The 144179-nt window shown below is 44.5% G+C and overlaps 3 protein-coding genes across 6 annotated transcripts; 1 reads left to right on the forward strand and 2 right to left on the reverse strand.

Annotated features, from left to right (window-relative positions):
* Positions 1–34351: 34351 nt before the first annotated feature.
* On the reverse strand, positions 34352–58874 carry zfand2a (zinc finger AN1-type containing 2A). 3 transcript variants are annotated; one of them, XM_033040848.1, is made up of 11 exons: positions 57854–57869; positions 57685–57766; positions 53218–53331; positions 51590–51684; positions 50467–50598; positions 48507–48658; positions 47026–47148; positions 44106–44154; positions 40161–40231; positions 37209–37287; positions 34352–34901 (listed from the first exon to the last, which is right to left on the reverse strand). In XM_033040848.1, the coding sequence occupies exons 3-11, from the start codon at positions 53270–53272 to the stop codon at positions 34857–34859; spliced, it is 801 nt and encodes a 266-aa protein (XP_032896739.1). In that variant the 5' UTR covers positions 53273–53331; positions 57685–57766; positions 57854–57869; the 3' UTR covers positions 34352–34856. The 3 variants fall into 3 exon arrangements, with proteins under 3 accessions (XP_032896739.1, XP_032896737.1, XP_032896738.1); XM_033040846.1 differs by lacking the exons at positions 57685–57766; positions 57854–57869 and adding an exon at positions 58641–58874; XM_033040847.1 differs by lacking the exon at positions 57854–57869 and having other exon boundaries at positions 57685–57805.
* Positions 58875–64646: 5772 nt separating this feature from the next.
* shmt1 (serine hydroxymethyltransferase 1) lies at positions 64647–88142 on the forward strand. The gene is made up of 12 exons (XM_033040849.1): positions 64647–64712; positions 68344–68470; positions 70011–70156; positions 75633–75748; positions 76368–76528; positions 77357–77438; positions 78617–78829; positions 80276–80392; positions 82458–82580; positions 84574–84690; positions 85753–85863; positions 86864–88142. The coding sequence occupies exons 2-12, from the start codon at positions 68381–68383 to the stop codon at positions 87034–87036; spliced, it is 1449 nt and encodes a 482-aa protein (XP_032896740.1). The 5' UTR covers positions 64647–64712; positions 68344–68380; the 3' UTR covers positions 87037–88142.
* A 3397-nt stretch (positions 88143–91539) lies between these two features.
* Positions 91540–117622, reverse strand: natd1 (N-acetyltransferase domain containing 1). Of its 2 annotated transcripts, XM_033040851.1 has the most exons (4): positions 117391–117622; positions 104612–104730; positions 95224–95403; positions 91540–92259 (listed from the first exon to the last, which is right to left on the reverse strand). In XM_033040851.1, the coding sequence occupies exons 1-3, from the start codon at positions 117488–117490 to the stop codon at positions 95260–95262; spliced, it is 363 nt and encodes a 120-aa protein (XP_032896742.1). In that variant the 5' UTR covers positions 117491–117622; the 3' UTR covers positions 91540–92259; positions 95224–95259. The 2 variants fall into 2 exon arrangements, with proteins under 2 accessions (XP_032896742.1, XP_032896741.1); XM_033040850.1 differs by lacking the exon at positions 91540–92259 and having other exon boundaries at positions 94617–95403.
* Between the last annotated feature and the right edge of the window lie 26557 nt (positions 117623–144179).

The following is a 144179-nucleotide window of genomic DNA, read 5'->3' on the forward strand; positions in this document are numbered from 1 at the left end:
TAGAGTGCGGATAGGTAGACACAAAGTGCTAGAGTAACTCAGAGGGTCAGGCAGCATCTCTGGAGAAAAGGATAGGTGACGTTTCGGGTCAGAAATCTTCTTGAGATACTTGGTAATGGAATGCAGTGGGGTTGTTGTCAGAGTACAATGGGTTAGTGTATCAGAGTGCAAAGCATTTGGATATGGGAGCAGGTGATGTTTGGTAACAGAGTGGAGAGGGTTTATATCAGACTGCAGTGAGTTTGATATTGAGCATCAGCAGGTTTGTACGACTGAACATACCTTTCCATGTTATCCAGAAATGCTGCCTGTCCTGCTGAGTTACTCCAGCACTTTGTGCCCTTTTGTGTATCAACCAGCATCTGCAGTTCATTGTTACTACTGTTTGCACACAATTCTGATTTCGACATATAGAGCATGGCCTGACATGCAAAATATTTAATATTAGCGTGGAAAATATTGATGCCCGAGTACAGGGAATTTGCTGTCAAAAACAGTATTAATATTATAGTGTAACGGGTATAGCTTGGACCCAATAGCAGCACAGAATCAGGCAGGTATAGTTGGTAACGAACTTTATTACGATACTGTAACACAGAGTAGTTACACAGGGATGGGTACACCGTACTCACACAGAGGCTCAAGATTGAGCGAGGGTTCCGAAGAGGGGCAGGCAGGAGACGTAGTCGGGGTAGCGGAAGGTCCGGTAACCAGGAGATCCAACACACGATGCAAACAAACCAGCGAGGGACAGACGAAAGGAGAGTCGAAGCCAGGCAGGAAGTCGGGAAATCGCTGGAGAGTCTTGCATGAATGCTGAGAACAATCTGGCACTGTGTGAACGGTGAGGAGAGTCTATATACCGGGTTAATTGGTGATCAGAGGCAACTGAGTGCAACAGGTGAGGAGAGTTGGGCTGATGAGAGGGGAGTGGCAGGCAGGCAGGTGAGGAGAAGGAGGGACCGGTGGAAAAGTACTGGGAGGTGAAGTGGATGAGAATGAGGAGAGGGCAGACTGTGACAGAACCCCCCCCCCTCAAGGGACGGCTCCTGACGTCCCAAAACAAACAAAAAAAACAACAAAGAAAATAAACCCAATCCCACGCAGAGTTGGGTGGGAGGAGGGGGACCGGAGGAGGGCTAATATTCGTCCGAGACATCCATGTCCACATCCTCCTCCATAGCATCAGAGGAAAGCTCCGTCTCGTCGTCACTGGGCGCCTCAGACGGAAGAGGGGACGGAGTCTCAGGGGCGGCAACCCCTCTAGGAGTGGCGGACTTGGACGGCTGGTCGGGATGACGCCGGTGAAACTCCCTGATGAGGGAGGCGTCCAGGATGTGTCGAGCAGGAACCCAGGACCTCTCCTCTGGACCGTAACCCTCCCAATCGACCAGGTATTGGAGACCCCTCCCACGACGGCGGGAGCGCAGGAGGCGGTGCACCGTAAAGGCGGGGCCTCCGTCGATGAGACGAGGAGGTGGAGGAGGAGGGACTGCGGGGACCAGGGAGCTCTCCCGGACCGGCTTTACTCTGGACACGTGGAACGTAGGATGGACCCGCATGGAACGAGGCAACTTGAGCCTCACAGCCGCTGGGTTGATGACCTTCTGGATCTCAAAGGGACCGATGAACTTGGGTGCCAACTTCTTGGACTCCACCCTCAAGGGAAGGTCCCGGGTCGACAGCCACACCTTCTGGACCGCGAGGTAGGTGGGGGCCTGGGTGTGGTGACGGTTGGCAGCCGTGGCGTAACGGTCCACGGAGCGGAGAAGAGCCGCCCTGGCTTGGGTCCACATCCTGCGGCAGCGACGAATGAAGGCCTGGACGGACGGGCAGGAAACCTCTCTCTCCAGCGCCGGGAACAGTGGAGGCTGGAACCCGTAGGCACACTGGAAAGGGGAGAGCCCAGTGGCCGAGCTTGTCAGGGGCGTACTCCACCCACAACAACTGCTGGGACCAGGAGGAGGGATGCTTGGACACCATACACCGCAGCGCCGTCTCCATCTCCTGATTCTTCCTTTCAGTTTGGCCGTTGGACTGGGGATGAAATCCGGACGTCAGACTCACGGTGGCCCCCACAAGCGTGCAGAACTCCCTCCTGAACACAGAGGCAAACTGGGGTCCCCGGTCAGAGACCACATCGATGGGGAGACCATGGAGCCTGAAGACGTGGATTAACATGAGCTCGGCAGTTTCCTTGGCTGACGGAAGCGTGGACAGGGGCACGAAGTGAGCCATCTTGCTAAATCTATCGACCATGGTCAGGATGGTGGTGTGACCACGGGATGGGGGCAGGCCGGTAACGAAGTCCAGGGAGATGTGGGACCATGGTCGATGGGGTACAGGCAGTGGAAGCAGATGACCCGCAGGAGCTTGGTGTGAGACCTTGTGCTGGTTGCAAACGGGACAGGCGTTGACAAACTCCCGAGTGTCCCCTTCCAGCGATGCCCACCAGAACCTCCGTAGCACCATCTCCTTGGTCCGCTGAATGCCGGGATGACAGGTGAGTCGAGAGCTGTGGGCCCACTGAAGGACGTCGGACAGCAGGGCAGAAACCACAAACAGGCGATCAGGAGGGCATGCGCTGGGTCCCGGCTGGTTCTCCAAGGCCGCCTTGACCCTCTCCTCCACTTCCCAGGTGAGGGAGGCAACCCTGTGCGGGGACGGGAGGATGGTGTTGGGGCCAGAGGCAGGCTCCTCCTTCGCCAAGAACTGTCGATGGAGGGCATCGGGCTTCACGTTGCGGGACCCAGGTCGGTAGGAAAGGGAGAAGTTGAAGCGGGTGAGGAAGAGAGACCAGCGGGCCTGACGAGAGTTGAGCCTCTTGGCTGACTGGAGGTATTCAAGGTTCTTGTGGTCAGTCCAAACCAAGAAAGGCTGCTCGGTTCCCTCCAGCCAGTGACGCCATTCCTCCAACGCCAACTTAACCGGCAACAGTTCTCGGTTGCCAATGTCATAATTCCTCTCAGCAGGGGTCAGGCGTCGGGAGAAGAAGGCGCATGGATGGAGCTTCTGGTCCCCGGCAGCCTGCTGGGACAGAACAGCTCCCACCCCCACGTCGGAGGCGTCCACCTCCACCACGAACTGTCTCTCTGAGTCCGAACTTGGAGGATGGGGGCCGATGTAAACCGTGTCTTGAGTGTCTGAAAAGCTTCGTCGGCCGCAGCAGACCACCGGAACGGAACCTTGGAGGAGGCGAGTGCCGTGAGGGGTGCGGCCACAGTACTGTAGCCACGGATGAACCGTCGGTAAAAATTGGCGAACCCCAGGAACCTTTGGAGCTGCTTGCGGGAGTCAGGAACAGGCCAGGTGGTGACAGCAGAGACCTTGGCGGGGTCCATCTTGATGTTCCCTTGGCCAACGATGTATCCTAGGAAGGAGACTGACGGGGAGTGAAACTCGCACTTCTCAGCTTTAACGAAGAGAGAGTTCTCCAGGAGCCGATGTAGAACTGCCTGGACGTGGTGTACATGTTCCTCCTTGGTCTGTGAAAAGATGAGGGTGTCATCAATATAGACGAACACGTACTTGTTCAACATGTCTCTGAGAAGGTCATTGACCAAAGCCTGGAAGACGGCCGGGGCGTTGGTGAGGCCAAAGGGCATCACCAGGTATTCATAATGTCCCGTGCGAGTGTTGAAGGCGGTCTTCCACTCATCTCCCTCTTTGATGCGGACCAAGTGGTAGGGTTTGCGTAGATCAAACTTCGAAAAGATGGTGGCCCCCTCCAGGAGCTCGAAAGCAGAGGAGATGAGTGGGAGAGGGTAGCGATTCTTCACCGTGATGCCGTTGAGCCCCCGGTAATCTATGCAGGGACGCAGAGATTTGTCCTTCTTCTCCACGAAGAAGAACCCAGCCCCAGCAGGAGACGAGGAGGGGCGGATGAGACCAGCAGCCAAGGAGTCGTTTATGTATTTCTCCATGGCGCCTCTCTCAGGGGCGGACAGGGAGTAAAGGCGACCCCTAGGAGGAGCGGAACCAGGCAGGAGGTCTATGGCGCAGTCATAGGGCCGATGAGGAGGAAGGGAGGTGGCCCTAGACTTGCTAAAAACCTCCCCAAAGTCATGGTACTCGGCTGGGACCCCCGTCAGATCTGGAGCAGAACTGGAGCAGGTGGCCGGTTGAGGAGCTGAGGCTTGCTTCAGGCACACTTGGTGGCAGGAAGGGCTCCAACCCAAGATGACCCCCGTCCTCCAGTCGATGTTGGGGTTGTGTCGCCGAAGCCAGGGGTAACCCAGGATGAGGGGAAGACGGGGAGACTGCAGGATGTGGAACTGGATGGTCTCATGGTGATTACCAGACAGGAGCATGCGCACTGGGACCGTCTGGTGAGAAACAGTCCCCAGGAGATGGCCGTCGAGGGCTTTGGCGGGAACAGGTTCAGGCAGGGGAACACAACTGATGCCAAGCTGGCGGGCTAGTTCCTTGTCCATAAGATTAATGTCACAACCAGGGTCTATGAAGGTGGCGAGGGTGTAAGAACCATCAGACAACAGCAGACGGGCATGACAAAGAGGGCGTCGGGCAGAGGAAAGTTCAGAGGTTCGACTCACCAGTAATTCCTCCGCTACTGGTGAGTCTGGCCTTTTACTGGACACTTGGAGATGTAATGACCCGCCAGGCCACAGTAGAGACAGAGGTTCCCCCGACGCCGACGTTCCCGTTCCTCGGGGGTGAGACTGGTGTGACCCACCTGCATGGGTTCGGGTTGCCTCGACGAGGGTAGTCCAGTCTCCGGAGGAAAACGAGCTTGGGTGGATAGCTGGCGGTCCGCCTGTCCCTGTCGCCTCTCCTGACGTCTCGCCAGGATGCGTCGGTCCAGACGGGTCGTTAGCTCGATAAGCCCATCCAGAGAAGAAGGAAGGTCGTGGGACACCAACTCATCCTTGATATAGTCATTCAAGCCCAGCAAGAAAGCGTCACACTGGGCCGGGGCGTTCCAATCACTCTGACGGGCCCTGGTGCGAAAGTCGATGGCGAAGTCAGCGACGCTCTGGTTCCCCTGGCTCAACCCCAGCAGACCTCCCGCAGCGTCCGGACCCATCGAAACCTCACCGAACACCTTGCGAAGCTCCGCGGCGAAGGCCTGGAAAGAGGAGCAAGCCGGCGTGCGTCGCTCCCATTCAGCCGTTCCCCACAGCCGAGCTCTGCCAGTCAGGTGATTAATGGTAAAAGCCACTCTCGCCGCTTCCTGGGCGAAGGTGTAGGGCTGTAGGGCGAAGAGAATGGAACAGTTCGTGATGAATGGGTTGCAGCCCTCCGGGTCTCCAGCGTAGCGCTCCGGGGTTCCCACCCAGGGCTCAGGTGATGGTCCTGGCGGACCGGGAGCTGGTGCTGTCGGAGCCGGAGGCGAAGCATGGGGTGTAGCCTGGGCGAGGGTGGTCGTCAGCTGTTGGACCTGGGTGGCTAGTGCAACCAATGCTTGCTCCTGGTTTGACAAAGCCTGTCGAGCCTCGGAGTTGGAGGCAGTGAGCATAGCTTCGTGCTGCAGGAGCGTGTGCTCAATCCTCTCGAAGCGGTTTGACGGAGACGTTGTGTGCGCTGAGTCCATTGTTGGCCAGATTGTACTGTAACGGGTATAGCTTGGACCCAATAGCAGCACAGAATCAGGCAGGTATAGTTGGTAACAAACTTTATTACGATACTGTAACACAGAGTAGTAACACAGGAATGGGTACACCGTACTCACACAGAGGCTCAGGATTGAGCGAGGGTTTCCGAAGAGGGGCAGGCAGGAGACGTAGTCGGGTTAGCGGAAGGTCCGGTCACCAGGAGATCCAACACACGATGCAAACAAACCAGCGAGGGACAGACGAATGGAGAGTCGAAGCCAGGCAGGAAGTCGGGAAATCGCTGGAGTGTCTTGCATGAATGCTGAGAACAATCTGGCACTGTGTGAACGGTGAGGAGAGTCTATATACCGGGTTAATTGGTGATCAGAGGCAACTGAGTGCAACAGGTGAGGGGAGTTGGGCTGATGAGAGGGGAGTGGCAGGCAGGCAGGTGAGGAGAAGGAGGGACCGGTGGAAAAGTACTGGGAGGTGAAGTGGATGAGAATGAGGCGAGGGCAGACTGTGACATATAGTGCAGATCATTGAATACTTAATATTCCTTTTAGAATGGAAATATTGCTGTAGGACCAAAAAGTGTCCTTGATTGGCAATATTTCCATTCTAGAAGGAATATTAAGTATTCAATGATCTGCACTATAATATTAATACTGTTTTTGACAGCAAATTCCCTGTACTTGGACATCAATATTTTCCACGCTAATATGAAATATTTTGCATGTCAGTGGCCATGCTCTATATAGGTTTGGTGCCCTGCAGAATGATAACATCTAACCCTGACCTTACAGAAGGACTATTTGTAATAGAGTGCAGAATTGTTGATATTGGGATGTCGTTAGTTTGATATTGGGAAGTTCAAATGGTTTGATATCCAATTGAGGAGAAATTGATCTTGGAATGCAGATAGGTTGATATCAGAGCACAGAGTTGGATATTGGAGTGCAGAGGGTTTGATATTGGTGCAGAGATCATCTAGGTATCAAAGCGGTTTCAAAGCAGTTTCAAAGCGATACATATTTGGAAGTGCAGCACTGAAGGTCTGCTATCGGAATGCAGGGTCTTGATATCAGAGAGCAAAATATTTGACCTTAGAACATTGATTGAGATAGAGTGATTTATATCAGAGCATAAGATGGATTGTTATAGGAGTGCAGATTGTTTGACATTTTACCACCAAGACGTTGATATTGGAATGCAAAGAGTTGGGTTTGGGAAATCAGAGCATTATTATTGATTTCAGAGGATTTGATATTGGAACAAAGAGGGTTTTATATCACAGCACATAAAGTTTGTTATCAGAGTGCAGTTGGTTTCATATTGGAGCTCAAAGAAATTCATGTCAGAACAAGGAGAGTTGATCTCAGAATGCAAAGGAATTATTACCGGTGTGCAAAGTGTTTTGGAGTACAGAGGAGTACAGAGGATTTGACTGGAGCTGACAGCATTTGGCTATCAGGGCACAGAGGTTTAGCTTTTACAGAGGGTTTGATACTGGAGCATAGTGTGATTGAAATCAGGCAGACAGCATGTGGTTGCTGGAGTCGAGAGAGTTTGTTTTTGGAACACAGTGGTATTGTATCAGAGCAAAGAGGGTTTGACATCAAATTGCAAAGGGCTGGATATTGGAATACAGTACTAAATGTTTGTTATCAGAAAACAGAGTTTAAGTGTAGTTTAGTTTAGAGATACAGCGCGGAAACAGGTCCTTCGGCCCATCGAGTCCGCACTGACCAGCGATCCCCACACATAACACTATCCTACACACACTAGAGACAATTTACAATCTTTATTACTGAAGTCAATAAACCCACAAATCTGTACGATTTTAGAATGTGGGAGGAAACCGAGGATCTCAGAGAAAACCTACGCAGGTCATGGGGAAAACTTACAAACACCATACAGACAGCACCCGTTGTCAGAATCGAACCCGAGTCTCTGGCTCTGTAAGGCAGCAACTCTGCTGCAGCGTTGCCATGCAGTCCTAAGTGTTTAATATAAAAGTATACAGTGTTTGATATCAGAGTGGAAAATATTTAAAATTAGAGCACAGAATGTTTGACATCAGAGTGCAGTAATGTTGACATCCTTGTTTTGCAAAATAAGGTTTATTCAACTATAACAATGTATTTACAAATCGCCAATTTTAATATGTCAAACTGTAACAAAACATCCACCACCACCAAAGCGGCAGACAATTAAATATTTATAACAATTAAACTCAAATTAACTAATTTTTAATGATAATGTTCTATAATCTCACTGGATAGGTATATAGATAGGAAAGCTTTCAAGGAACAGCGACTAAATGCTGACAAATGGGACCAGCTCAGGCTAGGAACTTTGTCAGCATCGATGAGTTGGGCAGAAGGGCCTGTTTCCATTGTGGATAACCTTCTGATAACGTTCTGAGTTCTGGTATCACACCCACTTCACAAAGCACTCGTAGAGCATTAGAAATGTTTGGAGAGCCAGGGGTTTGAGGTGAAGTCACAGAGTTCTAATGGAGAGGACAGAGAATAAAGACAGCAAGAGGGCGGAGCGTGTACAATGAGAGTTGAGGTGAGAATTCAGAGTGCAGACGTTAAGGACAGGGTTTTGAGGGACAAGGTACAGAGTGTCATGTCTGAGCATGGATATCATGGTGGGGTGGTTTATCTGTTTCCATGTAATGTTACATCAGTGTTCACAATAATAAATATCACTGGGTGTGTTGATCCATCAGTAAGTATAAACGTGTTCATCACTGTATGATCCTTCTGCTCTGCACCAAGACAGAAATGAAGCATTCTTATCTTGCCCTTATGCTATGTTAGCACATTTACTTTTTCAGAGCACTCTATGGATTTACTTTTGGAGATTATATATAGCTCTGAAATCCAAGTGTCTCAGGTGTGTAAGCAAACATTGTGCTATATTCTGGTCAGCAGTGAGTCTATATCATTCATCACAGGTGCAAGAACTAAACAAGCACAGCTTACTTATATCAGTGTACACAAGTATGGATTAATGTATGTGTGCATTCCTTATTCATTTTTTTGGGATATGTTGGCAACATCTATTTGCCCATCCCAACTGCCCTCGAGAAGGTGGTGGCAAGTAATCTCCTGGAGCGACTGCACTCCCTCTGATGAAGGTGTTTGTTTGGGCCTGTTCGACAAGGAGTCCTCATCAAGAGAATGTGCAACTTGAAAGGGAACCATCATGTGTGGTCTTCCCACTCAACTGCTGCCCTAGACCTTTCTGAGGTAGCCTTATGCCCCTGTCCCACTTAGGAAACCTGAACGGAAACCTCTGGAGACTTTGCGCCCCACCCAAGGTTTCCGTGCGGTTCCCGGAGGTTGCAGGTGGTTGCCGGAGGTTGCAGGTAGTGGAAGCATGTAGAGAGACTGACAAAAACGTCCGGGAACTGCACGGAAACCTTGGGTGGGGCGCAAAGTCTCCAGAGGTTTCCATTCAGGTTTCCTAAGTGGGACAGGGGCATAAGTGAGTAATTGCAGAGCTGATGGTACACACTGCTAGCACTGCACAGTGGTGTGGGAAGGAATGAATGTTTAAGATGATGTAGAAGGCACCAGTCAAGTGGATTACTATGTCATGAATGGAGTTTTAAGGCAGAGATAGATAGGTTCTTGATTAGTACAGGTGTCAGAAGTTATGGGGAGAAAGTAGGAGAATGGGGTTAGGAGGGAGAGATAAATCAGCCTGATTGAATGGCGGAGTAGATTTGATGGGCCGAAAGGCCTAATGGTACTCCTACCCCTTATGACCTTCTTGAGAGTTGTGAGAGTTGACATCATCCAGGCAAATGGAAAGCGTTCCATTATATTCCTGACCTGAGTCTTGTAGATGATAGAAGGGCTCTAATATGTTAGTGACTGAGGAACTTGGCACAATTTACTCGACCACTAGCCTCCTATCGCTTTTATGTAGCTGGTCCGTTGAAATACTGGTGAATAGATATAGATGTCATTGAAAATATTAAATTGGTTGAACTCTTTCTTATTGCAGATGACTGTTACATGTCACTTACTTCACATGAATGTTATAGGTCACTTATTTGCCCATGCCTGAGATTTATCTGGATCTTGCCCCAAATAGACGCGAGCTGCTTCATTTGCTGAGGATTTGTGTAATCATCAGTGAAGATCTCTACTTCTGATGTTATGATGGAAAGAGTAATGAAGCACTGACGATGGCTGGGCTGAATGCACTGCCACAAACAACTCCTGTAGTATGTCCTCGGGGTAGGGTGATTGGCCTCCAAATAACACAGCCATCTTGATTTGTGTAAGATTTGATTTCAGTTCTTGTTTCCATTGACCAGCTCCTTGTTGCCACATTTTGTCTGCCTTGACATCACAAGCTATTATGTTCACCTCTGCTTTGAAATTCAACTCCTCGATCTATCATTGAACCGAGGCTATGGTAAGATCTGGAGCTGAGAGCATCTGATTGATTCCAAATTGCATATCAATGACCAGGTTTCTCAAAGAGTAACCAATGGTGACAATTCCCATCATTTTGCAGTTGGTTACTTAGTTGGATTGAAATGATGGCAGGAAATACCTGGGCAATTTTCCACACTGGTGGGTGGGTGTCAATGTTGTACTGTACTGGAACAGCTTGAACTTTGACACAGCTAGCTCTGGAATATAGGTCTTCAATACCACAGGTACAGTTGAACAAGACATTGGTGAGGCCATATTTGTAGTATTGTGTTCAGTTTTGGTTACCCTGCTATTGGAAAGATGTTGTTAAGCTGGAAAGAGTGTAGATAAGATTTACAAGGATGTTTCCTGGATTAGAGGGCCTAAGCTTTAGTGGGAGGTTGAACAGGCTAGGACTTTACTCCTCAGTGTTCAGGATGAGGTATGGTCTTATAGAGGTGTTGAAGATCATAAGGGGAATAGATAGGGTAGATGCACAGTCTTTTACCCAGAGTAAGGGTTTCAGGAACTGGAGGACACGGATTTAAGGTGATAGGAGAAAAATGCAATAGGAACTTCAGGAGCAACTTTTTTTAACAGAAGGTGATGGGTTTATGCAACAAGCTGCCAGAGGAGATAGTTGAGGCACGTACTATAACAATATTTAGACAGGTACATGGATAGGAAAGGTTTAGAGAGATATGGGCCCAACACAGGCAGATCGGTCTAGTTTAGATGGGGCATCGTGGTCATCCAGTGATCCCAACTGTCTCTTGATACTACCCCAGGAGCAAATTGGCTGAAGATAATGGGGAGCTCAGGAGGAAACTGAGGTGAATCATACAACCTGTAGTTCTCCCTGAATGTGGTTGCTACCGAACATAAGAAATAGAATCAAAAGTAGGCCATGTAATCTTTCAATTTGTACTATTCCGCTGCCATCAGGTAGAAGGTGCAGGAGCCTGAAATCTGTTACATCCAGATTCATGAACAGCTTCTTCCCCACAACCATCAGGCTATTAAACTCGCCATCAAGCAAAATCTGAACTATAACAGCCTATTGCACTTTATCTGTTTATTTATGTATATATATATATATATATATATATATATGGTCTATGCTATATAGACACACTGAACTGTTCTGTATTTATGCTTACTGTATTATGTGTTGAAGCAAGCAAGAATGTCATTGTCCTATCTGGGACACATGACAATAAACCCACTTGACTTGACTTCAACAGGATTGTGCCATATCTTTTGCATTTTCCTGCACTATCCAATATCCCTCGATCTCATTAATAAATGTATTGCTTTGAAGGATTCCAAAGATTGAGTCTCCTCCGGGCAAGATAAATCCAGAGACTCGGTGAAGAAATGTCTCCTCATTTTAGGTCTAAATGATCTGAAACTGACCTATGGTTCTAGACTGTGACATGTCTACCAATGGTTCTAGACTCATCAGCCAGGGAAATACCCTGTATCGAGCATGTCAAGCTGTGGAAAACAAGAAAGAAACAAACTACTGGAAGAACCCAGTGAGTCAAGCAGCATCTGCGGAGGCAAAAGGATGGTCGATATTTTGAGTCAAGATCCTGCATCAGTCATGAAATGGTGACTATCTCTTTGCCTCCATAGATACTGCCTCTAATGCAAAATGCATTGCCTTGCACTTGTTGAGATTAAATTACATCTCCAAATGCTTCTTACCAATTTTCCAAGCGATCTATATCCTGCTGTCACCTTTGACAATCTTCCTCACTATCCACAATACCACCAATTTTCATGTCATCCCCAGATTTACTAATCTTATCTCCTACATTAACATCCAAATTGCTAATATATATCACAAACATCAAGGGTCCCAGCACTGATCTCTATGGTATACCACTGACCACTGATACTTCCTCCACCACCACCCTCTGCCTCCTATCACCAATTTGTTAACTCATCTTGGATCCCATGTGCCTTGGTCTTCTGGACCAGCTTACATGACCTTGTCAAATACTTTACTCAAGTTCAGGCAGATGTTTACCACCCTGCCTTCATTAGTCATCATATCTGCCTCTACAAAAAGCTCAGTCAAATGAGTGAGGCAGCATTTCTCTCGCACAAAACCAGACTGATTAACTCTGATAAGCGCCTGCCATTCCAAATGAACATAATTCCTCTCTCTTCGGATTTTCTCCAATAATTTCCTTACCACTGACATAAGGATCACCTCTTTGTGGTTACCTGTCTTATCCCTGCTGCCCTTTCTAAATTAAGGAACAATATTATCACTTTTCCAGTATTCTGGCTTCTTCGCGTGTGGCTAACAAAGATAGCAAAACCTCTGTCAGGGCCCTGTTACCTCCTCCCTTGTTTTCCAGAGTATCCTGGGATAGATTTCATCCATCTATGGGGTATTTATTAACCTTGATGCTTCCCATCACCTCCAACACCTCCTCCTCCTACCTTCCTCCTTCTGAAGAAGGGTCTCAACCTGAAACGTCACCCATTCCTTCCCTTCAGAGATGCTGCCTGTCCCGCTGAGTTACTCCAGCTTTTTATGTCCATCCTCCTCCTTCTTAATACTTTCCAGCTCCAGATGATCCACTTAACCATCCTTGTACTAACTATCTCTCATATCCGTCTCCCTGGCGAATACAGATGGGAAGGATTCGTTTAGGACCTTGGTTATGTCACCTGGTTCCAAACATGGACTGCCCCTTTGATCTCTCAGGGGGTACATTGTTTCACTGACTACACTCTTGCTCGTGATATATTTATAATAATAATAATAATAAATTTTATTTATGGGCGCCTTTCAAGAGTCTCAAGGACACCTTACAAAAATTTAGCAGGTAGAGGAAAAACATGTAAGGGGAATGAAATAAATAGTAGAGACATGACTAGTACACAAAGTAAAGACAGAATACAATTCAAAACACAATATGAGGCAATTAATGCACAGATGAAAAGGGAGGGGGACGTGGGGCTAAGGATAGGCAGAGGTGAAGAGATGGGTCTTGAGGCGGGACTGGAAGATGGTGAGGGACACGGAATTGCAGATCAGTTGGGGGAGGGAGTTCCAGAGCCTGGGAGCTGCCCCGGAGAAGGCTCTGTCCCCTAAACTGCGGAGGTTGGACTTGTGGATGGAGAGGAGACCGGCTGATGTGGATCTGAGGGACCGTGAGGGTTGGTAGGGGGAGAGGAGGTCAGTGAGATATGGGGGGGCCAGATGGTGGAGGGCTTTGTAGGTGAGGATCAGGATTTTGTAGGTGATCCGGTGGGAGATGGGAAGCCAGTAAAGTTGTTTGAGGACTGGAGTGATGTGATGCCAGGATTTGGTGTGGGTGATGAGTCGGGCGGCTGCGTTCTGGACCAGTTGGAGTCGGTTGATGTAGGTGGAGCTGATGCCAAGGAGAAGTGAGTTGCAATAGTCCAGTCGGGTGGATGGGTTAATGGCAGCAACTGGAGAGCGATAAACAGAGTGTGAGATATCCGACTGCTTTGTATTTCACAACATTTATACTTCCCTAACATTTTACTCTCCCTTCGCCCCTGAGGAACCTTCAAGGATATCCTTTCTCAATAATGAATAATGCAATTTTTGACCAACGGTGCAATATCTCTTCCCTTTTTACTTCTCCATCTGTAGGATATCAAGTTGCCAGTCTCGCCTATCCTTCAGAGAGACACCAAAAGCTGGAGTAACTCAGCGGGACAGGCAGCATCTCTGGAGACGAATGGGTGACGTCTCGGGTCGAGACCCTTCTTCAGCCTATCCTTCAACCTTGTTTCAAGTGATGGTAATGTTATTGGAGATTTCTGTGTAAATTAAAGCTTTGACATCATATAGTTTACTACTATACTATCTTCCCAGAGACCATTAGGACTGTAAACTCCTATCTCACCAGGGACTAACTTTTACTGTACCACTCTACTGCTTTTTTTTTTTAATTGCTGTTTTTTTCCCTTTTTCCTTCCGCCCACAATATTTAATATGTAAAAAAATATGTGATTGTTCCATTCTGTTTGTAGTTTGTTTGGTTGTTTGTTTGTCTTTTTGCACAAAGTCCGCGAGCATAGCCACTTTTCATTTCACTGCACATCTCGTATGTGTATGTGACGAATAAACTTGACTTGACTTGACTTGACTATCACTCCTTGCATTTAAAGCAGATGCAATTTAACTTTAAATTCCCTTACTGATCACTTACTTGCTCGTTCTGCCGAAAGGACGTCCTAACGTTTTTTTCCTTTTGGTGATTTTACCTCTCCATCGGGACAGTTGGTCTCAGCCTCCCTCCCCTGCAACTCAGTTTAAACCAATCCAACAGCACTAGCAAACCTCCCAGCAAGAAATGTTGGGCCCACTCTGGGCCCACTCAGTTGCAGGTACCACCTTCCCCAGATATGCTCCAAATGAACCAAGATCCTAAAGCCCATCCTCCAGCAGCCAAACATTCATCTGACAGGCCTTCTATACTTGTGAGCTGATGGCACTGGAAGCAATCGAGAGGTTATACCTCAATCTAGAGGCACAGGATCCTGAAAACTGAAAAAGGTCCAAGTTCAGGAATAGCTACTTCCCTACAGCCATTGGGCTATTAAATAGATTTTAGTTTAATTTTGAGATGCAGCGCGGAAACTGACCCTTTGTCCCACTGGGTCCGCGCCGACCAGCAATCCCAGCATATTAACGCTGTCTTACACACACTAGGGACAATTTTTACGTTTTACCAAGCCAATTTAACTACCTACCTACCTGTATGTCTTTGGAGTGTGTGGGGAAACCAAAGATCTCGGAGAAAACCCGCGCAGGTCACAGGGAGTCAAGAGTCAAGTCAAGAGTGTTTTATTGTCATATGTCCCAGATGGGACAATGAAATTCTTACTTGCAACAGAATATGTGAATATGTAAACATTATATATAATGGGGAGAAAAAAAGAAAAAGTTCAATAAATAACAAATATAGAGCAAATAACAAATAATAATATAGTCTTTTGCAGTTCAGAGCTCATAGCTTATTGGTTGTGTTTAATAGCCTGATGGCTGTGGCGAAGTCAGGTCTCTGGCACTGTAAGGCAGAAACTCGACCGCAGTGCTACCATGCCGCCCAAGTTAAGTAAATGACTGAAATGATACTTAGAGTTAAAACAAGTCGCAACGCCTCCCTGTAAGTGTGGAAATAATAGAAATTTCAAAGAAAGACACACATTTTCAAAGTGCTGGAGGTCATGCAGCATCTCTGGAGAAAATGGACAGGTGACGTTTTGGGTTGGAACCCTTCTTCAGACTGAAAGTAGAGATGGGGGGGGGGGGGAGCTGGTGGTTGGAAAAGCTGTGACATGAAAAAGTCTAAAGAGGGTAGAAGACCATTTTTTCATTTATTTTTTAATGTTCTGCATCTTGTGGACTTTTATTACAAAGTATCACCTCTCCTTGGCCTTCAGCTCTCCCTTTTAAAAATCTATGTGTCTTCTAATAGTGCATCTCCTAATTGTGATTTTGTCTCACTCATATATTTTGGGGTTGATTAGCTTATTTTGCTATTGGCTTCTCTATGGAGTTTTGGTCGGTGCCTAGATGATTGATCAGTTGCTTTCATTGTACTCTCTCTCCCCCTTCCTCTCCTCAGCTGCACCGACCAAATCACAATGTGATATGACATCACTGTGCTTGTCTGAGGCCCAGTCCTCATTATAATTCACCATGCTCTTCCGATTATCCTTTGCTTCACTCACAGCCTGTCCCAGCAGTATCCCAGTCATTCCGTGGCATTTCGTGCAGACTATCCTATGACTTTCAGTTGATCTTAAGAACAGTGATCTTGGCTTGACTCTGTTTGGGTAGAAGGGATGAGAAGACACTGCTTCTTATACTTTGCACTTTTTAAATGATGGCACCACATTAGTACCTTGAGACCAAGAGGACTGAACAACGACGACCATCAGAGCCTCCATGAATTCCATTCTTGCTTCTCCAGACAGTCATTTTATTCAGGCCCTATATAAGGAACCCAGTACTATATACAGTACTCCATGTATGGTCTCATTGATGCCTTATACAACTGAATCATAAATCATCCTACTTTTACTTTCAATTTGAGTCAGAGATTTATGTAATAGGGAAACAGACCTATTAGCCCTTTTCCTACCTCCAGTTCCCTCCCCTCTACTTTCAGCCTGAAGAAGGGCCCCTACCCGAAATCTCACCCATCCTTTTTCTCCAGAGATGCTGCCAGACCCTCTGAGTCACTCCATCACTTTGTGTCTTTCTATCAGCCAATCTCATCCATGCTAGCCAACAGAAAAGTTACATTGCACAAGCACGCACACTGATATTCCTTCAGCCTTGTACAAACTGATTTTAAATACATAAATATGTACAGTATACTGACCATGCTGGCATAAGTTCACAAGTAATAGGAGTAGAATTAGGCCATTCGGCCCATCGAGTCTACTCCACCATTCAATTATGGCTGATCTCTGCCACCTATTCCCATTTCCCTGCCTTCTCCCCATAACCCTTGACAGCCGTTCTAATCAAGAACTTATCTTTCTCTGCCTTAAAAATATCCATTGACTTTGCCTCTGTAGCAATGTTCCACAGATTAACTACACTCTGACTAAAGAAGTTCCTCCTCACCTTTTTAGAAGAGCGCCCTTTAATTCTGAGGCTATGACCTCTGGTCCTACACTCTCCCACCAGTGGAAACATCCTTTCCACATCCACTCTCTCTATGTCCCAAGTGATCAGTCTCCAAAGGTAGTGTTCTTAAAACTAAGGACTTCTCCAAGAGAAAGTAATTAATTAACCCGTTCTTAACCACACATTTCCTGACTTAAAATTTAAAACCAGACTGATATCTGTTGGTGAATTATGTTCAGGTAATTTGATCCAATTCAGAAGCAATTTCCATTTGACAGTGTAATTTCTCTCTGATTGAGGATCCACAATTGAAATTACCACTTTATCTTACTCATGTGCTCTCAGAAGATGTTACTGCCTAATGTAGTATTTCCATAACTCCTCTAAAATATAAATTAGTGTATGAGCACAGTGATTATTTAAATCCCAGATATGTCCAGAAATATCCATATACATGATCCCTTTGCCAAATATTCTGGTTTCTAAAAAAAAACTGCAGTTGGGCAGACATGTTTTGTCAAAGTTCTCTATTATATAATCTAAGTAAAACTTGATCCCATCCTCTTTAGTTGTAACATTCTCTTAAATTTCTGCTTCTGCACTTTGATCCAGAAAATAGCAAACAACCCAGAATGTATTAAGTTAAAAGAGTTTTAACAGGCAAAGTCCTTCATACAAATTGTTCCATTGCAGCTTCTGATCTTTGCAGAGAACTTCTCAAAAACTGTTGGATTTCATGCTGCACTTCTTATGGGTTGAAAGCCATCACCGGTTTGAAAAGAAGAAAAAAACAATAGAGTCTATTGTGGCTCCTTTTGAGAGCACAAGAGATTTAATATGTGACTATAAAAAAAAAAAAACCCATTTAAAATTAAATAACTTGTCAGTGGAAAGGGTTAACTGCTCTGCATGATTACCCACACTGGCAGCAATCCAACTGACAAAGTGTAAGTGGGATTACAACAAGATTGTTCCTTAACACTGCTTTTCAACTCTTAAAACCTGCACAAAGTTGACCTCAAGATCCAAAATCATCGTTACATGGGAAATAACAGAAAAATAATTCTAACTGTTAATCTAAGGGGAGAACATATCTTCATTAGGGAAGGCAAATTTTGAGATTACATATTTTCAAATTTACTGCAATTACATGGGGTCATTTTGATATTGCAACACAAGTATTGAGTCCATTTTTGGTCCCTTTAACAAAAAAAAAGATTTACAAACATTGATAAATGCCAAATGAAAATGCTAAAACACATGTCAGGCAGCATCTTTGAAAAGAGAAACACTGTTAACTTCTCGGATGGAAGATCATTTGCCAGACTGGGGAAGCAGGGAAACAGAGGAGACGGGAGGGGAGTGGATAGGACAACGGGACTTGGGTGAAGCCAGTTTGTGGGGATCGGTCGTAGAGGTCATTAATGGGTATGCAAGTAGAGGGGAAATTGCTGTATAAATGAGCATTCTTGAAATAGTCAGCGTGGGCTGAACGTACTTTCAATGTATTCCATTGACTCACAAAGATATGTTCAGCCTACACTGCTTACCTGAGAAACGCACTTACACAGCAGCTCTCAGGGATTTGTAAGTTGATAGTTGCTTAAATGATGTGCAGATAGGACAAGTGTTTTGAAATGAGGTACAGACTTTAATAGGATCTGTAGAATATAAAGCAGATGATCTCCATATAACTATTTAGTCACAGCTCCGTCCTCTGCCTTACAGTAAATAGCAGTGGAGCTCTGTTTGTGTAGAAGGGATGGGAAGATTCTGCTTCTTATACTTTTCAATGTTTAAATGATGGCACCACATTAGCACCTTGAGACCAAGAGGACTGAAAAATGACTGACAGAGGCTCCACGAATTCCATTCTTGCTTCTCCAGGCAGTCATTTTATTCAGGCCTCCCTATATAAGGAAACCAGTACTACACACCGTACTCCAGGTATGGTCTCACTAATGCCTTATACAACTGAATCATAAATCATCCTACATTTAAATCCAATTTGAGTCAGAGAGAAACAGACCTATTAGCCTGTTTCCTATCTCCAGTTCCCTCCCCTCTACTTTCAGCCTGAAGAAGGGTCCCGACCCGAAACGTCACCCATTCTTTTTCTCCAGAGATGCTGCCTGACCCCGAGTCACTCCACCACTTTGTGTCTATCTATCAGCCAATTTCATCCATGCCAGCCAACAAAAAAGTTACATTGCACAAACACGCACACTTATATTCCTTCAGCCTTGTACAAACTGATTAAAAATGCATACATATGTACAGTATACACCATGCTGATATAAGTTCACAAGTTATAGGAGTAGAATTAGGCCATTCGGCCCATCGAGTCTACTCCGTCATTCAATTATGGCTGATCCCTGCCACCGAATCCCATTTTCCTGCCTTCTCCCCATAACCCTTGACACCCATTCTAATCAAGAACTTATCTTTCTCTGCCTTAAAAGTATACACTGACTTGGCCTCTGTGGCAATGACTTCCACAGATTAACTACCCTCTGACTGAAGAAGTTCCTCCTCACCTTTTTAGAAGAGCGCCCTTTAATTCTGAGGCTATGACCTCTGGTCCTACACTCTCCCACCAGTGGAAACATCCTTTCCACATCCACTATCTCTATGCCTTTCATTATTCTGTAAGTTTCAATTAGGTCCCCCCTCAACCTTCTAAACTCCAGCGAGTAGAGGCCCAGTGCTGTCAAACGCTCATCAAATGCTAACCCACTCATTCCTGGAATCATTCTTGTAAACCTCCTCTGGACCCTCTCTAGAGCCAGCACATCCTTCCTCAGATATGGGGCCCAATTTTGCTCACAGTATTCCAAATGAGGCCTGACCAACGCGTTATAGAGTCTAAGCATTACATCTCTGTTTATGTATTCCTGTCCTCTTGATATAAATGCTTGCATTGAATTTGCCTTCCTTACTACCGATCTAGTCCCATGTGTTTGTGTGCACTGATGTGATACTGCTATGTACTGATATCTACACTCGTGGGCACTGCTATATTACTGCCAAAACACATTGATATGAGTTCTCAAACATGCTGATATAAGATCACAGACAATATCAACTGGCATGTTACGTTGGCTATGTCCAGTGTAACAGCCTCTCATTCAATGAATGTATTGATCTGTTGACCCAATTAATGTAATTAAAGACATGTACTGTATGTTTTGTATTTCCTGTATTTATACTTATGAATTAAATTTATTTTAGAAACAATCCTGTGGCAAGTGATGCACCATCTGACACCTTTTCCACTCTCCACAAGTCACGAGTCACGAGTCACGTGTGTGGTAGAATTCTCCCCATATACCTGGGTAGATGCAATTCTCTACACAACATTGAGCAGTTCAAGAAGGAGGTTCATTCTCACCTTTCAAGGGCAATTGGGGAAGGCTATATTACCATCATGGTCAACATCACTTGGATGAGAAGGTGAAAGATGGTGACCATTGGGCTCAGGTGTTGAAGAGCCATCCCGCTAGGTAGGAAATTCCACCTGTCTGACCCAACAAGGATGGATGAATGGAAAAGTATTTCCACAACAAAGTGAGGAGAACTTGGAAGTGGTGACATTCTGCCACTTTTCCTCAGGATTGTAGAGGTGTGAGTTTGGCCACTGCTTTTTGGATAAACCTTGGTTCTGGTGATGGATGGGATGCTATTAAGTGAGCTATTTTGTGTCAGGCTTCTTGGGGGCAAGTGGAGACTATTCCTTTGCATCCTTGAACTGTATCTTATGAATGGTGACAAGGCTTTGGAGAGGCAGGGAATGGAATGCCCAATGCCAGCTGGTATTCGCAACATCTGCAGGGCTGGTCAAATTCTGATCAATATTGACCCTTGGGATATTTACAGTGAGCAATTTGATAAAAGTACATGGGAGCAGGAATAGTCCGTTTCAATCTGCTCTGCCACTCCACATTTCTATCCACATTAGTGCTGAAGATTTTGAGGGCTGGTTGGATTCTCTATTGCTGGAGAAGATCGTTGCCTAACACGTGCGTGACCAAAGAGTTATTTGACACCTACAGCTCAAGCCTGATATTATCAAAGTCTAAGATACACTAAAAGCTGGAGTAACTCAGCGGGACAAGCAGCATCTCTGGAGAGAAGGAATCGGTGATGTTGAGACCCTACTTCCAAGTCTTTCCGCAGGTGTGGTCTGCTTCATTATCAAAACATAGAAAATAGGTGCAGGAGTAGGCCATTCGGCCCTTCGAGCCTGCACCGCCATTCAATATGATCATGGCTGATCATCCAACTCAAAAGCATTGTGAATGGAAATTAAAAGTTACAGAAGAAATTAGGAAGCATGCCCACTTCTGACCTTACGATGGAAAGAAAGTCATTGATGAAACAGCTAAAGATGGTTGAGATGAAATCACTCCCCTGAGAAGCTCCTGCAGTGATGTCCTGGGGTTACGATCCGATAATCACTTTTTTAAATGTTTATATCAGTGTGTTAAAGTGTTCACATCAGTTTCTTACGATATTTATAGCATTCCGTTAAATATTTATATCAGTGTTAAGATATTTATATCTCTCTGTTAAAATATTTGCATCAATGTGTGAGGCTGTTTAATCCAGTATTAAGGTGGTTAGATTTGTCTGCAAAGGTACTTAAATTATTGTGTTCAAGAATATTCGTTTCTGTGAAACCAAAGTTGATATTGGTTTATTATTGTCACGTGTACAGAGACACAGTGGAAAACGTAGTTTTGTGTGCTGTTCAGGCAAGTCATGTCATACAAACCATACCATACACAGTGCTAGATGCCGAGGTTCAATACTGACCTTGGGTGCTGTCTCTATGTAGTTTGTGGCCCTTCCCTTTGACCACATGTGCATCCTTTGGGTGCTCCAGTTTCCTCCCACATCCAAAGACATAGGTTAATTGGTCACTCTAATGTGCAGGGAGTGGATGAGAAAGTGGGATAACATAGAACTAGTGTGAACAGGTGATCGATGGTCAACAAGAACTCTGTGGTCTGAAGGGCCTGTTTGCATACTAAACATGAGTACGTCAGATTGTGCAGAAGCGAAAACAAACAGTATAGAATATAGAGTTACAGCCACAGAGAATTTTCAGTATGTTTTTTAATATTTTAATATGTACATGCTGTGTTAATGAGTAACTGAGAGGTAGTTGCTTTCAGTTTTTACATGCAGCTATGTGCTATGTGAATATTTGTGAATTAGGATATTTATGTCAATGTTCGGCAACATTGGCAATGAGTTACCAAAATGTGAAGTTCACATCTTTTAACAATAAAACCTACTGGTTTCAACCTCCCCAGGAAAGTAATGTGCATTCAAACAAGAGGAGAAAGATCACATGCAAAATTAAAGAACCTCCATTTTGTGTGCAGGGCAAGGTTCACACTATCCTACACATCACATCCAAATGCTTCTAATGCTACCCAAAAGAATTCCTGAAAACCTTCTTGTTTGACCATCGGCATCTGCATTTCTGACACTCCCAGAACCTCCAATGTGATGCCATCACCAGACACACCTTCCCATTTGCCTTGTTTTGGCATTCCATACAGACTGTTCCCTCGATGAACCTTGGCTTCACTCTTCCAAGGCCACCACTACAAATTCATGAATTATTGGATTAGAATTAGATCATTTGGCCCAAGTCTACTCTGCCATTCAATTATGACTGATCTATCTTTCCCTCTCAACCCCATTCTTCTGCCTTCTTCCCTCAACCCCTGACACTCGTACTAATCAAGAATCTTACAATCTCCACCTAAAAAATATCGATTGACTTGGCCTCCACAGCAGTCTGCGGCAGTGAACTCTACAGATTCACCCTCTGTCAAAATAAACTCCTCCTCATCTCCTTTCTAAAATTACGCCCTTTTATTCTGAGGCTACACAATGTATACAAATAGCGACCACCTATGGTGTGATGAAGCTACAAAGCACGCCGGCTCCTCCTTTTGTTCTCTCCCCCCCACCCCCAAACAGCGGTTCCCCGAACGCCAGGTCCCCATTGTCCTTTGCCCCCCCCCCCCCTTGTTCTCCTCCCATCTCCCCCACGCCGGGTCCTCCATTGTTCTCCCCACCCCCACCCCCCCAAAATGCAGTCTGTATGGAAACATACACTTCCCAGCCCTCACCATAATCCCATGAAACGCCTGCCATTTTACCCCTTTCTTTCCTAGTGTCTAAAGCCAACCATTCTTTCTATGTAAGGTAGATATTTACCTGCACTCCCCTTCCCCTTCCACTTGTCTGAGCATCTCGTAACTTGTTCCATCTGTAACTATTCCCAGATATGCTAAGAGGTTAATCTGAGTTCCTCGCTCCACAGATGTTGCTTGACCTGGGTATTTATAGCATATTCTGTTTGATCCCCATCATTTCTGACCAAGTAATGGAAGACATTTGCTTTTATTTCTGAATTCATTTCTTTATTGAAAATGTTTGTGTTGCTCTTTGCCATATAACAGGCAGTGCGTATATTTTATGTCAATGCTTCTAATTGTTTTCCATTCGATGCATGAAGGTGTTTATCAAACACATGCCTTGATAGCCTTTGAAAAGAGATTGATATTAGTGTGCAAGTACAGTATTTAAATTAATGTAGGTGAAATGATTGTGACAGTGTTAATCTGAGATGTTTATAGTAGTGGGTGATGATGTTTAATCCATGCATGGTTTAGGTCTTTATTCCTCTGTTGCACAAGTTTATAATCTCCTTTTCATTTTAATTTTAAAAATCTCTCATCTTGTATTTGCCCCAAATTGCTTCCCAATTTTTCCCAAATTTTTCATTCTCCAATTCATGTCCTTTCTCCCTGCCCCCTTCCCTCCCTCCCCTCTCTACACTTGGATGCTTGCACTTTGGAACTCCATACCTGAACTTTTCCTTCACTGTATCTCCATTAGTAATGTCCCCCACAGACCATCACTATCTTACTTTCTGATTTACTATTATCTTATTCCACACATCGATCCAATTTGAGTTCATTTGATACAACTTTTACAGGTTTTCTCCCTATGTTTGTAGGCATACGAGGAGGAGTGTTGTGGTGTAGGCGTGTGGGTATAGGTGAGTGTGTGTGTGTGTGGAGGAGATATAACAGGTGACTTAATTGAACAGATGCCAATGAGATGCCAAAATATTTTTGCCCAGATTTGAGCGAAGGATAATATTATGTCAAATCCGTTTTGCTTCCTGGGCAATTAATAAACAGTAGCAAGGGTGTTGTCTGGATTCTGGAGGTAGGTGGATGGAATAAGATTCTTCTGAGAAAACAACCTGTCACTTATGTAAGTGCAGAGATGTTTGCACAATTGCCCAAGTACATTCAAACCCAAGCCTGCAGTCTTGTTTTTTTCACAAATGCACATTCATGCTTATTCACAATTAAACCTCCACACACCTATTATAGACCCACAGGCACTCTGTAAAATATGTTCACACACAAAAATGCAATATCACACACATATGCATTTACACTCTCACATGTAACACCATACTGAACACTAATATGTACTCACACACATTCTAAATCCTGTGTGTGTGTGTATATATATATATATACACACACACATGTTCACGCTCAGTTCTCTCATGTGTAATCATGCACTCACAGAGTGTATGAGTGTGGGAGTAGTGGTGAATTCATAATTACATGCACTCTTTTTCTCTAGCATGAGCAGGGCCATCTTGAACTGGCACGCTCTCCTACCTCAGCCTGGTCTTGCGCTCCCTCTCCCTGCAGTCTCGATGGTGTTAATTCCTTATGTTGTGAAGTTAATCCGCTGGTGGATTGACTGTGCACGTCCTATGAATGCGTTAACCATTATCTGCGACTACCCCTGACCATCTGCTGTTGTAGGAAATTCAAAACCCTTGAGATCTACTTATATCCACATCGTAAACGAGAAAAGATGTTTTAATTAAGGGAAATCAGGTTAACTTAGCTCTAATTTACAAGCCGTCTGCTTAATGAATTGTCTGCTGCTCCTCTCTTTGTAGATAGTAAATCTTAGCATCTCATCTGCCACAATACAGCCAATAATTAGCTAAGCAGGACTTTCAATACCAACCCCAATTTCCTCTAATAGTTTTTGCTACAGCTATACTGGTCACTTGCTTATACAAATTGCCAATTAAATTTGATTGATTTAATGAAAAGGAAATTTATTTTCACTTAACGTTCCAATTTCTTCATCTGCCTCTCACCTCCACCTGAGTTGCTTAATCTCCATTCCAGCCCTCCCCCACACGGCCTGTGTAACCTGTGCCAGCTGACCCCCCTTTGTTTGTGTGTGTTGGCTGGGCTTATTAAAATTAAAATTGAAATCTGTTCCCCTATATCAGAGCAGACCACTCGATTGGGTCAACCTGCACCTGATTATGCTAGTGCTTTCAAATGCAAAAAAACTGTTTGCCAAAATGCTCGACAAGCCATCTTCTCCCAAATCATTTCATATTGTTCATTATCCGACTGGTTATAACATCCAGATGATTTCATTTTGTGAAATAGAAATGCATTCTTCTGGCCTTTCAAAAAGAAAAGTTACTCGGAGGTTATGGACGTTTGGAGAAATCATTCACTATTAAACAGACAGATGCTGTTAAATGTCCCAAACTGAGGAAACCCGAACACAAGAAAATAGGACGGTTTTTTAACCCCATGAGTTGGTTTGATGCTAAATGAGACCGACTGATCTGTGACCAAAGTCTACAAACCAATTATTTCCCCTTATCCATCAATATTATTAGTTAACAAAATACTATCAAAGTCTACTTAAAATTAACTGTCGACCTACCAATAATTACTGTTTGCAGAAGAGAATTGGCAATTTCTCCCTCGTTTTTGCTTATTTCCTAACTTCACTCCGAAAGGCTTGTCTTTAATTTGTAGAGTACACCCCTAGACATGGATTGTTCAATCAGCAGAACCAGCGGTTTTCATCGAACTGATTACTTCTCATTCATAATCTTGAAATCTTGGTTGGTGTGATCATGCCTTAACGCTGGGAGAGCTGGTTAATCTGAGCTGTAGTCCCTCCCAGACTACTGCTTCCCTCATAGAGGACTGGTGTACAGAAAAGGGTAGGGTCTGATACAGGTTATGGCCAAATACAGGAGGAGAGACAAGAGACTACAGATGTTTAAATCCGGAGTAAAAAATAAACTGCTGGAGGAAGTCTAGTGGATCAGGCCGCATATGTGGAGGAAAATGGATAGACAATATTTTGGGTCAGGACTCTTCTTCAGACAGAACAGGATTACTGTAGGATTACTTGTAGATTTAAAAAGGATGGTTGCTGTGGACTTGATGGGCCGAAGGACCTGTTTCTATCCAGCAGTGAGGCTTTGTATTGCGTTCAAGAAGGAACTGCAGATGCTGGAAAATCGAAGGTACACAAGATGCTGGAGAAACTCAGCGGGTGCAGCAGCATCTATGGAGCGAAGGAAATAGGCAACGTTTCGGGCCGAAACCCTTCTTCAGACTGGTAGGGGGTGGCGGGGAGAAGGAAGGAAAAAAGGAGGAGGAGGAGCTCGAGGGCTGAGGAAGGGGAGGAGACAGCAAGGGCTAACAAAATTGGGAGAATTCAATGTTCATGCCCGCAGGATGCAGACTCCCCAAGCGGAATATGAGGTGCTGTTCCCATTGCTTTGTATTGTACCATTTTCACTAAACTCAAGCAGTCCTCAGAGGTTCCCAAAAGAAATGAAGAGACAGGGAGCATTCTTGGGCCAGTGCTGCTCCGTGTGACCAGCCACAAGTGGAAAGGACTATACCATGGCGACGCCATGTGGCCTCTGCAAGAACTTCAAGCAACCCCAGGAAATGTTACTCCTCATTTTTCTGTTGCCACCTGCTGTAGATCAATGGGGAAATGCACATGGTCTACAGGAGGAGGGAGGGAGGGCCATTGCATTCATCCATAACATTGCAACAAACAACAACGAATACATGACAATCCTCCCCCTAACAGAGTACACAGGTTTTGCTTTCTCCAGACTGATGTTCACTCCAACTAACTTGTTGGTTATGTGTTTTTAGTTTATTTTAGACACAGCATAGAAACAGGCCCTTCGGCCCACCAAGTCCACGCTGACCATCGATCACCCATTCACGCTTGTTCTATGTTATCCCCAATTTCCCATACATTCCCTACACACCAAGGGCAATTATATAGAGGCCAATTCATCTAAAAGCCTGCACATCTTTAGGAAACCCATGCAGTCACAGGGACAACGTCAAACTAAACACAGACAGACCCGGGGTTAGGATTCATAAGATCATAAGTAATAGGAGCAGAATTAGGCCATTCGGCCCATCAAGTCTACACAGACATTCAATCATGGCTGATCTATCTCTCCCTCCTAACCCCATTCTCCTGCCTTCTCCCCATAACCTCTGACACCCATACTAATCACGAATCTATCTATCTGTTTAAGAAGGAACTGCAGATGCTGGAAAATCGAAGATGGACAAAAATGCTGGAGAAACTCAGCGGGTGCAGCAGCATCTATGGAGCGAAGGAAATAGGTAACGTTTCGGGCCGAAACCCTTCTTCAGACTGCATATCCCGAGGATCCTTTTGGATAGCACCGAGAGCTTCTGTATTATCTGGCCGACAACCTATTACAGATATTCCTGTCCTCTCTACGGTTCTCCCTCTCCACCATCAAATACATCGACATGAGGCGCTACCTCAAGAAGGCAGCGTCTATCATCAAGGATCTCTACTGTCAGGAACAGCTACTTTCCTATGATCATCAGATCCCTGAACCAACCTGCACAACCCTAATCCTAGCTTGGTCACGGCACACGACAACCACCTCTCACACTACCATGGACTTGTTTTCTGATTGCATTTGGCGCTAATGTCTTGTATATTTCCACATTTCCTTTTCACTGTCCTCTAGAATTTGTGCAATTTTTATTGTTTTTGTGTGTTGTCCCCCATACTCACTCAATCCCACCCTTTCCTGACCTTTTGACACTGGATTTCCATTCGTTCTTTAACTATGATAATTCCATGCTGTTTGTGGATGAGTCTTTGGATCAGTGGAGCCACGAGTGCCCAAAGCAGAAGGCTCAGAATTTGCTCCCAACTACGTTCTTGGCAGAAGACCAGAACTATGTAAATGGAAGAAATGCTTTTTTTCTCTCCATAATACCAACCTCTGCCAGCTGTTTTGCAACTCCTGATATTATACATCCCTTCATCTGCTGAACTTCTACTTGTTTACACTTGGTTACTCACTTGTTAGAGACCTTTGTGCCTATTCACTGCTCACCTGTTGGGTACTCCTTCACTGAGCCACTCACTGACTCATCCGTAATGTTCACCCTCATCAGTTATACACAACCACTCACCCACCAGAGACATCCTCGCTTACTATGAAGTTCAATCCTCATATATTCCCATTTGCTTTTTGCACATCTTATGAATAAGCACTTGCAACACTCCCTCTCTCGTTATTCACACCAATTATACATACCTTTTGTTGCAACACTCATTCATTAACACATTTCCTCCCTTTCTTTCAACATGTGCTACCCCCTACCAAATCTGCCTCTCTTATATATGTCTTCACCTGTTATACACACATTCACTAATTTCTTCCATTTTGTATACACTATCATCCATCATACAAATATCTGTACATTCTGCCTACCTTTGCTTCCGAGGATCCTCATCCATTATGCACCCTTCAACTAGCATCCACCCCTTTATCCATGGTACAAACCTATTTTAGACCTTGTCCATCAACCTTTTGCATTCATTGCCAGCAGAGCTGATCATTATAATTTTATGGAAGATCCTGAGAGGTCAAAACGATGTGGATGTGGAGAAGATGCTTCCTCGTGTGATAACCTAGAACCTCCCGTGAGAGAATGACGGTGAAGATGACGGCGCGTTCAGACGCAGCGGCTTTGCGCTCCCCAGTCCGAGTAAATTCGGAGCAGCCCGGTACCGAACGCAGCTGTGAAAATAAGGTATTCAAAAACCTCAGAACCCCGAGAACCCCTAGAAACCCCAGAAATCATAGTACTGTTCTTTTTACAATCCACGTTCTCGGGGTATCTAAATCCAAATTTTATTAGTTATTTATGTTATGACACCGGTTGGAAGCTGCATACCAAATCTCGTTGCGCTTATGTGCAATGACAATAAAAGATATTATTATTATTATTATTCTAGATGTATAAATGATGGTTATATGCGTTGTCCAACTCTTTGTATCTTATAAATACGTATATTTAAACATTTAAAAATAAAGGATTGCCCATTTAAGACAGAGGAGGCCATGAGTCTTTGAAATTCTATTTCTAAAAGGGCAATATAGGCAGAGGTTTTTAAATATTTCTAAAGCAGATGTATTCTTGATAAACAAGGGGTGAAAGGTTACCAGTGGTTTACAGGAATGTGGGGGTGAGGTTATAAACAGATCAGCAATGATTTTATTAAACAGCAGGGCAGGCTCAAGGGGCCAAATGGCCTATTCCTGATTAATATAATTGCCTGTAATACATTGCCAAGCATTACACACCAGTGCATCAAATAGCACACAATTACCACTAATACCCCTTTGCATTTGATAGGTCTGTTTCTCTTCCCACAGATGTGGCCTGACTTGCTGAGTATTTCCAGCATGTTCTGCTTTTATTTTATATCCTTCACAGTTCCTGTTGATTGATGCACATTGACATTTTCTACTGCCATCTGATGTTTGGCCTCAAATTGAACAGGAGCTGTATTATTAAGCACGTGAAGCATGATGAATATATATTTGCTTTTGCAATGTAATTAATTGAAAAATCTTTCATCAAACTGTAATGATGTGACAGTAAACTATCAAGCAGCCAGTGCTAGGGAATAGTCTGGCTCCGTTAGAATTGTGCTAGCCATCCTGCAGGATCGCAGGTCAGTGCTGCCGCCTGAAGGTTTACAGCATTACTGCACCTTTCACAGTTGTGATCCTTCCAAAACGCCATTGACCTCTCATTCCTCAAAGCAGTTCAGACCTGGCCACTTAGAAGTTTCTTCACATCGCGGACAGCTCTTGGATATTTCCTAGCTCCAAATGCCAAGCTGTATTAGGAAAGAACTGCAGATGCTGGTATAAATGCAGATGCTGGTTTAAATCGATGGTAGACACAAAATGCTGGAGTAACGCAGCGGGACAAGCAGCATCTCTGGAGAGAAGGAATGGGTGACGTTTCGGGTCGAGACCCTTCTTCACCCATTCCTTCTCTCTAGAGATGCTGCTTGTCCCGCTGAGTTACTCCACCATTTTGTGTCTACCAAACTATATTAGGTGAACAGCTGGAGATCAAAATCATTTTTTCATTTACTGCATTCCGTTTCACAGCATCAGAGGTCATTCAGCACATCAGGTCTACGTCAGCAGCCAGCAGAGTAATCCCACTCCACTGGTCCTACAACTTATTCTCTCCCATTTTCCAAGCAATTCCCCTTTTGTCCTTTTTGCCACTGCAGGTAATTTACAGCACCCTTGTTACCCATAGTCTTGGGAATGTGGGAGAGAGCCCGTGTGAATACAACGGGGAAACGTGCAAACTCCACATACAGGGTCATGATAAATCCTGGGTCCCTGGAGTTGTGAGGCAGCAGCACTAACACATGCACCACCGTACCATCCACACTTCACTTCCACAGGATATTCCAGCACACTTTGAAGCAGAGTAAGTGTTACAACGTTAACTAAAATAACAAAACAATGGAGATAACTAGTTGTTTCCTCTGGTTTTGATGGTGCTGTGAGTTGAATAAACGTTGGTCAGCAAGTATAATTCATTAAACAGCACTGGGAAGATGGAGTCTAGCTTGAAGATTGTACGAAAAGCAGAACATGAGGTGGTGGTGCTACTTTCAGATACTTTCTGAAACTCTCTCTCCAACAGTTCTGTGTGAGGCCCTGCACCAGAAGCACTTCAAGGTGGGTAGCTCACCACCAGCTCTAAAGGCAATCAGCAATGAGTGATCGATGTGAACCTGGTCTGTAACAGCCAAATCCCAAAAAAGTATTTTTACAAGACTCTCAGGATAACATTGTCAGAAAATGACACAGTTCAAATTAAACCTAATTTTCTGACTTAAAAGCAACATCATTAACATGACTTGGCTGATACATGATAGAAATGGATGATATGGCTTTAAATGCAGCTCCAAAGTTCCACCATATACATTTCTCAAAGACAACAAGCTTGCAATTCCATTCCAGTTATTATTCAGTGTGTTATTACAACTGTGGTAGTTTGGCGTTAGCTACTAAGGATCGATGAGCGAGTGTATCTGTATCAGTTTGCTGAAGCACCCTCTTTCTCCTGTCAATACACAAACGCTTTAATCAATACCTGATCATTGTGCTCCCAAAACAACCAGTTGATAAGTTTCAGTATAGTAACTGGTGATATTTCATTAGCTCCATGTTACTTTTGCAGGGTTAATAAAAGATAAATTCATACTGATGATATGATGGAAGATCAAGATGGAACATTAAACTAGATACCACCTGAACACTTGAATATATTGCAACATTACGTTTTTCATTCGATTCAATATTAGTATAAATTGAACTGGAATAAATACAGCCAGTGACACTAAGTGTGGATGAATGTGCCGTGTGGAGGTTTAATAGTATTTCTCCAGTGAAGCTCAGAGTTAATAATGCTGGTTGGTGCATGTTACCTTCTATACTGATCATTTTTCACCTTGTTTTCAGTGCACATTTGTTCTATAATTAATTTACGATTGTTAATAGCCGTTACCATGACTACCACCATTAACCCCCTGCAGGTATATTGCCTGTTCCCGAGTAAGAGTATTGCAGATTGCCGAGGACACCTCCAGGCACCAGGTATTATCGCGCTTTTGACTTAGAAAAACTAGCCTTTGTGTATCTGTTGAGATCCAAAATTAAATCCAGATATCAGAACGTTGATTTGAGAACATCAATTACAAATATCAAAGAACATTTATTGTGAACACTGACAGAGTAACAGCCAAATGTAAACTATAATTCAAGATCACAACAGACAGATTCTTTTAAGTTTGAGATTATGTACTTGAATAGGGAGGTTAAAAGGACAATTGCATTTAGCTACTTGAATCTATGAGCAGCCTGTGATTTTAACAGGTATCATTTGGCAGCACTCATCTCTCAAGTGGAGGAGGCTGTGTATTGAAATCCCACAGCAAAGTTAGAAAATTTATACCAGCAGAGTACTGCACCGGCAGTTTTGGATTAAATGAAGCAAGCTCACTGTTCCCTCAGGAGAAGGTTACGTGATGCTTTGATGAGTAATGGAGTTTACCCTGGATTCTGGGCCAATATCAGCAAGTCCCACCAATAAGATACATCATTCGATCCTTCTCACACTGCTGTTGGTAGGCGTTTGCTGCTCACAATCTGGCTGCCGGGTGCAATATGTTTTGGGAAATCTAGCGGTTATTAAAAAGGCCCAGTAGAAAAGCAAGTTTAAAAATCATCAAATTAAAGAGCTGACATCCCAGGCAAAGTATTTGATAGAGCTATGAGGAGAGACGTTCCTCTCTCCTCATAGAAAGGCCTGATTTCTGTGCTGTCAGTTTAGTTGTTTAAGAAGTTTGTCATAGAGGCCTAGCATTCGACTCAACGTATCCATGCTGGGCAAAAGATATAGCCTATTCACACTTCCCAGTCCTCTCTCTGCAGCCCCATAGATTATGGATCAAGGGTTATAGTCTTTCTGCCTCCACCCTCAGGCAACACACTCCACATCCACATTTCTCCTTGGGTGAAAATATTTTCTGCAACTCCCTTCTTAGCCCAACATCTTTTAGCCCAAATCCAAGCATTCCACCCAAAGGGAAATTCTACTTTGTTTGCATTGCCCCCTCAATGTTATTTATATACAGATTCAACCTTGACTCCAGACTACTTGATTTCAAAGCAAATAACCCTGCCTAACCAACCTCAGAAACAGTTCATCTAGCACTGAGGCAAGAGAATACCAAAGGCTTACTACCCTCCAAGGAAATAAATTTATCACCTTTCTTCCAAATGGCACGTTTCAAATTCTTTCAAACACTTTGGTATTAGATCATTTGGCATAAAGAAACAATCTTACCACTTAACACACCAGTCCTCTCATGATGATGCACCTCTCAAAGTAAACACCCCTAATGAACATTATGTTTTGGCAAATTTCTTCTCCCACGACAACTCCTCACTTCCAAAATCAACTCTTTAATGTGCTGTACTAACCCAAAGGTTATAACGCTCTCCTGACATGAAGGCCAAATTAGCACACAATGAATCATGAGGTCTAATAAGCACAAAATGCTTCATGTGCATCAACATCCTTGCAATAAAAAGTAATCTGATGTTTGTCTTTCCAATAGGTATACTTCATGTGTCTCCTGAACAAGCCCAGCAAAGGGTATCAAGGATGGGTGTTTGCCCTTCTCCCATCTTTTTCTTATTAGTAACCTATCAAAATTTGGTTGGCAACTTCGCTCCCAATCCTGACAGTCCATTCCCCAATCCTGACCCCCCCCCTTCCCCCCCCCCACCCCCCAAGTCATATCTCAGCACTAAAATTGGCCATTACACAATTTACAATTGATAAATCTTGTTTCTTGGTCTTTGATCATAGCAACTTTAAGCCTATCTAGTGCATTTCTTGCCATTTGCTCGATTCATCTCCAAAACCTTCCCGAGACTCTATTCCTTGCTGAAACTTAGTTCTGAACTTTACCTGTACCTTTTAGCTTGTTTCCACTCCAGTGAATGGGAGTTTCCTACCCTTTTACTTATGCAGAAACTGGTTAACATATTTCGGTTGGGCAGCATCTGTGGAGGGAAATGAACAGACATTTCGGGACGACTATATTGTAGCTTTTGAGCTGCACAATATCTAATATCACTGATGCATCTCACTGCTGGGGTTAGTAGACCGATATCACTTGATGCAATTTGCATTTTCTACCAGTCAACCAACTTAGTCGATATTGTAGTCTTAACTGGTTACACTGGTCAACCTGGATGACACACTGGTCAACCTGAGGAGTACCTTCAGCAACAGACTGATTCCACCAAGATGCAGTACAGAATGCCACAGGAGATCCTTTTCCCCTGTGTCTATCAAACTGTATAGAAGGGGCCTCCCCTCTCCCCAACCCCCCTCCTCCCCAATCCTTTCTACTCGCCCCTTTAATTTCATGTTTCATGTATCTTGTGCTTTATGTCTGTTGGCAGATCAATTTCCCCCCTTGGATAAATAAAACTGTCTCACATCGTATTAAGTTTGTGTTTTGTTCAGGTTAATTATACAACATATTGATAATAACACCTGGCAAACAGAAAGAAACTTAGCGCAAGGGTGGCTGGCACTTGAAAATAGTCCAGAATTTGGAGGTTACTGCAGTACAAGTTTAAATATCCAGAGTACGACTGAAGACATTGCTGTCACAAATACAGAAATGTCTCCTTAAATAAACCCAGTCAAAAAAGTCATTGCCTTGGATAATAGAGTTAAACAATTTCAATTTAACATTCATAAAAATCCAAACAATTTCACTTGTCAAGAGTAGAGATGGCAAGTGTGGATATGCCGATAACCCAATTTGAATAGGTTTCATATGCAATTTTACTGATAATGTTAATTGGTTAAATCAATCTAGGGACTTTAAGTCATTTCTTTCATGCACAATGTATTACTTTTAATCTGAAATATTCAATAGTGCTGTCAGAAAAAACCGCAAATGCAAATAATCCTGAATGCAGCACCATACCAAGTTAAAGGTACCGGGTGTGAAATGAGTCTGTAGCAGATGCACAAAACATTCGACTGATCACTTGAATTACTTAATGCACCAATTTTAAAACACTTTATTCTTTAGAAATCAATACAATACATATACGATTAAATATTATAACTGTAGCTTGTGCACTCTGTTGCTATACATATTTTTTTTAATTATTCAGTAATATATAAATTTATATAGGAATTCAATGCAAAAACTCTTAGGAAATAGATATATCAATAGAATCAAACAATCATAGTTATAGGGCAATTCACTGAGCAGAGGCCATTTATTTTTCTAAACCAAAAAGCCCTATTTTTGTTTGTGAGCCCCGAGCTCCATTGACACCGATTAAAAGTATCAACGGTAAGGTAATGCTGCAGAGTTGGAACTTAAAGGTCAGGAAAGTTTACAGGGCAAGGACCTGGAGCTTCGATGCTGCGTCTGAAACAATAAAATAAATAATAATCAGCAAGGGTGTGAGAAAATGAGTGTGCTCATCATTGAAATCTTCCCATTACCCCAAGGAATGCTGCTGTACAACACGGGAAAATCAACTACCTTCAATTTGTCCATTTTTCGCTCTGTTTTATATTTAATAATATCTGGTAACTAATCTCTTATGTTTTGAAATATCCTTCCCTCACCAAGGCAATACATGCAGCCATTTTGTCCCAGCTATGTTAGGGTTTCAAGTATAAAGTGTAGTGTGGGATACTGACCCTCGTACACCAAGCCTGTATCAGTCCAGTCTGTAACCCTTTGCAACAACAGTATAAATTGAACCAACCCTCTTAGTTGGGGACGGCTACATGAAAGCATTTTTGTTTTGTCCTTTAATTTGGTAGAAAATGATTGTATTGGGAGTAGAACGTGGAAGCCATTCACAGCTAAACAGGAGTTCATTTCCCAAGTGTGGACAAGGTATAGAAGGGTCACTTACACATTACCCTAGCACATGGGTTCCCAGCCTGGGGTAAATATACCTCCAGGGGGGTAAATTTCACACTACCCAGGGGGTAAATTTGTTGATTCTGGATTTCTACATATTTTTTCTCATTGACTGACTGTGTTTGGTTCCGATATACCGGTATCTGTTCATCATTAGTTGTTCATAAATAAGTGAAATAACATTGTTATGTGCTATTAAAGTTGCCGGGGTAAACGGGACGAAAAAACTTGGGAACCCCTGCTCCTAGCATGACAGTACCTTCGCAAGAAATAGAAAATGTGCTTGGGATCTTGCTGTTACCAAATCTGCTGTCCTTGTCTACTTAAGCTACGACAGTCACTTCAGCTCAAACATACTTTGATTGCACTATAGCCATTTGTGATATTAAAGTATCTTTCTCGACCACAAGATATGTTCTTAGCGTAACGAAGCCCGTTAACAAATCCAATATTAAGTTCGACAAAATCAGCATGGAATAATCAATGTTTTTGTGATGTTACGTGAAGACCAACACTGTGTTTTGTCAAACGCTTCGTCTAATGAAGCACTGCCTTCCTGTTTGTGGCATGCAGGCTTCAGCTGAGATGACGTGCTCAGGTCACAGGCTCAAGAATTCATGGTGTGCGGACCCTGGGATGGAGTACCACTACGTCAGGTCCCATTTTGCAGACATGTTCCAGCTAAGAACTAGATTTACGACTAGTATTTTCTGCTAGCTTCATACAGATACCAAGAAAATGTCTGCATGAAAAGCAATATGCTTGAATATAATTTTACATTAATTATCAAAATACAAGTAGAATGGGCAGTCAGCCCTTCTGTCTGTCATTTAACAGTCCAAATGGATCTTTTACCTCAATACCACTTTCCTGCACTAACCCCCTAATCCCTCAAGTTCCTCGATGTCGACATGAGAAGGGCTAGATTTTTGAATACTAGATTTGTGTGGATGGATCTGCAATGCACATGCTCTATGGAATGAATATGTTTAAGATTCGAATGATAGCAGCTCACGGCATTTCAATGTTTGGTCTCGTACAGATAGAGCACGAGGTAAAGTACAAAACAAAGTCAAATCATTACAATGTACTGCCAAAACTTCGCTCTCTAAGCTTTTGATTGCCCATAATACATGGAAAATGAGAGAAGAATTTAAGTTAAAATTTGCCTGCTGCTGAAGTCATCTGAAATTCAAACTAGACGCCTTGATTTTATTAATTTAACGCTTCAGTGAATTTCACTGATGTTGGAGAATTATCAGACGTAGTTGACAGGCAGCTGGGGCAGCTTAGCAGGGAATCGTTCATGATTTACACACATAAAAAGAAAGAGCCTTCATCTTCTGACCCCTCCTTCCTCTCTTCTGCATTTTTAAATGTGGCCCGATTTTCAATCAGAGCCTTTTAAAAAGTAATTAACTTCAAGATTTGCTTTGCTTTAGATTATTTTGTTTAAACCGTGGTTACCAATTACATAATAGGCAAATGGGGTTGGAATTAAAAAGTCCAATTGTGGCAGGGGCCTGATCTTGTCATTAAGATGACCATTCGAGTGTTTTAGTAGCACAGCACACATAGCCAAACAAATTTAACAGCTATAAATGCGGGGCAACTCTAATTTAGTTCCTACAATCGCACTGTGCCTATAATTTTAATTAAAAAATATCGAGGAGAAAATTTATTTTCATAGACTAAACTAAAGGCAGAAATCTTTTCATCCCAAAAGCAATAGAGGGAACATCCTGCATGGCTCACGGGCCATTGGCAAAGTTACTATGCAGTTCCTCGTATCATAATTACCTGCTGCTGTTGTCGACGAAATTCTTCTTCACTTGCAGCAATGGCCTGAGCCAAAGCCAAATCTTCTTGCTCTTGGTGGCTAAATACAGGATATACAAGATAAGGAGTGGGAGACAGAAAAGTGTAACTTTATTATGAGATAAGGAAGCATCACAATCATACAGGTCCAGTCCAAACATTGGGTACAACATACCAAACTAGGTAGTGCTACTAAAAATAGGTGCAATATAAACTGCTGAGTTTATAGCAGTGAAGCAGGCCACTTGGAGCTGTTTATAGTCTATGTATATACAAGTCACATTATTACATATTAATTATCGTCTGATTAAGCACATGAAGAGCATTTGAATTAGACAGACAGTGGAGTCACATAATTATAACATGTAGCCCCAAGCAAAATGCTACTGAGGCTCCACAGGCAGCTTTACAATGCGAGCTTTTAGCCTTCAAAATGTCTTGCACAAGCTAAGAGAGAAATCTAAACTGGGACAAAAATAAATTGTGGTCGCTGGTAGAGAGGAAAGCTGCCTCGCCAACTAACTTCAGTCACATTCCTCCATATGAATCTGCTCCAGCTGAGAGAATAAGGCAGGTAGGCCACTGACTCCATTAAAAAGGAGACAGCAGGAGGTACATAGCCTGGGTTTAAGACAGATGGAGTAGCTATCCTCAAGGTGTTTCATCCTAGTGGTCAATCAAAAATGCAAAAGGAAGAAATAGTCTGTCGTTCTCTCTCCTTCCGTTCCAGTTAAGCACAATTAGAATGTAGTTTAGAAGTGAAGTCTACCTGAAGGCTAGAACGGAGTTAAGTCAGATTTACTACCTTTCATAGATAGACACAAAATGCTTGAGTAACTCAGCAGGTCAGGCAGCATCACTGGAGAAAAGGAATAGGTGACATTTCGGGTCGAGACCCTTCTTCAGACTGAGAGTCAGGGGAGAGGGCAACTAGAGATACGAAAAGCTACAGAACAAATCAGAGCTGGGTCCGATACGTTCTGTACCTTTTCATACCTCTCGTTTCCCTCTCCCCTGACTCTGTCAGAAGAGGATCTCGACCCAAAAGGTCACCCATTCCTTTTCTCCAGAGACGCTGCTTGTCCCGCTGTTACTCTAGCATTTTGTGTCACAGTTAAAGGATAAAGGGGAAATCTTTTAGGACATTTTTTACACAGAGAGTGGTGAATCTGTGGAATTCTCTGCCACAGAATGTAGTTGAGGCCAGTTCATTGGCTATATTTAAGAGGGAGTTAGATGTGGCCCTTGTGGCTAAAGGGATCAGGGGGTATGGAGAGAAGGCAGGTCTCTCTGAGTTACTGAGTTGGATGATCAGCCATGATCATATTGAATGGCGGTGCAGGCTCGAAGGGCCGAATGGCCTACTCATGCACCTATTTTCTATGTTTCTATGTGTCTATCTTCGATGTAAACCGGCATCTGGAGTTCCTTCCAACACATTTTTATTACCTCTCCCCTGATTCTTGTGTCAGCTCACTTCTGCAGTGTGAAACTTAGAACATACAATGCCTTTCCTTTTACCTCTCATCAGACCAAGTTCCATGTACAGAGTCAACTTACAGCAACACAGCATCCAGGAAACACAAGGGAAGCTACATATGGCCTTGGTATACTTTGTTCACTTATGCCTTGCGGAATGAGACTACACCACACTGAAAATGGAGTTTTACATTTGTGTTTAATCATCTTTGTGCCACTGCCAGCCTAGAATGCTCTACACTTGTTGAAACAGTTTCCAAGCCTTTGCTCAAACGGGTACTCTCTTCCACTACACAGGATAAAGTCAGCTTTGCTTCACAATTGCATCTTGCTTCAATCCATAATCCTAAACGACATTCTGTTCACGATACATTTGAAGTCACTGGAGCAGTGTGGAATGGATCTAAATCTGCACTGGGATCTGATTTCAAATGCATGAGGCAGCTGAAAAGACTAAAGGCCTAATAGCCTTCTTGAATCCATAGATCCTTTACACTTCTCAACAGGGACTGGCAGAGCATACCATTAATAGCCTTCCAGTTCTGCCTGACTTGATAATGGGAAAGTGGAAACAGTTAAATGTATCAGTACCCAGAAAAACATTGTTTGCTTATCTACAAAAGATACTGGGCCACAATTATCCCCAGGCCATATAATACACATTTTATACCAGCAAGCTGAACTTATTAACAGTTGTAACTGCTGATCCTTAATCTGAAGAAGGGTCTCGACCCGAAACGTCACCTATTCCTTCGATCCATAGATGCTGCCTCACCCGCTGAGTTTCTCCAGCAATTTTGTCTATCTTAATTACATAATAAGTGGCCGAAAAAAAGAGTACAGATGCTCCCCGATTTACGATGCTTCATCTTACGATATTTCGACTTTACAATGGAGCAAACGTTTGGCAACAGCAGCGGGTCGCATGTCACATCCCGTCACGTGATCGCATTGTATTAAATGCGTTTTCGACTTGTGATATGTTTGATTCACGATGGGTTTATCGGAACATAACCCCATCGTAGGTCGACGAGCAGCTGTACTGCAAATTTCGATGCAATATTTTAAAATTAGCAATTAGGGCTATATTTTATCCAATGATGCTCACTACCAAACTGTTTCACGTTGAAGATAAAATGCAGGCGCCATGCTAGGCTATGAAAATAAAATGGGGCACCCTTAACGTCTCAATCTGCGACTGGCCTACTTCACTTGAAACCTAGTAAAGGTATCAGCAAGAACTGGTCTTAGGTCATGATTTCAAAAATACCATCAATACTTCTACCTCAATGGAGGAAGAGGAAGGAAGAACAAAGGAAACCTCAGGTACCACACATGCCCAGGTATCAATGGCAGATAATGCCAATAACTCTTCATGCGACATAATCTTAAAAACTATGAGGAATGGGTGGAAGGAACATGAGAGAATGTGACAAGCTGCTGGCAGAACTTTACCTGGGAGCTGTATTTCTGGAAGATTCGGCCAGTGATCTCTCCAAAGCACTCTGCAGCGCTTGCTCTTCAGTCTTGAAATAAAATCAAACATAGGCACTTACACTAGAAATCAATGGTAGGAAATAAACCCAGCTCAACAATCTGATTAATTACACATTAATTTGCCTCTTTACGGTGATACAATGTCTACAGCTACAATTTAATATAACTGAATCAGAACAGTAATTTGTAAAACACCAAGCTTCCTTTCAAAAAGCGTTCTTAAATTACAGTTCCATTTGGCAATTTTCAATCCTATTTGAATTCTAAACTTACTTCAAAGTCACTATATTTCTCAATTGATGTTAAACTCTGGGGCCTTTCCACATTATGAACACACAGCTACTATAAACGTGGCAATCTGGCTGCAATCACAGTGAACGACTGGGGAATAGTCAGACATTATCAATAATAAAGGTGCAGCATTGCCTGTACTGATGGGCTAATCAGCCTGCCACAATTAGACCACAGACAGCAAATATCCACACAGTGCCAAAACCTGCAGCTGATGAACCGTAGTCTTGTTATCAGAGTAAAACTACACAAGATAAGTGGAAACGTACAAGATTTACTAATTTCAAGGATCTATTCTGCAACTGCAGGGGTATGTTTTCTTCACAAAATTAAAATTCGACACATGGCAGGAGGATTCATCTATTTCTTCCTTCTCCAAGATATAATTCTTGGCCAGATTATTATTTCTTCTTTATCTTGGACAATTGTTTCATTGGTCAATTCCCCCCCCCCCCCCCCCCCCCCCCCCCCCAATTGTGATGAAAAGTCACTTTTAAATGTAAACGCCTTTCCTTTTTCCACAGGTACAGCCTGATCCACTGAGCATTTTCTGCTTTTATCTCCCTTCCCAACCAGATATCAACGGCGCCTATATCACAATTGCCTGTGCCTTTACGGGGAATGAATTTTAACTAGTAACTTTCCAGCCCTGACCCAGGGGATTGTGTACTCATAAAATGGTTATACACTTCTGCGGCCACAATTACAGGGGAATTTGAGGTTGCAGCAGCTCACTTTGGCCGGCTCTTCCCAATATGCTCATTTCTAAGGTCCCATCAACAGGCTGAAATACAAATCATGCCACTAAATTACAAGGCAGAGAACAGAAGCAGGTCATTTCCTGTCCAGATGGAAACAGCTTAGGCAGTTTCTACTGCCCCATTTACAGGCATTTTAAAAGGAAAATCCCATTACATCCTAGAAATTGAAAATTTCACCAACAATCAGATCCATGACCATTGTGATTTAAATTGCTGGTTTCACGTAACCAACAGATCAAATGTGCACATCAGCATCTCGGGGAGGAAGAGAAAATAATGATTGAGGCACAGCCATTCAGCAGTCCCAGGGAAGGTTAAATTCCCAGCCACTGACTTTGTGTATTTACAACATTGGGTGGCATAGTTTGAGCTCTAGTTTCAATTTAATCCAATCCAGTGCCCTGAAATATGACAGCTGGAATGTTGACTATCCCAGTCATATCTGCCTTTATTCGCTGCACAGGATTTTTTCAATTTGTTTTTCAATAAAAGATTCAGACAACCGAATCATCCTACCACAACCAGAGAGAAGTGCTGAACTACTATCTACCTCTTTGATGTCCTTCGGACTATCTTTGACCAGACTTTGCTGGCTTTACCTTGCACTTAACGTTATTCCCTTATCATGTATCTATACACTGTAAATGGATTGATTGTAAATCATGTATTGTCTTTCAGCTGACTGTTTAGCACGCAACAAAAAGCTTTTCACTGTACCTCGGTACACGTGACAATAAACTAAACCAAACTAAATAGTTTTAGGTACCGATTCTGGTTAGACTTCTGTTCAAATAAGAAGAGAAGGACCCCAAAACCCATGTCATGTTTGGATACATGGCGGAAGAGAATGGTGGGTGGAAATGAAACAGGGACATCCAGGATCAAAAGGTTTCAGGCAATGTCTGAACTTCACATCTGATCAATCGCATTCCACAATTTTGGATATCTCGAACGCAATGCTCCCACTTAGTACAATGTCACCTCGTCTCTCCTTCCAACACACCAGAATCCATACTCTTTAGGATGGTCTGGTTCACTCTTCCATCTTCAATATCAATACCTTCTCCACAGCACATACAACAGCAGGGTATTCAATTCCTTCCCTTTCACCATCTACATTCCCTCTATCCACAACCCTACTTCTTTCAGTGATTTTCCATTGTCAATGTAGTGAACTGTACTAGCTGCTCACAATATGGTCACTTTGTATATTGGAGAGTCGGAGAACAAATGTAGAGTGGAAGGACTTTGAGAATACCTCCGTTTGTCAACATGACTATTATTATTGGGAGCCGGGGAGTAGGAACTTGTGGCTTGCAATCAAATATGTCTTCCAAGCACCTACCAGTTTAATTCTCCATCTCACACCCATTTTAACTTCTAAATTTTACTAATAGACTTCAAACGTTCAACATTTAGCACCTCTTTTACTTGGTATATTATGACCTACTCTAGTCAAAATTTCAGGTAAATATTATTGCTAGTATTTAATTAATCCTACATTCTTCTTGAAATATCAGATAATTCTACAGTTACTCTTCTTCAAAATACCATTTGTTCCCTAATATTATTTCCTTTCACTTTACTTAATTACCCCTTTTAATCCATGCTGCCTTTCATGCTAACAAAAGCCATCCTTTTTTCCCCTCTTTTTCTGTACTTCAGTTTGCTCATCCTGACGATTATCTAACCTGAAGCAGTAACTCTCTCCACAGATGCTGTTCAACCTGCTAACTATTTTCAACATTTGTTTATATTTAAGATATCCTGGCTGGCAATATTTTGCATACCATATTTCCCGGTGAAGAAGAGGCTATTTTTTACCGTAAAATAAGGCCCGAAAATTTACCTGGGTCTTGGAGGCCGAAGGTTAGGTTGTTAGCCATGATAGATAGACTTGGCTTCCCTCAGTACAGCAACAGCAAGAACGATGGTCCCGGGTGGCTGCGAGTGGCCGCCGGGATCATACAGTGGAACCGGCCGCCACATCAGCTCCTTCTGCCGGCCCGCCCGCCAGCCAGCCACGGTGTCCTTCGGCGCAGGCTCAACCGTTGGAGGTAGTGGTTGGCGGGTGGCTATTTGGCGGAAGGCTGGCTGCTCCGTCCCGGGCTCTCTCTCTTTCCGTTATCTGATCACCCTGAGCCAGGACGTCCCCGTCCCTCAGTCCTGAACCGCACAGCGCATTGTGGGACAGGCGAAGATGGGGGCTCCCTGGACCTCATTGCCTCCTTGAACCAAACCCTTGATCCTGTCCCGCCAGCCTTTTTTTCAAAATTTAGCAACTCAAAATGGGGGTGCGTCTTCGACGCAGGTGCGTCTTTTTCCCCGGGAAATACGGTATGTTCTATTTCTATATTGTAAATCAATGAACATACATTACACATGTGAAAGCACTAAGAGACACTCTGTGGCTATTTAGCACATTGGAATGACAGACTGATACAGCCCAGGCAGTCTTTCATCATGCCTACATGATTTTACAAGATGAAGTCATTGAATGTCATTCCCGCACTTATTTCCCCAACACACTTAACATTGATGTGAATACATCACCAGATTTGCTTATATATGAATGCACAATGAGTGAACTGATAATTGAAGCTGCCAAGGCACTGCATATTTTCACAGTAAAGGCATATTATGCAACAATCATATTTTGCCACATTGGAAGGCAATGTAACAAGTCACCATATAGAATTAGAGGTAATGTGAAGTGAGAAACTTTCCAATGTTTTCAGTACATCTCTATCCTCAATATTCCCTTTACAAAACAGGGACCTGGCAACAATGACCTTTTCAGAACACACACTAAACTGCAAAATCATCGTATGTCAGAAATTATTGAACTCACCAATCCTGCTTGCAGAGATGCAGATGTAGGGATGCTTCTTGGCAGGTCACTGTCAACAAAACAAAAAGGTCAGTATTATTTACTGATCTTATTGACATATGAACTGCCAAAGTGTGACAACTGCCAAATCAGGCAACATTCCAGTGGTTACAGTCAATTGCAATACAAAATCAGGCAAACTGGGACAGTCTCAAAGGTTGACCTATGATTAAGGGCAGGAGTGAATTGAGGAGGAATTCCTTTGGTCAGAGGTGGTGATCCTGCAGAATTCATTGCCACACAAGGCTGCGGAGGACAAATTAATGATGTCTAACAAATCTTATGATGCGAAAATGTTATTTAGGCCCCATACGAATTTAAATTCTCTTTTTTTTTTCGACAATCATGTCATAAGAGCATCTAATGTCTATATTTTGTGTTATTGTCTATCCATAATCAATATTTTTATACTAAATATCCACAACAGTTTTAGTCACATGTATTGTGCAAAAAATGATAATTTTGATTATATTGAGAATGGATGTTTCTAGATTAATTTATGGGAATTAAACATTAAATTCCTTCCATTTGGCATATAAGTTCATGACAGTGAGATTTAAAAATCATATTATATTGTGAATTCTTGTGTGAGTGGAATCAGTTTGTTATTTGTATACTTAGGCTATTTAAAAATGTTAGCCTTTTCTTAAGAAATGGATAGATGTTTAGATCTGGTAATTGAATTTAGATGAATTGGATGAATTTAATTGATTTGATGAAACTGATGAATATGATTTTTTTGTTGGGTATTTACTATTTGTTTTCGCATTTAACTTTATCATTTCTACCTTTGTTCTAAAACTACAAATAATAACTTGTTGCTGTTAATGCTGCTCAGTGTTTTTTTTCCTTTACATTTTAAACAGATGTCTCTGAAGAAGAGATCCAAAATTGTCAATCCAAATGCCCAGCAAAAGTGACTGATTTAGACAGCATTCGCAGAGATTATCCGAATTTGGACTACTCCAAATGTGATGATCTACAGGACATTCATAATGGGAAAGTAGTGGGCAGAATGGCATGTCATGCGTGGTTTGAAGAGCAAAAACCTGTAGTTTACAATGCCAAAATTGAACAGTTGAGGAAGAACAAGGTGTACAGTTGCTTAATGGTTACAATCTGAGGAGTATGATGCTACTGATTATGATATGCCAATGTACCAGCTAGCAACTGATCTTCTCCATAAAGACTTGGTCTATTGCTAGAAATTGTAATTTATTTACCTATCTGTTATGGACTTACAGCATTTAATACAATAATATTAAAGTTCTCATCTTGAGAATATCACATTTTTCAATTGTCAAGGCAGTCTGGGTGTTTATTACTATTTCCGTCACAATTTTGTAATTAGCTACAATTAGGTAACTAACTAATTAAATGCTTTAATTTCAGGTCATCCAAGTAAGATGTTTTATATTTGTTTCAGAATGCTTCAATCTATAATAACTGAAAATTTCATTCAGTTCTCTTAATTTTTAAGGAAGTTATGGGCTTTTGACTGCCCTCTATCACAGCTTTTGTGTTAAGTCAATGGAAAAGCAACAGACAATAGACAATGGACAATAGGTGCAAGAGTAGGCCATTCGGCCCTTCGAGCCAGCACCACCATTCAATGTGATTATGGCTGATCATCCCCAATCAGTACCCCGTTCCTGCCTTCTCCCCATATCCCCTGATTCCGCTATTTCTAAGAGCCCTATCTAGCTCTCTCTTGAAAGTATCCAGAGAACCTGCCTCCACCGCCCTCTGAGGCTGAGAATTCGCGACTCAACCACTCTCTGTGAGAACAAGTGTTTCCTTGTCTCCGTTCTAAATGGCTTACTCCTTATTCTTAAATAGGGAACAAGATGCTAATTTCCGAGTATGAAAATGGCCATAATTTTTTTTAATACTGAAGATATGAAAGTGAATTAGGTATCAAATTAAAGTTCTTTGTATGCTTTATCTAATGGGATAAATTTCAGGCTTGATTTTAAAAATCTCAAAATTTTGTGACATTCCTATACAATGCCTATGGAATGAGGGAAAGCACAAATTGTTTGCCACAATATTATGTAGAACAACCTTCAGACGACAACACATCGCAAAGCCGCGTACTTTAAAGCATTATCAAACAAAATTGAAACCCAAGTATTTTATTAAATTTTCAGGATGTGGGCGTTGCAGGGCTCTGCCCACCCCTAACTGGCCACAAGATGGTGGTGGTGCGAGGCTGCTTTGGATTGGAAACACTGCTGGGTTGGGAATTCCAGGATTTGGATCTAACACCATCAAAAGAACAGTAATATATTTCCCAGTCAGATTGTGCACGCCTTGGAGCAGAACTGTCAGGTAGCAGTGTTACTATACTCTGGTAGACTTTGTCCTTCTTTGTGCATTACGTTAGAATGGATAGTGTAAGTGCAATGCATTCTACACATGGCACACACTGCCCCAGTACACTGGTGAAACAAAGTAATATTTATTATGGCGGATAGGATATCAAACAAGTTGCTTTTTCCCCTGCAGAGAATCAAGTTTTCTGGATAGTGTTGAGCTTCCAAGCTCTTATTAAGCGCTTCACTCATTCAGGTAACTGCACAGTACTCCATTGCACTCCTAACCAATGCCCTATAGACGGTGGGAAGGCTTTAAGGAGGTTGCTCATTGCAGGGTCCACAGCTTCTGATCTGCTACAGCAGCCGCAGTATTAAAGCATGTATTCGTGGTCAATTGGTGGTCTTTAACAGATCTTAAAAATAGAGGAGCTGTGTATAGATGGAAGGGCAATGCAACTGGAAGACAAATGTACCCACTCAGCTGCCCACTCGGCATCCATTTCATATCAATTAATAACCATTATTGACTTTATTGATATTCAGTAATATCAGTGAAAGTCTACCTTTTATAGTGTGGGGCTGCTGATGTATTCAGTCTATTTGGTCGACTGCTCGATGTATCTTTGCTTGTAGATGGCGTTGCGCTGGGTTTTGGATTTCCCCGAGCCTTTATAACGGCGGCATTACTTTCAGAAAGAAAAAAAATCTATTAAAATTCGGTTGAATAATTTCACACAAAATTGTAGTTAGCTATCACAGGTTTTGCTTTAGTTATAGCCTGGATCCTCGGTAATCATCACTACAGAGAGGACAGATTTGTCCTGCACAGCTCATGTAACAGTAGAATCTGTTGCCATTTCCTCAACTGTGTAACACTAAAGGCACTGTAGATTACGAAAGAGTTCCCAGAACTTTAGATTGCTACAAGTTCACAAATGGAACTAATTTCCTTCACCGATAAAATTAAAGCCTTCAAGCATATTTCAGTTGTGCGCTTTTCAACAGCTCTATTGGGGGATAATTTTATAGGAAACCACTTTTTCAGTTTTCAGTGCTGATTGCTAATACTTGTTGTCGGTATCTTTTTGAAAGCTATTTTGGATGTTGCACAAATCATTGAGAACATTACAAAATAAACTTGAAGGCAAAGAAAGCATGATATTAACCCAGGCAATGTTTCTGCCCCACCACAACTAATTTTCAAGGCAATCTACCAAATAAATAAACAGAATCAACTAGTCATCAAGTATGAATACCCTAGAGGAAAGTTTTGTTCAAATTAATAGAGGAAATCTAAAGGTGCTTAAGCAAGTTGAACAAAGTTACATATCCCGACTAGTAGGCCATTGGTGTATTGCTTACAAATGTCAAGTAGATCAGCTGATCTCCAGCTACTAACATTACACTTTCTAGTGAACTCAGCAAAACTACATCAGCCTCTTAATCCAAGATATCACATTCATCATCGTTGAAAACATTAGCTATGCAGTGGTGCTGGTTTCCAACGGGAACGGTGACGGACACACCACACATCTCTGTCCTCCAGTTCCTGCGGACTTCCGCCGCTGGAAGTAGAGGATTTTGATGTGTGTGTGTGCTTTATCATCATTCCTTACAATGCTATGTACGATAGTGATCGCAACTTCTACTGAAGTGTGGATGGCCTTTGGCTCGCTAGAAGCCCATCCGCCCTTTGACATGTCTTGTTTTTGGTCCTGCTGGGGGTCCACAGTCCCCTCCTCACCTGGCAAACCAGGTGGAAGAGACGGTTTAGTCGCCGACTACCCGACCAGGGCAGATATTAACCCAGGCAGCAGAAACTGTGGAGGTAATTGTACTTGTAGTTGATTTAAAAAAAATGTATTAGCCAAGTATGAAAACAAAACAAGTATGTAAATCATACGAGGAATTTGATTTTCCATACAGTCATACCATGTATTGGTTCACATGAGAAATCCTACCTCATGAGATTACTCTCTCCCCCATTTGATGCCTTTATCCACTAGCCTAATAATGGCAAAAGTTTGTTTCTCTCGCTTCTTACCCTGGTTTGGAGGGAGGCGTTCCATCAGCTGCACACACATGATCCAAGGGGTGCCTGTGCTTTAAGCAGAAATTTAAGTGACATTGGTCACATGTCACTTTGATCATCTCTTTCTGTTTGCACCCAGGACTCGAGCACTTGTTCGTAAAGATCTGAAACACATTTATTTCAATTTGATCACACTCCAAAATAAATAACTTGTGCTTCCATCTCAATTGCAGACACATAGAACATTGCAAGATAATAAATCAGTCAGCGTGTATTTCCCTTTCACAAAACATTTTTTTACCAATTGAAGTTCCATATGTTGTAGATAAAGAATTGACAGTCAATGTACTAACATTTGCAGACGGCATATAAGGTGCTAATGATAGGTTATTGGAGGCAATAAAAGCTCATGGTGCAGAAGGGATTATTTTGGTATGCAGAGAAGAATGGCTGGCTAACAGGAACCGCAGGCAGAAATATGTCTTTTTTCTGTTATGATGCAACAAATTGTGTGCTCCAAGAATCAGAGCAGGGGGTTCAATTTTACAATTAATAAAAGAGACGTATTAGGGCTCCAATGGTATGGATCCTAAATTTGATGATCACATGAAATGGGTAGGAAAAGAAGGTCTGAAGAGGCAGAAGGAAATGTCAAAGAGATTCAGCGTATTTCAACCAATACAGTAGAGAATGTGGAGTTTAATGTTGGAAACTTATGGCAAGATGGCATGAAAATAAAAAAATGATTCATGTGATTACTGACTCTGCTATGTGGAGAGATTAGGGTGTCAAACTGCATGATTCACAGCTTTAGCCTACACAGGGGAGGCTAGCAGTAAAATTTAGAAGAGTGAGTGGTAGCTTGAAACGTACAAGGTCCTGAGAGGTCTGGACAGGATAGAAAGAATGTTTCCTCATATGTGAGAATCCGGAACTAGAGGGATAATGTTTAGAACGCAAGGGAGTCTCATTTAAGACAGATGAGACAATTCTTTCCTCTCCTAGATTATTTGAATATTTTTTAAAGCAGAGACAGAAACATAAATAACGGGATGAAATGTTACTACAGCAAGGCAGAAATATAGATCTGTCATGATCTTGTTATGTGACAAAACAAGCTCAAGGAACCAAGTGGCCCATCCCCGCAACGATTCACATGTCTGTATGATCATGATTGCCTGAGCTCCAATGGTGTGGACTAGGTGGGCCAAAGGACCCGTTTCCCAATGTAAACTAAACTAAAGACAATGGAAACTACGCATAGGTTCAGCGACCATTACCAACTTCTGTAGAAGGGCAACAGAAAGTATCCTATCGGGATGAATTGTAAATGATTGAAGAGAATTATAGTTGTGCCCAAACCCCAAATGATAGTAGAGAATTATAGATGTGCCCAGTCCATTGCACAAACCAGCTTCCCACTGCCCTCCCACCTCCCCCAAATTGACTGCATCAACACTTCACGCTTGAACGCAGTCAATATAATTGAAGGCGACTTTCACCCCAGTCATTCCCTCTTCTCCCCTCCCGTCATGCAGAAAATACCGAAGCTCGAAAGCACATACCATCAGCTTCAGGGACAGCTTCTTCCCCAGTTATCAGACTACTGAATGGTCCTCCCATAAACTAAGGTGTAATCCCAATCTTCCAAACTACCTCATTGCAGACCTTGCATTTATTTTTAGCTGCATTTTCTCCATTACTATCATGCTATGATGCTGCAACAATATATTCTGCACCCTGGCATTTCCTCTTTGCACCACCTGTATGGCGTGATTGTTCTCGTGTATATATGATTTGACTGGATAGCAAGGAAATAAAGGTTTTCACTATATCTCAGTACACATGACAAAAATAAACTAATACCAATTTAAAGATGACAACCAATACCAATGCAGTTTATTTCAGAGTGGTGGAAAATAATTATGAGATTTACAATCTAATGAATATGAATTGTAAATAATGGCCGCACCTTACGCTTTTTCTGGGCAGGATCGGATTTACATTCCCTGTCGATGTGCTCGCCAACACGAATGTCTGGCATTTCTCCCCTTTTGACAGGAACCGGCATGCTACACAGAGGACACATTGGTACCTGTACATCCTGAAATGAATCGAGTATATATTAAAAACAGTCCAGTTAATGGTTCCCTTTAAATCACTGATACCACCATCAGTGAGAGAATCATCACCAACTTCTCCAACAAAGACTTAAGCAAACAGGATACAAAAACAAAACAAAGTCATGGTTTTCCTTGTTTCATCTGCAAGAATTTCAACACCTTAAACGATTTTTCAAATGAAAGACATAATATGTGCCTCAACTGAAGACCATCTCAAATACAATTTGAACATAGGTCCATTAGAGACGTTTAATTCTTATCTTGAATGCAAACTAATGATGAACTTGGATGTGGTTATAATGCTCCAGCCAATTAAATAATCTAGTTCAAAGCTGACAGGAAGTAGCTGTTTCAATGCCTCTGCCAATTGTGGCCGGTCAAGGTGACTAAGGGCTTGGGCAGCTTACACCCCAACAGGATGAATATTGACTTCTCTAACTTCAAGTAACCCTTGCTTTCCCTCTGTCTACACCCCCCCCCCCCCCCCCCCCCCCCCCCAGTCTCTGACCATTCTGACTGTCCCCGATTACATTTTATCTCTGTATGCTTCGTTGTCACCTTATATTAGCGAACAATTATCTATTCTAAATTTTCCTTTTAACTCCTTTCATGTCTCGTTTTCACACTTTACCCTTCATATCTCCGTATCTCCCTCCTGCCTGACTCAGTCTGAAGATGGGTCCCGACAAATTAAAATCATTTCAAAAAAAATAATAATACAGGCTGCAGTTTCCTAGACTTATTCCAGAGGAAGAAAATAAATAAACAGAAGCAGAAGTAAGCCATTTGGCCCCTTCTGCCTGTGCCATTCAATACGATTACAGCTAATCTTGATTTGTTTAATATTCATAATTCTACTGATTTTAGAAAGGTAAGTCAGAAGGAAAATATCAGACAACAAAACAATTTAATTCAAAATTAAACAAAGATCCTCTTTATAGATGTGTACATATTTTAGAAGGGCACAAAAACCTTTTTATAAGAGGAGGTGCACTGATGATGCGCATAGCTGATGTGGTCTTTGCAGAAGATCTGCGCACAGGCATCACACTTCATAGGAAGGAAATCTGAAAGAGGCAAGGGTGATCTTAACAAGACAAGCAAAATATGATTTAGCATCTGATGGCATTATGGAAATCTTCCTTTTCAATATTATGATTGTAACCCAGTAAAGTAAAAGCAACGCCATACACAATGTGACATTATGCAAATAAAAGCCATAGCCAGGTTTTGGAGAACAGTTTAAAAGTATACAGGAGGAAGAAAGGTTTAATGAGGGAATACCAGAATATAGAGCACTAACAGCTGAAACATTGCCTCAACTGCGCAAATGTTCAGTAATTGGGCGAGCTGAGGCAATCAATTTAAAAGGCCCTTTCGTTCCTAATTTTATGCCAATTGGGGCCAGCATCATACAGGGAAGAGGAGAGGATCAGAGATACAATATGGGGCGGGATGGTAATTTTGACAGGAAGGGGAAGAGAAAGAGAGAACGAAAAGAAGGGGGGGAAAAAAAAAAAAAAAAAAAATCAGAAAGGAACATGAGTGGAAGACAGGAGAGTTGGATTGACAACTGAGGCTGGGAAAGAGAGTCCAGAAGATGACTAGGTTGTGTGAGGGGTAAGGGAGGCAGAAACCGATAAAGAGATGGAAAGGAGGTGGTGGTCACAATTGACAAAGGCATGCATTTGAAATGCTGGGGAAATAAAACCTGGGGAATAAAGTTTTTTTGACAAGGCTTCATTGTTTATTCCTTGATGCAAGGCACAAATAGGCACGTGCAAGCATGATTGTGTGAGAAAGAAAGGAAAGTGTGGCAGCAGAACATTCCCAATTACAGACAGTATTTACCAAGAGAAAAACAGTAGATAAATAAGTCAAAGATAGAGACAAAATGTTGGAGGGACTCAGCAGGACAGGCAGCATCTCTGGAGAGAAGGATTGGGTGACGTTTCAGGTCGAGAGCCTTCTTCAGAAGGAAAAGGGTCTCGACCCAAAACGTCACCCATTCATTCTCTCCAGAGATGCTGCCTATCCTGCTGAGTTAATCCAGTATTTTGTGTCCATCTTCGATTTAAACCAGCATCTGCAGTTCTTTCCTACAGATAAATAAGTAATGTACAAATATTTAAATCTAACATTTATCAGCATAAGATGCTTACGATTTACTGATAAAGCAATATTAGCTTAACTAAAAAACAAAACAGGATCACATTAGTAGGAGTGAACTATCAGCCCACTATGTTTTAGCAGAAAATAGGCAAGCAAATGTGCATGTACGTTTCTAAAAATGCAAAAAACACAAGGAGAGTTGGGCATTTTAGCTTATCAACTTTAGCTAGCATGGCTTTCTTTGTAATAATTTAGAAGTGGTAGAGACAAAATGTGTTAGTACCACTTACAATTCTGCATGTCCACATTCTTTCCAAGGCATCTGTCTAACACACCACCCCTCACTTTACAGGCATCTGTCAGACATTTTCTTTGTACACTCACACACACCCTCTGCTTACATTTTTATCATCCCTGTCCTAAAAAGCACAAATGGTGCTTCACAAATGTGATAGATGGAGCATAAATGATATGAATTTTACCCTTACCCAGCCGTTTGCAAGAACTTTCAGAACAGTGTTCTCCCAGGTCAGGAAATTCCATTTTCAGACATGTACGCGTTCGGTATAATTCCTCTGCACTGGTGCCTCCAAAAGTGTTACCTATAATAATGCATGACTAATTATTATGATAAATATCTACATTGGTGTAGATTGTAACACAGTGGCAGAGACAAAACAGATCAGTTGGATTAAATGGAGCAACTTTAAAAGCAAAATTACCAGAAGCTAGAGGGGAAAAGGCAGGACACCAAGTATTTTGCATGAGATTTAGCAGAGGCAAGCTAAAACCTTGGTGAAGAGAAATCCGAAGTTGTTTGGGATGAGATACGCAAGCGAACTTACACAGGTAGAATGTGATGCAAGAAATAACTAAGGAACTTTCAAAAATTCTCTCTTCCATATTGATTGGATATGGCAATTGAAAACTAAAAAAAATACTACAATTGGCCTGCCATTATAAAAACAGAGAACAATTAACAATGAAGCCAATCCCAAAATGTTTAAATATTAAATATTATTAACAAACTGGTCAGGAATAATAACATGGTAAGGGGTTAAAAATGTCTCCCATTGGAAGCCGTTTGTGACGAAAAAGTCCTCAGCGCTAGCTGCAGGAGTTCAGAGATGAATCCCCCCTAGCATTGTATTGATGAAAGGATCAGGACCACCCATCGAGGGTGGAGGCAAAACTAGACAATGTTGGAGAGAAAAGCCTAAAGTTTAGGCATCTTCATAAATAGTCAATTATTCAGCTTATTATTAAATAAGATCAACTGATGGGAGTTTTAATTTATTGACAGAATTGACACCATTTACTACTTCAAACAATAAAGGAAAAGTGAAATCGTTGATAGTAAATATAGAGTAAACCCTCCTCTTAATGGACCTCTCTATAATGGATTCGGTTACAGTGGACCAAGTTTGTTGTGGACAGTTTGTTGTTTCAAGGAATGACCACTAGGTGGATGAAGCGATTCTTCTTTAGTTTACTTTTAGAGATACTGTACACTGATGTTGTTCCGTTTCTTCTACAATCCTTACTACTGTACTAATAAAAGCGTTTTGAATACTTTGGAGAATTACACATTTGAATCGTGTTTTTGAACCATTTTAACTAAGTTTAGTTTGGGGAAACGGCACGGAAACACATACACTGGTTTTATCCTTCACACTGTGAATTGTCCGTAGTGTGAAGATTAGAACTACCGCAGTGATTCTATATTTTCTCCGACATAACTACTGTAGTGGTTCTATCTTTTCTCGCACATTGCAAAAAGACAGACGTTTTGACACCGTGGGATCCCCCACATCACCTTGCCACACCACAGAAACGTGCAGGCCTGCAGCCCAACTGCTCTCCACAAACAGCCCAGTGCCAGAGACCCATGCCCGACCCTGTTCCTGAGATCCCATCACGACTGCATGGACCCCAAACCGGGAGTCCTGGCACAACAGCTCCACCCCACACACAAGAGACAACCCGCAGTGTGTCGGATAGAACCAGTGCACCAGAGGAAACCCGCGCGGCCATAAGGAGCACGTGAGGCCAAAATCGGGATGAAACTTGGCCCATCGGCGCCGCGAGACAGTGTCTCCACCCGCAACCGACACGGAAGCCAACCAAACCACAAACCTACACGTCTCTGCAATGAAGGAGGAAACCCGAGCACCAAGCGTGAACCCACGCTGCCACAGGGAGCACCCGAGGTCAAGATCAAACTTGGGTCTCTGGCGCTGTCAGGTAGTATGGAATCAACATTACCCAGTGCCACTGTGCCGTCCCAAAGTATTGGAAATGTTGTCTCCATTTCTATTTATTGTTTAGTGTATGGCTGTTTTCCCATTAGTACAGTACATATGAACTCCCTTATTCGTTTATAACAGACTATCGGCATTAACGGACACCCTCTTCCCCCATGCACTCCAATTTATGTATAGGTTCTGCATTATCAACAGCAAGCAGTTTGACACAATGTGGTCAAAGAGATTGAGCCAGGGCATTAGGGCAGAGTTTCCTTGTCCCAAACATTTCAGGGCTGATCATAAAAATGGTCATGATAGGAATAACAACTTTGTCCTGTATAACAATTATTTTGTCTTCAGACCACACCTAGTGTTAGTGTTCTATTGCTCTTTGTATCAGCAAAGGCAACCACGGCCCTCTCAGCCAAGTGACTCAGCATCAGCAGACAACACTTTAGATGTTTACTTTGTGTACTCATCAGACCAGCATCACTAACATTTCAATTTTAACAAACATGTTTTCAACAGTCCCATAGATAAATGCTAGTGGTGCTGGAAGTACCCATGGGAATAAAAGCATGTGTTTACTGAATATTAGAACTAAAACTGTGTAGGAAAGAACTGCAGATGCTGGTTTAAATCGAAGGTAGACACAAAATGCAGGAGTAACTCAGCGGTCCAGGCAGCATCTCTGGAGATAAGGAATGGGTAACGTTTTGGGTCGAGACCCTTCTTCAGCATCTCTGGAGAGAAGGAACGGGTGACGTTTCAGATCAAGACCCTTCTTTAGGGTCTGACTGATCTTCAGTCTGAAGAAGAGTCTCGACCCGAAACGTCACCCATTCCTTCTCTCCAGAGATACTGCCTGTCCCGTTGAGTTACTTCAGCATTTTGTGTCGACCTTAGAACTAAAACTGATCGAGCAGTACGGATGAACATTCGGGCTTGTATTTACTTTTAATACTCATTTCATCTCTCCTGTGCTGATGTCAGTTTTCACCAAACCAACGCATGGTTTAACACTCCATCTTAAAAATATGCACTAACTCCACTGCTCGCACCAAAATAACTAATGATCACACACCTGAAATAACCGCCTTGCCTAGCATCTGAAATAAGGCACCCTGATTATCACAAATAACCAGGACTCCTTATTTCAAATGCTAAGCAAGACAGTTATTTCAGGTGTGTGATCATTAGTGAGTTTTTTTAATTTGCCTTAACATTACGATACCAATGTGAAAGATGGCAGAATTGGGGCAATGCCCACATCAATTGATAGGCATTTAAAAAAAATCAGAACTGACTGTCTAAAAAACAAGCATTATGGAAATTTCAGAGCACAAACCAGTAACAAGTGAGAAAAATGTTCTGTTATAAAGTATTGAACCATTCTATCCATATAGGCCATGTTATTTGCAACTAGAATGATTAAATGTGATTCAAACAAACTGCACTTGCAACAGGTAATGTGATAACCAAAGCAACCCAGATGTGATATAGTCTAAATTAATACAAAGCTATTTTAATGTTGCTAAGCCAAATGCTGTAACAGAGGTGAAAAGACAAATTTTCATTGATAACAATTTCATAAGCAAATTCATTATCAAATCAGCAAGGGCCTGCTTTTGTTTTGCACAGCACTTGGTGAATCTGGCATCCCAGCAAGTGCACTACTTCAAAATGATGACAGGACATTTATAATATTAGGAGCAGACTCACACATGAACCTTGAATGTCATTTCTTAAATCTTCAGAATTTGCATTAAGAGTTTGGAGCAAACATCAACTTTACATTTTAGTTCAGAGATATAGCATGGCAACAGGCCCTTTGGCCCACCGAGTCAATGATCACCCGTACACTAGTTCTGCGTTATCCCACTGCATCTTACACACTAGGGACAATTTAAAGAAGCCAATTAACCTACAAACCTTCACATTTTTGGAGTGTGGGAAGAAAACGGAGCACCCCGAGAAACACCCACTGTTTCATCACTGAAATTAGAGGGGACATCCAATTCTAGATCGAATTGTTTATTTTTCTAGCAATCAATAAGAGGCCATGGCATCCAGATAGTAAGACTGACGTGTCATCTTCAGCAGTTGTCAATTGAAAACGTTTCTTGACAAGAGCAGGCTGGATGGTCATCCGCTCTATTCAAGGCTGCTTTATTAAAAAATAACTTGCAAAATACAGAATATGAAGATAAAATTCAAAACTGCAGTTGCTGGATGTGTGCAACAAAATCAGAAAATGCTGGAAACACCAGCAGGGTAGGCAGTATCCGTGAAAAGAAACGCAGTCAGATTGAAAGCCGCAGACCAGAAACATTGACTTATTTTTTCACAGTTGCTGCCTGGCCTGCTGAGATGTAGGAGCATTTCCCATTTTTGTCACATAATAGACATGTTGTCCAACAATGCTGGGGCTAACATAAAAATCTCTATTTTACTGATGATCTTTCAAAATTTCCTGGATTCAGGAATAATCACATTTTGGAAGGCAGCAAATAAAGTTATTTAAGAAAGGAGGGAAATGGTAAGTAGGGAACGAGGCACCAGCACGAGTTCTCAGCTACTCATTAACTTCCTATAGTTTGATGCAAGTATAGTTCGGTGATTCATTTACAGCTGCACCACTGGAGTTCCAATTGACAGATGTTGCAGCTATTAATGCACTGCTAGTCGCAGGAAACAGCCACCACTAACCTCATTATTTCCTCTCTCCCCAACCTTTCCAGCATTTCAACTTTTCACTGACTCGCCAGACTTCACCAACCACTTCACGTGGCTTGGTAAATGCCATCTGACCCTGACCATAGTCCTTTCTGCCAGCTCCCCGAATCCCCCTCCTTGCCCCCACAACCTTCAACTGCACAATCCATTTACCCACCGCCCAAAATTACCAGCTCCTGGCACCACCAGAGCCCACTGCCGAGTCAAAGGATACAGCCAGTACTAACCTCATCATTTCCTTCATTCCCTCCCCTCCAGCATTTTACCGTCATTTTAACCCCCCCCCCCCCCCTTCCGTCCCTGGTCTCCGATCTACCTCCTCCCACCCCCACACCTTCCCAACCCACCTCCTCTTCAAAGCCCACGCCTCGCCTTCCCTCTTCCTCTCTATCTTCCCCCTTCCCACAAACCTCCTGATCCTCCAAAGCCCTCATCTCCACCAGCTTTGTCCTCTCACTCCCGTCCCCAGGGTCTACGATCTTCCTTCTCTCCCCCCTCTTCAAAGCCCCCACCCTCCACCCATCTCCAGCCCATCTTCCTCTTCTCCCCACAGACCAAAACACTCTCTCTCCCGATCGCCAGCTCCCATTTCCCCCCGTTCCCCCACTCCCCTCCCCACTCCTCTCTCCCATCTCCTCTCCTCCCTCTCCTCTCTCCCCTCCTCTCCCTCATCTTCTCCCCTCTCCCCCCACTACTCTCTTCCCCCCTCTCCTCTCCTCTCTCCCCTCCCCACTCCTCTCTTCCCTCCTCTCCTCTCCCCTCTCCTCCATCCTCTCCTCTCCCCCACTCCTCTCCTCCATCCTCTCCCCTCTCCTCTCCTCTCTCCCCTCTTCCCTCCTCTCCTCTCCCCACCCTCCTCCATCCCCTCCCCTCCCCTCTCCTCTCTCCCCTCTCCCCCCACTCCTCTCCCCCCTCTCCTCGGCTCCTACCTGCACCGCCGTCGCCTCAAACACTCCTCCACCCACACCCGGACGCGCTGTAATGACGATAGACGCCGAGGGCCCGGCCTATTGATGGCAGCCAGCCTCCGCCTCGGTGTGGGTGTGGGGTGTCCGCCTCCGGCCGCGGGCCTGGCTTGCTATAGGATCTATGGGCCTGGCCAGCTGGCCGCTCCCGGCCCGCCCACCCGCAGCGTCCAATCGCATCAGCAGACATGGTTATTTGGCAGAGGTCGCGTCATCGCGCCCGACGCCTCCGATGACGTCAGACGACGCCCGACGTCAGTCCTGCCCTTACGCACCGGTGACGTCACCGCCCAGCTGTGGGCAACGGGGGAATCCCCAGAGCCCGGGGGTTCCTGCGTCCAGTCCCGCTTTAAATGCATCCTCACTCATTCTTTCTCTCCAAAGATGCTGCCTGACCCGCTGAGTTACTCCAGCATTTTGTGTCCACCTTCACTCATTATTCAATACAATCCAGCATTGCTGTCTTACCATTGTAAAATGCACGTCACTCATTATTCATTATTATGCGCCATAACTAAGATTCCTGTCCACAATGCACAGTCACTCACCATTGAATAAATTGCACTGTCACTGTTGTTCTTACATAAAATGCACTGTCACTGTTGCCATTCCTTGGAGCACAGGAGGCTGAGGGGTGATCTTATAGAGGTATAAAAAATCATGTGGGGAATAGATAGGGTAGATGCACAGTCTTTTACCAATGGTTAGGGAAATCAAGAACCAGAGAGCATAGGTTTAATGTGTGAGGTGCAAGATTGAATAAGAAACTAAGGGGCAACTTTTGAGGGTCGTGGATGAATGGAATGAGCTGCCAGAAGAGGTGGTTGAGGCAGATATTATAAGTATTAAAAGACTGTTGGATAGGTACAATTCAATTTATTGTCATTTGGACCCCTTGAGGTCCAAACGAAATGTCGTTTCTGCAGCCATACATTACAAAACAAAAAGACCCGAGACACAACACAGTTTACACAAACATCCATCACATCGTTGTGATGGAAGGCAAAAAACACTTATCTCTCCACTGCACTCTCCCCCCCGATGTCAGAGTCAGAGTCAAAGCCCCCGGCTGGCAATGGCGATTATCCCGCGGCCATTAAAGCCACACCGGGTGATGCAAGGTCGCGCACCGGGTCTTGGTGTTAGAGCCCCCGGTGTGCGCTCGCAAAGTCCTGCGGCCATTCCAAGCCGCGCGGGGCGATGGTGTAAGGCCCCGCTCAGGTGCTCTTCAACCCCGCAACTCGGGCGGGAGAAGTCGCCGTTGCAGAAGCCCCGAAAAGCGGTCACCCAGCAGGGACCCGCGGGCTCCCGGTGCCGCCGTCCGTCAAACCCGCAGTTGCAGCCTCCGAAACTCCGGAGGTCAGGTGGCAGCAGCGCTCCACCACAGCTCCACCCGCTCCGGACTCGGCCAGCCCCGTGACGGTGAGTAGTCGGCAGCTCCGCAGCTGGAACCCCAGGTCGTTCCTGTTGGAGGCCGCTCCACGTTGCAGCCCCAACGACAACGGAGACCCGACAAAGAAAAGGTCGTGTCTCCCGTGCAGGGGAAAGATTTTAAAGTTACCCCCTCCCCCCAACCCCCCCACACACATACCCCAAAAAACCCCCCAAAAAAACTACATTAAAACGAGACAAAAAATAATAAAAACACAGACGGACTGCAGAGGCCGATGCTGACGAGAGTCGCGCCGCCCACCGAGATGGACAGGAAAGATTTAGAGGAATATGGACCAAATGTGGGCAAATGTGACAAGCTTAGATTGGGCATTTTGGTCAGCATTAGTGAGTGGGGCTGCAGGGCCTGGTTCTTGGTTCTTGGTTTCTTGGTCCTCCAAAAAATTCCAAATGGAATTTAAACTGGAGGTGGTGGAGGGAGGACTTAAGCCAGAACGGGTTATTGGGAAGAAAGAGCTACTTTAAATTTAGTTGCATCTGGTTGGGTAACTATTAGTAGGGTGGAGATTATTCCATGCTTTAATTGTGCGGGGGAAGAACGAATTGCTGTACACACCTGTCTTTGTAGCTGGGATCACAAAGCCTGCTTCCGTGTTGCAGGAATTATTGACTCTACATACTGGAATCTCAATGGTCTCAAGAAAGATCCCAATCTGAAATGTCCTCTGTCTATTTCCATCCAATACTGTCTGACCTGCTGGGTTTTTGCACAACTCTGTGCATTACCCTATGCACCTTGGTTGCGGTTGCACTCAAACTTCAGCATGGTGGCATGACCACCATTGTCCTAATCCACATTAGGCATTCAGATCATTGAGTCTATGTTGGCTCTCAGATTTATCCCATGAACTGACTTCTCCCACTTATTTTCATGTAACCTTCTCTCTCTTGCATGCTCATCAACTCAAACTCAAATTCACTCTGATTCACTTCTACCCATCTACACTTAAGATAACATAAACACACCTGCGTGTCTTTGGGATAGGAGTGGAAAACTGAGATCCCATACAAAACGTATTTGATCGTGGGGAGAGCATGTAAGCTTCACACTAACAGGTTGCAAGGTCAGGATCAAACCCACGTCCCTGGAGGTGTGGGCAACAGCTAAACCAGATATCGCTCAAGAGTCTAGTTCAATTTCACAAGTTATAGGAGTAGGATGAAGCCATTCGGCGCATCGAATCTACTCCGCCATTCAATCGTGGCTGATCTCTGCCACCTAATCCTATTTTCCTGCCTTCTCCCGATAACCCTTGACACCCGTTCTAATCAAGAAACATAGAAAATAGGTGCAGGAGTAGGCCATTCGGCCCTTCGAGCCTGCACTGCCATTCAATATGATCATCCAACTCAGTATCCTGTACTTGCCTTCTCTCCTTACCCCCTGATCCCTTTAACCACAAGGGCCACATCTAACTCCCTCTTAAATATAGCCAATGAACTGGTCTCAACTACCTTCTGTGGCAGAGAGTTCCAGAGATTCACCACTCTCTGTGTGAAAAATGTTTTTCTCCTCTCGGTCCTAAAGGATTTCCCCTCTATCCTCAAACATTGCTAAGTGCTTTGAGCGGCTGATCTTGGCTCACCTCAAAGCCAGCCTCCCCCCCACACTGGACCCCCATCAGTTTGCCTACCGGGCCAACAGGTCTACAGAGGACGCCATATCGGCGGCTCTACACTCTGCCCTGACCCACCTGGACAACAACAACTCCTACATCAGGTTGCTGTTCATTGATTTCAGCTCTGCCTTTAACACTGTCATCCCCGCCAGCTTGATCACCAAAGGTTCAAAGGTTCAAAGGTTGATTTATTGTCACATACACCTAGATGTAGTGAAATTCTTTTTGCCAATGCAGCACATTAAAAAAGGAATACAAACATAACAATAATAAATAGCTTTAACATAAAAAACATCCCCCCACAATGGTTCCCATTATGGGGGAAGGCACAAAGTCCAGACCCATCCCCAATGTCCACCCATAGTCGGGCCTATTGAGGCCTCCACAGTTGCCTCTACGGAGGCCCGATGTTCCAGGCCGTCCTCGCCGGGTGATGATGTTCCGGCGTCGGGAGAGACCTCCCAGCGGCCTGGGAACCCTGGAACGGCCGGCTCCCTACTCGAGACCGTGGCTTCCGGAGCCGACAAGGCCGCGCCGAATGGAGCTCAACTGACGATCTCGTCGCGAGATCCCAGGCTCCCGATGTAAAGTTTCAGCGCCGCCGCCCGCAGCTCCGCGATGTTTTTAACGCCGGTCCCAGCTCACCGGAGTTCCAGCGCGGCGACCAAACTCAGCGGACTTGGCATCTCCACCTCCCTCTGCAACTGGACACTGGATTTCCTCACCAACAGACCACAGTCTGTTAGGGTCAACAACCTCACCTCCTCCACTATAACACTGAACACCGGCGTGCCACAGGGCTGTGTGCTCAGCCCTCTCCTCTACTCCCTCTTCACCCACGACTGCATCCCTAAGTACGGACCCAACGCCATCATTAAGTTTGCTGACGACACCACGGTGGTAGGACTGATCAGTGACAACGATGAGTCAGCCTACAGAGAGGAGGTCCAGCACCTGACAACCTGGTGTGCCAACAATAACCTCGTCCTCAACTCCAAGAAGACGAAGGAAATTATTGTCGACTTCAGGAAGGTCAGAGGAGCCAGTCATACCCCCATCCATATAAACGGGACTGAGGTGGAGCGCGTCTCCAGCTACAAATTCCTCGGGGTACATATCTCGGAGGATTTGCCCTGGTCCCTCAACACCTCCAAGCTGATCAAAAAGGCAAAGCAGCGCCTTTACTTCCTGAGGAGGCTCAAGAAAGCCCACCTGTCCCCCCAGATACTGACCAACTTCTACCGCTGTACCATCGAGAGCATCCTGACCACCTGCTTCACGGTATGGTACAGCAGCTGCACTGTTGCGGACAGGAAGGCACTACAACGGGTGGTGAAAACCGCGCAGCACATCATCGGTGCCCCGCTCCCTGCCATGGATGCCCTCCACCGAAAACGGTGTCTGAGACGGGCTGGGAAGATCATTAAAGACCCCTCCCACCCCAACCATGGACTGTTTGCCCTCCTCCCATCAGGGAGACGGTACAGGAGCCTCAGGTCTCGTACCAGCAGGATGAGGAACAGCTTCTACAATTATACCATCACATTGCTGAACTCGGAGTCCCGCCGATAGATTTCTCTGGTCCCTCCGTCCCCATTGTTTAATTATTCTGTATTTTTGATTATTCTGTATCTTCTTTTTTTTAAATTTCTATATGCACTACTACTACGGACTGACGCAAAACTGCATTTCGTTGTACCCATACTTAGTATTTGTGCAATGACATTAAAGTTGAATTGAATTGAAACTGTGACCCCTTGTCCTGGACTTCCCCAACATCGGGAACAATCTTCCTGCATCTAGCCTGTCCAACCCTTTAAGAATTTTGTAAGTTTCTATAAGATCCCCCCTCAATCTCCTAAATTCTAGCGAGTACAAGCCGAGTCTATCCAGTCTTTCTTCATATGAAAGTCCTGACATCCCAGGAATCAGCCTGGTGATTCCTCAGATTTGGAGACCAAAACTCTACGCAATACTCCAAGTGTGGTCTCACCAAAACCCTGTACAACTGCAGTAGAACCATCCTGCTCCTATACTCAAATCCTTTTGCTATGAATCTTTTTCTAAGAACTTGTCTATCTCTGCCCAATTTGATGACATGCGCTAAACTGTTGAAACAAGCTACTTGTATCTTTCGAAAGTGGTCCTGTCTGCTCTTTCAGGATGAAGGGATCCCTTGTTACGTTTTCTTTAAACGGCACAGAGGTTACCCCTCAATTAACAGCACTGAATCAGAAGAACTGGTCACCATGCGCTCTGTAGTTCTTTGGTGGCGCCATGGTGTCACCAGAGAGCTAGATAGGGCTCTTAAAGAGTCAGGGGATACGGGGAGAAGGCAGGAACGGGGTACTGATTGGGGATGATCAGCCATGATCACATTGAATGGCGGTGCTGGCTCGAAGAGCCGAATGGCCTACTCCTGCACCTGTTGTCTACTGTCTATGACTTGTGTAAGAAGGAACTGCAGATGCTGGTTTAAACCGATGATAGACACAAAAAGCTGGAGTAACTCAGCGGGACAGGCAGCATCTCTGGAGAGAAGGGATGGGTGATGGCGTCACCATGACTTTGCTGTTAGTGGGATCTTGCTCTGCACTTGACTGCTGGCTTTCCTGCATTACAGCCGTGACTTTCCACCCTGCCTCGTTGATGGAGACGAATCCGGACGCACTGAAGTAAAGACAAAGATGGGCGGGAAACGCTGGAGTAACTCTGCGGGTCAAGTGAAGAAAGTTTCCTTTCTTCTGGAAAGTTGCACGTTCCTTCCGAGTCTGACTCGTGATTGGCTGCAGTGCCCCAGGGACCCGCCCTGCCCTCCGCTGATTGGTACGCGGAAGCGGAACCCGCACTGCGATTGGCTGCGCGGTGGGAGGAGCTCCCTCCTCTGATTGGGCAGACGGCAGCGGTGCCGTGATTGGCCGGAGCGCGCCAGCTGCACTACCGCTCCAGGGCTCGGAGGACGCGGGTAAGTTGGCGGCGGAGAGCGGTTCCCTCCTGCACAAGCGGTCTGCAGTTGCAGCCCAACTCCGTGCCCATAACGTTTTTGCTGGGAGGAGAGGAAAGTAAAGCTGCACCGGCCGTCATTGCATTGCATTGCATTGCATTGACTGTTTCTAAGTTGGGCAGGGAGAAGGAGGAGAAGCCCCCGGGGGTGTAAGACTCGCCTGCATGACCCTGCATCCCAGTCCCTTGCATGACCCTGCCTCTCTAGATATTCTGTGTAGGAAGGAACTGCAGATGCTGGTTTAAAACGAAGATAGATGCAAACATGCTGGAGTAACTCAGCGTGTATCTCTGGAGAGAAGGAATGGGTGAAGTGAGACAGAAGGGTCTCGACCCGAAACGTCACCCATTTCTTCTCTCCAGAGATGCTGCCTGGCCCGCTGAGTTACTCCAGTATTTTGTGTCTCTCTAGATATTCTGTGTATCAAGGAACTGCAGATGCTAGTTTAGAGACGAAGGGTCTCGACCCCCAAGCGTCACCCATTCATTTTATCCACAGATGCTGCCTGGCCGGCTGCGTTACTCCAGCTTTTTGTGTCTATCTTCAAGGAAGATCGTTGGGTCTATCTTTGGGTTTAAACTGAAGAAAGACACAAAATGCGGGAGTAAACTCAGCGGGACGGGCAGTATCTCTGGAGAAAATTAGTGGGTGATTTCACCCATCCATTATATCCATAGATGCTGCCCGTCCCGCGGAGTTACTCTAGCATTTGGAATCGATCTAGATATTCTCTTGCAGGCTAGGATCCAAGCTGACCTTAAACCAGTTAGTTGCAAATGGTAGGCAGGGCGGGGAAGCTGCGTTTGGCGTTTATTATTAAAGGCCGTGCTGAATAATTTACTGGGACTTGGGGCTGTATCGTGTTTCCGAAACTTTTGGATAGTTGAAGACCCAAAATCTGGATAACGAGCTCCAACGCAATGTGCCGTACGCTTCCACTACAGCTTGCAAGACAAAGCAAAGATCTCGGATCTTTGGTCCAAAGCAGGTGTTCTCCTGTTCTGGGAGCGGCGACAAACCTGAAAATCCAGATTCCATTAGAGATAGAATCCGTTTGTTGATTAGCGGAACCTTAATGCTTGCGTCGAAACAAAGAACTGCAGATGGTAGTTAAGACAGAAAAGGACGCACTGTGCTGAAGTAACTCAGCAGGTCAGACAGCATCTCTGGAGAACATGGATAGGTGACGTTTCAGGTCTGAATGTTCTCCAAATATGCTGCTTGAGGATCCATATTCTCCGGAGATGCTGCCTAACCCGCTGAGTTACTCGAGCATTTTCTGTCCTTAGTAGTCACGGTATCGTTTGAAGCATTTGAAAACGCATTTTGAGAATATGCCATAAATCCACCATTTGTATAGATCACCAACGAAGATTAGGTATTTGACTTGGTTACTGGGGGCAGCCAGTCAAGTCCTGTTTACTGCCATTGTAGTAGCCATGTATTGTCTTTCCGCTGACTGGTTAGGAAGCAATAAAACGTTGTACCTTGGTTCATTTGACAATAACCTAAACTAAAATCTAGTCAGAGGGTGGTGATTTGGTGGCATTCATTGCCATACAAGGCTGTGGAGGTGGTCAATGGATATTTTTTTACGGCAGAGATAGATTCTTGATTAACATGTGGGGGTCGGGAGTGATGGGGAGAAAGCAGGAGGGAGAGATAGGTCAGCCATGATTGAATGGCAGAGTAGACTTGATGGGCCGAATGGCCTAATTCTGCCCTGATCGCTTATGAACTAAACAAGCATGATGAGGTTGAGTGGCAATACAAATGTTGCTTGCAGCAGCATTACCGGCATGTAGACTCATGCAACACTCAAAAACATAAATTATAGAACTAACTCACCAAGACTGTGAAAGGAAAAATACAGTTTAAAAGAAACAAGGTATTAGTGCAAATCACATCGAGAAAAAAACTTGTGGGACAAATGAGAAAACAGCTAACAAGTTCTTGGTCTTCCTCCCAAATATTTGTTTTGTGGCTCACATTTTTTCTTTGCTTGGCTGGTCTCCTGAAACACTCACAAGGTCACCTTATCAGGTAGCAATTGCTATTTAAAGACAGGTTATCATAGGGTGAAAAGTCCATTGCATGTGAGGAAAAAAGCACTGTTGTATTATCAGTAACAAGATAAAATAATTTACCCATTCCTTATGCAATCCTGTCCTTGGGGAAGACTTAACTTTCACAAACAAAAGGAGTGCCAGTTGATATGTGATCTGTGCACTGTTGATCTTCTCTGATTAACATTGTATCTGCTGACAGGGCTTTTGCTCTGAATATATGTCTGATGGCCCTCCTATAGTTGTGTCTTGGGCTTAACTCATTGATTCCATTGCTGTACCTGTACTGGTGGGAAAATGCTTCTTTTATGCTGGTTTCAACCTCAACTGCTGTTTAATGAAATCTATTTTGTCTGCATAACATCTTGCATGAATGTGGCATCTTTAATATTGTGAAACAATTAAAGTGGTATATGGAAGAATTATCAAACAAAAATGTAATATCATGGCACAGAGAGAGAGACGTTTGAGCAAATGTCACCTTAAAGAGGTCGGTATCAATCAGAGGGTAAAGCCAAAGAGGCTTGAGGATGAATTATTTGGGATTTGAAGTCAAAGATGGGAAAGAAAATCATATGTACAGTATGCCAGTTTAAAAGCAGCTCTCAGAAGCATTACCTTGGGCATATGACATGCTTTGTAAGACTGGTACGACTGCCATTAGAACATTGTGCAGTTCTGGTCGGCCATTACAGGAAGGATGTGCAGGCTTTGGAAAGGGTGTAGAGGATGTTTACCAGGATTAGGGGGTATTGGCTGTAGGGAGAGGTTGGCTTGTTTTCTCTGAAGGGCTAGAGCTAACAGGGAGTCACTGATCGAAATATATAAAATTATGGGAGGCATATATAGTCAGAATCTTATTCCCAGGATCGAAAAATCAAATACTAGAGGGCATAGCTTTGAGGTGAATAGATTGGGTGGACACACAGCGTCTCTTGCGCAGAGTGGGGGAATCGAGAACCTGAGGGCATAGGTTTGAGGTGAAGATAGGCAGGTTTTAAAGGAATCTGAGAGGTCAATTTTACACAAAAAGTGTGGTGGGTGTATAGAAAGAGCTGCCGGAGGGGGTAGCTGAGGCAGGGACTATCGCAATGTTTAAGAAGTAATTAGACAGGTACATGGATAGGACAGGTTTAGAGGGATAGGGGGCAAACACAAGCAAGTGGGACCAATGCAGATGAGACATATTGGTAGGTGTGGGCAAGCTGGGCCGAAGAGCCTGTTTCCACACTCTATGACTCTATGACTCTAAGCTTCTCTGGAGCAGGGCCCCTATGATGAATGTGCCAAATGGTCACGTGCTTTTAAACCTGAGGATTTGGGAAGGTGTTCCAGAGATATTTATGATGGAAAGGGTTTTCATCTGGTTTGTGCCCAAGGATTGCAATACCAAAGTGCAAACTACCCGGTGAATGATTACCAAGGATTGTTCAAATACTGGTTACAGTTGGATTAAACATTTCTGTGGATGCCCTGTAACAAAGTAGACTCCAACCGTGTTCATTTTGTGATGTTTTTAAATTTAGTTTGACGGAAATTCCGAGGAGAACAGAGCATTTGATCATGGCAGACATTGTGGTTGATGAGTGTGTGGATATCTGGAAATCCCACAATGCACAGATGGTGGAACCTCTTTGCACCAACGACCCACAGGTAACTAAAGCAAAACTTTGTTGACTAAAATATTTATTTCCAAGGACATGATTTATTTTTGAACATGTGTCCCACTGTTGTAGAGGAATCCAAACATTCTGATCTGACGACAGAAGTGTGCCGATAGTGGAATCTTGAGCAAAAAACACCAGAATGCTGGAGGAACTCAGTGGGTCAAGCAGCATCTGTGGATGGAAATGATTGAAGATGGGTTCCAATGCTGCCTCACTTCCTGAATTCCTCCAGCTTGAAGAAGGTTCCTGACACGGAACGTCATCTGCTCATTTCCCTCCGCAAATACTACCTGAGCTGCCAAATCCCTCCAGCAGTTTGTTTTTGGACATAATCTGAAGATTTGGATGTTAGAACTGGGGTATTAATACCACAAAAAACTGTTATCTGTGATTTTTTTAGACAGGGATTGCTTAATGAGGTCTTGAAGATTATATTTTCAAATTTACCAGAAGCATGGCAGGTCATTCAAACAATCAAGTTCATACCAGATTTCAGAGCAATCCCTTTAGACTTATTCCCTGACTTGTTCCCTGCAAACTATTCTCTCTCACATGCCCATGAAATCTTCCCCCTGATTCTTTTACCAGTCATCTTCACCAGAAGCAATTTGCAATAGTCAGATAACGTACTGTAATGCCTTTGGGATTGGGGGAAATCCAAGGGAAGGTGCAAATTCCATACAGGTTGCACCGGAGGTCAGGATCGAACTGGTCAATGCAGCTGTGAGTAAGTCCAAAACTGGAGGATGATAAATATAAGCAAAAAAATAAAAATGCTGTAGGAACTCGGCGGGTCAGGCAGCATTGGTGGATGGAAATGGACCCTTCTTCAGACTGGTTTAGGACCCTTATTTAGACTGATGGAGTAGAGGGGAGGTAGCTGGTGGAAAAATAAGGGGAAGGAGTGGGACAAGAGCTGGCAAGTGGATCAAGGCAAGGTGGGGTTGATTAGCAGATGGGTCAAGTATGGAGATGACCAAGGTTATCTCCAAGGTTGTAGGTTGTTTTCTTACGCGGGGAAGACAAAAAGGTCTAAATTGGTGAAATCTGATATGTAAATATGTGTTGCTATAAATATAAGATTGAGCATTAAAAATAATATTAATTGAGAACCACATTGTCCAGAGTTGTGGAAATATGTAACTCACCATCAAATAGAGTAGTTCAGATGCAGGTCATAGATAAGGACAAACGTACAGGTTTGTAGGTTCATTGGGCTGGTAAATTATATATTGTTCCTAGTGTGTGGAGGATAGTTTTAGTGTGCAGTGATCACTGGTCGGCATGGAGTCGGTGGGCCAGAGGGCCTGTTTCCGTGCCGTATAACTAAACTAAACTAAACAAAACATGAGGGAGAAAAGACATGTTGATTCGTGGGAAGTGTCTCTGAGAAACATAAGCAACACGGCAGGAACATCATCGTGGACTAGATGGGCTTGTTTTTGCTCTGTGGGAATGGTTCTTGACCTTTATTCTTTGCTAAAAAAAAGGGCATTCACGCGGCTTGTTGTTCTGCTCTCCGCCAGGTGTACGAGATTATTAAGAAGGAGAAGAGTCGCCAGAAGCTGGGGTTGGAACTCATCGCCTCGGAAAACTTTGCGAGCCGAGCAGTGCTGGAGGCTCTGGGCTCTTGCTTGAATAACAAATATTCAGAAGGTTACCCTGGCCAGAGGTATGGGTTCAGCAGGCAATTGGTGGGGGTGAGGGTGAGCAGGGAAATGGTTGAGATGAATGGGTGAAAGGGGGGTGGAAGAGACAGGGAAGTTGGGAGGGGGAAGGGAGAAAGGATGGAGGAATGAGGAAGGGAGGAGGAATGTAAGAGAAAGGGGGGAACAGTTGTCATAGACAATAGACAATGTTTAAGAAAGAACTGCAGATGCTGGTAAATCAAAGGTAGACACAAAATGCTGGAGTAACTCAGCAGATGAGGCAGCATCTATGGAAAGAAAGAATTAGTGACCTTTTGGGTCGAGACAGTAGACAATATTGTCCTGAAACATTACTGCATGAAAATGAGTTAAAGATGGGAAAAGAGGCTGCAGAACATAAGTTAAGATGAAAACCGTCAACTCTCCCATATGTCCCATAAGTACAGCATGATAAATTCCGATCACCTGATGGTTTGGAATCCTGGTCGTCTTGTGCTGTCTAGATTATGAGCTGTGCATTCCAGGGATGAGGAACAGGGTTGGGTTCAGGAGTGGAGATTGGATCTGGAATGCTGGTGTATTCCACAGTGTTTATGAAACATTTGTGATACCACTGTGTATCATGTGGAAAAAACTGAAATAGAAGTGTGTTTGGGCATTAACATCCAATGGTCTGGCATTGTCAAAGTCCCAAGGGTGCCAGTTTATCAGAGTTTTACTGTATAATATGGATATTTATTTATGTATAAAGTGTCTTTAAAGTTGTGCATCTCCCAAGTGTTAGAATATAAACAATGAACGGGGGAACTTTGTGTCTCTTGTATCTCTTGTCAGGTCAGGCCTCAACCTCCCTTGTCCCAGGGAAAATAAGGCTAGCCTATCCAATCTCCCCGGAACTGAAGTCCTCCAATCCAGCATAATTGACTCATTGTTCAACGAATGCGCTTGGATCCTTCATGAATTCCCAACACCACAAGTGAACCTTTTGTAATCACAGGTGTAAGCTGTGTTCTCCCTCACCTTAGTCCAAGGTCTGTCTCCTGAAGTTGAACTCGTGAGCCAACTTGGGGCTCTAGGGCAACCTTGACCGGGCTGGACTACTCTTACTGAGTGTGTCACTGTGTGCAGAGCTCACCATTAAACCACGCTTGCACTTGGCAAAATCCCGTGGTCTGAGCTGGCGGACGTGAAGAACAGGCTGCAATGGTGTGCACTCTTAGGTGTGTCCGCACCTGTGAAAGGTCCTGCACAGCAGCAATGATACAGATATGAAGGAACATTCATTCCTGCATATAGTTTTGAAGAAGGGTCCCGACCCAAAACATCACCTATCCATGTTCTCCAGAGATGCTGTCTGGCCCGCTGAATTACTCCAGCACTTTGTGTCTTTTTGTGTAACCAGCATCTGCAGTTCTTTGTTTCTATTACTTGTATAATGATATTCTCTTATCAGGTAATCCCTTACTTGGTTATAGTGTACAATCGACAATAATGGACACCATTCCTCCCCCTATGGTCTGTTATAACGAGGGTTTACTGTACAACTACGTTCGGGTTCAAGGCTGTGACAGCAGCTCAGTGATCTGCCCTTCAGCAGAGCCGTTTATCAGTTGTCCCCAAGACTACTTACTCTTCCTAATTACTTTATTACTTTACCTGTGTTTGTTTGTAAGTTTTTATTTGTATAGGGACAGTGCATATTAATAAACATTTACATGTAATACGCAAGATTGTAGCCAGTAGCTAATTTCCATCTTTAGTCCCTCTGGTAAACAAGGTAAACACATCACAACACAATCAATCAATAAGAAAAGAGATAAAACAAAAGACAAAAACAAAACAAAACAAACAATATGGTTTAGCCTGCAGTCAAAACATAGAATAAATAACAAACACTCAACACAGTTTAAAGTCCCAAAGTCATTGTCTCTTCCCTCCTTGCTCTCCCTCTGTGCTGAGGCAATCCAAGCCTCCGATGTTGTGACCCCGCCGGGTGATGGTGGGTAAGTCCCGCGGCTGAATCCGAGCTCCGCAAACGGGCCAGTTCAAACTCCGCGGCCCGGGGCGGTCGAAGCTGCCGAAGCTGCCGTCCTCCAGTCCAGCGGACGCAGGTGTAGTTGCGGGAGCTCCGGAAAACAGAACTCGAGCTCCCGATGATGTCGTCCACTGGCCCGCGGCCGAGCCTCCGAGGCTCCAAAGTCGGGTCGGAAGTTGTGTCGCACCGCAACCACAGCCCCGAAGTCGGCCAGGCTCGCGTTGGTAAGTCCTGGCTCTGCCTCCGCAGCCTCGAGGTCGGTCGCAGTTGGAGGCTGCCAGCTCCGCGATAGGCCTCAGCGCAGACGGACACGGAGACGTGGATACGGCAGGAAAGGTCGCATCCCCCCGAAGGAAGAGTCAAAAAACATGTTACACCCACCTCCCCCCACACTTACACAGCTAAATAAACCGAAATAAACTGTAAAAACAGGACAAAAGAAAACAAAAAACAGAAAAGACAAACGGACTGCAGGCGAGCCGCAGCTGCAAGGCAGCGCCGCCACTTCCATGTCAGATGACTCTTTGCATGAAAGCATTTGTGGAGTAAACATCACGTAGTACTTGTGGAGACAAGGTTTCGTCTTCACACCAAGGACTCCCTCTAATTGTGTGGTGTGGCACTACAGTCGTTCTAAGCGGCAAAAGCTCTGAAACATTTCTGCTGGCACAAAACCATGCGGTGAAGTAGGTGCAGTAGCAGAAATGTTCACCGCCATCTGTATCCTCGTAACCCAGCTTATCCCGGCTCCACTGTTAGCAAGAAGCCATGGAGATAACTCTGCTTCATTGAATGTGGCAGAAGGGAATGCTGGAACTGACACGAGCACCTAAAAAAAACCTTGAAGATGCATGCCCAGGACTACGGGCATATGAAAAAGCTTGCAATAGACCGAGGTGAAAACTTCCAAAGTATCAACACCTCACCACACTTGTGCATATTACAATAAACATAAGATTAGGAAAGGGGAAGTGCAATGAAACCTGGGTGTCCTTGTACATCTGTCACTGAAAGTAAGCATGCAGGTACAGCAGGCAGTGAAGAAAGCTAATGGCATGTTGACCTTCATAACAAGAGAATTTGAGATTGGAGCAAAGAGGTCCTCCTGCAGTTGTACAGGACGCTAGTGAGACCACACCTGGAGTATTGTGTGCAGTTTTGGTCTCCTAATTTGAGGAAGGACATTCTTGCTATTGGAGTGCAGAGTAGCTTCTCAAGGTTAATTCCTGGGATGGCAGGACTGTCATATGATGAAAGAATGGAACGACTGGGCTTGTATTCACTGGAATTTAGAAGGATGAGAGAGGATCTGATAGAAACATATAAAATGATTACGGGATTGTACACGCTAGATGCAGGAAACATGTTCTTGATGTTGGGGGAGTCCAGAACCAGGGGCCACAGTTTAAGAATAAGGGGTAGGCCATTTAAGGTTTCTAGGTCAGTTTATTGTCACATGTACCAATTAGGGTACAGTGAAAATTGAGCTACCATACAACCATACTAAGTGAAAAGCAACAAGGCACACAACAACATAAAAGTTAGCATAAACATCCATCACAGTGGCCTCCACATTCCTCACTGTGATGGAAGGCACTGTGATGGGGACGGAGATACGATATGGAAACAAATTGTATCTCCATCGAGGTAAGAGATTGAAAATAAAATTCCCCCAACCCCCCACCCCCCACACTAAACAAACCAAGGAACACTAAAACATACTTTTTAACACATACTATTAATAACCAAAAGAAGAAAGGACAGACAGACTGTTGGCGAGGCAGTCACTGCTGTTGGCGCCACCCAGTAATTTAGAACTGAGATGAGGAAAAACTTTCACCCAGTTGTGAATTTGTGAAATTCTCTGCCTCAGAAGGCAGTGGCGGCCAATTAACTGGATGAATTCAAAAGAGAGTTAGATAGAGCTCTTAGGGCTAGCGGAATCAAGGGATATGGGGAGAAGGCAGGTATGGGATACTGATTGTGGATGATCAGCCATGATCACATTGAATGGCGGTGCTGGCTCGAAGGGTCGAATGGCCTCCTGCACCTGTCCGTCTTAAATTCGTTTTTTTTTTTAGTTTTTAGTGAGTCCTGTTTTTTTGTTTGTAGGGGATATGGTCTTTTAATGTGGGGGGGTAGGTGTTACTTTATTTATAGGTCCCTACCTGGTCGGTGTGGCAGCCTTTTTTCCGGGCTGCCCGTCGACCCGTCGTCGTGGCCTACCAGCGGGCTTGGAGCGCCGTTTCTTGGCGGGAACCACCCAGCACCTCGGCCTGCGTGGCGGCACTGCATTGGAGCGCTGGAGCGCTGGAGCGGAGCGGAGCGGAGCTGAGCGGGCGATGCCTTGCCTGGGTCGCCGCGCTGGAGCTCTGGCGAGCTGGACCGCCGTAAGCAACATCTTCGGGCTGCGGGTTTGCGGAGCGGAGAGGCGGCGTGCGGAGAGACGGCGTGCGTAGAGGCGGCAAGGCGGCAGTGAGGAGAGCGGGGCGCCGACTTTTTCATCTGGAGCCTAGGAGCGCCAAACCGGCGCGGCCTTGTCGGCTTCGGCAGCCGCGGGCTCCAACCAAGAAGCGGCCGTTCCAGGTGGCCCAGCCGCCGAAAGGACTCTCCCGACGCCGGGGCAAGACCACCCGGTGAGAACGGCCAGGGACATCGGGCCTCCGTAGAGGCAACTGCGGTGGCCCCAATAGGCCTGACTTTGGGGTGAACATGGGGTGGGGACTGGACATTGTGCCTTCCCTCACAGTGCTATCCACTGTGGGGGGATGATTTTTTTTGTCTAACTGTAGTCTTGTAGGTCTGTGTCCAAGATGGCTGCCGTGAAGAGAGAGTGGACGCTGGCACGATTTGGTTGCCGCTGCTCTCTCTTCACACTGTGTTTTTGATTTTCTGTTTTTGGATTGAATTCTGTTTTTAATTTGTGTCATTGTGATGTCTTTAATTACTTGTTTTACTCCGATTATATGTTTTTATTCCGATTACTATGTAAGGTGTCCTTGAGATTTTGTATGAAAGGCGCCCATTAAATATAAAATTTATTATTATTATTATTTTCTATGTATCTTAAGATAGACACAAAAATCTGGAGTAACTCAGCGGGTGAGACAGTATCTCTGGAGAAAAGGAATATGTGACAATTTGGGTCAAGACCCTTCTTCAGACTGAGAGTTAGGGGGAATATTCATACCACTGGGTTGTAAGCTGCCCAAGCAAAATATGAGGTGTTGTTCCTCCAATTTGCAATTGGTCTCGCCCTGAACAAGACTTGACTTATTTGTTGGTTGTGTAGGAAAGAACTGCAGATGCTGGTTTAAGTCGAAGATAGACACAACATGCTGGAGTAACTCAGCGGGACAGGCAGCATCTATGGAGAGAAGGAATGGGTGACGTTTCGGGTCGAGACCCTTCTTTATTTGTTGGTTACCCAGCTGCTTATAGTGCAACATGTCTTGTCTCTCTAGATATTATGGCGGCACAGAGTTTGTGGATGAGGTGGAGCGACTGTGCCAGAAACGAGCATTGGATCTGTATTCCCTCGATCCAGAGAAATGGGGGGTTAATGTCCAGCCATATTCAGGTAACATTGCACCTGTCACCTACCACCTCTTTCACACTTTGATCGGACAAGCTATCGTTCCTCTACATCCTCAGCCCTGACGCAGGGGCTTGACGCAACACGTTTGTGTCCACAACTGCCGCTTGACCTCTTAGTTCTTCCAATAGTTTGTTTTTTGTTCCGTATTCAGCCGACCTTGTGTCTGCACCTCAATTTCTGTTCCATCTTTTCTTCCTCTAATGAATCCCAAGGCTATACAGACTTTTCAAACCCCGAGTACAGGATCATAATACGTAGGAGCAGAATTAGGCCGTTCGGCCCATCGAGTCTGCTCCATCATTTGATCTTTTTTCTCTCTCAACCCCACTCTGCTGCCTTCTCCCTGTAGCTCCTTCCTTCATTGGCCCCTGTATTGCTCTAGATGGCGGTTGGGCTTTGCCCCTCTACAGGTGGACTGCTCACATCTGCTTAGAGGTGGACAGACAGCTGCATACCTGTGGCAGGTGGTGGAATTTCTCCGGTGCAGGCAGTGCTTTGGAAGGGCTGCCGAGACTTCAGGACAATCTCCCGATTGTTTTGTAATGTAATTGGACATTTGTAATGGTGTGTCTTAATCAGTGTCTTTCCCCGCCCCCTCTAGGCTCACCGGCAAACTTTGCCGTGTACACAGCTCTGGTAGAGCCACATGGGAGGATCATGGGATTGGACCTTCCTGATGGTGGACATCTGACACATGGCTTCATGACAGAGAAGAAGAAAATCTCTGCCACCTCCATCTTTTTCGAGTCCATGCCATACAAGGTAAGAACCTTCGGAAAGGTCTCTCATCACTGAATTGGTAGTCAATACCTCTGCATTTTGTTTTGAACTTGAAAGACATCTTGCAGAAGGGCAGAAAGGAAGGAGGAACTTGGAATAAACTCTGTGTTCAAAACTCTGCAATTTCTTGAAGTTTAGGTTCAGAGCGGTTGCCAAACAATAGAATGCTTTCTATCTAATGAAATTAGTAAGAGTAATTGGAGATCTGATGAATTTCCTTCGCCTTCTGAGGAAGTAGAGGCATTGGTGTGTTTTATGGCCATAGCATAAGTGTGGTTGGACCAGGCCAATTGTTGACAATATTTACACCTTCGAAATTGAAGTTCTCGACTATCTCCGCATCAGTACCATTGATACAGACTGGGGTTGTGCACTCCACCCCACTTCCTGAAGTTGATCACCAGCTCCTTCGCTTTGCTGACATTGAGGGAGAGGCTGTTGTCCAGACACCATGCGTCCAAGCTCTCTATCTCCTTCCTGTTCTCCATCTTGTAATTGTTTGAGATGCAGCCCTCTACAGCAGTGTCATCTGCAAACGTGTAGATGGAGTTAGAGTAGATTCTGGCTGCACAATCACCAGTAAATATGGAGTATGGTATGGGGATGAGAATGCAACCTTGTTAGACCAGTAAGATAACTGCCATTTTGTACATTACAACAGAGACGACAAGTCAACTGTTCTGGGTTGCCTGTGAAGTCTTTTGGGTCCTGCTACATGCTGTCTAAATGAAAATACCCTTTCCCTTTTCCCTGAGATGAATCGATTCAAGTGTTGTCACACATGGGTAACAGGTTGTTCATTTTCTCTAGGTAAACCCTGAGACCGGCTACATTGACTATGACCGATTAGCAGAAAATGCCCGTCTCTTCCACCCGAAACTTATCATTGCAGGTAACAGCCCTCTTTGGTCCAGGTCTGTAGCATCCACAGCCAGTTTGGCTCTGGGGAGGGGGGAAGGGGGCTCTAAGAAAAATGTTGTCGGACCGCGTCCTTACTGACGGTTCCCAGCTTAAAGCGTGCTGAAAGTGAAGGCCAGCAGCTGTCGAAGGAGCCGTGTTTCACGCAGAGTTTCAAACCCACCTTTGCACTTGGGTTCGAATGCATGGGAGACACAGTGGCACAGCCTGTAGAGTAGCTGTCTCACAATGCCAGAGATCCAGGTTCAATCCTGACCTCAGTTGGTGTCTGTGTGGAGTTTGAGTGCACTGGTATATTTAATCATCCTAAAAACGTCCAGGTTACTAGGTTAGTTGGTCATTGTACATTGGCACGAGTGTGTACGTGAGTTGTGGATTTGACGGGATGGGAGTAGTTGATAAGAATGTGGAGAGTAGAAAAATCTGAGATTAGTGAAACTGGGTGGTTGGTGGTAGGTGAAGACGTGCTGGGCTGAAGGGTCTGTTTCCATGCTATACCTCTCTGTGACCCTACAATGAAGAAACTAGGGATAAGGAGTTTTAGACCATAGAGGCAGAGGGGGCTTAAAACAGTTGTGAATCCAAAGAAGGCTCTCACGTAACTTCCTAGGATCAGAAGTAGACCATTTGACCCATCAAGTCCACTCTGCCGTTCAATCATGGCTTATCTTTCTTTCCCACAACCCCATTCTCCTGCCATCTCCCCATAATGCTTGATACCATGCCAACCAAGAATTTATTCATCTCCGCCCATAAAAATATCCAATGACTTGGCCTCCACAGCCGCCTGAGGCAATGAATACAACAGATTCACCACCCTCTGACTAAATAAATTCTTCTGCGTCTCCTTTCTAAAGTATAAAATGGACCTCAAGCCAGATTAGCTATGAGGCAAAGAGATTGAGTGAAGAAACTTTACAGAGGGACCTCTGAAGTTGGTACAGGGCACAGTGGTAGGGGATATCTCTTCCTGACAGAAGAGATCTGTCTGGGACCTGAAAAATCAACTCTGTTTCTCTCCGCAGATGCTGCCGGACCTGCTGAACGTTTCCTGCATTTTTTGTTCTTTGTTTAAGATTTCCAACATCTGCAGTTTTTGTTCTGATTTTGCATTTACTCAGTGGGCTGATCTGCTCTGTTTGGTGTTCCCAGGTGTTAGTTGCTATTCCCGGAACCTGGATTATGCCAGGATGCGGCAGATTGCGGATGAGAACAGTGCCTACCTGATGGCGGACATGGCGCACATCAGCGGCCTGGTGGCAGCCGGGGTAGTGCCGTCCCCCTTCGAGTACAGTGATGTGGTCACCACCACAACACACAAGACCCTCCGTGGCTGCAGGTCTGGCATGATCTTCTATCGACAAGGTACGGATAAAATGTTCGGTGTGTGTAGAAAGGAACTGCAGATGCTGGTTTAAACTGAAGATAGACACAAAATGCTGGAGTTTTGAATATTGATTTCTCTAACTTCAAGTAACCCTCTCCATCCCTCCCCCCACCAAAGTCGCACCAAGTTCTCGTTCTCACCTAGCAAACAGCTAACAATGGCCTGTTTCCATTATAATCGTTACTTATAATCATCCTCCATTATTCTGTTCCATATCTCTCTACATCACCGTCCATATTTCTCATTTCCCTTTCCCCCGACTCTGTCTGAAGAAGGGTCTCGACCCGAAATGCCACCCATTCCTTCTCTCCAGAGATGTTGCCTCTCCCGCTGAGTTACTCCAGCATTTTGTCTCTATCAAAGGATAAAATATTTGTCTGAAGAATATCCCAGACACACCTCTCAAGTAGCGTGCCAGGCCTGAGGTTGTAATTTACACATATTACATTTATGGAATTAACAATCACTGAGTTTGATCAATGGGACACTTGCTCAGTTATCAGTGTCAGATCAAACTGTCCTGTCATTCATGCCCTGTTAGAAACTTTGCAGACACTTGTTTTTTTTTAAAAGCAAGCCATATTTCATTTTACCTGTTCATTTGTGAAATGTGGGCAGGACTGGCAAAGGCTGCATTTATTGCTCAACCCTAACTCCCTTGAGAACTCACTTTGTGATGAGGAGCTGCCTCCCTGAACTGCTGCCTTCCCAACCTGCTGGAAGTACTTCCCTGGCATTGGAAAGGGAGTTCCAGGATTGAAACCAGTGCCAGTGAAGGAACAGCAATATATTTCCAAGAAAGGATGTTTGTGATTTTTTGCGGAACCAGCAATAAATGGTGTTCACATATACCTGCCTTCCCTAGTCCTTCTTGGTACTAACATTTGCAGGTTTGGCCACTACTAGGGAGTAACCTGGACAAATAATAATCACAATGCATTTTGTAGATGGTGAATACAGCAGTCAGTGGGCATTGGTGGTGGAATAAATCGGGTGGTGGACAGGTAGTGATTAACAGGGATGCTTTGTCCCCGAGTGTTAATGGAGGCTGGATATCCTTGCATCTTGATGAGAGATATTGGAGAGTGGTCAACATAGAAGAAATGATATTGTATCAGAACCAGACCATAAAGAGACATGAGTTAAGAATATATACCACAGAATGGTACATTTGTTTTGAGAATTGGAAGCTCCTAATGACTTTCCCTGTCTCCTTCCTTCTGGTTCTTGCATGATAGTTTCCAATGGTAGGAATCTTTGTTACCTCAAGAGTCTGGTTCATCAATTTCTTACCTTGGGGCAGCTAGCCATGGGAACTGAATACAGTGTTGGCAGTGACACTTATAAATTAATTTTTGCACCAAAACTCTTCAAAGATAGATTATTAAATGCCATTGTTTGGTTCTGCTTTGCTTCCTCTTCAGGAATCCGCAGGGTCGACCCAAAGACAGGCAAGGAGGTTATGTACAACTTGGAAGGTCCCATCAACCAGGCAGTCTTCCCGGGGCTGCAAGGTGGGCCACACAACCATGCCATCGCAGGTAAGCCACAAAATAGGTTTAGTTTTGGTTGATAGGAGACATACACTCAAAAATACTCAAAAGTGCTTCATTTGTGCACTGGGATCTCCATGTGAGAGGTGGGAGTGAGAATTTCCTCCAAATTTGGTCCAAGTTCAGAAACCGTTCAATTAATTCTAAAAGAGTAGAGCATTGGGGTCAACTTTAATCTCGCCATCTCATGGGGAAAGTGAACAAGGTTCAGTATAAAGTAGACAAGTCCAACCCTGCTAACCACCACAGCAGTGTTAACCATGGAACCCCGTAGTCTTCGAGAAGCCATTATGTCAATTTTCAGTTCATAGCAGTATATGACCTCCATCCCATGTGCTTCTATTTTGCACACAAATGTCTAGTGGGATTTCCTTAACAGTTTTCTGAAAACCCAAATACACTAAATTAATTGGTTCTCCCCTATCCATTTTATCATTTACACCCTTAAAATAAATCCAAATATTCCATTCAACTTTGGAAAATGGTAACCAATGCATCCAATGTTTTCTACTCTTGAATGCATTGTCAGCCCAAACAAATGTATTAGCTTTCATCCCTTTGATTTCTCCAGTACTTTTTAAACTGATTTCCTTCAATTCATCCTTTTCATTTGAGTCGTGATTCCCAGTAATTCCTAGCAAGTTACTTGTGTCCTATTGGAGAAGAAGAGATACAACTTGGCAACAGGCCCTTTAGCTGTTGCCATGTTGTGGTTACCATGCAACCACACACTAGGGGGCGAATTTACAATGGCCAGTCAGCCTATCCATTTGCATGTCTTTGGGATGTGAGGAAATTAGAGCACCTGAAGGAAACCCACACAGTCACAAGGAAAATGTGCAAACTCAGCACCTAAGGTCAGGATTGAATCCAAGTCTGGTGTTACAAGCCAGCAGCACTGCTGTCTGTGCCACTGTGTCACTCCTTTTCCTGTGAAGACCCAGTGGCTTGTCATTAATACTGTCTGGTGTGAGAATAGAGCCTTGCTGCTGAGGTATAAAGACAGTCAATCCTCTGTTCGGGTTCCAGGTCAGACTCGCTGGGTGACATACCTGCACGAGCCTGGATTTGGGTCTATGAGTTACTGGGGGGGGGGGGGGGTTGACAGGTTGAAAGAAGTTATAGCCGACTAGGCAACTATAAAGCCAGTGACCATGACTGGGTTTTAAACTGATATGGCTTTGTGATTTAAAAAAATTATCTGTTCCTTCTTGAGACTGGCTGTGAAGTTGTCAGCTCTTCCCTGTGAAACCGTGACCTCTCATAGGCAGGACCCACAACACGAGAGATCCACACCGTGCCCAGGTCATAGTCATAGAGTGATACAGTGTGGCAATAGGCCCTTCGGCCCACCTTGCCCACACCGGCCAACATGTCCCAGCTACACTAGTCCCACCTACCTGCCTTTGGTCCATATCCCTCCAAACTTGGCGTAATCATGTACCTGTCTAACCGTTTCTTTGGGATAGTCCCAGCCTCAACTACCTCCTCTGGCAGCTTGTTCCATACACCCACCACCTTTTGTGTGAAATTGGTATCCCTCAACTGGGACATAAATTGCCAAAGCTGATTATCAGCAATTGCCAAATTGGAGTTTGCGTCTCAACGGATACAAACTGTAACTGGCCTTAAAAAGTACTGATGACTAAACTATTTTGGGATACCCTGAGATAGTGAAATAAATATAAGCACAAAGTACTGGAAGCACTCAGAGGAAACATAATGTGTGATGAAGGGTATTTAACCTGTAATATTAACTCTATTACTCCATCCACAGATACTGCCTGAGCTGCTGAGTGTTTTCAGCAAGTTCTGGTTTTATTTCAGATTTCCTGTAGTTTACTGATTTTAATCGTACTTCAATGCCCAATTGTTTACATTACGTTGCTATCGGTTTGTTCCCCGTTTACTCCCTCTTCATTTGCTTCCCTTCCCCTCCGCTATTACAAGCTGGATGCTGCTGTGTTTTGTGCTGCAGATAGATTCTGCATCATTGGGGGTTTTTGTCTTCATGCTGTTGTAACTAAAATGTTCCACATGTGTGTCTGGCCAGGGGTTGCTGTGGCACTCAAACAGGCAATGACTGTGGAGTTCAAGGTCTACCAGAAGCAGGTTGTGTCTAACTGCAAGGCTCTTTCGACAGCGATGATGGACCTGGGATACAAGGTTGTTACCGGTGAGTGCACTGAGGAGAAATAAGGAGGGGCAAGGATTGCCAGAAACAGAGGCTCATTGTGAAGGTGAAATCAAATGGGTTCATGTAGTAAACTAGATTCTAAAGGGCCTGTACCACTTGGGCATCATTTGAGCGTCACACAGGTGGCACGCGAAGATTTTGTGAATCCCAAAATCCTGGGGTGCCGCGCGCGACTGCCTACGTCACCATGCACGTCGTGACGCGTAAATGATGCCCGAGTGGGACAGGCCCTTAAATTAGAAAGTGAAAATGCTGGAATCACGCCGCAGGCCAGACAGCATCTGTAGAAAGAGAAACAGGGTTAATGTTTGCGGGTTGAGTGGTTGAATATTCTGCTTCTCTCTCCAGAGATGCTGCCTGACTTGCTGAGTGTTTTCAACATTTTCTGTTTTTATTTCAGGTTTCCAACATCTACAGTCTTTTTTGACATTCATCCAATTGAGAATGTTCATTTAACCTTGCCAGTGAAATTTTAGTAAATCAAGAATTGAAAATATTTGCCATGATCTTGTTTTTAATCAAAGGATTTGGATTAATCTGTGTTTGACTAAATGCAAAGCTATAGTTGTAGTTGTAGACTTTATCATGGGATTGAGGGGAAATGTTAATTTCCCCACTCAATGGTATGGGTGGGAAATTCCCCATTTAAATGGCAACTTAATGGAAATGGTAACTATGTCTTCAAGGGTGTAGGGCTATTGGAAATGTTTGGGTGTACAGTGGGTGACAGTGAGAGATTAATCTACAGTACTGCCCCTTCCCTACCTCTGGTTAATATTCCCATCAAAAGAAATACGGCCTCAGCAGTTACTGCCTGTATTTGTACTGTGCCTTGAATGCAGGAGAATGTCCCCAGGAGCCCGATGTGACTGATAACAAATTAATTTGGTGTACTCTAAAAAAATTATCGGCCAAAGTTTCCAAAACCACAAGTACAGGGAAACTTGAAGGGAGCACTTAATGGAGATGAAATTGGGAAACCCGAGGAGAGGGAACATTAGAGAGGGAATTCCAGGGTCTTGGCAGCTGGAGGCACAGCTGACCACTTGGTGGAATGATTCCAACCAGTCTTGGTCGAGACAGTGGCATTTGATGCTCACTGAGGATCCAGGTTGGTTACAGAGCTGGAGGGGATCAGAGGAAGAGACCAGTGGAGGGACCTCACCTCCCTCACTTTTCCACGTTCCCACCACAGCTCAAATATCTTCACATCTCTGAGACCATTTGGCTAGTGCACCCAAAATTGGGGATTGGGGACTAATTGATGTTAAAGGATTGAGCCTCTTCTTATCACACACAAGATTAGAAGTTGTTCAGCCAGAGTTGAACACACTTCTCGGCATCTGCCTACAATGGTGTCTGTCTTGTCGCTTCTTGTGCGTGGTGGTGGAAAGATTGGTGGAAACGGGGCCGGGACATGAACGCTCTTTCCTTGACCCCCCAGGATTGAGTTGCAGGTAGAGGAGGCCATAGGCTATTTGATGAAAGTTGCCCATGAGCGGTTAGACTCAACAACTGGGATACCAGGGGGGGCAAGGTAGATGACGTGGACCCGATGGCATTCCAATGCAGCCTTTGAAAGTGGCATATTGGCAGTGACTGCTGGGAATCCATAGGAATTTGAAGCGGACCCCTCTTGCCTTGCTCCAATGTTCTGGGATGGTCTTCGGGTGCATGAAGTCTATCTCCTGCTTCGGAAGGACATCACTGGTTACTTGTCCACATGAGAGCTTTGGCTAGTTAGCTTTCCCCTTCAATTCTTCTTCAATTTAAGGTCTTCAAAGTGGCCAGTGTAAACTAAATCCTCACATTCCCCTGAGTATCTGGTGCCATGATCACAAAGTGTTCTCTCCAGTTACTCACCTTGAGCCCGTAAGCGCCTCTATCCTTGTGGTACACGCTGGCAAGCTTGAAGCTGTTCCAGACTGTTGTGTGAAATCATTATGCACTCCGCTTTGTCCTCCTCGTGCAGACGGTTCTGATAATCACCTAATCCTGGTCGATTTACGTAAACAAGGAACTGATGGAGGCAGAGCTGAGAAGGTTCTGGAACTGTGCGCCATTGCTTGCAACAAGAACACTTGTCCAGGTAGGCTGCTACTTGTGTTACCATGGTAGAGCATCAGGAAGCAAGTGGCGGGAGAGTAATCAGAAGCAGCGCCATGCACTGGGACATGGTCAAGGTGTCCGACTATGCTCTAGTCTTTATCAAGTGTCTTAAGGAAGGCAGAGAGAAGGGTCGCTTCAGTGGGGGGTTTCTAGAGCTAATGCATAAGCAGCTACATGGATTAGAATTGAGTGTATGTGAAATTTACATTTTTGGGGTGGTGGGGAATGCAGAGATGGGGAGAGCTGATGCGATGGAGAGTTTTGAATACGAGGACTTAGTAGGTTGATGAACGTGGTTGGAAGGGGAGAAGGGGGACCCTGTGGGTTTGAATAGTATGCCCTGATCATTTCGGATATATCCTTCATTGAATCCTGGCCTCGTCACATCTTGATTTTAACGTTCTCTTCCTTTTATTAGACCTCCAAGAAATTTGAGAGGTTTGAGGACAGGGGAGGGGATCCTGGGATCACATTGAAGGCAAGAGAGGTTACATGACCCAACAGCGAAGGCAAAAGGAGGGGTGGGAGTGCAAGGCTATGAGGAAGAGTAAAGAAACAAAAGCAGGCTCCAGAGTTGATCCAGATGAGAACAGGGGAACTGCTAGTTGCCATTTCGTTGGGTTGACGAAAGGATCAAAATGATTAAAGGAGTTGATGGGGTCGATGAGATGGAAGAGTTTCCACTGGCCAGAAGAAGTAGGCCCATTCATAAAGTCAGACGCCAGCTGTTGAGGTATCATGTTAGCAGCTGAGTGGACATGGGCTACTGCACATGTGGAGCTGTTACTGGGGCTCGTGTCCAAGTACTGATGACATGGCTGATCGATGTTTATACAGCAATGGCTCTGGTGTGATGAAGCCAATTGATGAAGTTCAACAGAGCTCTTTTAATTGTGGAACAGGATGAAAATGTGCTTGGCTGTCCCTAAACCAATAAACGCAGCAGAGTTGGGGTCAGATATATGATCGGTACATGGAATGGATGCAGGGCTGTGAGGAGAGAGGGAGCGCGACTCAGCTTTAACCTGCTGTTGTCCCACAGGTGACAAGAGTGCCTTGCGTCCCAGCGGCTTGCGGCTGGGGACACCGGCCCTCACCTCCCGGGACCTGCGGGAGAACGACTTCAAGACAGTGGCTGCTTTCATTCACAGAGGTAACTCGCCTTTGCTCGGCAACGGGCCATTCTGGAACATTGAGGTCACGCCCAAGTTTGTCTGCAGAGCGACCATATTCTCCCACGAATAGCTACTTTCTGGAATGTTCTGGAGGGTGACGGATTCTCCGTTATGATATAGATTTTCCGGGATTCTTTGGGCAGTGACTGGCTCAACTCAGGAAAGGAGTTGCTTCTGTTCTTGTTGTCTAATGCATCTTGCCCTGCTCTTGTTGTCTAATGCATTTACCAATCCCAGGGGATAGGGTCGGGGTCAGTCCAAACTGAAGCATGGGGGTAGTGTGGACCCCCGGTAGGAGTTGGGGAGAAGCTGGAGGTGGAGTCAAGTTGCCCATCAGTTGAATTGGATTTGGAGGGATGGGATGGGGGGGCTCTGGATTGGGGTCAGGAACAATCCCAGCAACATTGATCCTTGTTTGAAGTCCTTGCTAAGGGGAGTCTTCTATTTAGTTTAGTATAGAGATACAGCGCGGAAATATGCCCTTTGGCCCACTGAGTCCGCGCTGACCAGTGAACCCCGTACACTAACACCATCCTACACACTAGGGACAATTTACCATTTTTACCAAAGCCAATTAACCTACAAACCTGTACGTCTTTGGAGTGTGGGAGGAAACCGAAGATCCAGAAGACGCACGTCACGGGGAGAACGTACAAACTCCGTTCAGACAGCACCCGTGGTCAGGATCGAACCCGAGTCTCTGGCGCTGTAAGGCAGTAACTCAACCGCTGCGCCATCATGCCGCAACGTACCATTCCATGGTTGACATCTTGTGCACAGAGTATCCTCCTTGGGTTCCCCCAGTGGGAATGCGGCAAGGTTCAAGTGGATGTTCGATAGTCCGGTGTAGACTTGGTAGGCTGTATCCATGCTGTATGATCTGTGACTCTGTGTAATTGAGAATATCTACACGGCCCAGTAACATGGAACCAAAGCCAGTTCCGAATACTGAAATCCGTGGTGTTTTTTACCCTACAGGGATTGAGATAACATTGGAGATCCAGAGGGACATCGGGGCAAAAGCTCCCCTCAAAGAATTCAAGGAGAAAATGCTGACCGACAAGAACTATCAAAACAAGATCACTCAGTTGAGGGAGGCTGTGGAGACATTTGCATCCAACTTCCCAATTCCCGGATTGCCAGATCTCTAAGTGGAGAGTCCAGTGTGGAAGCACCCAATTGTTAAAAAAAAGAGATCAAAACAGAAATTGCAAGCAGTGCCACTGATGACTGAATAAATTAAATCATTTTCTTAGTAATCAGTTTTTCAGGATTTCTACAGATTTTTCCATCCATAGTGATCAGTTTGACACTTCCCTGCCGTTCTGATCTTTAATTCTCCACTGGATCTATGGCATAGAAACAGGTAATTTGACCGACTATGTCCAAGCCAGCCACTGGGTACCCATCTGTATTAATCCTATCTTCCAGCACTTGACCCATAGCTTCATTTACCTGCGCGATTCAAGTGCTCACCTAGACACTTCTTCAATGCTGTCAGCCACTCTACTTCTCCCGCTGTCTCAGGCAGTGTGCTCCAGTCACCTGCCTTCTGTTGAGACCACTGCCTTCGGTCACCTCCTCTGGTCAACCCCTGTCTTATTTACAGCAGCAATAACACTCAACGGGTCAGGCAAAATCTGGAGAGAAAAACGAAAGTAACGTTTCAGATCAAACCCCCTTCGTCAGAAGGGTTAACTCTGTTTCTCTTTCCATGGATGCTGCCTGCCCAGCTCAGCATTTTCGGCAATCGTCCTTAGTTCCACAATTCATTCCAAAACTTATTTGTCTTTTCAAGTGCATTCTTCATTGTAGACATTCCTTAAAACCTTTCTCTTCAGCCAAGTACCCAACTGCCACCAATGGGTTTGAGGATCAGGGCATTGGACAGACTTGATTAGTAGGAGAATGGATGGGTCCAGTTGAAGGGATTGTTACTGCCCTGTTGGGGCTGAATAAAAGGCACACATTACAAGGGTCCCGACCCAGTGTTGAGATACCAAAGTATTACATTCGCAGAAAATCCCAATGATTGGCGCTCCCATGACAATTTAGTCTTTGTCCCCTTCACAATGCTTTAAAGGCAATGTTGGACATCATCGTGTGCATTGGTCATTCACACTAGGAAGTGCCTAGAATTTCCACAGAGCCACAAAACAACCTGGAAATGGCTATAACTGTGTTTCACTCTTGAAAAATGGTGTTTCTTATTGGCATAACACTGGGGAGGAAACAAATTCCATTGTGTGGAATGAAATTTTTTTTTTTTAACAGGGTGAATAGTGCAGACCAGGGTATCATCCAATGATCAGATCATTGAATCTGGTGCCAATTAATTTAGCCGATTTGAAGATCGGCTTTGGTTCTCCAGTAAAGGGAGTTAAGCTATAACGCGATAAATGTGTTCCTGACAAAGCTCCTGTTATAGAAAATAAAGTCAAAGACGGTTAGCAGCTATAACATTTCAGACTCGCAATAACAGTTATTTCCACAGAACTTTCAAAAACAATGGGTTTTTTAACGCATACTCGTTAAAAATGAACAGTTTATTATTGTTAGTGCAAAAAAATCACTAAATATTACATTGATCAGTAGGGCATCATTAATTGCACAAGTGTCAATAGGAATGAAACTTATCAATTTCAACGGCCATCCACAGTGAAACTGACAAACTGTGTTCTGAATAGAAAATGGTGGCAGATTACTGTGGGGAGGTTACCTGGAAACATTATTTTTTCAGTTTATTTCCAGGACAGCTTTTGTTGTGTTGTCAAGAAACGAGAATGCATAAAATAATGTAACATCAATTTCTATCAAGGCACTCACCTTTCTGACCTGGTCTTCTGAACCTTTTGTTTCCACCACCTCCCTCTTCCTATCTGTCCCCACCTCAAACATTATCTAGAAGGACAAGGGCAGCAGGCAGATGGTAAGGCCAACTCAAGCCAATATAAATATATATAAATAAATATATATAAGGTACACAGAATTGCTGGAGGAACTCAGCGGGTGCAGCAGCATCTATGGAGCGAAGGAAATAGGCGACGTTTCGGGCCGAAACCCTTCTTCAGACTATATATATATATATACTGCCAGTCATTCAGTGTCATTGGATTTAAATCACTCCCCATCACCCTTAAGACTACCTTCTCAAGAAGGACTGCAGGCATTCAAGAAGGTGTCTCCCCACCACATTCTCAAAGACAATTAGGGGTAGGCTCAAAGACAGTCACTGCTGGCCTTGCTAATGCCACCCACCTCTCATTCATAATAGTGCATTTTCTTCCTTCTGCAATAAGAAATCAGTAAATATTATCCTGAACCAGATGCTGGCATTCCAACAGCTCTTCATTGTCAGGTGAAGCTGCAAAAGGACTGTCCCTGTGTTGTTCTTTTCAACTGAACTGAGTGAACTGAACTTCCCCGAAGGTTGGCAGACCTCCCTCCCCTGCCCTTGAGGTCAATAATATCTTTCAAAATGTAATTTGTGCAATTTTTACAGAATATGTTGTTACACTTGGTGTTTGTTACAAATAAAGGAACAGATTTAAAAAAAACCCCCATTAGTTTTGTCACATTGATCATTTGTACCTAACACACACATACCTTGAATCTCCAGTAGCCTTGAAAATACCGGCACTTCCATCGTATTTAAACGTCAAGAGCATCTGGGTTTTGGATTGCGAGGTCTTTTTGTCCTGATTATCTATAGTTGTGTGTTTTGGAGGAAATGGAGTGATGCTGGGAAAAGGTAGAGCATTGGAGGTGAGGCAGGTCAGTTCAGAAACCAGCATACTGGCGAACTGATGAGTTAGTCAACTATGTGCAAACAGAAGAGGGACAACTTTAAGAGGAACTTTGAATAGAATAGAATGCATCTTACAAATCTAGGGGGAAAGTTTTAGAAGGAACAATTGTACCAATCCTTAACATAACCCAGAAGAGCTGCGACCTCAAACACAAGAGACCATGGTTCAATCATGACCTAGGGTGCTGTCCATATGAAATTTGCATGCTCGTCCTGCGACCGCATGGGTTTTCCCGCAGGAGATCTGCTTTTCTCCCACATCATGCAAGATATGTGGGTTATTTGGTCACTAAATTGCCTCCAATGTGTAGGTAAATGGTAGACTATGAGAAGGAAATGGGAGATTGGAATAAATGGGTGTATAATGGTCAGTGTGGACTCTGGGCTGAAAGGCCTGTCTCCTGCAGTATGTTTTAGGTCACTATAACCAGGGTACCATGAAGGGCTACCAGATGGCATGATGGAAATGAATGATTTTGACAATTAATGGGAGACTGGAACAATGCAGGGGGTTTATTCCTGGTGTTGAAGAAAGGTACGGTAACATTCTTTAATGACCACTGTCCGGTGGCTCTGACATCCACCATCATGAAATGCTTCCAGATAATGTTAATAGCACACATTTACTCCAGCCTCTCGGCCACCCTTGATCCAAAGTAGTTTGCCTACTGTTGCAACAGTCTGCAGCATACACCATCTCCCTGCTCCTTCTCCTTCCTACCCCCATGGATTGGTCCGGATGGGTAGAGGCAATCTTGCAGCACCCAATCTCCAGGCTACGGTCTCTCCTTGCACAGTGAGGCTCCTTCCCAAAACCGCCCTTTTGTGTAGCACAGAGAGGCTGAGAGCTGGGGACTCGGGGTGAGACCAGGCTCCACGTGTCTTGTGATAGATCCCAGTCAGAAGGGATCAACAGATTTCACCCACCATCCCCATTAGTCAGTCCCATCTGCTGTCATGTGTTCAGAACTCCAGGAGTTAGCCAAGCCTGGCACAACGAATAGACCCTGTCCCTCAGCACTAGAGATCTAGATTAAATCCTTACCTCGAGAGCTGTCCGTGTGGAGCACGTTCTCCCTGTGACTATGCAGGTCCGTACGTCCCTCCGTGTGCCGTCCCCCCCAGTGCTCCAGTTTGATCCCCCATTCCATAAATGAGGGGTTGTTGGGTTAATTGGCCATTATAAATGATACAAAATGTGTAGGTGGTGGAAGAATCAGAAGGGTATTTGCTGTGAAAGTGAGGATAATTTAACAAATGAGATTAGAGTGAATGGGTCTCATATGGTCAGCACAGACTCGGTGGGCTGAAGAGCCTATTCCTGTACCGTATCCCTCCCTTTATTCATCTAGTTTAAACAGCAGCATTCAGATCCAGCCAGTGATATCAGGGTAAGTGTAGAAACAAAGAACTGCAGATGCTGGTTTATACCAAAGATAGACACAAAGTGCTGGAGTAACTCACCACTCTTTTTCTCCGGAGATGCTGCCTGACCTGCTGAGTTACTCCAGTGCTTTGTGTCTATATCTGGGTAACCGTTCATTAGAGTAGTGGGATGCCAAGGTCATTTCTGGCCCTCTATATCAGTGCCACTTTCTCCCATATAATACTCGATTCTTGTCTGGAAATTGATCCATCACCATCTTAAATATACTCGGTGACTTCTCTATCATCTCTGCAGTACAGAATTCTACAGCTCCATCATCCCACGTGAAGTCCCAGACGACCTGCCCTGGATTACGAGACAGTGTATCCTGGTTCCGAAGCCCCAGAGCCATCTACTGCCTTTCAGATGTTTGTTCAGGAGAAGTTCAGACAAATGTGAAATAAAGTCCAGGACAACCAATATGTTACCATTTGCTAGAAATTTATTGCTCTTTGTAAAACTAAAGACTAAATAATTGGATTCTGTGCATAAAAGATACATAAAAAGGTATGAAATAACACTCAGAAAAGTTTACACTGGAGAGATCATCTCACCACGGAGAACGTTACATAGCATCAACACAGTGGGCAAGACTGGAGAGACTAGGTGTTGAAAGCTGGGATTGGGGATATCAGGTTTCAGAAGGGTGGGCTATGGGCAGCAGGCAGGGAATGGAAGGAGGCCATCTCCTGAGCTGTTCCTTAACCCCATCTATTCATTCGGCTTCTACATCCTTTGAAAGCAACAACTGCCAATGGAGAAGGGAGGAACTGTAAATGCTGGTTTACAAAAAGAGACTCAAAGTGCAGGAATAACTCAGCGGGTCAGGCAGTATCACTGGAGAACATGGATAGGAGACCTTTCAGGTCGGGACCCTTCGTCAGACTCAACCAATTCTTAACTTTAGTTTGGAATATTGTCTTTCCCAGTTTCTTGAGATGGAGAAGGTTCCTGATTTACATTGTAATAAAGGCTTCCTCATCAGCCTGCCTCCACAAAAGTGTAAGACTCTTGATCCAGACCCCAGCCTCCTCCACAAAAAAACAATTTCTTTCAAACTTGGTAAACACACTCAAGAAACTGCCCGAAATCTGAAATAAAAGCAGACGTGCTGGAAACACTCAGCAGACCAGGCAGCATCTGTGAAGAGAGTAACGGTTCAGTTCTTCGGATGAAAGATCATTGACTTGAAACATTAACTCTTTCTCTGGCTACAGATGCTGCCTGACTGGGTGTGGGTCTCTATTTTTAAAACATTCAACTGGATTAGCCCTTCATTTTCTGTTTGGGTGGGAATTATTTTGACTTCTTGGATAAAATACATCACTAAAATCGGTCCAGAGGCTCCCAGATGATGGAAGTGAAAATGCAGCAGATCTTGGAGAACATTGCATCCCAGGAACACAAAATGTGGAACGAAGACTTCAGAAGGGTCCCCACCCATTACGTCATCCATCCATTAGTCTTCCTTTGGAATATCCTGAGTTAAACTCTATCACCTATGGGGATGTTATCCATCCTTTAGAGTCTTCCTGGAGTAAAACGATTGCATCTGATTGCATCAATTTTGATAGCCCATTAGATTAACAATTCCCACCTGGATTGACTCCTGCATCTAGAAAACTTTTCAAAACTCCAAAAAGTAATTTTAGAAACAAAGAACTGCAGAGGATGGTTTATACTGAAGATAGACACAAAGTGCTGGAGTAACCGAGTGGATCAGGCAGCATCTCTGTAGAAAAATGATGGGTGGCACTTCGGGTCAGGACCCATCTTCACATGAAGAAGGGTCTCGACCCGAAATGTCACACATCATTATTCTCTAGAGATGCTGACGGATGCACCGAGTTACTCCAGCACTTCGTGTCTACCTTTCCTTAAAGTAATTCATCTGTCACCTCTTGGTCTATCAGCCCAGAATCTTGCAGTCAAGTAGCCGAGTGTTAAAAGATGCAAGAGTCGGGATGAATTATGGGTTCACTTTTATTACCTGGGTATTATAAGGTGGAAGGGGAAGGAAGAGTTAAAAGAGATAACATCATCCATGGGTTGGAGTAGTCGCCTCTACTCACCAAAGCTTCAGTATGTTCATTTAAAGTGATGGGGTCATTGTTTGCATTCAAGCTGTTTGCTCCACTGGCAAGAGGAACCCAATGCATTTGATCCAGATCTGTCCCTAACTGATGCTATGTAGGTAAATAAAGTTAACAGGAGGTGCATTACAAACCCCAGAATGAGTTTACCATCAGGAATTTATTTTCTCTCCAATGTGACGGTACTTCAGTAAATCGGGTAATTGGCACCACCCTAATATAAAATCTCCATTTAGGTTCAAAGGGCTTCCCTGCTGGAGCAGCTGTCTTTGTTAAACCATGATGTCCAGGTTCCTTTGAATAACTAGTTGCACATCAACAGGAAAGCAAACCCCTGTTTTCTCACTACTACTTATATCACCATGTAGCCACCAGAACTGTTGAATACGTATAACTTTTAAATTTAACTTCTGAATGAAGTTGATTTTTAACTGGAGCAACTTTCACAATCTGAATTCTTTGCAACCAATGCAACTGGAGTTGCTCTGGGAATGTCAATTAGCATGGCAGTCCATTTGCACAGGCCAAGATCCCATTAACTGGAATATGATAATGACTATCTTCTGCTTTGCTAAAGTCATATCAAAGGTTAAATATTGGCCAGAAGTCCAGGAATAAATCCCTTTGGGTCCGTGATAGTGTCACAGGCTCTTGAGAGAGCGGGGGGGCCTCAGTCTAATGTCTTACATGTAGGCTAGCATGTCTGACCTACATGTCAGAGTTAGGTTACACCACTGTGGCCTACGCTCAGTGTGGGTACACGCTCAGTGTGGGTACACACTCAGTGTAGGTACACCCTCAGTGTGATAAGGTCTTCACTTCTACCTTGGAGCTGCTTGTGGGAGCTTGCTGTGTCTAAAGTGGCCGTTTCATCTAGCAATTTTACAACACTGACTGCACTTCAAAAAGGTAATTATTTGGTCGCGAGTACTCTGCAGCATTCCAAGCTCATAAAAGATGAGATTTAAAATCTAGCTCTTTCTTTAAATACCCCCCAAGAAAAGTGAAACGGTTGGCAAAAGTCCACTCGACATTGTTCTGCCCTTCTAAAGCAACACGGGTGTTTCTGGTGCATTAGAGTCTTAGCACAAGCACAAGAGTTGATGTTCTCATTCTTCTCAAAGCCAATCTGCTGCCTCGCTGGGGTCCAGGTCACTTTTATCTTGTTGTGGCTTAAGAGACCTTTGGGGTCGAGCAGAAACTTGTGCCCCCCCCCCATCATCCTTCTCCCAGCTCTCTGTTCAGGTGGTCTCAGTGCCTCTTGGCTGCCTTCCCTTCAGTCCGTGTGTGACTCAGGGATTGTCACCACAACTCACCCTCCTCCATTGTCACTCCCCTCACTCATTTCATTCCGATTGCTCACTTCCTTTCATCAGCTGTTTTTTTTCCTCCTGTTTTTCTATTTCTATTGTTTTTGAATGTGGTAATGTTTGATAAATGTTGTCTGGCTGCTTCCATCACTCAGACCCAATGTAACTGGTATCCATCAGGCATATTAAAGCCCTTTACTCCACAGTGATTCTCTCCATTATCGACCTAGTTTCCTCCATCCACCCTGCCTCCATATCTCCCCAGTCCATACTCCTTTCCTCCACTTCATCTCTCTCAGATCACTATTCCTCAGTCACTCTCCTCCTCTCCCCCAGTCCACTCTCCCTCCACCCATCCTCCCTCCACACTATCCCTCACCACTTCAATGGGCAAGGTACGGAAAGTAATAATCCCTTTTTAGTAATGACGTTGGAACCTACAATTGAGTACAATCCTGGCCAGTAACAGATCTCGCTGCACGAGGAATTTCAATCTGTTTGTGGTCAAGATTCCAACAGATATTGAAAGGGACACATCCTGCACAATGGAAACTCGGCTTCAGCAAATGTTACTGGCATCTCCCCACTCAAAAGTTTTTTTTTTTTGCATTTTTAATCACACGGCAAACACTAATACAACACCCCACAACGCCCTTATCCCCACCACCCACCAAAAATAAAAGAAAGGAAATGTCAAGTACGTAGCAGTTATCCCTGCGGGCAGGACCTCCGGGATTCTAGCGGAGGTGAAAATCCGTGGGCGCCCTCTGCTGTATCCGTTCCATGTAATGAGGCAGTGGGTTTTCCTTGACGTACTTCTGGAGGTACCAGCAGGTCAGATGAGCGCGTAGATCCTCCTCGACTATGAAGTCCAGGGCAGCCTATGTGTAGAAGAACACAGCTGAAGTGAGCTTGGAAAAGTGCACAGGGCGAAGGTGGATGGGTGGGTGGGTGGGTCGGTGGCAGAGGGAGAGAGAAGGAATGTCAGCAAAGAGGAACACATGGTGGAAAAATTCAGCAGGTCAGGCGGCATCTGTGGAAAGAGAAAACGTCACCAACCCCTCATCAGAACTGGGAAAGAGATGCCAGTTAGTCTTGGACAGGAGAGATGGTGGGCAAGAGATGCATAGAAAATAGGGAATACCAATGATAGAACCAGTCAAAACAGCTTAATGATGGCAGTCTGCAACTTTTACAGTTTTTACACCATGTTTTTTTTTAAAGCACAGACATTTTAAACACATTGTTAAACATTGACAAGTTTACAAATGCCACCACCGTACTGGGCTGGATCATGAACAATGAAGAGACGGACTACAGGAAGGAGATAGAGAGCTTAGCAACGTGGTGTCAGCACAATAACCTCTCTCTCATTGTCAGCAAGATGAAGGAGATAGTCAACAAACAATTGAGGTGGCGTACACAGCCCAGCCAGCATCAAATGTGCTGAAATGGAAATGGTCAACAATTCAAAATTTCTTGGGCGTAAATATCACCAATAATTTGACTTTGTCCAACCATATTGATGCTACAGTCAAGAAACATATCAAAGCCTGTACCTCCTCAAAAGGAGATTTGGCATGTCTCCAATTATTCAACAATTTTTTCTAAGCTGCCGTAGAAAGTATCCTATTAGAATGCATCACAATCTCGTTTTACAGCTCTGCCCAAAACTGCAAGAAATTGCGTGGAATTGTAGATGCAGCCCGGTCTATCACACAGACCAGACTAATCACAATTGACTCCATCTACACACATCCTTAGAAAAGCAGCCAACATAATCAAGAACAACTTACATTCGAGTCATTCACTCTTCTCCTCTCTTCTGTCGGGCAAACGTTTCTAAGCACGTACCACCAGATTCAGGAACAGCTTCTTCCACCTTATCTACCTTTCCATTATCACTCATTACACAGACCATAAATTGGTATTCATAGTGGTTTATTATTGTCACATACCCTGAGATGCAGTGAACATTTTGTTTGCGTGCTATCCAGGCAAATCATAGCGTACAAGTCATACACAAGCAATATAGGTAATGCAATAAAGAAAATATCCAGAGTGTAGATTATAGCGTTACAGCTACAGAGAAGGTGCAGATAAATACAAGTTCAAAGCCACAGTGTTTTTTAAATATTGTTATTGTACCTGCCTCAACCACTTCCTCTAACAGCTAGTTTCATATACTTACCACCCTCTGGGTGAAAATGGTACCCCCTCGGGTTCCTATTAAATCTTTCCCCTCTCAGCTTAAACCTATGTTCTCTAGTTCATGATTCCCCGAACCAGTGTGAAAATAAAACTTTACACAAGCATCTACCCATGCATGCACTTCATGATTTGATAGGCCTCTATAAGATCATCACTAGGTCTCATACACTCATGTATTTTTCTGCATTCTTTTCATCTTAATGGCATCTTTCCCATTGCTTGGTGACCAAGGCTGAACACAATATTCCAAGTGCAGCTTCACCAATGTCTTGTACAACTGTAACATAATCTCCCAACTTCTATATTTAATGTGTTCAAGAGGGAACTGCAGATGCTGGAAAATCGAAGATACACAAAAAAGCTGGAGAAACTCAGCGGGTGCAGCAGCATCTATGGAGCGAAGGAAATAGGCAACGTTTCGGGCCGAAACCCTTCGTCAGACTGATAGGGGGTGGCGGGGAGAAGGAAGGAAAAAGGAGGAGGAGGAGCCCGAGGGCTGAGGGATGGGAGGAGACAGCCCGAGGGCTGAGGAAGGGGAGGAGACAGCAAGGGCTAACAAAATTGGGAGAATTCAATGTTCATGCCCGCAGGATGCAGACTCCCCAAGCGGAATATAAGGTGCTGTTCCTCCAATTTCCGGTGTTGCTCACTCTGGCCTCACTTCTATATTTAAGGCCCTGACTGATGAAGGCCAGCATCCCAAAAGCCTTCTTCACCAGCCTGTATATTTTGAGGAAAGTATCTACTTGCACCCTGGGTACCTCTGTTCTACAACACTGCCCTACCATTCACGCTGAATCATGAACCCTGATTTGACTTCCCAAAATGTAAGACCTCGTACTTACTAATCATGCCTTTTACATTCTCACCCAAATCGTTGCTACTGTATAAATGACAAACAACAATAGGGCTACTACCAAGCCTTCAGGTACACCACTTGCTACTTAAATCCAGTCTGAAAGACAACCTTCCACTATCACCCTATGCATCCTACCATTAAGCCAGTTATGCAGTATATCCAGTTAGCTAGCTCTCCCTGGATCTCATTCCATCTAACTTTCCAGAACAGCCTACCACATGAAATCTTTTCAAAGTCCTTGTTGGTCGCCCCCAGACTTATTGGATGAAGCCATGAAGACAAAGGCTGAATCAGCAAATCTAATATCATACTTATACAACATTATTTTAAATATAGAAATACCTACAACCGATGGTATTAGAAGAGACTGGGAACAAGAACTAGCTATAAAAATTTCAAAAGAGAGCTGGGATAAACACTTACTATATGTGCATAAATGCTCGATCAACGTACGACATACTCTAATTCAATTCAAAACATTACACAGACTATATTATTCAAAAACTAAAATAAATAAACTTTTCCCCAATGTCTCACCCACTTGTGATAAATGTCAGTCACAAGAAGCTACCATAGCGCACTCTTTTGTTTTTTGTATAAAAATCCAAAAATTCTGGAACGAAATATTTGAAATATTCACAAAATTAATTAAAATAAAACTTGTACCAAAAGCAGAATGGATCATATTTGGAATATCGGGAGGTAACCCCGAACTAAACGTGTTTCAAAAGAACTTACTTAATTACGGGCTAATAATGGGGAAAAAAGCTTATACGTACTCAAATTCTGGAAAAACGCTCCAATACCAACAATAAAAATGTGGATTTCAAACATGTTCGAAACATTACACCTGGAAGAGATGAGACTCCTCCTAGCAGGCAAAGCAGACCACTTCCAAAAGACGTGGTCTGCATTTATGGAACTATTACAAGCATAAGGTGCAATAGTAATTAAAAAAATAAATGGTACCAGGATCTGGTAACGGGGGGTAAAAAAACACCAAAAAAAACAAAACAGGGTTGGTATATCCTTTTTTGCGGAGTTTTGTGTTATAATAGAGCGATTGTTTCTCCTTTTTTTTCTTTTCTTTCTAGGGTCTGTTTCCTTTCTTTACTTCCTCTCTAACTTCTTCCCTAAGGGGCTTTCTTCTCCCAACACTTTCCTGCACCTTCACGATTCTTGCTCACTTTCCTTACTTCTTTTATTTCTACCTTTTTTAAAGCTCGAAAAACGAAGTGGTACAACAAATGTAATAAGATATATGTGATGTGTATTACTGTAATTTACTGTACTTCTAATAAAAATAAATTAAAAAAAAAAAAAAAATTCACACGTTTACTCCGGGTGCTCCGGTTACCTCCCGCATCCCAAGGACGTGTGGGATGGTAGGTTAGTTAATTGGCCACTGTACATTGCTGCTAGTGGTAGAATCTGGGAGAATTAATTAGAACACGAGGAGAATAATAAAAGTTTAGGGGAGGATTAGTGTGTAAAAAACAAAATGGGGCCTTGTTGGTTGGCACGGGCTCAATAGGCTGAAGGGCCTACATCTGGGCTGTATATCTCTGTGGCTCTCTGTACCATCAGAGCAACTGACAGTGTCTGATTTGTAAGTACTTTACCTCTTGCATTCACACCCAGTCTCCTTTTAAATGGTGTTCAACCACTCCCTGTGGGAGCGAGATCCACGTTCCAATCAGCCTCTGGCTAAAGACATTTCTCTTGAATTATTTATAAGATTAATTAAAAGGGCTATTGAGTGATTAAAGAAAATGGCCAGGATTAACGACAGTTCCAATCGCTAATAACAACAATAATTTGGGGGGGGGGGGGCGAAAGAAGACGCTTTGCCTTTGATTTTCGAATGAGCTCCAGTGTTTTAATAATCTCTAAAGACAGAGTGGAAAAATGTCAGCATCTTAGATCCGTACCCTACCTTGAAGCACCTCCAGTGTTACAGCCCGCAGACCGGGAGGCAGGGAAGGAGGCAAGAGGGACGGGGAGAGTGGGCGGGCCAGACAGAAGGGGAAAGTAGAAGAGCAGGGATGGGGAGCGATGGATGAGGAGGGATGGGATTCGGTGGATTTGGAGAGGAGGGGTGAGATGGATGAGGAGAGGGCATGGTGAGACCAACTGGAAGGACAGGTTTCCATCAGTCCTGCTACACAGCTGCTTAGTTTCACATCCACTCTTCCCCTCTGCCTGCCCATTGCTCCCTCTCTCTCCCTCTATCTTCTTGACTCTCCCCTCACTCTCTCTTCACTCTCTCTCCCAGTCTCCCTTTCCCCCCCGTCTCCTGCCTTTCACCACCTCCCCATTCACGCTCTCCCTCACCCTTTGGGCGCCATTTCTCCGCACTCATACTCCCATTCTCTCTCCTCCTAGTTACCCCTACCTCTTTATCCCCGCACTCTATCTCTCCTTTGCTCTCACTCTCTCTCTCTCTCATGGTCCCTCCATCCCCACTATCCTCTCTCCCACACTTTCCACCTTCCAGGTCTAAAGCACTCATTGCAGGTGAATCAGTTCACTTGTACAGCTCTCTCAGTGTGGACACTGTTCTCTGTCCAGAATACCAGTTGCTGAAAGAACGGGCGGTTACTTTGCATGACCTGAATTCCCAATTGCCTGTTGCTGTAATCCCTCGCTCACGCCCAAGGGCCTTTCTGTCCCTCACCTTATACACTCATTCTATGGAGGTCCCCCCATGCGACCACAACCATCAGCATATTACCTTCTGACTGAACATATTCCAGCACTCCAACCTCAACCTGACGTTCATCAATTGTGGACAGAGATTCTGGTACTTACATCTCCCCCAGACTCACATCCTTTGTGGTGTCTTTGCCCTTCCCTTTTGCCTGGATCCATCACAAGTTTTCTTATTTAATCTATTTTTCTATTTAATCATTCCTGACATTCATCTTTTTGTAAGGTGTCCTTGAGACTCTTGAAAGGCGCCCATAAATAAAATGTATTATTATTATCTTATCCCCAATCAACTTAGTTGGTTCTTCCCCATCTTCTCCTCCCTTCCCTTGTGTTCATAGAAACATTGAAAATAGGTGCAGGAGTAGGCCATTCAGCCCTTTGAGCTATGATCATTCAATGTGATCATGGCTGATCATCCAAAATCAGTACCCCGTTCCTGCTTTCTCCCCATATTCCTTGATTCCGTTAGCCCGTTGGCTCCCAGCAGAGCAATCCCATCAGGCCATTTCCCCCTCTCCCAATTCCCTGTAGCCCTGCAACCTGTTTTCTTTCTGCCCACCATTACCCCTTTGATACCTTTGTTAATTCCTTACACCGAGAGGGGGGGGGATCTCAATAGACAATTAATCTACCAACATTTCTTTGTGAGAGAGCCATAGGGAGATGCAGCAAGGGGAGAGAGGGGAGAGAGGGGATAGATGGGAGAGAAGGAGAGAGGGGGAGAGAGGGGGAGAGAGGGGAGAGGGGGGAGAGAGGGCGAGACAGGGGGGAGAGGGGCAGACAGGGATAGAGAGGGGGCGACAGGGGTAGAGAGGGCGTGAGAGGGGGGCAGAGAGGGGGAGAGAGGGGGAGAGTGGGGAGGAGAGGGAGAGGGGAGAGAGGGGAGAGAGGGGAGAGAGGGAGAGAGGGAGAGAGGGGAGAGAGGGGAGAGAGGGGAGGAGAGGGAGAGAGGGGAGAGAGGGAGAGAGAGATTTACAGCAGCCAACTCACCTACCAATCTGTGGGATCTGAAAGAAACTGGAACACCCGGAGAAAGCCCTACAATCTCAGGAAGAACTTGCAAAGTCCACACAACTTCATCCGAGGTTAGAATTGAACCCTGATCATGGGAAGGGTGAAGCAACAACACTAACATCTCAGGTAGACAAAAATGCTGAAGAAACTCAGCGGGTGCAGCAGCATCTATGGAGCGAAGGAAATAGGCAACGTTTCGGGCCGAAACGTTGCCCATTTCCTTCGCTCCATAGATGCTGCTGCACCCGCCGAGTTTCTGCAGCATTTTTGTCTACCTTCGATTTTCCAGCATCTGCAGTTCCTTCTTAATCACTAACATCTCTTTCAGAGTGCCATGCCAAGAATGACAGGTTCCAGGCTTCTGTGAAATATTACATTTTTGAAAAAATAAAAGCCATTCTTTAAATCTCATTCCACATGCTATTGCTCCTTTAGAACCAGTCTGATAATTTCAAGGAGGATTCAGTCCACATACTGACACCCAAACATAATATATATTTCATAAGCCAGTTTTCTGGACCATTCCTTTACTGAATCACATGTTTCAGTGAATGATCTTGAACGTGGACGATAAGGGCGGCACGGTGGTGCAGCAGTAGAGTTGGTACCTTACAGCGCTTGCAGCACCGGAGACCCGGGTTCAATTCCGACTGTACGGAGTTTGTATATTCTCCCCGTGAGCGTGTGGGTTTTCTCCGAGATCTTCCGTTTCCTCCCACACCCCAAAGACATACAGGCTTGTATGTTAATTGGGTTGGTATAAGTGTAAATTGTACCAAATGTGTGTAGGATAGTGTTAGTGTTAGTGTGCGGGGATCGCTGGTCAGCGCAGATTCGGTGGGTTGAAAGGCCTGTTTACCGTGCTGTATCTCCAAACTAAACTAAACAAAATCTTGGCCTCAAATGCAAGTGGAAAGTTGGTGTGGATTTTCCAGGTGTACCAAATAACTTGAACAAGTGTGTGACAAGAAACCTGAGAGTTTCTGTTGCACATTTGGAGCCCGATTCAATTATTCAAGTGTTTCTGAGATATTTTTGGACTTTTTCCAAACACTTGAATATTTCCCTTTGTCCAGTGGTTACCAAGAATGCTTTTTGCCCCACCTCAAGGGATCTACCTTTGATTTAATCAGAGATTGTTGCAAGGGGAGAGGTGGGGGGGGGGGGGGGGGGGGGGGGAGATGGAGGGAAAGAATGCTAAGAGGTGCTCATATTCCAATGCTTTGGATCGAATGGATAGGAAACAGGTTTCTAACACAATTACAGCCCCACAGCACCTTCAACAAGTGAAGCACACCAGCCAGTGTACAGAAACGACTTCCGGGCACAAGGGGTGAACTTAACATTTAATCAAAGGAGCAGCTTTTAAGGAACATGTTATAAGGAAGAGCAGGAATTATAGAGGTTTAAAGAAACAATTGAAGAGCCGTCTCAGCTCATTTACCGCACTGTTGTTTATTGGAGCTTGCCGAGAACAAAATGGCTATCAACATCGCTTCAAGTGCAAACTTTGAAAAGTAAAGCTTATTGAAGCACTGGGTGGTGCATGAAAGTTGCTGTTTGTGTGTATCTCTCTCTCTCTCTCTCTCTCTCTCTCTCTCTCTCAGTTTCCTTCACCACCAGGATCTGGGTCCTGGTTCTGTTTTCCCCTCCGTACAGATGGCCTTTCACATTCAGTGTGCCATGGTCTGGCTGTGTATTAAATGACTCCTGGTGCAACTATGGTGTTGTTTTGCTCCTGATCTCATCCTTTGAAAGGAAGGACGGGGTGGGTGAGGTGGGCAGTAGCTGCCGGAGGACAGTCTATTACCCCAATGCAGCAGGTGGCAAAGGTGCAACTTTCAGTTAACACATTTAAATAACTTTCTGTCTCCCTGCAAATGTGAATGCCGGAAGACCTTGTGGTCTTGTACATCATCATGGACAGAGGAGGCCATTCTCATCCTTGCCATCATTCCTTACTGAGTCTCAGCCACTGAAGTTATTAACTGGTCATTAACTCTGTGAAGGGCTTGAAGAAGGGTCTCGTCCCGAAACGTCACCCATTCCTTCTCTCCAGAGATGCTGCCTGTCCCTCTGAGTTACTCTAGCTTTTTGTCTCTATCTTCACTGGATGGTTTGTTAACCTATCGCTCACATGAGGCTCATACCTGCAAATTAATATAACGAATGTGCAAAGTTGTGAAATGTACATGTGTGTGTCATGATAAGATGCTAAGTACTTGCATATTGCGCTTTCTAAATAAAGACTGGCAAAGCGGCAAAAAGTAGGAATTATACCGTGTTCCCCTTTGGATGTCGAGATTAGATAATCATTTTGCCCAAGTACAATTTTCACTGTAACTATTTCTACTGACTTTGGCCTTACAGCCCCTGCCTTTAACTTTGCTTCACCAGAATAGGAATATTAATTGGAAAATGTTCGCTTTTTTAGGAACATCTTGGTGAGCAACCCCTTGAGACATGAACGCAAAAAGATCCAGGCAGATCATATCAGTGCAGACTGCACTGTTAGATGAGACGTTTAGTTGAAGTTCCTGTCTGGTGTTTCGGGTAGTCAGTGAAGATATCAAAGGATCATTGAAACACAAATAAGGAAGTTATCCTAGTCACCGTACAGTCAGCAGATGGAGTCGCTGAGTGAATCAGAGTTGAACTGTGACCTCTGGTTTGGAGGAAAATAAATAACAAAGCTCAGATAAAATTAGTAATTAATATCTCCCACTAGATGGCAGAGATTAGATTTAGATTCAGGCCACCTGAGCCAAAGCCAAACAAACAGAACATAGAACAGTGCAGCATCAGAACATGTCCTTTGGCCCACAAGGTCTGTGTCGAACATGATGCCAAGACCAACTTTTATCTGCCTGCACATAATCCACATCCCGCCATTCCCTGCACATCCTTTCCGCCACAGTGGTCACCTTGTCCTTTACCACTCTTACAATTTGAACTTTTTCCTTCTCCCTTAACCCGTGTCCCAAGTAAATTGTCTCAATTTATTCAATTTATTCACATAAATGGTCCAATCTCCGGTGCCACTTATTTACAGCACCTCTGAACAGGGACTTTAACACCCTTCCTAAAGGACGTTGTTCTGAGTAGCCAAATCTAACCAATGACCTAGCAGGACATTCTTTAGCTCCATTTGCAATGATTAGGATTCCATCCTTATTGTTTTATAGCAGTTTCATCAGTATTGTGATGCACAGACTTCTGTGTCATTCCCAATATTGTCCAAGTAAACTCATCACTTAAATACCTGGATACCAGTCCCCTGGTGTATGCCATACCTTAGCCATCAGCTTGGCTATTCCTCTTCCTCTGTAGGCATCAGGGACTTCAGTGTGCTGCAGGTCGATGGTTTTCTTTCCCACGTACTCATACAAAAGCACCGCTCGCTCATGCGAATCTGGCAGGGAACAACATTGGAAATGGTCACCATTGCAAGTATTCAAAAGGGAACTGCAGATGCTGGAATATCGAAGGTACACAAAATTGCTGGAGGAACTCAGCGGGTGCAGCAGCATCTATGGAGCGAAGGAAATAGGCGACGTTTCGGGCCGAAGAAGGGTTTCGGCCCGAAACGTCGCCTATTTCCTTCGCTCCATAGATGCTGCTGCACCCGCTGAGTTCCTCCAGCAATTTTGTGTACCATTGCAAGTAGATGGATGCCCATTAGATGAGGGTCAAAATTTCAAGGGCTTCAATTAACATTGGCTTTCGTGTTCTTAATCCACAATCTCCAACTACTCCATTGCCAAAGGAACTAGTTTCTGTCAAGTTACAAGGGCACGGCCTCAGGTTTGGAGAAGCGACAATCTACAATTGTGCATTCAGGCATTTTTCAAATTTCAAGTGGACGCAGCGTGATCATTCTTTTTCTATTAGTTCATAAATGTGTTAATTGACAGAGCCAACACGACCTGGCCCACTCCCACGAGAAAATTACACTGACAACACAAATACAGCGTGGCAATGATGCCACCTCAGTAAAGGATGTTAAGAGAGGGTGAAACGTAGACATCCTTGCATAAAGCACATTTCATGACTCCCAAGCACCCAAGAGAATAGAATAGAATAGCCTTTTATTGTCATCCAGACCGAAGTCTGAACGAAATTTTAAGCAGTCATACATATAATACAATACAATAAAAAACAACAATAAACACATATTAACATCCACCACAGTGAGTCCACCCAACATCTCCTCACTGTGATGGAGGCAAAAGTCTTAGGGCTGCAGTCTCTTCCCTTCTCTTCTCCTTCTGCGCTGAGGCGATACCCCCCGGGCGATGTTAAAACCTGTCCTGCGGCTCAAACACCGCGGCCCGGGGTAGTCGAAGCTGCCGCTCACCAGACCTGCTGACGCAGCCGCTGGCCCGCGGCCGAACCCCCGGTCTCAGGCCACCGCCACCAGAACTGCCGTCCCAGCCCCCGGAGCATCGTTCCAGCCCCGAGCCGGATCGCCCTCACGTGAGTACTGCCACCGTCTCAGCCTCGCGCCAGGCCGCCGCTCCTCCCTCGGGCCAGGCCGCCCCGACCGGGCACCGCTCCTCCCTCAGGCTGGGCCGCCCCGATATGAGAGCACTCCAATATCTGGTAGTCGTCTATATTCTACATGACTTCCAGCATGGAAACAGGCCCTTTAGCCCACAATGCCCATGCCAAAGATCTGGACCAAGCGTAGTTTATTCTCCCCAGGTAGCAGTTCTCCCCGCTGCACCACTGTGCATTCCCTAGTCTCATCATTGCTGCCACAAAGGAAACATTAGCAAATATCCATCTTGTGAAGGCATTCGATGAAGGACAACTTTGTGTGGTGGTGCTTCCATGAATACCGGATGGATATGGTGGGCCTGGGTAAATGCATTTTTGCTGAAATTCAACTTACACCACCAAGGTATTACAAAAGTGACTGCACTTCAACTTTTGAGAAGTCTCAGGCAATGAAGGGCACTGAATAAATCTATTCCTTCATTGGTCCCTCCTAGCCATTCTTCCCTGCAATTTCCCCTCCACTATCACTTGGCTTCATAACCAAAGCCAAAATTATTGGGAGATAACGATATAGTTCATTTCCCCATGGAAAGGTATATGTTAGCATTGATTGCAAAAGTCATTGAGAATGAGAGCAGTGATGCCTACATAAAACCCTGGTGAAACCCATATATAATTCTTTAAGTTATAAAAAGAGGCCCATTGAGCACCCCAACACAATCCTATTCTCTCATTATTTCCTGGACACCTATTCTCTCATGTGGGCATTAATTACCCCTTTGGGGGTGAATGGGGAGAGAAAGCACAATTACATGCTCTGTTCCCACTTGGTAGAAGATTCCTGCAGGCTTGCTGATGCCAGAAAACCCATCACCCTGAATCCCACCAATCTCCCACAAAGCTCACTCGTTTGTATGGAGTGTTCATGAGTCAGGCACCCGTAACCTGCTTGAATGGCGGAGTAGACTTGATGGGCCGAATGGCCTAATTCTACTCCAATCACTTATGTTCCCAGGGAGGATCTGTACAACGTGAACTCATTTAAAAATTAAAAAAAAGTGGGGGGGGCTTGAGCTTAAAGCTACCCACCTCAATGATAATTGGGTTATCTCCATAACTGCACGTCACCTCCTCACCATGGTGCTTCTGCAGTGGATCATTGGGTGGATCACAGGCGCTGGAAGCTGGGTGGTCCACCAGGAGACCCAGTGTAGGAAAGAGGAGGAAATGGGGAAGGAGGGCTTGTGCCCACCAGTCCTGGACCACCGGGCCTTTCAAGGAGCCAAGACTCCAGTCCTGGGCCACGGAGGCATCTAAAAAAAAAACAGGACCACATGTCCAGCTCCAATATTGGCTTTGGCAGCAGAGAGTCTCTAGAGAAAGACTCAGGGTTTGAGCTCTGTCTTCTGAGGTCAATGTGGCTGAGGAGATTGAGAATGACTGGTGTTACACCTGCAACATTTCCTTCTCCTTGCTGAGGGAGGTAGACAGGGTATCTCAGGAACTGACACTCAGCAACCCAGCAAGGTGTGGCTGCAGCAAGCATGAGGAAGGGTTCCCCAGGTTGAGTGGCTGGATTGCTGATGGCAGTGATGAATATCCACAGATAACTCCAGCGCTGGGAGATCTAGCAGGTGACAGCACCATCTCACCATAAAATACCGTGGTCCAGGTAGCTGGCCAAGAGATTGAGGGGTGAGGAACTGAGATGAGAATCCATGATGGGAGCAGACAAGCCAATGACCCAATGCAGGAGGCAGTGGGCCACACACTCTGTGGCAGGAAGGCAGGAGGTGGCGGGCTGTGGCCTGTAGAGGGAGCCGCCGAGCCCGGCCCTTGCTCTTCCCCCGAGGAATGGAGAACTGAGGAGGAAGATGGAAGGAGCGGCAGACGCAAGAGAATGGGCCGGGAAGAGAGTGAACCGGGCCTTACCCTCTGCGCCCTCTACGGGTGGTGCCCTGGGATACAAAGGCTGAAGGAGGCTAGGTCATAGAGTGATACAGTGTAGAAATAGGCCCTTTGGCCCAACTTGCCCACACCAGCCAACATGTCCCAGCTACACTAGTCCCACCTGCCCACGTTTGGTTCATATCCCTCCAAACCTGTCTTATCCAAGTACTGTCTGTTTCTTAAATGTTGGGAAAGTCCCTGCCTCAACGACCTCCTCTGACACCCACCACCCTTCGTGGGAAAAAGTTACCTCTCAGATTGCTATTAAATCTTTTCCCCTTCACCTTAAACCTATGTCCTTTGGTCCTCGATTCACCTGCTCTGAGCAAGAGACTCTGTGCATCTACCCGAACTATTCCTCTCATGATTTTATACAATGGGACGTATGATGGAAACAATTTTAAATGATGATTTTATGAGAAGGACGATGGTTCACTAGACAATCCGGATGGGAGCACTGGCTACAGGGCCCTGCAGTAGCCTGGGGCTCGGATGGATCATGCGTCACTTTAGAAGACCTAGCGCGTGGACCGGACTGGACTTTGAAAATGGAGCCAATAACCGACGACTCTTGCATGCGGTCTCAGTGGACTATTTCTATGCACTTTGCACAAAATGGGGGTTATGCTTAGGTCTGGCAATACTTTACTGAATTTAGTTTAGTTTAGTGATACAGCGCGAAAACAGGCCCTTCGGCCCACCAAGTCCGCACCGACCAGCGATCACCGCACATTAACACTGCCCTACACACACACTAGGGACAATTTACATTCATACCAAGCCAATTAACCTACAAACCTATTCGTCTTTGGACCGAAGACCTCGGGGGAAAACCCATGTGGCACGGGGAGAATGTACAAACTCCATACAGACAGCGCCCGTAGTCGGGATTGAACCCGTGTCTCTGGCGCTAAAAGCACTGTGAGGCAGCAACTCTACCGCTGCGCCACCATGCAAATGAAGTATTGCATGCAAAAAAACAAGAATTTCACTGTTCATCTTGTTGAACCATTGAAAAGTATAGACACAAAAAGCTGGAGTAACTCAGCAGGTAGGCAGCATCCCTGGAGAAAGGAATAGGTGACGTTTCGGGAAAGCGAAGCGAGAGGTATAGAACACATGAATGAAAGATATGCAAAAAGCAACGATGATCAGGGGAAGGTGGAGCCCACAATTCTCTAACTTCCAAGTAACTTTGCATCCACTCTCTCTGTCCCTTCCCCACCTATAGTTTCACAGTCGTCCTGTTATGTTTCACTGTCTGTATAACTTGTTATATCACCTACCCCACAGCCAACAATGGACCATTGTGAGCTCCACCTTTCCTTGATCACCATTGAAGACTATGCCTGTTTCATGCTTTGTTATGCCAATACACTCTGCTGGGTCCGAGCAGGCAAGCTGTATATTGGATGCAATCCAGGTGGGGAAACGTGCTGTGAAAAGTCCCAGGATTCCAGCCGACATTAATGATCAACTCTCGACAGCAGCTGTGTGTTCCTGATTGTCAACTCCCTCCTTTTAGAGAACTGCAGCCCTGCTCCAATGGAACCATCTCCTGCTGGTGGAATCAGGTATTAGGACACCATCATTTTGGAGGGCATTCAAATTCTGTGTGCCCGTGTTCGGCCAGCCCACAGGTACAAAGACTTTGGATGCCCTCTGGCAGTTGAGCCTTCTCTCTCTCAGCAGCGCAGAACCAGTGTAAACATTGTTTGGAATGAGCTCTCGGCTCAAGTTCCTGGCTCTCCGCTGGCCGACCAGTGCTGAAGGCAATCTGGACTTTGCACAAGATCCTGCAGGAGACTAGAGATGCCTCCAGATGTCTGCAGCATTATTAGGCTGGACCATAGGCCAAGGATTTTGAGACGTATCTGTACTATCCTTTCCATGTACGGCTTCCTTCTGTTGTGTCCGCATGCAATTCCTCTAGGGCGTCACTGTCAGGTGATCTCCCTTTCCCCGGAACTTGCTCATTAACCCTTTGCGTCTTTGGCTTCATGCCACCCACTTGTGTCCTGGGGGCAGCACAGTGGCGCAACTGGTAGAGCTGGAAATCCAGGTTCAATCCTGACCTCAGCTGCTGTCGGTCTGCATGTTATTCCTGTGGGCATCCTCTGGATGCTCTGGTTTCTTCCCCCGTCCCAGGTATATGTGGGTTGGTGGGTTAATCAGGAACTAATGCGTAAACGAGTGGCAGATTCTGGCGGGTGGGGGAGGGAGTTGATGAGCATGTGGGATTAATGCAAGATTGGTACAAATGGGTGATTGATGGTCAGTACAAACTTGGAAGGACCGAAGGGCCTCTTTCCATGCTATATGACCCCCGCTCATGGGTACGTTTACACATGATGATTGGATACATGGCAAAGATGCAGCAGATATTGGTGAACCTATACCCTGGGAAACAATCACCCCCTCAGCTGCATGGGGACTGTGGTTTGATTGAGACCAAAGCCCATCAGAAGAGTACACTCCTCCAACCTTAGCCCATGACAAGAAGGACTCCCTTTTTGTTTAATGCTCCGTTTTGTTACTTACTGGGAACATCTTTGGTCTGGAAGACAATGGTGAAAACCATTTACAAAGGGCTATATTGTCGGGGAGGTGTATTCGTGTACGTGGGAGTGTGGGGTGTCCGTGCCTCTGTGAGGGAAGGTTGTGATACAAGTGTACACTGGCTGCCATGGAGGAATCGGAATTATCCCACCAGGGCCTGTGACCAAGTGTGGCTCTTGCAGCTGGTTGTGTTTGAAGGCAGCATTGTCGAGATGCAGGTCTGGGTGTTCAATCACTTATGGAATTTCTTGCTCCCAGAAACAGGGCACTTCACAGGGAGGATAATCGCCTCGATTTCATCGCAGTCCTCTACTCCACCCCTCTGAGGAATCTGTGATCATTATCTGAGAGATGGGGAGAAAGCTCTTTCCTCTCTGGAGGTCATAAGGGATGGGAGTAAAATTAGGCCATTCAGCCCATCAAGTCTACGCCACCATTCAATCACAGCTGATCTATCTCTCCCTCCTAGCACCATTCTCCTGCCTTCACCCCATAACCTCTGACACCTGTACTAATCAAGAATCTATCTATCTCTGCCTTAAAAATATCCACTGACTTGACCTCCACAGCCTTCGGTGGCAGCGAATTCCAGATTTACCAGCCTCTGACTAAATACATTTCTCCTCATCTACTTCCGAAAGGAACGTCCTTTAATTCTGATGAACGTTCTTTAATTCTGGACATACATTCCTACCAGACGACAACAACACTTTCACTTCCTAAAGGAGCTTCCTCTTTAGAGCTGGAACCTTGACATCAATCAGTGCAGGAACGTGCCTGCAGGATCTGTGTGGAAGGGGTTGGACACCCCAAACTTGTCGTTCAACTTGGATCATGGCCGATACTTGCATCCAAGCTTCGCGGGCACGCATTGAAGCGGATTAGCCTGACTGTCCAGGATTGGTGCTCCTGCTTTGGAGTGGTGCAACTTGCAGCCAGTAGAATGTAGACAGGAATATTCAGCATGACTAACTGATCAGTGCCGGCTTCTATAATCAACATGACCATCCTCCAAGTATTGTGTAAACTGATAGTCAACCTCCAACAACCACCCTTGGTGACCCATTCTAACTGTGGGAAAGAAACACCTTGTAAGCCAAATGAACCAACACACACGTGGCATCTTTGCAGTTGTTGTCTCCCTGGTGCAGTACTAATCATTGATCCTGGTTTAATGTTCCTGCAGATTCCACAGGTCCACTTAGTCCTGGCTGGGGCGTTATAAATCCATAGTCAGTCATAGTCATACAGCATAGAAAAAGGCCCTTCAGCCCAATTTTCCCACATCGACTAACTTGCCTCATCTACGCTGGTCACACCTGCTTGTGTTTGGTCCATATCCCTCCACACCTTTCCAATCAATGTACCTTTCCAAATGTTTCTTAAACGTTGTGATAGTACCCGTCTCAACTACCTCTTCAGGCAGCTCATTCCATATACCTACCTACCTTTGCGTAACGGAATTGCCCCAGTAAATCTAGATCTCACCGTCCCCATCACAAGAGACAGACTATTGACTGACATCTATTACAAACCCTCTGACTTCCCTATTCCATTATAGATGAGGCTCTCACTAGGGTCTCCTCAATATCCCGCAGCTCTGCTCTGGCTCCCCCTCCCCCCATTCGTAACAAGGACAGAGTCCCCCTTGTCATAGAAAATAGAAACATAGAAAATAGGTGCAGGAGTAGGCCATTCAGCCCTTCGAGCCTGCACCGCCATTCGATATGATCATGGCTGATCATCCAACTCAGTATCCCATCCCTGCCTTCTCTCCATACCCCCTGATCCCTTTAGCCACAAGGGCCACATCTAACTCCCTCTTAAATATAGCCAATGAACTGGCCTCAACTACCTTCTGTGGCAGAGAATTCCACAGATTCACCACTCTGTGTAAAAAATGATTTCCTCATCTCGGTTCTAAATGTCTTCCCTCTTATCCTTAAATTGTGACCCCTAGTTCTGGACTTCCCCAACATCGGGAATAATCTTCCTGCATCTAGCCTGTCCAACCCCTTGTCCACACCTTCCACCCCATCAGCCGCATCATACAGCATATAATCCTCTGACATTTTCACCACCTCCAACCGGATCCCACTACTGGCCACATCTTCCAATATCCACCCCTTTCTGCTGTGACCGTTCCCTCCGCAACTCCTTGGTCAACTCGTCCCTTCCCACCCAAACCATCCCATCCCAAGGTACTTTCCCCTGCAACCACAGGAAATGCAACACCTGTCCCTTTACCTCACCCATCGACACCGTCTAAGGACCCCGACAGTTTATTCAGGTGAGGCAGAGGTTGACTTGCACCTCCTCCAACCTCAGTAGCAGAACTACTGTTCCAGGTGTCAACTCCTGTATATCGGCGAAACCAAGCGCAGGCTCGGTGACTGTTTCGCTGAACACCTCTGCTCAGTCTTCCTAAACCTACCTGATCCCCCGGTTGCTCAGCATTTGAACTCCCCCTCCCAATCCCAATCTGACCTGGGCCTCCTCCATTGTCAGAGTGAGGCCCAGTGCAAATTGGAGGAACAGCAACTCATATTTTGCTTGGGTAGCTTACACCCTGGCAGTATGAACATTGACTTGTCTAACATCAAGTAGCTCTTGATTTCCCTCTCTCTCCATCCCCTCCCCCTTCCCAGTTCTCCCACCAGTCTTACTGTCTCCGACTACATTTTATCTCTGTACCACCCACTTCCCTGACATCACTCTGAAGAAGGGTCTTGACCTGAAACGTCACCCATTTCTTCTCTCGAGAGGAGATGCCTGTCCCGCTGAGATTCCAGCATTTTGTGTTTAAGAAGGAACTGCAGATGCTGGAAAATCGAAGTTACACAAAGATGCTGGAGAAACTCAGCGGGTGCAGCAGCATCTAGGAGCGAAGGAAATAGGCAACGTTTCGGCCCGAAACGTTGCCTATTTCCTTCACTCCTAGATGCTGCTGCACTCGCTGCGTTTCTCCAGCATTTTTGTGTACCTTCCAGCATTTTGTGTCTGCCGCTCTAAATGTTAATTTATAAAGCTAAAGGACCAAAGAGCATTTGGTCACTTTTCACAGCTGTCGAATACAACAGCAGTTGCTTTGCTTAGATTTGGGGATATACACAACAAATCCAAAGAACGGCAGTGCCAATTTCACCATGGGGTTTAATCCTGACTACGGGCGCTTGCCTGGCCGGAGTTTGTACGTTCTCCCCTTGACCTGCGTGGGTTTTCTCCAAGATCTACGGTTTCCTCCCACACTCCAAAGACGTACAGGTTTGTAACTTAATTGGCTTGGTGTAAATGTAACATTGTCCTTAGTATGTGTAGGGTAGTGTTAATGTGTGGGGATCGCTGGTCGGTGCGGACTCGGTGGGCCGATGGGCCTGTTTACGCGCTGTATCTCTAAATTAAAGTAAACAAAACTAAACTCCATTTTAAGAGGAATAAGTATTTGTAGCAAGTTGATGCTTTCTCAGAAATATACCAAAAAGTTTGAATGCCAGAAAAATTTCACTTCAGGGAAGTGCTTCATGACACAGAGGCTTTGAAACCCAGGTGCCGAATGAACCCATGGGGTCACGAACCATATCCTCTTCCCTTCCACTGCTTCTCCACAAACTAAACTGTTCTCAATGTTGGCGTCAGCTTCAGGCCCCATTCCTTCTCCATCTCACAGTGAGCCAACTCCCCTTCTCTGCGACGTCAGCCGTCTCTGGCACAGCCTCACGCCTTCTGCTGCTGAAACCCTCATTGAAGTAATAGATCCTCAAGGTCATCAACACAACTAAATTAGAAGTCAAACTATACTGTACATGCTGGAAATCTGAAATAAACACAAACTGCTGGAAACACAAAGTAGCTCGGCAGCACCTGTGCAAAGGAAGCATTCGTTCTCTTTATCTCTCCACAGATACTGACTGACATGCTGAGTGTTTCAAATCAAAGATAGACAAAAAAAGCTGGGGTAACTCAACGGGTCAGGCTGCATCTGTGGAAAAAAGGAATAGGCGACGTTTTGGGTGGAGACCCTTCTTCAGTCTCGAACCGCAACATCAGATATTCCTTTTCTCCAGAGATGCTGCCTGACCAGCTGAGTTACTCCACATTTTTTGTATCTATCTTCGGTTTAAACCAGTTCCTCCCTACACACTGAGTTTTTCCAAACACTTTTTGATTTTTTGACGCAGCTATTCTTAGGCTCGCCTACACACCTTCTGATTTATCCTCTTCAATAAACCTGAGATCATTCAAGTCTCTACAATTATCCCATGTACCAAGTCTTCACAGAATCATGGAAAATGTACCACACATGAGGCAGTCGTTGGAGCCTTTGAAAAGAAAGAACTCTTCAACCTAGTCACGTCTTCCAGCATTGGATCTCTGTACCTCCTCCAGCTTTGTAACAACATGCGCCTCTAACTCTCACACATCTCCCCCGTTATTTCTTCTTGCTCCTTTAAGTTATCGGAACTCCTGCAACAGAACTCTCCATGCTGTTCCTCCTTTAAGGCAATCCTTAATACCATCTTTGTGATCATGCTTCACCAACGTCATCCACTCATTCCTCTCAGAATTAAAGGGCACTCTTTTGGGAAGGAGGTGAGAAGGAACTTCTTTAGTCAGAGGGTGGTTAATCTGTGGAACTCATTGCCACAGAGGGTATTTTTAAGGTAGAGATAACAAATTATTGATTAGGACAGGTGTCAAAGGTTATGGGGAGAAGGCAGGAAAATGGGATTAGGAGGCAGAGATCAGCCATGATTGAATGGCGGAGTAGACTCCGAGGGCCGAATAGCCTAATTCTACGCCTGTAACTTGTGAACTCCCAATGGTTCCGCTCCCCTTCTGGTCCCATCTTCCTCCCATGGTTCCTTGCTTCCTTTCCAATCAGATTACATCATCAGTGGGCCTTTGTTGGTTCCACCAATCACTCCCTGACTGTTGCTGTTTACACTTTTCCCTCCCCTATCTAACTCCACCTGCCGATCAATGCCTCCTCGGCTGTTCTTGCCCCACCCCTCCACTTCCTTAGACTAGCTATCTTCCTGCTACCCTTTCAGTCCGGGTGAAGACCAGTCCTGACCAGAAACGACAACTGCACATTTCCCTCCGTAGATGCTGTCTGGCATGGTGAGTACCACTAGCAGATTGTTTGTAGCTCCATTCTACGAGGGTTCCCCAGGGTGAGAAAACTACTTAGTATTAGCATTATCCTGGATATCCATTGTTTCCTGTATTATCCACCAGTCTTGTTCTCAACTGTTGGGTGGCCCAATGGTGCAGCTAGCAGAGCTACAACCTACAGCTCCATCAATCTGGGTTCAATGCTGACCTCTGGTGCTGTCAGTGTTGAGTCCCTTGTGGGTTTTCCCCAGGTGTTAGTTTTGCCACTGGGATGTAGGTTCACTGGATGCTCTCTCAGGATGTAGAAACCTAGGTTCAACGCTGACCTTTGGTGCTGCCATTGCGGAGTTCCTCGTGGGATTTCCCCGTGTGTTCTGGTTTCCCTTCCACATCCCAAAGTCTTGGGGGTTGGAAGATTAACTGATCACTGTTACTTGTCACTGACATGTACACGGTTGGTAGAATCAATGGGGGCATTGATGGAATGTGGGGAGAATAGGTTACAGGAAATAGTGGTGGAGGAATTTGGGGTGGCACGGTGGCAGGGGCAGCACAGTGGCGCAGCCGTAGAATTGCTGCCTTGGTGCCAGAAACCCTGGTTCAATCGTGACTATAGGCTCTGGCTGTACGGAGCTTACATCTTCTCCCTGTGACCACTCAGATTTTTTTCCGGGTGCTCCAGTTTCCTCCCACATTCCAAAGATGTGCGGATTTGTAGGTTATTTGGCCTCTGTAAATTGTCCCTAGTGTATGGGAATGAAATAGTGTGCGGTTAATCATTGGTCAGTATGGGCTTGGAGGGTCGAAGGGCCCATTTCCACACCGCATCTCTAAACTAAACTTATTGGACTGCAAGCTGGTATTGCCACTGTGGAGCAAAATAGCCGCTCATTATGTAGAAATATGGAGCCTTTATAGGCTGGACATTAAACCACGGTCAAGAACAATGTGGGTCAGGACCCTATTTTAGGCTGAAATCTGAATAAGGGTCCTGATCCGAAATGTGGTCTATCCATGTCTTCCAGACCTGCTGTGTTACTCCAGCACTTTGTATTCTTTGCAAGCTTGCAGCAGCTGCAGTTGTTAGTGCCTACATTAAACCAGGGTTGCCATAACCATTGCCATAAACCTGGATGCTCTCTCAGAATGTAACTCACCTTGCAACAATATAGCTAAACAAAAAGGGCATCATCAAGGTATCCAGGTTATTGTTCACCCCTTTCTGAACATGATGGGAGAAGGGTTTCCCTTCCAGCTACTGTCTGTGATGGCTTGTTGCGACAGTCCTGCACTCCAAAATGCACTTTATTAGCTGTTAAAGGCAGTGGGGCATTCTTGAAGGGCGGCGACAGGCGCTATGAAATGGCAGCCATTCCACTCCCTTACTGTGACCACCAGAGGAAACTCCCCAATTGTCACACGGCCAGGCACTCCCCCAAATTATATATATATATATAGATATATTTTTTAAATCAACTTGTCAATGTACTGAGTACAGGCCAAACCAAAAGGCACGGCCTGCGGGTCAACAATTTGCGTCCACAGTTGCGGGGAAGCGAATCCCTTCTGCTTTTGTTGAGAGGGAGGGAGGAGAGGGAGAGGGTGGGGGTGGGGAGGTCAAGGCTTCGAGGGAAAAAAACAAAACAAAAACAAAACTTACAGAGAACGAAAAATCAGGAAATGGCCCATAAAGAGGCGAGTAAAGAATTAACGACTCAACCCGTGCGGTTACAAATAGCTTGGTAAATAAGATGTTTAACTTTACAGAGAGATACACACACAATAATACGTGTAAATGGAAAGGCTGCCAAATGTTTGGCGCTGGGCTTAGTCTCGGAAGCCGGGGATAAGGAGGTTTTATCAGCGAAGGCGTGTGCCCTTTTAAGGATCATAATCTCTCTTTTGGACGAAAACAAAGGTACGACTCGGGGAGGATCTCAATGCTCACCGTTCAGCCGGACCTGGAACTGCCTTCTCCTGCGGTCGTGGACCACTTTAATGGGGCAGTTGTTTTCGTCCTGCACAACAAGCGAGCTGGGTTCGGCCATCTCGGCTCCGAGCCTCCGCCGCCGCTCTCCGTTCTCCGCTCTCCTTCAGGGGTTCATGTTCGCCGATCGCCTCGGGAAACTGACATAAACATTGCCACAGGAAATCAGCTGTGACAACACGTGGGGCTCCGGCGCCCAATCGCTCCACCGCAATCCGTTTCGGATACATTCCACGCCAGCCCTTTAAAGCGCCGGGGCGCACTCACACCGAGAGTGATACAGTGTGTGAGTGATACAGTGTGGGATACAATGTGGGATCCAGGCCGCTCAGCATGGCCCAGCTACACTTGTCTCAACTGCCCGTGTTTGGTCCACATCCCTCCAAACCTGTCCTATCCATGTGGCTGTTTCTTAAATGTTGGGCTAGTCCCTGCCTCAACTACCTCCCCTGCCAGCTTGTTCCATACACCCACCACCCTTTGTGTGAAAAGGTTACCCCTCAGATTCCCATTAGCTCTTTTCCCCTTCACCTCAAACCCATGTCTCTTGGCCCTCGATTCAGATCAGATTCAGATTCAGATTCAACTTTAATTGTCATTGTCCGTGTACAATACAGAGACAACGAAATGCATTTAGCATCTCCCTGGAAGAGCGACATAGCATATGATTTGAATAAATATTTACATTAGCATATATACAGACATAGTGTTTTTCCTGTGGGAGGAGTGTCCGGGGGGGGGGGGGGGGTGATTGGCAGTCACCGAGGTACGTTGTTGAATAGAGTGACAGCCGCTGGGAAGAAACTGTTCCTGGACCTGCTGGTCCGGCAACGGAGAGACCTGTAGCGCCTCCCGGATGGTAGGAGGGTAAACAGTCCATGGTTGGGGTGAGAGCAGTCCTTGGCGATGCTGAGCGCCCTCCGCAGACAACGCTTGCTTTGGACAGACTCAATGGAGGGGAGTGAGGAACTGGTGATGCGTTGGGCAATTTTCACCACCCTCTGCAAAGGGAATCACCTACTCTGGGCAAGAGACTCTGTGCATCTACCCAATCTTTTCCTCTCATGATTTTGTACACCTCAATAAGATCACCCCTCATCATCCTGCGCTCCAATGAGTTGAGTCCCAGCCTACTCAATCTCTCCCTATAGCTCAGACCCTCCAGCCAAATGATGCACTTGCAAATGATGCACCCACCTTCCAACACACTGAGGGGCAGTGTCTGTGGAGACACCCCTCAAACAAGGGAAGGGATATTACCTTGGTGTTCATAGGCAAATGAACACCGTCACTCTCGTGAAGAAGTCACATCAGCGGCTGTATTTCCTGTCCTCTCCTATGGAATCCTGGTGTGGTTTGCTAGCTGTACTGTGGCTGAGAGGAGGGCGCTGCAGGGAATTATAAAAACTGCACAGAGCATTACAAACGCTCAACTGCCCTCCTTGGATGACATATATAGGGCCCGATGCTTGCGCCGGGCCCCAAATATCAAGCAGGACACATCCCACCCTGCCAACCACCTTTTCACTCTGCTACCCTCTGGGAGGCGATTCAGGTCTCTGAAGGCTCGCACTGGTAGACTAAAAAATAGTTTCTACCCATGTGCGATAAAAGAGCTTAATTCCAACAGAGAACACTGGGGAAGCAAAATGTAATTCCAAGAAATGCAGCCAAATTCTTTTTAATTCTTTTTAAATACTTATTTATTATTTTACTAATAAGTGTACATATGTGTCAATGGTTGTCGTGTTTGTATTTTTTTAACCGGAGGAGATGTAATGGAATTTCGTTGCACAGTATTGTGCAATGACAATAAACGTATTAATTAATTAATTAATTAATTAATTCATTCATTCATTACCCCAGGGGGTGCCACATGACAGGCAAGGGTAGACACTAATGGCTAGAACAACTCAGCGGGTCAGGCAGCATCTCAGGAGAAAATGGATAGGTCGAGACCCCTCTTCAGACTGAGAGTCAGGTGAAAGGGAAACAAGAGATATCAACGGTGATTTAGAGAGAGATAGATGTGCAGAAAGCAACAACTATCAAGGAAAGGTGGAACCCACAATGGTCCATTGTTGGCTGTGGGCTCGATGATAACGAGATATATACACTGTGAAACTCAACAGGACGGCAGTGAAGCTAGTATGACGACTAGGGGAGCAAGGTTGCTTGGTTTTAGGATAGTTGCGAACACCATCAAATATGGCATTAATTAATGTGTCAACACTGTGAATGCAGGAGGAGTTTTTGTACTGTTCTTGTTTTGTATACATTTCTATATTCTGAATAAACTTTATTTTTGGAAATAAAAAAATATACCTGCAAGGGAAGGGGGATGGTCACAGGAAGAACATGCAAACTCCACACAGACAGCACCCCAGGTCAGGATCGAACCCGGGTCTCTGACGCTGTGAGGAAGAATAAGCGGGTAGAACACATAAATGACAAGAATATTTGGTTTTACATGGATAGGACAGGTTTAGTGGGATGTGGGCAAAATACAGGCAAGTGGGACTAGTGTCGATGGGACATGTTGGTCGGTGTGGGCAAGTTGGCCCAGGGCCCATTTCCACACTGTATGACTTTATGACTCTGCAGGTGCAATCAGAGTAATACTGAATATGAGGTATAGATACGGAGAACGCATGAATAGTTTTTGCACAGTGTTTTTTGTTCTGTATATATTTTTTATTCCGAATAAGGAATAAAACACTTGTGCATACCTGACCTCACGCAAGTCCATACAGAGACCCATACCCAGCAGTTGTCAATTGGAGCAAGCTTCCATGAGGTGCTACTTTAACAGGGAGTCCGTTGGGAATTTGAGTCGTGTGAGGATTTGTTTGAGATGGGTGATAGAAGTGCTGCCTTGTATGATAAATTATACTTTCTGGGTTTTGAACATTTTATTTAGCGCTCGAAAGGAGTTGGTGAAAAACAGAATTTTATACTGGATTTAAAAGGTGCAATGAATACAATGAACTTTTAACAGATAAATATTCTTTAAAAAGCCAATTGGATATCATGCAAGAAGAAATGAGAATAATAATAATAATAATAATAATAATAATAATAATAATAATAATATGTTTTATTGTCATTGCACATTAGCGCAATGAGATTTGGTATGCAGCTTCCAACCGATGTCATAACATAAATAACTGATAAAATTTAGATTTAGATACCCCGAGAACATGGATTGTAACTGGATGCATAGAACATGGATGATAACTGGATGCATAGGACAAGACTGAATTGGCATGGCGGGAGATGATGCAGTTTGTGGAGACCAGTTTTGCTGCGACCACATTGGATTTTACATATTGTGGCACAGAAGGAGCCACAACATGGAGCATGCCGACTCCCACCAGAGCAATCCCGCCAGTCCCATTGCCCTCTTTATTTCTCTATGGCCTTGCAACTTTTTTTCCCTCGCATTTCATCAACTGGTAGTGAGATAAGAAACACTTAAATATCCCCCAAGATATCCAAGGCCTCGACAGCAGGTGGAAGGGCTGATTGCCACTATGGCAATAAGTTATAACTCGAGGCCTAGGTGCAAACAGTGAATGACCTCTTTGGGGGTGACTTGGTCATAAGAGAAGCAATCAATTTCACGCTCCTCTGTATCCAATTGGTTCAGCACCAGCCTGCCGTCTTTCTCTCCTGGATGCACCTAACACCTAACACCTTCCCATTCCTGCCTCATCCCACCCCTTCACCTCTTAAAACTGCTATCTCCCCATTACACCCAGCCCTGTTGCATGTTGTTGGCCCCAAAACTTTGGCTATCAAATTTTACAACTCCCCCCCCCCCCTTCTGTGTTGGAGTAGACCAAGCCTAACTCTTCCCCCCCCCCCCCCCCCCCCAATCTTTGCACATTCCCCAAGCTTTTCCACGCATTATTTTAATTTCATGTCTCATGTATTATGTGTTTTTATGACTGTTTGCACATCAATATCCCTCCTGGGATAAACAAAGTTCTATCGTATTGTATCGTATCGAAATGTCATCTATCCCTCTGCCTCAAGGAATGTTACCTGACCCGCTGAGTTTCTCTCGTTCCGCTTGTTAATTGCTTCAGATCCTGGCATCTGCCATCTATTGTGTCTCTGATGGGCTCAGTTGGGGGGTTAGGGAGCCCTAGAATTCTGAAAGATTTGTGTACAAATGTGTAAATGAAGAAATGTTGAGTATAAGACCAAGAACGACCCAATGGAGAACTCGGAACTGACTTTGGAACTCAGTAAAAACCTCTCGAACTGAGCCTGTTCATCTTGCATGGGTAGTATCTAAGTATTGAGTTGTATGATTTAATACATGGAGTCACAAGCTAGTACAGTTACTTAAATGCAAGCTTTAAAGAGTTACAAGGGCTTATTGAATACCTGGATAATTTAAGTGATCTGGGTATTAATATAGATTGAGTTGTACTTTAGTCAGGGTGTTTTCTTTGAAAATCACATCAGCTGATCCCTTATAGAGGGATAACAATGTTTAAAGGAAAATGGTAAGATATAGTGTAAATTGGGAATAGACCAGCCCTGAAGAATAGGAAATTGAATCTGTGTGGTGCATGTAAGAGATAGCAGGGGAAAATAGCACAGTGATAGGTAGTCTATCTAACATCAGCACAGTTGGAGAGAGAATTAATCCAGAAATAAGGAGACTTTGTAACATACATGTGTGTGCAGATATTTCTTACCCTAACTCCCAGCTATGCTGAGATTATAAAGAGACATGAAGAAACATAATAACCTGCTAGAACATGCCATTGGTGCGTTTAATCACGTTATGTCATTACCCTGCACGTTTGCATAAACATCATGCATGTACATCGTGCATTACGCTCCTGACACTATAATTGTTTTATACATCACTATTTTTTGAGAAAGTAAGACTGTACATGAATCCAAATTATTTGCAGATTTAACCCGGTCACAAGTTTTAGGAGTTTCTTTGATCTCCGGAAACGGAAGTGTTGTGCCATTGTATCTACTCTGTGATCTGAGGAAGGTTCTCCTTAGATAGACATAAAATGCTGGAGTAACTCAGCGGGACAGGCAGCATCTCTAGAGAGGAGGAATGGGTGACGTTTCGGGTCAAGACCCTTCTTCAGACTAGTGTTAGGTTTAAACCAGCATCTGCAGTTCCTTCCTACACAAGGTTTTCCTGGACTCACTTCAGCAGATTCCTCCCTCGTTTCTTCCACAGTCCTCATTGGACCAACGTCTGGATCACCTGATCATACAGCTCTGAAATTTTCCCTCTGTAACTCTTGCAGGGATTAGGGGATTTATGTGTAGATTTCTAATTCAGTCTCCTATATCTCCTTGTGCCTACACTTCCAATATCACTTCATCATCCAATTTCCCAGGCCAGGTTAATGCCCAATCTCTAACAGTGGCATTTACAACATTGTCCACATCCTAGACGCTCCATAATGAGTTCAACTCCACCACTCTGTGTGGACTCACAGAAACCACAACTGGACATATTCTCTCCAGGTAAAGCCACCGGGGACATTGAATCTCCCACATCCAGTAAGAGGAGTGCACCACAGCACATTGACTGGGCTTATATTCACTGGAATTTAGAAGGTTGAGAGGGGATCTTATAGAAACATGTAAAATTCTTAAGGGATTGGACAGGCTAGATGCAGGAAAAATGTTCTCCATTTTGGGGGAGTCCAGACCAGGGGTCACAGTTTAAGAGTAAGGAGTAGGCCATTTTGGGCTGAGTTGAGGAAATACTTTTTCAGCCAGAGAGTTGTGAATCTGTGGAATTCTCTGCCACAGAAGGCAATGGAGGCCGATTCACTGGATGTATTCAAGAGAGAGTTAGATATAGCTCTTAGGGCAAACGGAATCAGGGATATATGAGGAGAAAACAGGACCTGGGGACTGATTTTGGACGATCAGCCATGATCATATTGAATGCTTGCTCGAAGGGCCGAATGGCTTACTCCTGCACCTATTTTCTATGTTTCTATGTTCTATGGTTCTATCCATTATGCCCAGTACTCTCGACTCAGAAAGAGAAGGAAAAAAAAACACCTTACCCGATCACTACTCACCTTCCCCAACTAAGCTTGAAACGCACCAAAGCCCGCACTTTGACCTCAATAGCAGCATGTTATCTCAAAATGGCCGCTCGCAAGATGGCCATTCCATCTATCCCTGCCTCTCCATTTATACATCCTCCCGCCAACAAGTCCAAAGGAACTGCAGGACACACTAGCGTATCCAAATCTATGAAAAATGTTCACTCCAAATACAATTGCTAATGACTCTTTCATTATTTAGGCCAGGTTTCTCTCCCTATTCATCCATGTTAGTGATGCCCAAATTATTGTTTTTTCTTAACTGTTTTGGAGGCACAAGGCATTGCAGATGCTGTAATCTGGAGCAAAAAGCAATCTCTTCGACAAACTCAGCAGGTCAGGCAGCATCGGTGGAGGGAAAGGGATAGTCGATATTTCAGGCTGAGACCCTACAAGGTCAAATTGCCCTGAAACATTCACTATCCTTTTACCTGCACAGATATTGCCTGACCCACTGAATCCCTCCAGCAGTTTGTTTTATGGTCCAGCATGTGACTATGATTACACACCCCAGTTCATAATACAAAGCATCACACACCAGCGATTTACTGGAGTGAACAAACAAAGACTCACCTCCCAGTCTCTAGTTATGTAAGTCATGGGCTGTTCACTGCCCTTTGCCCCAGTTCCATTTCTCAATAATGTTGTGAGAACTGAGTAACATCTGCTGTAGTACTGTATCGTGCCTCTGACCTCAGTTCTGCAATGCTATTATGTGTCCTTGCTTTCACAATTTTCTTCGACCTGTTGCAATCTATTTACAACTTTTAGCTCAAGACAAACTATTTCCTCGTGTGTGAATTCACACTCTTTCGAGCTTTGCAATATCTTTGCACAGCTGCCTGAACTCCTCTCCAAAAAGCAAATATTTTCTTCTCTGGATCTTGTGACTATCAGTAGATCTTGATGGGACGGGCAGTGCGTGATCTTAACTTGGTGATATTGTATTTACCCTGCTTGGAAGGTCTGTCGAAAAAGGCAAGTGTAATAAAACATTCTCAAATATCGCTGACTCTGCAGATTCAGCTGAGTTTATGACAGGTCTGGTTTGGCGAAAACTTTGATTCCAGCCATCTTCAAAACATCAACCCCATGACGTAGGCAGTGGGCTCTGCTCTTTGTCAACTGTCTGAACTATGCCAACTTGTAATCACCATATAGTCAAAATGTCTTATCCCGCAGGGTACACTGTGTTACCCAGTCTCTCTGGCTTGTTGTCACTTGACCTCTGACCCACTCTAACTAATAGAACTCTTGTCCACTAGATTCTTTAGTGTGTACGATGCGATACGATACCACTTTATTTATCCCAGAGGGAAATTGGTCTGCCCGCAGTCAAAAGATACAGTTACAAGGCATTGAAAGTACATAATAATAATAATATTAAAATTTAAGTGATCAGTTATTGCTCAGCACGTATGTAATATTGCACAAACATGAAATTAAATTGAATAGAAATGTCCAGAATTGGTAATGTTCAACTACTGGGAAGTGTGTGTGTGGGGGTGGGGGGGGGGGGGGGCGTCAGTCTACCCAATTTTACCCAATGACAGAAGGGGCAGGAGTTGTACAGTTTGATAGCCACAGGGAAAAAGGATCTCCTGTGGTGTTGTGTGCTGCACCTTGGTGGGACCAGTATGTTGCTAAAGGTGCTCCTCAGGCTGACCAGTGTGTCATGGAGGGTGTGAGATGTATTGTCCAAGATGACCCGCAGTTCGAGGAGCATCCTCCTTTCCAAGACCACCTCCACAGGACAGGTGGAGGAGCCATGCAGAAGGTTGATTTGATACCTGGCTTGGTACGCATCTCGGCATTGTAATCTGTAACATCACTGTGGGTGCCCTGGAATATTTCTGCACTCTCCCAGTGCTATGTCTGGGCCTGATTTCAAAGCAGCCCTCCTGGACAACTCCCTAAATGTAAAAGCAACAGTGTGGGTTTCCAAGCTCACCCCATCAGCTGTTCACTGATACTTATCTATGCAATCGAAGAGTTTTTTTGATGCTGACCTTCTGTCTTTGTCACCAATTTTTGGTGTATGTGTGTGCATGTGTTACTGACTGCACCCTAGCAGAGCAGAGTATATAAAGAAACGCAAAGAGACATGATCAACAAGAACACATGTAACCGATACATTCATAACACTGCACAGGTGTGCTTCTGTTATACATGACCATCCATGAGCAACTTACTTACATGTAAGGGTGGCACGGTGGCGCAGCAGTAGAGTTGCTGCATTACAGCGCCAGAGACCCGGGTTCAATCCAGACTACGGGTGCTGTCTGTAAGGAGTTTGTACGTGCTCCCTGTGACACACGCGTGGGCTTTCTTTCCACACTCCAAAGACGTACCGGTTTGTAGGTTAATTGGCTTGGTATAAATGTAAATTGTTCCTAGTGTGTGTAGGATAGTGTTAATGTGTGGGGATCACAGGTCGGTGCGGACTAGGTGGGCCGAAGGGCCATTTTCCGCGCTGTATCTCGAAACTAAACAAAACTAAACTCACTAAACTCACTTTTTCCTTTCTTCTCCCCGCCACCCTCCATCAGTCTGAAGAAGGGTTTCGGCCTGAAACGTTGCCTATTTCCTTCGCTCCATAGATGCTGCTGCACCCGCTGAGTTTCTCCAGCATTTTTGTGTACCCTAAACTCACTAAAACTTGAAGAAATAATGCCGTCTGGGGATATAAACGTTAATTTGAACCAGGCAAATCAAATTTGCAAAGGTAGTCTGTATAATGAGTTCATTTGAATGCATTTAGGAACATTTTGTGGGGACAATATGTCTTGGACCCAACTAATGAAACCTTGGTTAAACATTAACTTGTGTAGTGAGATGATTTTAAAAAGTAATTTTAAAGTAAAGGATCCTCAAGGAAGAGTGATTACAATATTATAAGATTGTCAGTGGAGTTTGAGAGTATGCCTCAACCACTTCCTCTAGGAACCACAGTTCCTTGAAGGTGGCATCAGAGGTAGATGGGGTGGCCAAAAAGGCTTTCGGCACATTGACCTTCAACAGTCAAAGTGTTGAGTGTAGGGGTTGGGAGGTCATGTTGCAGTTTGAAAAGAAGTTGGTGAGGCCGCATTTAGAGTATTGTGTTCAGTTCTGGGCACCATGTTATAGGAAAGATATTGTAAAGTTGGGAAGGCTACAGATGAGATTTACGAGGATGTTGCCAGGACTTGAGGGCCTGAGCTATGAAATCTCACATGCCAAATATCTTTTTTGCCACCCTGTTCACCTGTGTCACCATCTTCATGGAAAGCTCTACCTGCACCAATGCTCTACCTGCCTCTATGTTCTATAACACTCCTCAGGACTCGAACACTTACAGTGTAAGTCCTGCCCTGATTTGTTTTGCCAAAATGTAACACCTTGCATTCATCAGAATTTAGGTCCATCTGCCATTCCTCTGCCCATTAGGCGAGTTTAATTTAGTTTAGTTTAGAGTTACAGCGTGGAAACAGGCCCTTCGGCCCACCAAACCTGCGCTGCCCAGCAATCTCCCGCACATTAACACTGCCCTACACACGCTAGGGACAATTTTACGTTTATACCGAGTCAATTAACCTACAAACTTGTACTTCTTTGAAGTGTGGGCGGAAAGCAAAGATCTCGGAGAAAACCCATGCAGATCACTGGGAGAACGTACAAACTCCTTACAGGCAAGCACCCGCACTCAGGATCAAACCCTGGTCTCTGGCACTGTAAGGCAGTAGCTCTACTGCTATGCCGCCGTGCTGCCTTAAGTTGTTTAAGTTCTTGTTGTAACCATAGATCACTGTGCACCACACTTCCAATTATAATGCCATCCGCAAACTTGCTCAGCATGGCACTAACATCCTTGCGCAAAGCATTAATAGGAATCATGAAATTACTTTTCCGTTGTTTTACAGCTTATTGTCTTCAGACAAGGCATGTCAAAAGTGGCAGGATGAGAATGCCAACTCTCAGTCATCTGTGCCAGGCTACTGCAAGCACTGGTCAATGGTCATAGCTGGGCAGGTTCTGTCAAACTCATTGGACTGATCACGGGGTGATCATTTTTTAACCAAAAATAAATGTAATCAATTATTTACAAGAATAATATGTACAATACAATACCAATAAACCCACCACACAGTAAAACAAATATTCTTAAATATCAAATATACTGAGTATTAAACAGCGATGCTACGATCCTTGTCAAGGATGCATTCCACCCCCCGCCGTCCAAGCAATCCCCCAGGTTGCCGGTGGACAGCGCAAAGTCCCTCTCTAGTACCACCCGGGCGCAGACGTAACCCTGGAAAATCATCACTGGGTTACACAGGGCACTGGGTTGGTGGGGTTTATGCCAGGCGATAGTACCAGGAGTTGGGTTCATCTTGCTACTAGCAAAGGAATTATTTAATTCCACTACCAGTTAAATCTTTGTATTTAGAATCCAGCTGAACTTTAACTTGCAGGTTTCTCCAATGTGTTACTTGGTATCGAACAGCTGACTGCTGGTGGCAGGCAACAGTTAATTAGATGGTCACTTATCATGAGCTATTTGTAGATAAGTCAAGTCCTCTTTGCACGGATGGTCAGCTCTGTGCCAGTTTGACTGCAGCCTTTGGGTACATCTAACAATAGATTCTGCTGGCAAATGGAGTTCAAAGGTTTACAAGGTGAAGCTGGGAGAAGGTGTGCCGTTTGCTGTGAAGGCTAAATGTCAATATAGAGAGTAAATTATGAATAGAGTAACAAATGTCAGTTGCATTAAGCAGAAAAGCAATCAGGTGTTGAGTACAGGCACGAGAACGTTGTTGGATTTTCCGTTCTTTTTCTAAGGGTTCCTCAACTCCATTGAACCTGCACCCTGTCCATGAGGAATCCAGGATGCTTCTTGTGTCCTGGACAACCAGGCATGATGGAATTGTCATCAAGCAGGGCGGCACGGTGCCACAGCTGTAGAGTTGCCACCTTATAGCGCCAGAGACCCGGTTTCGATCCTGACTATGGCGCAATGGCACAATGGGCTAAGTGTTCGGCTGGCGACCAGTAGGTGGCCGGTTCGAATCCCGCTTGGAGTGCATACTGTCGTTGTGTCCTTGGGCAAGACACTTCACCCACCTTTGCCTGTGTGTGAATGTCTGTGAATGTGTGTGAGTGATTGGTGGTGGTCGGAGGGGCCGTAGGCGCAGAATGGCAGCCACGCTTCCGTCAGTCTGCCCCAGGGCAGCTGTGGCTACAGAAGTAGCTTACCACCACCGAGTGTGACTGAGGAGTGAATGAATAATGCGATGTAAAGCGCCTTGAGTATTAGAAAGGCGCTATATAAATCCCATCCATTATTATTATTATTATGGGTGCTGTCTGCACGGAGTTTGTACATTCTCCCCGTGACCTGCGCGGGTTTTCTCCGGGTGCTCTGGTTTCCTCCCACACTCCGAAGACGTGCAGATTTGTAGGCTAATTGGTTTGGTAAATATAGTAAGTTGTCCCCAATGTGTGTAGGATTGGGTTAGTGTGCGGGGATGGCTGGTTGGCGCATCCTCTCTTGAATTTTGAATACCCTCCAATCTGAGCAGCATTGTGGAAAATTTCTTCTGCACCCTCTTCAGAGCCTCCACATCCTTGCTGCAATTGAACAACCAAAATTTTAAAATTGATATTTAATGTTGGGCAACAGCAACAATGCAATGAGAAAACTTATTCCATCTGGTAACACACATGATGAATGTATAACTGGTGACATTATTTGACATTAAGTTAAAATGTCCCGTGAGATTGTGTGGGTACTGAACAATTTCTATGTTTGATCTGGGAGTGTTTGATGCTGAATTGTGGGACAGTTTCAGAAGCAGTGAAATAATCTGCCTTAACTCCATCTCTGAATTACGTCATCTCTGATCTAAATAGAAACAAATAAGTTGTTCTCTGTGGTGTCATTGTTATTGTTATGCGGTGTAAACATGCCCACTATCTTGGATGTGGCAATAGGGAAAGCAGCGATTGTTTCCATCATGCCCAGCAGTCAGCCTACATAATAAATCACAACTTTCAGGGCTTAACACGTCCATTTTCTCTGGGGAAGGAGAAGAATGATTTTTGCATAGCTTGTATTTCAGTGGACGTACATTCAAGTTATGTTTTTACAGAGTTTCAAGTGCTTTTATGGCATAAACAACCTCCCCTTACTTCTCAGTGTTGAAAATTTGAATGAAAATGCAATAAATTACTTACCACATGTTCTGGCAAATGTTCAATTTCTGTCGGTGCATTGTGAGAATAACAGGAAATGATGTTGTTTCAAGATAGGGCTCTGGTGAAGTTCTTGCGCTGCTTGCGTTCAGTGGGTGAAAGCCCTCCTCAACCAGTTTGAGAACAGCAGTCTCTTTCGCCCAAGGGTCAGCACACGTTGTTGACTGGGCTGGCTGCAGGTGAATACAGCACTGTGCTTCTTTCCTGTTTCTCCAGTCTGAAACCATGTGGGAGAGTCTAGGAACAGAGACCACAGCCCCAGAATAAAAGGACGCACCTTTAGAAAGGCGATGAGGAGGACTTTCTTTAATCAGGGAGTTGCGAATCTGTGAAACTCATTTCCACAGAAGGCTGTAGAGGCCAGGCCAATGGATATTTTTAAGACGGAGATTGACAATTTCTTGATTAGTGCGGGTGTCGGGGGTTATGGGGAGAAGGTCGGAGCGTGGGGTTGAGAGGGAAAGTTAGATCAGTTGAATGATGGAGTAGACTTGATGGGCCGAATGGCATTATTCTGCTCCTATAACCTATGAACTTAGAAACTTATGCTCCATGAGATCAACAATTGAATTGACTTGAATTGACTTGAATACAATGTCCAGTCAATATGAAACACATGCATATGACACCCGTATGATGGGGATCCTTGATGATAGGTACCGATTTCTTGAGACAATGCAGATGCTTTCGATAATGGAGAGAGCTGTGTCCATGATGAACTGGGCTACTCCACCACTCTCTGCAGCCATTCACTTTCACAAGGTCATATGGTATAGTCGAATTAGGCCATTCAATAGACAATAGATAATAGACAATAGACAATAGGTGCAGGAGTAGGCCATTCAGCCCTTCGAGACAGCACCGCCATTCAATGTGATCATGGCTGATCATTCCCAATCAGTACCCTGTTCCTGCCATCTCTCCATATCCCCTGACTCCACCATCTTTAAGAGCCCTATCTAGCTCTCTCTTGAAAGTATCCAGAGAACTGGCCTCCACCGCCCTCTGAGGCAGAGAATTCCACAGACTCACAACTCTCTGTGAGAAAAAGTGTTCCCTCGTCTCCGTTTTAAATGGCTTACCCCTGATTCTTAAACTGTGGCCCCTGGTCCTGGACTCCCCCAACATCGGGAACATGTTTCCTGCCTCTAGCGTGTCCAAACCCCTAACAATCTTATATGTTTCAAAAAGATATCCTCTCATCCTTCTAAACTCCAGAGAGTACAAGCCCAGCCGCTCCATTCTCTCAGCATATGACAGTCCCGCCATCCCGGGAATTAACCTTGTAAACCTACACTGCACTCCCTCAATAGCAAGAATATCCTTCCTCAAATTAGGGGGACCAAAGCTGCACACAATACTCCAGGTGTGGTCTCACTCTGGCCCATCAAGTCTATTCCGCCATTTAATCATGGCTGATCTATCTCTCCCTCCTAACCCCATTTTCCTGCCTTCTCCCCATAACCTCCTGTGAATTGTAATTGCTGTACAAGGCTAAGATGCAACCAGTTAGGATATTTTCTACAGTATATCTATAGAGGTTTGTTACAGTATTTGGTAACATGTCAAATTTCTTTATACTCCGAAGAAAGACTCGACACTGGGACACTTGCTTCATGGTGACATCCATATACTGGGCGCAGGATAAGTCATTTTAGATGTTCACACCCAGGAATTTGGAGCTGCTAATTCTCTCTCTACTGCCGACCCACCAATGAAAACTAGCACGTGCTCTGAAATAACTGTGTGCAGAGTATTGGTTCCAATTAACTTTTGGTGAGTTAATATTTAATACACAAAGAAACTCACAGACAAATGCCATATCACCCACATTTCTGCAGAACTAATCCTCCCCTACTTTCCCATTGACATTTTTCCAACAGGCTATCTGGCACATTTGTTTTACCAAACTCATCAGTAATCGGGAAAAGAATCCGTGTGAACTGTCAGCTGAACCTTTCCATGCATGTGACTTTGTTTAGTTTAGTTTTAGTTTAGAGATACAGAACGGAAACAGGCCCTTCAGCCCACCGAGTCCGCGCCGACTAGCGATCCCTGTACACCAGCACTATCCGACACACTAAGGACGATTTACAATTTTACATGAGCCAATGAACCTCGAAACCTGTATGTCTTTGGAGTGTGGGAGAAAACCCGGAGATCCCGGAGAAAACCCTCGCCGGTCACGGGGGAGAACGTACAAACTCCATACAGGCAGCACCCATAGTCAGGATCGAACATGGGTCTCTGATGTAGTGAGGCAGCAACTGTACCGCTGTACCACTGGGCCGCCCTGTTGAGCTCCATTGCTCAGCCATCTTCCCTCTCCCATTGTAGCTGCCTGTTAGTGCTTCCAGCCACAGCTTGTCCCACTAAACCTTGCACCCACATGCAAAAGCCCATATCCCATTCATGGAGTCAGACAGCATGGAAACAGGCCATTCGGCCCATCTTGTCCATACCGACTAAGGTGCTCCATTCCTTGAGCAGTACTACCAACCCACAACTGGCCCTTTCTTCATGTCCGTCTTATCCCCCCCACTGCTGTAGGTTTATTGTAAATGCAAAATAAGACAAAATAAATGACTGGGAAAATTATATGAGCTTGGTTTGAACTCCAGACTCTGCTCCACAGAGTGAAGACAAAGTCAAGGCTTCCTGAAGTATTATCACCTGAAATAAAGCAGTAAAGTGTGGGAAGGAACTGCAGATGCTGGTTTAAACCGAAGATAGACACAAAATGCTGGAGTAACTCAGCGGGACAGGCAGCATACCTGGAGAGAAGGAATGGGTGATGTTTCGGGTCGAGACCCTTCTTAAGCCTCGTTTTTAAGGACCCCTTTATCATGCATTTCGGTTATAGCGGAGGGACCTGCCGACCTTCACTGCCAGGCTGGGTTACCAGTGGCGCCCCCACCCTCTTCCAGGCTCGGCTGCCTGGAGTCGAGACCTAGTTCCAGACCGCGAGTCTTAAGAAGTGTCTCGACACGAAACGGAACCTATCCAGATTTTCCAGAGATGCCGTCTGACCTGCTGAGTTACTCCAGCACTTTGTGTCTTTTTGCATGTTAACCAGCGTCTGCAGTTTTTGTATCTACTACTTATACAATGATAATCCCTTACTCGGTTATAACAGACAATCGGCAATAACGGGTACCATTCACCCCCACCACTGTCTGTTGCAGCGAGGGTTTACATATTTGCAGCTTATGTAAGCTTCCAGTAATTGCCCAGATAATGCCACCCATTCCACTGGGGCATTGCTTGGCAAGATGATGCCACAAGGCTCCTAAGAAGGGTCTCGACCCGAAATGTCACCCAATCCTTCTCTCCAGAGATGGTGCCTGTCCCGCTGGCTTACTCCAGCTTTTTGTGTCTATCTTAGGCCACAAAACTTAATTCAGTTCTAATATCCTGCATCACATATGCACAGGCAATGCCAGGGTGACGGCCTTGCTTAGGTTCCTGATAAGAAGCAAATCATTGCCTTTGCATTTGAGTTTCAGGAACCTTTTTTGCTCTGCCACTAGGTGTTCAGCACTGAGATGTAACATGTGGTTCCATCTCAGCCAGATTTGTGTAGCAGTTTGTTCTTCCGTTAGGAAAGGGCCCACTTCCTCCGTCTGATAGAAGTGGTCCACCTGGTGGCTGCTGAGGAAACAGCAGCAGATAGTAAGATAAGACATTAAGATAAGACATTAAGATCTACTGCTCTGGCCCTGTGCTACTCCTCTGCGGAGTATGCGTGTCCTGTTTGGGAGAGATCATCCCATGCCAAGAAACTAGACCCAGCGTTGAATAACACCTGCCGCTCAATCACTGGCTGCTTGAAGCCCACCAACATAAACAACCTGCACCTCCTCGCTGGCATTGCCGCTGCTGATGTGAGACGGGAAGTCGCCAGCCGAGTAGAGATGACCAAGGCCACCAGTGATGAACGCCACCTCCTCTACGGACGCGTACCCCCGGCCCAACGGCTGAAGTCCAGGAGAAGCTTTCTCAGCCATGTCCAGCCCCTAATAGCATCACGGGAAGAAACCAGACTCCAACTATGGACAAAAAGGCTTGAGGACGACCCCCCTCCTACTGACATGGGTATCCCTCCTTCTGAAGCCCTCCCTCCGGGCTCAGAAGCACCATGGGCCCAGTGGAAGATGCTCAACCGCCTGAGAACAGGAACAGGGCGATCAAAAGCTGCCATGGCCAGATGGGGCTATGAAACTGGCCAAACCATCTGTGAATGTGGAGAAGAGGACCATACAATGCAGCACTGCCTTGTCTGCCCCCTACTACCCAACCAGTGCAGCTCAAAGGATCTTGCAGTGTTCAATAAAAACGCAAAGGACTGTGTAAAGGAATGGGAAACTGTCATATAGCCAACTAGCTTCAAAGACACGAAAAGAAGAAGAAGATAAGAAACAGCAGTTTGTCTTTTGCTAAAAAATTCTTGCATCTGCAGTCTCCTGTGTCTCAGCAAGTAGTTAGATTCTGTTTAGCGATTTCATCGCTTTGCATAGGGTTGGATGGAACATGTAGGAATAACTTTCCGATTGCATCTATATGCACACAGCACAGCTAAAGTCATGTGTAAAAGGTGTCACATAACCATGATTTGATTTGGTCTGAAGAAGGGTCTCGACCCGAAACTTCACCCATTCCTTCTCTCCAGAGATGCTGCCTGTCCAGCTGAGTTACCCCAGCATTTTGTGTCTATCTTCGGTTTAAACCAGCACCAGCATCCTTCCTACACATGATTTTGTTTAGTTTATTTTTGGAGATACAGTGCGGAAACAGGCCTTTTGGCCCAACAAGTCTGTGTCAACAGGTAGTCTCGACACACTAATACTATCCTACACACTCTAGGGACAATTTACAATTATACCAAGCCAATTTACCTTCGCAGTTCTTCTTTATCCACTTCAGCTTTCCTGGAATATTCCTGGGATAATCCTATTCCTGGGGTAATTTTCTGAATTTGCATGTGTGGGCTTTTCATGTTGAATGCTTGTACTTGGAGTTCCCCCTAGGACACCTGCTGAGGGTTTGAACTCTGAAATGCATCCTAGATCATGGCCCTCTCCCTGAGCGGGGTTAGAACTCACAAATATTTCACTCATGGAGTTGTGGAATGTGACCACTTGCACCATCAAGACAAAGCTAGCTCTTTGCAGAGCAATCCAGTTAATTCCACTCCCCTGAAATTTCCCATATTCTTGCAACATCCATAGGGCAGCACAGTGGCTCAGTGGTGGAGTTGCCGCCTTATAGTGCCAGAGATCCGGGTTCGATCCTGACTACGGGCCCTGTCTGTTACGGAGTTTGTATGTTCTCCCTATGATGGGATGATTTTCTCCGGGTGCTCCAGTTTCCTTCCACACTCCAAAGATGTATAAGTTTGCAGGTTTCATTGGCCTCTGTAAAATAGTAAATTGTCCCGAGCATGTAGGATAGTGCTAGTGTATGGGGTGATAGCTGGTTAGCATGGACTCGGTGGGCCAAAGGGCCTGTCACAGTATCTCTAAACTTTAAACTTTAAATTCTTTTTTTTTGAAAATATTTTTTATTGGAGATAGGTACATAACCTAATTACATCATTACATCATTACATAGTCTTACATTTTTAAATTGATAATATTGTCAATTATTATTACATTGTCTCCAATACTTTTTGCCTTTTTTTTTTTTTAAACTAGATAGAACTAAAGAGATAGATGAAGTAAAGAGAGAAAAGAAAGAGAAGAAAAACAAAAACAAAAACAAAAAAAAACAAAAAAAAAAAAAAGGAAAAAGATAGTTAAAGAAGAATGGAAAAATTTATTAAAATAAAAAAGACTTCATTCGAGATATATTCGTACCTTTCAGAGTATAGTATTTCATCCATTCTTTAGCCCGCGTGCTAGTCAGGTTCCTGTGCTGAACCATTCTGACCCTTTAAGTAATCAATAAAAGGAGACCTAAACTTTAAATTCTAATCCTTCTCTAATATATTACTCCAATTTGCTTCAAAAGATTACAACTAAATTTCTATCTCCCAGCCTGTCAGGCTGCGCATGCAAATCCTAAATATCCGCTGCATAAAAAAAAATGTTTCCTTGCTTTAAATCAGACATTCCACTAAAGAGAAGATAGACACAAAATACCGGAGTAACTCAGCGGGTCAAGCAGCATCTGTGAAGAAAAGGAACAGGTGACATTTTGGGTCGGAAGTCGGAACCCTTGCTACATCTCCACTAAAGAGGACAGTTTCCATGTATTTTAATGAACCTAGTCGTAACTTTAAACACCATTATCACATCTCATATTAAGTTTCTCTACTGTTCTCCCAGCCTCTCCTGAACATTCATTTAACTCTATCTGCACCCTGAACCATGTGTGCAATACCTTCATCTCATTCCTAAAATGGAAACAGTTATCTGGTTGGAGGTCAAATATTTAATGTAGGTTTAGTTTGACTTCTGAGCGATATATTCACTTTTATCTACAATACCCATATGCATTAAAGACAAGGGTTGATTAGAGTTAGACAGTATGGTTTTGTCCATGGGAGATTGTGTCTTACACAATTGATTGGGTTTTTTGAAGAAGTAACCAAATACATTGATAAGGACAGGGCTATAGGGACATCAGCAAGCCCTTGGATAAAGTTCTACATGCCGGCCTTTGTTTTCTTGCTATTCGTCCTGGTTCAGTTGAGAGCATCCTTGCCCCTGAGCCAAAAGATGGTGGTTTAAGGTCCATTGTCAGGAACAAAAATCCAGTCTGATGCTCTATTTGGATCCAATTAGGGAACTTTGCAGCTGCCATCTATTGGATCAGATGATAAATGTTCTCTTCACTGCTGTGCTCTAACTGACTGCCAAGTTTCCTTCAGAAAATATTTAATTGGCTGTAGAGTATTTTACCATTCCCTGAGATCATAAGTACAGATTTTGTTTTCTGTCAGTTTTCATCAGTGTTTTCTGATAAGTGTTCTTTAGAAACCACACTTCATTCCTCTTCTCATCTGTCTGCAAACCCATGACTTAATACAAACTCGCTGACCCTAAATGAGTTTAAGCTTTTTGGATACTACATGTAAAGCAACACTTGCTTCCAGTATAATACCACACCCTGACCTTTCACAATTTTTGTAAAATCTGTGGTAATGTTTTTTAGTCCATCCACTAACTTTGAAGTATTTAACTTGCTTTTGGACTTCAACCAAAAATCTCCAAAATGTTGTAGAAGTGTATTTGCTTCTGCATCAATGCATTATGTGTTTAGCTGATTCTTCATGCTGTAGAAGAGGCAGACGGTTTTGCAATAAAGCCTGCTTGGGCATTAGACGTACGATTGCATAGCACGTGATTTAAATTTGCGAGGTGATTTGCAGTGAAGAATTGGAACTTAAAGGCAACTAATACCTCCCAACGTAATGAAAATTGTGGTTGTGTTTTGCCCAGCAGGTGGCATGCCTATACAAGGACCTTGCACAGTATGCACGGGTGACTCAATTCCTTTGCAAACTTAGTTGGAGGCTCTCTGAAGAAACATATTTGTGGAGCATTCGGAGGAATCCAGATGTAACTGCCTTTTATTCTTTTACAAACCTTGAGTTGGATGAAAAGTTTGAACTGAGATTTCTTGCTGCCACCCTTTATAGACGGACCCCATCTCTCTCTCTCCCTCTCAATTTCTGTTCCATTGATTCTCACGTCCACGCTGACCTTTTTGCCCAACTGCACTAATGCCACTTGACTACATTAGGCCATCATCCTTCTATATGCCATGCAGTGATGGTATCTGATCCACCACCTCCTCTGGCAACGAGTTCCAGATATCAACCACTCTATATGTAATAACTACTTTCCCTTCAAATCCCCTTTACAAATACCTCCTCTTACTCTACATCCATGCACATTTGTGTTGGATTCCTCTACTATAGGAAATAATGTTTTGACTATCTACCCTACGTATGGCTCTCAAAATCTTATATACTTCTATCAGATCACTCCACAGCACACTTCACTCCACGGAATACAAACACAGCCTGTCCAATCTCTCCCACATCTAAAGTCCTCCAATCCAGGCAGCAGTCTGCTGAATCTCCTCCACATTGTCTCTAAAGCAATCTCATCCTTTCTATGGTGTGGCGACCACAACTGTACACAATGCTCCAAGTAATGTGTGTTGTTTGCTGGTTTATTGGAAGCAAGAAGCTCACTGTCAGTTATCATTCGGACTCTTCACAAATACCATTGAGTATGCCTGAACCATGGAAAGACCTGAATTATTTGTTCAAATTGCAGGAGGGTACAAAACGAGAAAAATATACGACACCCCTGGCCATGCTCAAAAAACACCAAGATTATAAAATGGATGGAAAATACATTATTTTGTTTCAGTCAAGAATGACAATTGTGTAGGGTATGTGTGATAGTCTATTTAGTAAGTGCATTTCTAAATTAAGACAAATCATATTCTTAAATTGCTATGATCAGTAAAGCATTTTATTAATTCATATCTGGCTTCATCTTAAAAAATTTTATCTGTGTGCATTGACAAAGATTGCAAAGAATGTGGTCAATTGCAAACATCTAGTCGAAAGCATGCTGTTACCTCTCCCCAGAGTTATGCTATTATATAGTCAGTCATTGGGCAGTGCAGGAATATCTATAAATATGAAGGAGCTATTTCAAGAGTGACTCGCGCTATTGCTCACCAGAGATTATCTAAGTCAAGGGCTAAACTTGCAAATATTTGTGTCATTTATCAGATTTGTTTTCCCATTTTAACGTTCAAATCCCCATTCATGAGGGAAAGTGCCAGCGAAAACTTGTTCCTCTGTCATCACACCTTTCCCCAGTGGCTTTGCCACTGGACCTAATTGACTCCAAAGGTTCTCAAGGTATCCTGCCCTCTGATTTAAAGCAGTGGGACGTATGCACAGGCAAAATGAGGGTGATCACCAAGCCTGGCAGGAAAGCCAAGTCCACATGAATTTATGTTGCTGTGAGACTTTCAATTATCTGTGAGTGTTTTCCATTCAATTTATTATTTGTTAGATTATTGCAATCTGATTTTTTTTTTTGACATTTTGAACCATGAAAAACATTTAAATGCTGACAAAAGACTTTTAACAGCTGGTGAGCAGTCAGGCCATACCTTGTGAAACAAGGCCTAAGGCCTGCTCTGAGTTCAGAGCCTGCTTTACCACATGGAACACCTACTGCGCAAAGGTTCAGCTACTCCAGCTCTCCACATCAGGAGAAAGTGTGTGAGAGCATGCAGAGAATCACAGGTGGTTATATTCAATGATTTAATGATACTTCATTACATCACGGTTGGTTATATGGGGCGGTGGGTTGTGTCCAGAACAATCCCCCGCATTACTGCAGGGAAACAACTGTGCACTAATTGATCATGGTCACTCTGCCTTTCAGGACAGTGTATGTTACACAGTGGCACACAGCTCAAGTGACCTGGCTTCAATCCTGACCTCAATAGCTGTCTGTTTGGAGTGTGATCACATGGCTTGCCATTGGGTGCTCTTGTTTCCTACCCTATCTGAAAGAATTGAGTTTAATTTATTGTCACATGTACTGAGGTACAGTAAAAAGCCTTTGTTGTGTGCTAACCAGACAGTGGAAAGACAATACAAGATTACAATTGAGCCCTCCACAGTGTATATGATAAAGGGAATAATGTGCGGGTTGGTAGGTTAATAGGCCACTGTAAATTTCTCCCTAGTGAAAAGGTGAGTGGTGGAATTTGGGGGGAGTTATTGGGAATGTGGAGAAAATAAAATGAGATGAGCATAGGATTAGTGTACAAGGGTGCGTGATGGTCGATGTTGACTCAATGGGCCGAAGAGCCTGTTTCCATGGATATTACTCTAATGTCGCACTCCAATATCTAATTAATGGCACAAAAATAAATCAAAGTCCTGTCTAAGAGATGGATGAAGTTAAAAATGGGGACTGCGTTACGTCGGCATGCACACACCTAATTATGTTCCACTCTGTAGCCCTCCTTCACCTGAAGACTACACTTGATTGTGATTCCCCACGAGGGAATGCCACGGGTGACCTGCTCACAGTCATTAATCCTACACTGTGAATGTTGTGATATATCACTGATACAGAGAGCGCCAAGAATTGACGCTAGCACCAGAGGCTGCAGTCTGCCATTAGAGAAACCTAACACTAGATCTAACTGCACCATGAAGTTCAGAGAGAGCGTCATCAAAAAGATAAATATTCTGGAGTAATCAAAGGGCTGTAATTATTGACTCTCGGGAGATTTGTGTTATGGGAATAGCAATAGATTGTCCTTTCTTTTGATGTTCTTAGATGTTTAAATGCACGTCTAATTAACTTGATATCCTGTCAAAATGTACACATCCTCAGTACACTGGAGACTTCCATGCTTCAGTAATAACATTTCATGCATGACTAGTGCAGCACAGGTGAACTGTATATCAGTGATTTATATTTTGAAATTACTACTGTTACCATCACGGCAACACAAAATTGCATGCATTTATACATGCAGAGTTTAGAATGGTTTTAATTCTTGCTCAGAATCCTGGCATCACAGCATATTCTCTCCCTTGTGGTCCCCCCTCAACAGGTCTAGCCTGTACTGTGCAGACAACTTTGCTGTGGCTTTAATTTTTCCTAATAGAATAAAACAGATAATAATGTATTGTCTGCCAATCGTACGTTTCTTCCCCTTTAAGAATTATTGGATGAGTTGTACAGTACAATAAGACCACACTTGGTCTTGTCGATGTGTAGGGGCCTACATTGGGAACACCGGATGCAGTAGATGAGGTGAGAGGAGATGGATGTAAATCTCTGTCTCACCTGGGACTGCTGGGGGTGCCTGGATGGAGGTGAGGTGGGAGGTATAAGGACAGGTGATACATCTCCTATGGTTGCAGGGGAAAAACGTACTGGCGAGGGGATGGGTTAGGTGGGAAGGGATGAATGAACCAAGGAGTTACGAAGGGCGTGGTCTCTGTGGAAGGCGCAAAGGGGTGGAGATGAGAAGATGTGACTGGTGGTGGGATCACATTGGAGGTGACTGAAATATCAGAGGATGATGTGTTGGATGCGGCAACAGGTGGGGTGAAGTGTGGGGACCAGCAGATCTCTATCCCTGTTGCGTCTGGGGAGAGACGGAGCGAGAGCAGAACTACGGGACATAGAAGCACTCGTGTTTCTCTATCTAACATGGAATACTATGAGCGGAAGAACCAGCATTTAAAGAAGGCTCCTTACCTCCTTCTTGTGAGATACTAGGGGAGGGGTACTTATGGATCCAGATGAAACTAACAAATAGAAAACTTGTCAACTGCTTTGTTCAGATTGATATATTTAAGTGTCTAGACTTTTTAAATGTATCATTCTGAACAGACAGCCACAATCTAGGAGCTGTAATACATGACTCAGTAGTGACAGAGTGATCCTGGACCCTGCTCCGGTAAAATTGGTTAGTTAATCTGTCTAATTGGGTGCATTTTTAAAGTAAATTACAGGCTTTACACAGAATCTACGGTGCAGACATGGGCTATTTTAACCAACTTGCCCGTGTGACGTTTAATCTCCTGGCAAGATTGCTTGCTGTTTAATTACATCTTCCCACTACATCCTGCACTACAACAACATATTTAGTAGAGCAAGTCACCTCCGCAGGAATGAGAAAATAGTGATATGGAGGGAAAGGTTTAAAAAGAAGAATGGGGTTTTTAACTTCAAGCTATTATGTAATCTGGAGTGGACGTAGGAAGTAAAGGGTTAATGAGTGAACAGCACTTGATGTGAGCTAGGATGCAGGTGGCAAAGTTTTAAATTGATGGAGTAATTGTGTCATTTGGCCCATCCGTCCACGCCAACCTGTGGGCTCCCATCCCTACTGATGCCATTTTCTAGCACTTGGCTCATATCTTTTTTATGCCTGGGTGATTCAAACGTTCATCAAGGCACATGTATACTGTCAGCCACTCTGCTTCCATCACTCTCTCAGGTAATGCAATGTATTTCAATGGATACCATATTAGATACTGATCAGCTATTCATAGGAATAATCAGTTGTGGATAGTACAAGGATTTGGGAGAAGGTTTCAGCAGCAATTGACCTGAGACGGGCAGACAGGGAAAACATTACAGTGAAAGTGGGCAATCAGTAATTGGTATGGAAAGAAGCATTGAAGCTCACATTAGGCCCAACAATGATGAGAAGGTGACCAAGACTGGTTCAGCTTTAGACAGGTGCTCCATCCCTTTGTCCCCACTCTATGCTATAGTACCATTACTGCAGAGCAGTTTTCATCAGTCTCCATATAAAAAGGTTCACTTGTTTTGTTGTAATCTGTCGTTGGCTCTCTTAACTTATAGCTGCTTTATCCAGAGTTCGCTGGCAAATGGACAGTTTCTGAAATAATACAAGATGTTCTTGCTCTCAAGCCTGTAGTCAGAATTCCTCAGATAATGTTTTTAATGCTTATTAAACATGCGACAATTTCAGAAAAGGAACACGACTCAGGGAGGAATGAAAATAAGAACAGCAATGCCAAAGAGCAGATGGCTCATAACCTTTATGTTACAGGATGTGTATCACTGGTACTTATCTATTTGGTAATTTCCTAAATTATTTGCAGGGAGTCTCTCTCGGAGATCCCCCCTCCGGCAACTAACAAGAGCTCAGCAGGAAGCCTGCAGAAAACTTGTGAAACGGGCTTCCCATTGATTTCCCACAGAGGTGTCAAGAATTTCCTGACATTCATAATTCATTATGAAGTCCTGCTGCATTTAACTAAGTGTGGCAGAAGATCCTGAAGTTATGATGGTTGTTGACTCATGCACCCAAACTCGCGTACATTACCACAGTCTGAAGAAGGGTTTCGGCCCGAAACGTCACCTATTTCCTTCGCTCCATAGATGCTGCTGCACCCGCTGAGTTTCTCCAGCATTTTTGTGTACCTTCGATCTTCCAGCATCTGCAGGTCCTTCTTGAATACATTACCACATTGATGTCTTCTTAACTCAGTTCATTCATTTTGAACAACATGATACTGGTTTCTTGCTTTCAACCTTCAGTGAAGTCAGATAAGCATTCTTCTGCAAGAAGTTTGAGCATTCCCTCCTCTACACTCGCAGCCTCATAATCGTGAAAATCAAATCAAATGCAGAACCTTATATAATGTAACCAGCTGAAGTTAATAGCGTATGCTCAAAATTGTCACCGATTTTCATTCTGGAGGAAGTGATATTGTAACTGTTCAAGAAGGAACTGCAGATGCTGGAAAATCGAAGGTACACAAAAATGCTGGAGAAACTCAGCGGTGCAGCAGCATCTATGGAGCGAAGGAAATAGGCAACGTTTCGGGCCGAAACCCTTCTTCAGACTATTGTAACTACTGCTTTTAAACTGTCCATGGAACTGATACAACTTGCGGACCTGAATTATTCTGATGACCGCAGGTCATTGGGACAATTGGACCAGCGACTTTTAACGCTAGGTGAGTGAGCAAGTCAGAGCTTTCACTGCCCAAGGATATTTCAAGCGGGATATTAAAATCCCCACGTGAGACAACAACTGAGGTTATTCAGTATGGGCAGAGTCAATTAAGAAAGCGCTTTGCTATGATACAAATGAGGCAGTATAATTAAACACCATTTATTCCTCATAAACACTTTTCGTGTCAAATAAATAACATTTTATGAGGCATCAAATAAATAGAATTTTATGAGCACAGGCAGACAGGGTGGTGAAGAAAGTGTTTCTCATGCTTGCCTTCAGGCATTTGGTCGGGACATTGAGTGCAAGAATTGGGACATCACGTTACAACTATACAAGACATTGGTAGGGCTGCTCAGAGTGTACAGTATTGGACACCTAGCGATTGGAAGAATGCAATTAAGCTGGACAGGGTGCAGACAAAAATTCACAAGGATGTTACAGAGACTGGAAGATTTGAGTTATAAGGAGCGACTGGATAAGCTGGGGCAGTTTTTCCGAATGAGAAGGCAGATGAGGGGTGACCTTATAGAGGTATATAAAGTCATGACGGGTGTTAAGGTGAATGGTTACAGTCTTTTTCCCAGAGTCGGGGAGTCTAAAATTAAAGAGCATAGGTTTAATGTGAGAAGGGAAAGATTTAAACGGGCCTGAGGGCAACTTCTTCAAACAGAGGGTAATGTGTATATGGAGGAATTGACAATGACAGGTACAATTAGATTATTTAAAAGACATTTAGACAAGTATATGGATAGGAAAGGTTTTGAGGAATATGGACCAAATGTAAACAAATGCAACTAGCTCAGGTCGACACCTTGGTCAGCATGAATGGGTTGTGCTTAAGGACCTGTTTCCACGATGTATAGCTCTATGATTGTATTTCAACTATAATATCTAGTAAGACAT

The sequence above is a fragment of the Amblyraja radiata genome, chromosome 22 (assembly GCF_010909765.2).
Source record: "Amblyraja radiata isolate CabotCenter1 chromosome 22, sAmbRad1.1.pri, whole genome shotgun sequence".
NCBI lineage: Eukaryota > Metazoa > Chordata > Chondrichthyes > Rajiformes > Rajidae > Amblyraja > Amblyraja radiata.

Excerpts from the sequence above, each read along its gene's own strand:
- shmt1 (XM_033040849.1), top strand. The coding sequence starts at position 68,381 with ATGGCAGACATTGTGGTTGATGAGTGTGTGGATATCTGGAAATCCCAC. Across the intron at positions 80,393-82,457 it reads ACACAACCATGCCATCGCAG|GGGTTGCTGTGGCACTCAAA; the intron begins GTAAGCCACAAA and ends GTGTCTGGCCAG. Across the intron at positions 85,864-86,863 it reads GGCTGCTTTCATTCACAGAG|GGATTGAGATAACATTGGAG; the intron begins GTAACTCGCCTT and ends TTTACCCTACAG.
- zfand2a (XM_033040846.1), bottom strand. The coding sequence starts at position 53,272 with ATGGAATTTCCTGACCTGGGAGAACACTGTTCTGAAAGTTCTTGCAAA. Across the intron at positions 51,685-53,217 it reads AAGTTCTTGCAAACGGCTGG|ATTTCCTTCCTATGAAGTGT; the intron begins GTAAGGGTAAAA and ends TGCCTCTTTCAG. Across the intron at positions 50,599-51,589 it reads GCACCTCCTCTTATAAAAAG|GATGTACAGGTACCAATGTG; the intron begins GTTTTTGTGCCC and ends GATTCATTTCAG.
- natd1 (XM_033040851.1), bottom strand. The coding sequence starts at position 117,490 with ATGGCCGAACCCAGCTCGCTTGTTGTGCAGGACGAAAACAACTGCCCC. Across the intron at positions 104,731-117,390 it reads GTTCCAGGTCCGGCTGAACG|ATTCGCATGAGCGAGCGGTG; the intron begins GTGAGCATTGAG and ends GTTCCCTGCCAG. Across the intron at positions 95,404-104,611 it reads TAGCCAAGCTGATGGCTAAG|GCTGCCCTGGACTTCATAGT; the intron begins GTATGGCATACA and ends TTCTACACATAG.